Consider the following 106875-nt stretch of genomic DNA (forward strand, 5'->3'; position numbering starts at 1 on the left):
GAGATTGCCAAGTGTGCAAAGCTGTCATCAAGGCAAAGAGTGGCTACTTTGAAGAATCTAAAATATATTTTAATTTGTTTAACACTTTTTTTTTTGGTTACTGCATGATTCCATATGTGTTATTTCATAGTTTTGATGTCTTTACTATTATAATACAATGTAGAAAATAGTAAAATTAAAAACTCTGGAATGAGTAGATGTTCTGAAACTTTTTACGGGTACTGTATATATTTTACATTTTTATTTTTAGCTCACGTAATATAATTTAAGTGCATTATGGAGGCAAAAACAAATGTAGGCATTAATAAATGCATTTCTATAGCTTCCAAAATGTTTTTTACAACAGTGGGGAGTGCCAAGATGGAGGCACTGAGGCTTGAACACAGCTCCCCCAATATGTTATCTAGTGATTAAATCATTGGTGCAAACATGGGTGTGAAAATACATTATTTTTAGGTGTAGCTATTTCACGATTATTTCTATGTGGGATCCCTGAGACGTCACTACCCGAAACCCTAATCCCAACCGTAGCCCCTACTTTACCATAACCCTTACCTAAAACTAAACCAGGGTTTCCCCGAACTCGGTCCCCCAAGGGCAGCACGTTTTTAGTTTTTTTGCCCAAGCACTACACAGATTCAAATAATCAACTAATCGTCAAGCTTTGATTATTTTAATCAGCTGTGTAGAGTTAGGACAAAAAAAAAAAAAAAAATGCACCCCTTGGAGTCCCGAGGACCGAGTTTGGTAAACGCTGCCCTAACCTTAACCACTTAACCAATTTAAATGCAAACGTCATTGGGGTGACGTCAGAGTTTGACGTCCCTAAGGATGCCGTATTGCAAGGACCCATATCTCACCAAGACAACACGTCGGAATCAACACATTTATAGGGAAGGAAACGCAAGACAGACCGTTTGTAAAGTGGTGAGTAGCCTACTAGCCTACCTACGATATTCTATTTAATGTTGTCGACTGACATATTAACATAGGAAATGGCTTATTGAAAGGGGTAATGGCACTGGTAAATAGCCAACTGTTCAGGAAGAAGTGAGATCAGTATTGCGTAAAAAAATACTATGACCGAAGAACTGTTCTGAATGTTATGGAATTCACTGTATTCGGACCCAATGTTGTGCTAATCGTGCCTGTAGCCGGATTTCTGTTGGCTACAAAGTTAATTATTTAATGAAACTTTAAATGAACAATTTAAATCATGCAGACTTTACTTTAGGCTGAGCATTAAAAGTGAAACCACACCAACCAGAACAATATACAAGACAATTCTGCGAATGTGACATCTCTTAATGTTGATTGAAGAACATTTTATAAATCTAGACAGGTTTACAGTAGTGAAGATAATGCTAATTATTTGTTTTCTATCTATTGTAGATATCCGTCATGGAGGTTACTGAGAAGGTGGTGCCCAAAAACGCCCAACTGCTATCTCTTGGCCACAAGGACACTTGTCGCCTCTTGGAGGTGTATGTGAAGCGCAGCATCAGTTTAAATGATGGGACATGTGAGGACCAGAGGTCACCAACAACGCCTCAGAAGTGGGTGACACTGTCAGAGAAATGCAGAAGTGTCCGCCGGCATTCTAGTGACCCCTTGATCACCTTGGAGCCCAGCACACCTGACGAGGGCATTGCCAGTAGCACACCACCCGATGAGGAAGTTGTTATACCAAATGTGTCTCTAGTAGAAATCCCTGGACCTGCTGACATTCCTGAGATTGAGACGTCTACTGAACTGGAGAATAAGTCTAAAAAGGGCAAGAAGAAGAGCAAAAAGACCTCTTTCTGGAAAGGTTTTCTGGGGTTTTTCACGACGAAGGGGAGTGACAAGAAAGACGAGCAGGAGTCTGGCACAGAGAAAGATGGACAGTCACAAGGAACCTTGAAGAAAAAGAAATCCATAAGGCAAAGGAGCTCCATGAGGAGACTATCTCTGAGAAAAATCAAGATTGACAGCCACAGAGGGTCTGTGAAGAGACCATTGGCTTTGGACAGGGCCAAGACCACTGACATAACTGGAGTTGAATGTAGGTTTGTGAGGACATGGCAGCCAAATCCATTATCACACACTACTGTGTGTTTTCTTATTGTCCTTTTGTTCAAACAGGATTTAGCTTAAAACCCTTAAGGGGGGGTGGTAGATATTGTGACACACACCCTTAACTCAAATAATGCAGGATAATGCCTGTCTTAAAGCATTTTGGAAATATAGACCTGTAAACACAGATACAGCAGACGGAAGAATCAACTATTTGTATTTATGAGGAATGTTAACTTTTTGGTAGCTATTCAATAGGATTTTTTTTATCATGCTAAATAGATTTCGATAAAGACTTGGACTCAATTTAATAATGTTTTGGGAATTTGGACCCTAGTTGACTCGGGGCCCAAGTTGGTAGTCCAGTTATTATACAGTTATTGCATGAAAAAAGACTGCAAAGGCAATGATCGTTCTTGTTACAGCGGTTGAGAGTGTGGGGCCTACTGACTCGTACTATGAGAAAGTTTCAGAAGAGCTGGAGAAGATTGTGCATGAGGTGAAAGAGACAGAGGCAGCTCTTACAGATGGTAAGTATCAATGTGCTTATGTGTATTGATGTCTTTATATATTCACACTAAAAATGACACATTCTATAGCAACATACACATTGTATGTATAACTCTGTAAAGGTCATATAATACAGCACATCACACAAATATGTTACTGTCTAATGTAGAGTTACTACAGGTAACTGCCAAAATAATGGAAACACTTGATTAAATGAGGGACACAAAGTATTTTGAAAGCAGGTGCTTCCACGCAGGTGTGGTTGCTGAGTTAATTAAGCAATTAATATCACATCATGCTTAGGGTCATGTATGAAAATGCTGGGCAGGCCATTATTTTGGCTACCATGACTTGGGTGACAATACCCCCATCCACAGTGCACGAGTGGTCACTGACTGGTTTGATGAGCATGAAACCAATGTAAATCATAAGCCATGGCCGTCTCGGTCACCAGATCTCAACCCAATTGAACACTTGTGGGAGATTCTGGAGCGGGGCCTGAGACGGCGTTTTCCACCACCATCAACAAAACACCAAATTATGGAATTTCTCATGGAAGAATGTTGTCGTATCCCTTCAATAGAGTCCCAGACTCTTGTAGAATATATGCCAAGGTGCATTGAAGCTGTTCTGGCTCGTGGTGGCCCAACAAACACCCTATTAACAATTTTTTTTGTTGGTTGTGATCCAGGCTGTATCACAACCGTCCGTGATTTGGAATCCCATAGGGCGGCGCACAATTGGCCCAGCGTCGTCCAGGTTTGGCTGGTGTAGGCCGTCGTTGTAAATAAGAATTTGTTCTAAAATATATATTTTTCATTTCTTTATTTTGGCAGTTACCTGTATTTACCTACTGTGTGTTTTCTATCCATTTCTTCCAGAGGATGTCATAAAAAGGATCATTGTTCTGATGAAGCAGCAAGGAGACCTCATTGATAACAAGGTTTCTGTTTATAACCTACAAAAAAAAGATTGCATTTGAGAAACCTAACACAGTCTTTCTTTGACACTCAATGCATCTTTCACATTTAGCATAGCTTGCTATAGGCTGGGTACCAGTCTGAATGTGCTAACATTCCACTTCTTGTAATCTGTCATATGCCAAACATGTTTCCACAAGAAGTGGAATGTTGGCACAAAACAGGTCTGGACTTTAGTCTAAACTTGCTATTTCCTAATGGATAATAACGTATTATATTCTATGGTCATGAAAGTATGTCTTCTCTCCATAGCTGAAGGAGAACCCCAGCTTGAGCTCATTCTTCCAGAAGCTGTCCTACAGCACCTTCCAGCAGTTAGCTGATACATACGTGGAGACAGAAACACCTACAGGCCAGAGCCACCAGACACCACACACGGCTGGATCTGGGCCCGTCAACGCCCCGGAGCTGGTCAAGCTGGCCTTCACTCTGGACTTCACAGCCAGGGTGGCCTGTCTCTCCAGGCATTCCAAAGGCCACATCATGGGCCTGGGCCACCGCTACTTAGAAGACCGCTTCACCCAGACACAGGTAACAACACCAGAGGCGAGTCAGACCTTTCTATTCAAATGTATGTAATTATGTGCAAGTAAACTAGAGGTCAGACACAGGTTTTCTTAAAAGCTATAACATGTTTCCCACCCAACTAGACTAGACTAATGACATTTATGTTGCTTTTCAGGTTAACCCAGATCAGACATTGCATAACTATGACGATCATAATCATTGATACAACGTCACATGCAAAAAAAGACTGCAGGGGAAACCGAACATTCTTCGTGGTGTAAAAGCACACTGAGTGCTCCTCGATTCCTTGTGACACAAATGGAATAGATTACTTAAAGATGACTGAAAATGAAACCCAGAGGCAAGTCATGAAGGGAACATCACACACAACACGTAGAGTAGGCCTTGTACCTGTAAATCTACACTAGGGCAATCTGTGTAATTACTATGTTTAGTAAGGGTTAGGGTTACAGGTTTAGTAAGTAATGGAAATGCAATATGGAGTTTTTACCACATTTGGTACACTCATTTATTTACCTAAATTATAAAATATAATATGCCATTTAGCAGGCGCTTTTATCCAGAGCAACTAATCATGTGTGCATACATTTTACGGGAATTGAACCCGCTATGCTGGCATTGCAGACGCCATGCTCTACCAACCTACGCTACAAAGGACCACTAGGGATAGTAAGTAATATGTACTATAACTGCATTCACTAACTACCCTGCTACAAGGTACAAGGTTATTCCTCATTCTTAATCCTGGTGTGCATATTTTAGTTTTTGCCCAAGCTCTACACACCTGATTCCACTAATCAAAGGTTTGATGATAAGTAATCTAGGTGTTAGCTGGGGCTGGGACAAAGCTGACACCAATCAGGCCCTCGAGGACTGAGATTGCCTACCCCTGTAGGGTAATGCCTAGTTTCTGGAAATTATACTTAGGACCCCTGTACCTTTCACCTGAAAGAATAAGAAAATCAAGCTATTGAACATAACTTTATGTAGCAATATTTCTAGGAAGTATAATACTAACCAAAAATATAAATGCAACAATTTCAACAGTTTTACTTAAGAGTTCATATAAGGAAATCAGCATACTTGTATTTACACATTTTTAATTGAGTACACTTTAGTTTCATCATTGTTTTTTCAGTCAAAGGATGAACTACTTATGAAAAATGTGCAATTTTATACTGTGTGTCAACTAAAAAAAGACAACAATACTTGAGTATCCCGAATAATAATGGCATATTGGAGTGCATTTAAACGTGGTCATTGTGATGCACCGAGGTCAAACTCCATTTTAGACGAGACTGATTTTATGACCAAAATTACCCTATTTACACACTATAATAAATGTTTGACTCAAATTGTTGCCACATAGGCCGTTTTCAAAGGGATTAGTTGTTTTTTTAGGGTCAGTCGCTCTTTAACAGACATTCCCTGACAAACATTTGGGCACAGAGTTTCTAAACCCAGAGGCGTGAAACTTCTGGGAATGCTTGCGATACAGACCAGGCTGGGGCTTGAGAAGTCAAAAATCTGAAGTCACAACCCAGATTCGAGTCAATGCCTTTAGTTGAACATGTTATTACTCCAACGTTTTTCATTTATGTCAAATACAACATATCGAAGGAGTGCCTTTGATTTGATGGCCTGCACTTGCGTATCTCGGTGTGAGATGACCTTTATAGAGCCGATGCCGTGTTTCTACGCATGAGCTTAACCAGCCGACAAGTTTGATCGGGGATTTCTATTGGAGAAACAGTTTTAGCCTGTCTTTGATTTGAGCACACCCATTTAAAATGGCAGGTGACCTAATTAGCCACACCAATAGAAACATGGAAACAATTTTCTGTAGAGGTCGAGGATAAGTTAACTTTAGAACTGTTGACTGTTTTTAAGTGAATTATTGACTAAAAACAACTTGCTCTTAAATGTGAATAAATATAACCTAGAATGTATGTAGGTGAGGATTAGGTCCGCTATTCATCTGCCAAGGACAACCATAGCTCAGGAGACATCCTCTCCTCCCTGTGAGAGATGTGTGGGGAAGCCAGGGTCTCCTCAATGCTGTGGCCAAACTCCAGTGGCAGCAGCCTCTGGCAGTGGTGGAGTTTAAAACCTCAAACAATCAAATTTATTTATTAAGCCATGTTTACATCAGCAGATGTCACAAAGTGCTTATACAGAACCCCAGCCTAAAACCCTAAACGGCAAACAATGCAGATGTAGAAGCACAACGGCTAGGAAAAACTCCCTAGAAAGGAACCAGGCTCTGAGGGGTGGCCAATCCTCTTCTGGCTGTGCCAGGTGGAGATTATAAGAGTACAATGGCCATTAAGGCCAGATCATTCTTTAAGATGTTAAAATGTTCGTAGATGACCAGCAGGGTTAAATAATAATCACAGTGGTTGTAACAGATCAGCACCTCAGGAGTAAATGTCAGTTGGCTTTTCATAGCCGAGCATTCAGAGGTCAAGACAGCAGGTGAGCGAGAGGGTCGAAAACAGCAGGTCAGGGTCCCATAGACACAGGTTAAGTAGCAGAGACTGGAACGGCAGCACGACCAGGTAGACTGGAGATGGGAACAGCCAGGAGTCACCAGGCCAGGTAGTCCTGAGGCATTGCCTTAAGGCTCAGGTCCTCTGGGAGGGGAGAGAGGGATGGGAGAATTAGAGGGAGCATACTTAAGTTCACACAGGACAACAGATAAAAACGATAAAAACGGGGGGGGGGGTAGCTCTCGGTTGTGTAAGGTTTGTTGATGGGGTCTCTGTGTAAGGTGTGTTGATGCTAGAGAACTGCCGCGGCTGTGGAGGAGGCTTCTCTGGACTCAGACTATGTTTCTTTGGTAGGGACCATAATCTGACAGGACCACAACCTAATAGTATTAAAAACAGTGTAAGAGAGCGCACCGACTACACTAGCCTGACAGTGTGTTATGGAATAGTAGAAGAGCGATTAAAACGAACATGCCTTGACAGAAGTTACCCACCCGGCAAAGACAGATCAACATTACATTTTGATTGATACTTCATAATTGCCCAGTTTAAAATGACCCACACCCTGAAACCCTGTAGTCAATAGTTGGTTGACATCAGGGTCAACCTGACAGACAAAAAAAAAGATTAATCTAACTTCAATCAGCTTTATTGATATTGTGTGATAACCAGTTTGTTGAAATAATTAATGGTGACTCAATCAATTATTTCCCAGTGGGGATGCTCTTGCCAATAGCAATAATAGCATGGTGTTTGTGTGGCACCTGATTATCAGTAACTGGGATCGCTGATTTAGAGGTAATATGATTTGTCAGCCACGTCCATGAGTGAAGCATGAGCTGATGCGTCTTACCTGTGCACAAAGGTTCCTCCTGGGGCAGGAGAGCTTTACAACGGAAGGCACAACCAATTTGACATCCTGCCACAGAGCCTTCTCCGGGACCTGGCGTACCCAACACAGAAACCTGGGGGATGTACATGTGATCAAAAGTTTAAACAAACATGTGTACCAATGGTAATATGGTATAAACGCAAGCATGACAGAAAGAGACTCACCGGTAGTTATGTAACTCAGGGGTAGACTGTACAGAACAGACTAGTGATAGGACAAGAATGCTTTCTGAAGCAAAAGTAAAAGTATTTGGTTTTACACCTACTTAAGTATCAAAGTCAATGTAATTACTAAAATATACATTTCAAATTCCTTATATTAATCAAACCATACAGCACCATTTTTTTAATTTACAGATAGTGGCCAGCTTCAACACTCAAGACATTATTTACAAAAAGTGTTTAGTGAGTCCGCCAAATTAGAGGCATTAGGGATGACCTCTTGATAAGTGTGAATTAGACCATTTTCCTTCATATCCTGCTAAACATTCAAAATATATATTTTTTTTAATTAAGATATTTGGCCAGGTTAGGAGTAGACTGACCAGGCACTGTTTGGACTGCCAGACGCCGTGCTGCAAGGTGCAACTAGAGTAGATATTCAGGAAAAGTTTTTTTGCACTCTGTGAAGATAACATTTTAGAAACAGAACATTGATTACATCAAATCATATTAATTTATCCACAAGATGTCACCATTGTCATGAATGGCAGTAACCAATTTCTCTCCACCCCTTGGATATTGGTAAAAGTGCCAAACACAGCAACAAATAAGAGGTGGAATAGAGGAGTCAGATCGGAACTTCTGCATGGTGCAGTATGCAGCACACCAACAAATTCGTTATTCTTAGAACTAGGGATGTAGTTGCGCATATGTAGATTTTTTTTAAACATATTGGTGTAATTTCAGTCTAAATATTTGCCGTAGTTAGACACCGAGTGAACAAAATATATTCTACGTAAAGTAAAAAAAAATGTTTTTTTTAAATCACAAATTAGACTTGCTGATTCTAAACAATTGTGTGTCCACAGTAAAACTAGAATCAAGGTTGAAAAACAGAAAACCCATGCCCGCTGTGAAATTCAGGTCTCCCAGGTGTTTCTAGTTCTTCATATCTTATAATCCCACAAGGTTTCCCCTTTTCTTGCACGACCGGCAAATTCTAACAGCCACAAAAAAAATATGCAGTTCGGTACTCAAAATAAACACCATTGTTCTACCAGACTTTAGGTTTGTCTCAGGCAACGGTCAATATTTTAGTAGGCTGCTGGCTACAGTGTTTGTGTCATTGTAACTTTAACATTCCTACAATACTGGACAGGTGTGTGTGTGTGTGTGTATATTTTTTTTAAAGAAACAATGGATTTCTGGTAACAATTTCAAATTTTATTGTTTTTTTTCACTTTCTCGTGGAAGAAAAATCAATCAAAGAGGCCGAATCCCATGTCGTCATCAGATCCCTCTTCAGATTCCTCTTTCTTCTCCTCCTTTTTCTCTTCCGCTGCAGACACACAAACATAGGTTAGCTTCATGTTTGGGAGTCTATCCGCAAAACGCATAGTTCATTTCCAGAAATGCAATAAGTGTCTAATATGAAGCACAAGCATTTCTCTAATTATGTTGTTTAATGCAATTATTTTCAAAATGTGTTTCAGTCCATTGAAATGTTTGGCACCATATTGTGGAATGTGATGTGAGACAAAAGGAGAGACATGAGAGATTGATCTTACCAGCAACAGGAGCAGTGCCAGCTACAGCGCCAGCTGCAGGAGCCGCCACAGCACCACCTGCTGGCACGGAGGCCAACTTAGAGAGGCCTGCAAAGCGTAAAGGACCAATTCATTGACAGGTAACAAATTAACGTGAACAGTGAATAAATGAATGACTGACGACATTTGCGCCTATATGCAATCTATAGACCAAAGTAGGGCTGTCCTTGGCAGCAAAAGGAAAAAAAATGGATCAAGTCGTCTATTCTTTTGACCAATCGATTGGTCTACATTTTGTTACATGTATTTTTCCATATATTGACACATCCTATGTTTTAATTAAATCAACTATATTCACTGAACTTGTCTGACGGTTTGATGAAATAATTAGGATACACAAATGACCAGAGGGAGTCCCGACCAATTGATTTGATAGTGCCGGGCTCAGACTTGCTGTGCTGTGTAAGAAAGACAGTGAGTGACTGACTAGCACCCGCTGCCTCTACTCCCTGCTGCAGCAACCACCACAGAACAAGGGTGTGAAGATACAGTATTTTAACATGTCTAGGTGATCGGGCCACACTGATAACTCTAGCTTGGTTCCGAAGTTTCTAAACCATACCGAACTATCTTTCCTATAGTGTCGCCATCATATTTGAATTGAGGAAGTGTGATCATAATCATTGGGATATTTTAGCGATCCGCAGCATGCCCTAAATGCCCTCCAGCCTTTAGATATCAACTAAACAGTGCAATTGCACTTGATGTATTTTAAGGCAATGGATGAGAGTTGAGAACTTATCATTTCCAAATGTTTAGCTTGGTTATATCCTGCTTTGTGATCTACTAAACAGCAAGGGTTGCATTAAATAGGCTCTATTTTATACTGATGCATTTGGCAATATTCAATTAATAGCACAAACCAAACAAACGCATTCACTGAAAGTTGATAGGCTACATGTAAGGCCACTCAAATATAGCTTATGCGCAGCATTTAGTTAAATTTAGCGATTCAGTTATTGTTTTCTTGTGCAAACCACAAGCAAAACCTGTCAAACTCAGACATTTCTCAAAACACAGGGATATCGATTCACACGGGGCTAGTACCATCAGAGGACCTTGGAGTTTGCAAAAAAAAACAGTAGGTTATTCTGGCTGGAATTGTTACTTTCCTGCCATGTATTGACAGAGTCGGACGGGACAAAAATGACAGATGTGGTGTTTCATGCAAGTGCACATAATTACATTATCCGACCTCCCCCAGTAAAACTAATCCCACCCGAATAGGAAACAATAGTGCCTAACATAATTAGAGGTTGACCGATTTAATTAGGGCCGATTTCAAGTTTTCACAACCGGAAATCGGTATTTTTTTAACGAGGCAAATCAGTTAACACATTCTTATTTTCAATGAAGGCCTAAAAACGCTGGGTTTAGCTGCCTTGTTCAGGGGCAGAAAGACATTTTTACATTGTCAGCTCAGGGATTCAATTTTGCAACCTTACGGTTAACTAGTCCAACGCTCTTAACCACCTGCCTCATGAGGAACTTACCTGTTACCTTGGCTTCTTACTGCATTCGCGTAAGTTGCTAGCTAGCATTAAACTTATCTTAAATCAATCAATCATAATCACTATTTAACTACACATGGTTTATTACTAGTTTATCTAGAGTGTCCTGCGTTGCATATAATCGATGCGGTGCGCATTCGCGAAAAAGGACTGTCGTTGCTCCGTGTATCTAACCATATACAGCAATGCCTTAAAATCAATACACAGAAGTATACATTTTTAAACCTGCATATTTAGCTAAAAGAAAGGTTAGCAGGCAATATTAACCAGGTGAAATTGCGTCACTTCTCTTGCGTTCGTTGCAAGCACAGTCAGGGTATATGCAACAGTTTGGGCCGCCTGGCTCGTTGCGAACTAACTTGCCAGAATTATGACATAACATTGAAGGTTGTGCAATGTAACAGCAATATTTTGACTTAGGGATGCCACCCGTTAGATAAAATACAGAACGGTTCTGTATTTCACCGAAATAATAAACGTTTTATGCTTCAAGCATTGCGCTGTTTATGACTTCAAGCCTATAAACTCCTGAGATGAGCAATGTGATGTGAAATGGCTAGCTAGTTAGCGGGGTGCGCGCTAATAGCATTTCAAACGCCACTCGCTCCGAGACTTGGCATGGTTGTTCCCCTTGCTCCGCAAGGCCCGCGGCTTTTGTGGGGCGCTGGGTAACACTGCTTCGGGGGTGGCGGTTGTCGATGTGTTCCTGGTTCGAGCCCAGTTAGGAGCGAGGAGAGGGACGGAAGCTATGCTGTTACACTGGCAATACTAAAGTGGCTATAAGAACATCCAATAGTCAAAGGTATATGAAATACAAATCGTTTTGAGAGAAATAGTCCTATAATTCCTATAATAACTACAACCTAAAACTTCTTACCTGGGAATATTGAAGACTCATGTTAAAAGGAACCACCAGCTTTCCTATGTTCTCATGTTCTGAGCAAGGAACATAAACGTTGGCTTTTATACATGGCACGTATTGCACTTTTACTTCTCCAATACTTAATGGTTGCATTATTTAAGGCTAAATTGATTTTATTGGTGTATTATATTAAGTTAAAATAAGTGTTCATTCAGTTTTGTTGTAATCGTCATTATTACAAATAAATATTTTTTATTTTTTAAATCTGCCGATTAATCGGTATTGGCTTTTTTGGTCCACCAATAATCGGTATCGGTGTTGAAAAATTATAATCGGTCGACCTCTAATCATAATCACATCAATAAATTGGTTATAAATAACTAAACGTGACTGCAAAACGGATGCAGAGGACATGACAAATTCAAAACGGGGGAATATTTAAGGGTTGCTCAGCAGGCAGAGGGAAAGTCAGATGTGGGGAATAAATCTGGAGATCGAGAAAAAGGTAAGGAGCAAGCGCTGCCTGCATATTGTGTGTGCCAAACTGGTGCTGTATGGATTAATATAATTTCTGACCACTTGGAACAATGTAAACACTAAACACTAAGTATAAGCGTACCACAATAGCAAAGGGAGTGTTATTATTATATAGTTTTTACGACAACTTTGAACATGGTGAACAGGAAATAAATAATACCCAAGTTTTTTGGTAAAGCCTTTATTTTACCCACAGCAAAAAAAAACTTTAAAAACAGCCAAATTTGCGAAATGGTTTACTTGCCATGTCGTTGTTGTGCTCATGGAATCAGTAGGCTATTAACCAAATTCGACAAATCTTGGTTGACCAACAGCCTATCGACCAAACAATCGACTAAATGGGATCAGCCCTAGACCAAAGAACCAAGAAGTACTGAGAAAATATCTCAGCCAACAGTACGGTTTGGGTTGACCCTATAGTGCAAATCAGGCATAATGAGCTACAGAATTGTTAACAGGATATACGGTATGTATTGCTCCGAACCCGTTACAGATTGGCTCATGGAAACATAACCCGTTTTTGGCAATCCGTTCTTGATTCAGGTAAAAAGATTATCTTCTAAACGTTTCTACACGATGCGGATTCGTGTGGAAGTAGATGACTGTGCATCACACAGTGCGACCAAAAACAAAGATCTACACCCATGCAAGAGGCATCTCTCATTTGATATAAAACGTGGATTTAATATCTTTCTGAATAATCTCTGGTATATACCGAATCGAGAACTAAGAATGTATCAGCAAGAACAGGTTAGTTAAAAAATTCCTTGCGATGCTTCCCATTAGCCAATCTGTAACATTAACAATTCTGTAGCTATGACCATGCATGAACTCACGAGTCAAATCAAAGACACAAGGGAAAATGCCTCACCAGCGTTCATGACTTCGTTGATGTCTTTTCCATTTAATTCATTGACAACCTGTGAAAACAAATTCAGGTTCTAATCATCACCAGTTACTGTGTAAAACGAGGCCTCCATCGTGCAACAGTGTCCAAGGAAACAAAAGTAACTCAGTTTCTTATCAAAACAGCCTCTCCCTAAATGGTGCCATACCTTGCCTAGGCGCTCCGCTTCGGCCTCGATTCCAACACTCGCCAGGATGGTCTTGATGTCCTTTGAGGAGGGGCTGGTGTTACCACCGAGCACAGCCAGGAGGTAAGCGGCCACGTAACGCATTCTGCAAGAGATATGGAGAAGGAAAAAAACGATTAGTTGGATTATAAACTATATTGGTCTACGTGACATGCATTCTGAGGATATTCAAATTGGCCTTACCCATAGTCCATGTGACGATATGAGTAGCCTAATTGGCAACAGCTACAGTGTTTTCCACAAGCACATGGAGTACCCAGCCAAATAGAAATAGTAAGGCAGGCTCCCCCGTACTGGGGGGGGGGTTAAATAAAGCTTGTCCTGCAAACATCTCTTTGGTGGCCTCTGGTACATTCTAATACTATAATGTATTTTCAATAACACTGATCAAACGTGTTCACACTTTCACAGTGTTATTCATCAGCTGTTGTACAATAACATAAACAAGACAATTCTATTTATGACTGCACAGGGTCTTTAAGACTTTCTTACATGACACATATTGCACTTTTACGTTCTTCTCCAACATTTTGTTTTTGCATTATTTAAACCAAATTAAACGTTTCATTATTTGTTTGGAGACTAAATTGATTTCATTGATGTATTATATTAAGTTAAAATAAGTGTTCATTGTTCATTCAGTATTGTTGTAATTGTCATTATTACAAATATATATATATAAAAATGTCCGATGTATCGGCTTTTTTTGGTCCTCCAATAAATCGGTATCGGTGTTAAATCAGAATCGGTTGACCTATAGTACAGAGTCAATGTCTAGGGGTTCAGGTTAGTCGAGGTAATTTGTACAAGTAGGTAAAAAGCAGTGTAAAAACAGGGGGGGGGGGGCGCAATGTAAACACTGGGTGTTCATTTGAATAATTGTTCAGCAGTCTTACGGCTTGGGGGTAGAAGCTGTTATGGAGCCTTTTGGACCGAGACTTGGCACTCCGGTACCAATTGCCATGCGGTAGCAGAGAGAACAGACTGACTTGGGTGACTGGAGGCTTTGACAATATTTTGGGCCTTCCCCTGACACGCCTAGTATATAGGTCCTGGATGGCAGAATCTTGGCCCCAGTGATGTACTGGGCAGTACGCACTACCCTCTGTAGAGCCTTATGGTCGGAGGCCGAGCAGTTGCCATACCAGGCGGTGATGCAACCGGTCAGAATGCTCACGATGGGGCAGCTGTATAACTTTGAAGATCTGGGGACCCATGCCAAATCTTTTCAGTCTACTGGGGGTAAAGGTGTTGTCGTGATGTGTCTGGACCAACTGTCTTGGTGTGTTTGGACCATGATAGTTTGTTGGCGATGGACACCAAGGATCTTGAAACTCTCGACCCACTCCACTACAGCCCCATCAATGAGAATGGGGGCGTGTTCGGTCCTCCTTTTCCTCTAGTCCACGATCAGCTCCTTTTTTTGCTCATGTTGAAGAAGGAAAGGTTGTTGTCCTGGCACCACACTGCCAGGTCTCTGACCTCCTCCCTATAGGCTGTCTCATCGTTGTCAGTGATCGGGCCTACCACTGTTGTCGTCATCAAACTTAATGTGTGGAGTCGTGCTTGGCCACGCAGTTGTGGGTGAACCGAGTACAGGAGGGGACTAAGAATGCACACCCTAGGGGCCCATGTGCTGAGGATCAGTGTGGCAGATGTGTTGTTAACTATGCTGAGCTGTAGTCAATGAACAGCATTCTCACATTCCTTTTGTCCATGTGGGAAAGGGCAGTGTGGAGTGCGATTGAGGTTAACATTTATTTTATTTTACCTTTATTTAACCAGGCAAGTCAGTTAAGAACAAATTCTTATTTTCAATGACGGCCTAGGAACAGTGGGTTAACTGCCTGTTCAGGGGCAGAACAACAGATTTGTACCTTGTCAGCTCGGGGGTTTGAACTTGCAACCTTCCGGTTACTAGTCCAACGCTCTAACCACTAGGCTACCCTGCCGCCCCAACATGAGTCTTCAATATTCCCAGGTAATAACTTTTAGGTTGTAGTTATTATAGGACTATTTCCCTCTATACCATTTGTATTTCATTAACCTTTGACTATTGGATGTTCTTATAGGCACTTTAGTATTGCCAGTAACAGTATAGCTTCCTTCCCTCGCCTCGCTCGAACCAGCAACACAACGACAACTGCCACCACATCGAAGCATTACCCACGCAGAGCAAGGGAAGCAACCACCCCACAAGGCTCAGAGCGAGTGAAGTTTGAAACGCTATTAGTGCGAGCTAACTAGCCAGCCATTTCACTTCGGTCACACCAGCCTCATCTCGGGAGTTGACAGGTTTGAAGTCATAAACAGCGCAAAGTTTGACACACAACGGGCTGCTGGCAAAACGCACGAAAGTGCTGTTTGAATGAATGTTTACGCGCCTGCTTCTGCCTACCACCGCTCAGTCAGATACTTAGATACTTGTATGCTCAGTCAGATTATATGCAACACAGGACAAGCTAGATAATATCTAGTAATATCATCAACCATGTGTAGTTAACTAGTGATTATGATTGTTTTTTATAAGATAAGTTTAATGCTAGCTAGCAACTTACCTTAGCTTACTGCATTTGCGTAACAGGCAGTCTCCTTGTGGAGTGCAACGAGAGAGAGAGGCAGGTCGTTATTGCGTTGGACTAGTTAACTGTAAGGTTGCAAGATTGGTTCCGCCGAGCTGACAAGGTGAAAATTTGTCTTTCTGCCCCTGAACGAGGCAGTTAACCAACCGTTCCAAGGCCGCCATTGAAAATAAGAATGTGTTCTTAAAACCTGTTAAGCCTACCCAACTTTTTCGAACATTCTGTTAAAAATCGCAACATTTCAGCGTCCTGCTACTCATGCCAGGAATATAGTATATGATTAGTATGTGTGGATAGAAAACACTGACGTTTCTAAAACTGGTTAAATCACGGCTGTGACTATAACAGAGCCTGTGTTTCATCGACAAGCGCAAGAAACTGATCACTGGAAAAAGTATCAATGCGCCACTTGCATGTATTGTTTATGGGAAACCAAATTACATAGGGCTGAGATTGCAAGTCCTACAGCTTCCACACGATGTCGCCAGTCTTGTCAATTGTCTGGGCTTTGTTTCTTGGTCAAACGAGTAAGAGAGCCCATTCCTTCCGGTCTCCGACAGGATGTTTTGGAGGAGAAATTTTCAACCATGAGTTCAAGACGTGGAGCTATTGAATACACATCACCCCGTGATCAATTTGATAGATTAACATTTACTAATACCTAAAGTTGGATTACAAAAGTATTTCGAAGTGTTTTGTGAAAGTTTATCGTCGACTTTTTTAATTTTAAAAAATGACGTTGCGTTTTAAAATGCTGTTTTTTCCTGGATCACACACTTTTCATAGATTGATATTTAGGGTATACATGGACCGATTTAATCGAAAAAAAAGACCCAATAGTGATGTTTATGGGACATATAGGAGTGCCAACAAAGAATCTCGTCAAAGGTAATGAATGTTTTATTTTATTTCTGCGTTTTGTGTAGTGCCGGCTACGCTAATTCCTTTGTTTATGTCCCCTTCTGGTATTTCGGCGTGTTGCCTGCTATCAGATAATAGCTACTCATGCTTTCGCCGAAAAGCATTTTACAAACCTGACTCGTTGGCTAGATTCACAACGAGTGTAGCTTGAATTGAGTACCCTGTATGTGAATTTTAATGAACGTTTGAGTTTTAACGAGTGCTATTAGCATTTGGTGTAGCGCATTTATTGTTGGCAGGGTGGGACGCAAGCGCGTCGGTTTGCCGAGAGGTTAACTGACTTGCCTAGTTAAATAAAGATTAAATAAAGGTTTAAAAATAATAATAGGAAAATCGGCGCCCAAAAAATACCGATTTACGATTGTTATGAAAACTTGAAATCAGCCCTAATTAATCGGCCATTCCGATTAAATCGTTCGACCTCTACTACACTCAACTTTCAAAATTATGTATTTCCCTGTTGAAAGCTGCCGCAGTTACAATGCTTGTTATGTGGAATTGCAGGCGCTTATTATATTTTCCAAATTCAAAAATAATTTGGATGCACAATTGAAAAGTTTATGCACTGCATATAGCAGATATGAAAATAAAAGCAGTACTTCCCACAACGCGTGAGAAATAAGGAGTGCCATGTGAGCGTGTGAAGAGGGTTAAATGCGTCTCACGGCCAGTGTGTCAGTTGGCATCGCTGTGCACTCTCCTCCTATGTAAAGAAACTTAACTGCAACCACAGCCCACACACACACCCAGGTACCGAGAGGCAGGACAGGAGCGCTCACTTTGATTGACAGGCATCTGTCCTATAAATAGATTGCTAGAAGATGCATTCTAGCAGGAGAGTTCTCAGCAGACTTTTTTTCAGAATAGCAAATTGGAAGAGTAGCCTAGTTAATTTAAGTGGAAAAGTACTCAGCTGAAAATGTATCCATAATAAGCTCTTATAGCAGCACTAGAGGAAAACACTTGACTATAATTTACATTCTTGCATCAGTTAAGTAATAAAATATTGGTCATTTCTTGAATGTCTATTAGCTAGCCCAGGGTTTCCAGAACTCAGTCATGGGGACCACGTGGGGTGTACATTTTGGTTTTGCCATATCACAACACAGCTGATTATTTTATATATATATATATATATATATATAAAAATATATATATATATAAAAATCATAAAACAATCAACATCAAGCTTTGAATATTTCAATCAGCTTTCTAGTACTGGGGGGAAAAAATAAATGTGCACCCCTTGCGGTCCCCAGAGCTCAGTTCTGTAAACGCTGAACGAGCCAAATGGGGTTGTCACTAGTTACCACAGCTACAAAGTCATAATTGGTTCTATATCGTGAAACAAACCATTTATTTTTGGTGTTAAGTTATGCATAAGGTTAGCAGTGTGGTTAAAGTTAGGGTTACGCTAAGGGTACATTTTTTTACATACCTTTTTTAAGTCGCTGGGGCTTTGCCATAATTATGACTGTGGTAACTAAAAGACCATGTTACTGTCATAAATGCATAGTTAGCATGCTGCGCAAGGACCAGAGGGACTGTATCGGAGCATGCGCGGCTACTAACTAGCTATTAAGTAAGCATTTTACTAGACTCAAGACACGTGAAAACGCAAGTCAATGTTACAACAAACGGGTAATTGTAAATGTTATGAAATGAGTAAGATTTCCCATACAGATAAAGACAGTAAAATGTGTTCGTGGTGCTCATGCGATGGTGTGATGTTAGCAGCTCGTGGAGCTCGCTTACATTAGCCTCTCTGCCTTAGCTTTGAACACTAACACGTGCTCTTTAATTGCGAAAGTAGTACATTCTCTTGTTGTACAAGATGACTTCTGACAATATAGTTGAACATTAGTACAACTTAACTATAATACTGAATCAACTGTTTATGGTCTAAAACGTATTATAAAGATGAACTTACTTTAAGTCTATAGAGACACGAAACGTCAGTCACGCTGAATTTTCTGGAAGGGAGAGAGGGGAAGTCTCGCGTCGTCTTCTTCTTCGGTGGGATTTATCGGCAGTTTGCATCCAACCTTATGGTGCATTACCGCCACCTACTGTACTGGAGTGTGGGTTCGAGACAGGGGAAAAACTAAATCGTAACTACCAGCCCTATTGCTCTTAAAAAAAGATAACAAAATATTTGAGACAATATCGAATGACGTTCAACTCAATATACTGTAAACTAATTTCCTGTATCCCCTTGTCCCTCATACTAGATCTCAGCATCTCTCTTTCCCTCTGATACTGCCCACACTGTCGCAATACATGCCCCACGGTCTCTGTTTCCTGTCAACAATCACACTTTGCTGTTGGATGCTTTCCTATCACATTTAAGGTCTTGTTCAACCGGCTGTGTCTCACATTTAATCGTATAAAAATATCCTCTTCTCTTCTGTCCCTTCCTGCCCCTGCCCCCCCTCTCAACTTTCCTCTGTACTTGAAATAAATGACTGCCCTTAGTATCTCTATTCCACTGCGCCTGCCATCCCTTCATCATCACTGTATATATCAGGCTTTTTGCCTCTGCCTTGCTCATTGAAACTACAATATCAACATCCCCACTACTCAGTGCTTGTTTAGCCAGTACATAAACTGCCTCGTTCCCCTCCAGCCCCGGACGATGCTGGGCCAATTGTATGCCGCCCTATGGGACTCACAAACACGGCCGGATGTGTCAAATAAGATAAGCAGTGCCCACTTTGTCAAAGGCAGGGGTGCAAAATATTTTGTATGTCCATTCCCAGCGAGTCTCTACAGGGTGATATTGGAGAGCAAATCGCTGCCACGGTCCACAAACGTTCCATCCAACTAAGATAAAACATGTAGCAGCAGATATAGTATATGGTAGAAAGAGTATGTGGCCTTTTATGTAGCCTACAGGCTGGAGATGAAATATATGACAATGAGACGAACACTTTTTACATCATGCAGGTTTCTCATATCAAATAACTTAGCCTAAATGGTGCCCAATCAAACAAAACATTTGCTGACATATTAACAAAAACATATCCTAAAAAAAAGGACAGGTTGAAGTAAAATTGACAATATAGAATTGATAGTCAGGCTACTCAGAACTGCTGTACAGGAGTTTCACCCTGTGTGCTACATTGTCATGATCAGTGGTTTCAAGTTTGTATCCATACATTTTTGACGAGCTGATCACAGTGAAAAATAAAATACTTCTGCATTTCCCACTGTGTAAACACATTGCAAATAGGCTCAGGATAACTACTGATAAAATTGGGTAGCTGATATTCAGAGCTTAAATAACCAAATTGATTAGGTCACAGAAATCAAGACTAATAAAGCCAATGCAACGGCCTGTTTCACAAACGGTGGGCCTAACACGTGGATGGGTATTCATAAAATTCCATTACAAGGCCGACATGGTAGGCTATACCCCAGTAAGCACGGACCGGCGCCGACATCTTTTGGATGTCTTTTTTTTGGTCCTAGCCAGACCAGCCGTCTTTTTATTGGTGCAGTCCAAACCAGCCTTGATTTCCATGTCCACAGACGTTGGCTTTTGGTCCAGTCTGGACCAGTCTTGATTTGATCCAAACATAGGTCTTGATTTCAATGTCTGCAGACATAGATCTTTGGTCTGGACAAAAATTAACCTGATTTCTACATCTGGAAAATATGTATTTTCAACATCCAGGAAAGTACATATTTTCACCTAACTTCAATGTCTGGAAAATACGTATTTTGGACGTCTTTTCAACGTAATTTTGCTTACAGTGACTATTCTAGTTGTGGGGTGGGGGGCAGCGGCAATATTTTTGTCTTGCATAGGGTGGCAGAATGGCCAGGACCGGCCCTGGCCTCTTCTGATCCTAAACTAGTTTAGTTTAGTTTATTAGGATCCGCATTAACTACTGCACATGTAGCAGCTACTCTTCCTGGGGTCCCCATAAAACTTAGAAATACATGACAAAGAAAAGAACAGTTACAGACCAGAACAAAATAAGAAATTACATTAAATTCAAATAAGAGTTATACATTGAGTTTACAAAACATTGAGTACACCTGCTCTTTCCATGACATACACTGACCAGGTGAATCCCGGCAAAAGCTACGAATCCTTATTGATGTCACCTGTTAAATCCAATTCAATCAGTATAGATGAAGGGGAGGAAACAGGTTAAATAATTATTTTTAAGCCTTGAGACATGGATTGTGTATGTGTGCCATTCAGAGGCAAGACAAAATATTGAAGTGCCTTCGAACAGAGTATGGTAGTAGGTGCCAGGCACACAAGTTTGCATCAAGAACTGCAATGCTGCTGGGGTTTTCACGCTCAACAGTTTCCTGTGTGTATCAGGAATGATCCACCACTCAAATGACATCCAGCCAAGTTGACACAACTGTGGGAAGCATTAGAGTCAACATGGGCCTGCATCCCTGTGAAACGCCATCGACACCTTGTAGAGTCTATGTCCCGACTAATTGAGGGGGGTGAAACTCAATATTAGGAAGATGTTCTTAATGTTTGGTATACTCAGTGTATATTGGAAAGACATCAAAAACACTTTTTACACACTAGTCATATATACCTACAGTTGAAGTTGGAATTTTACATACACCTTAGCCAAATACATTTAAACTCAATTTTTCACAAATCCTGACATTTAATCCAAGTAACAATTCCCTGTTTTAGGTCAGTTAGGATCACCAATTTATTTTAAGAATGTTAAATGTCATAATTATAGTAGAGAGAATGATTTATTTCAGCTTTTATTTATTTCATCACATTCCCAGTGGGTCAGAAGTTTACATACACTCAATTAGTATTTGGTAGCATTGCCTTTCAATTGTTTAACTTGAGTCAAATGTTCCAGGTAGCCTTCCACAAGCTTCCCACAATAAGTTGGGTGAATTTTGGCCCATTCCTAATGACAGAACTGGTGTAACTGAATCAGTTTTGTAGGCCTCCTTGCTCGCACACATTTTCAGTTCTGCCCATAGGAACTGGACCCATAGGACCAGGGCTTTGTGATGGCAACTCCAATACCTTGACTTTGTTGTCCTTAAGCCATTTTGCCACAACTTTGGAAGAATGCTTGGGGTCATTGTCCATTTTGAAGACTCATTTGTGACCAAGCTTTAATGTCTTGAGAAGTTGCTTCAATATATCCACATAATTTTGCTCCCTCATGATGCCATCTGTATGTGAAGTGCACCAGTCCCTCCTGCAGCAAAGCACCCCCACAACATGATGCTGCCACCCCCGTGCTTCACGGTTGGGATGGTGTTCTTCGGCTTCCCCCTTTTTCCTCCAACCGTAAAGATGGTCATTATGGACAAACAGTTCTATTTTTGTTTCATCAGACCAGAGGACATTTCTCCAAAAAGTACGATCTTTGTCCCCATGTGCAGTTGCAAACCATAGTCTGGCTTTTTTAAGCAATCGTTTCTTCCTTGCTGAGTGGCCTTTCAGGTTATGTCGATATAGGACTCGCTTTACTGTGGAAATGGATACTTTTGTACCTGTTTCCTCCAGCATCTTCACAAGGTCCTTTGCTGTTGTTCTGGGATTGATTTGCACTTCGCACCAAAGTACGTTCATCTCTAGGAGACAGAACACGTCTCGTTCCTGAGCGGTATGACGACTGCGTGGTTCCATGGTGTATATACTTGCGTATTATTGTTTATACAGATGAACGTGGTACCTTCAGGCGTTTGGAAATTGCTCCCAAGGATGAACCAGACTTGTGGAGGTCTACAATTTTTTTCTGAGGTCTTGGCTGATTTCTTTTGATTTTCCCATGATGTCAAGCAAAGAGGCACTGCGTTTGAAGGTAGGCCTTGAAATACATCCACAGGTACACCTCCAATTGACTCAAATTATGTCAATTAGCCAATCAGAAGCTTCTAAAGCCATGACATCCTTTTCTGGAATTTTCCAGAGGGGGGGAGAGACACGAAAGCCCAGCTAGCCTAGTTGGCTCGGCGGTCTCAAACAGGGGTCACTATTGAACGTTTCCAGCGCTGCAGGAGCTGTGTTTACTTTGCTTTGTTCTGGGACAATGTGGACCGTGCTGACTTTCAATGTAGCAACTGCTTGCTTGCGGAAGACAACAGGAGTGAAGTGGCAACTCTTAACAAGTAGCAACCCTACACAAGCTAGTGGTGAATCTACCCCCGCCTACTTTTTATTTTTCTTCCATCTCAGTAGCCAGACACCGTTCTGGTCTGATTTTTGCCACCTCGTCGGCTCTCCAAGGCCGACTGGTCGATGCTAAGCAGGGTTCCATCACTTCCCCGGAAAACAGAGCTGTTCTCGACCCAACGAACCAGCCATAGAGATACGTCACTCACCACAGAAGTTGAAGAAAGTGTCAACTGGTGACAGTATCCATGGAGAGGTTGACCCCGGATCTGACACAGATCAAAAACAGCTTTGCAGCCCTGTATTCAGAGGTTCCTGCGCCTTCTTCCTTGTGGGCTTTCCATTCAAGATTGGATCCGGAGGTACCTGCGTCTTCATCCTCGGTTCTGTCTCCCTCTCCGGTGGCTTCTACCTCGGGTTCAGATCCTCAGAGCTCCCACCCTCATCAGACCATGAGGCTGACTGAGAGACCGGCCCATTCAACATAAACCAGCTGTCATTTTAGGCAGCTCTATGGTGAGAAACATCTCAGTTCCCAAGGCAAAAACGCTGTGCTAACCAGGAGCACGAGTACAGGACATCACAAGGCTGCTTCCGACTGTTCTACGACAGATGCCGGGAGTTGACACTGTCGTGGTCCATGTGGGGTCAAACAACATCAGGAGGGCTTGCTCGGAACATTTGAAAATGGATTTTAAAGAACTGATTTTAGCATTAAAATACTCCAAAAAACTGCCAATAATTTCAGGTCCAGTACCATCGTTTGGGTCATGGGTGTGAAAGATTCAGCAGACTGCTGGCATTACACATCTGGCTAAAATATTACTGTAGCTCTGCTGGAGTTAATTTTATGGATAACTTTGACACCTTCTGGAAACAGAGGACACACTTCAGGAATGACGGAGTACATCCAAATCATCTTGGCTCCTGGACTCTGTCCATGCATTTCAAGGCTCCGTTGAGACAATGACTTTTCAATGATCCAAGACCATCTCAATTAATCCCTACCATTGTGACAATGAGTCATCATAATGCTGTATCAAATGTACATGATCCTAAGGGCATTGAAACATGTCACTGAAACATGCATGAGAGCACCAGCTGTTCCAGGCGACTGTGTGATGACACTCTCTGCAGCCAATGTGAGTAAGACCTTTAAACAGGTCAGCAGACATAAAGCCGCAGGGCCAGATGGACTACCAGGACGTGTACTGCGAGCATGAGCTGACCAACTGGCAAGTGTCTTCACTGACATTTTCAACCTCTCCCTGTCCGAGTCTGTAATACCAACATGTTTTAAGCAGACCACTATAGTCCCTGTGCCCAATAAAATTAAGGTAACCTGCCTAAATGACTAAGCAACCCGTAGCACTCATGTTGTAGCCAAGAAATGCTTTGAAAGGCTGGTGATGGCTCAAATCAACACCATTATCCCTGAAACCCTAGACCCACTCCAATTTGCATACCACCCTAACAGATCCACAGATGATGCAATCTCTATTGCACTTCACACGGCCCTTTCCCACCTGGACAAAAGGAACATCTATGTGAGAATGCTATTCATTGACTACAGCTCAGCGTTCAACACTATAGTGCCTTCAAAGCTCATCACTAAGCTAAGGACCCCAGGACTAAACACCTCCCTCTGCAACTGGATCCTGGACATCCTGACGGGCTGCCCCCAGGTGGTAAGAGTAGGTAACAACACATCTGCCACACTGATCCTCAGCACAGGGGCCCCGCAGGGGTGCGTGCTCCGTCCCCTCCTGTACTCCCTGTTCAAGCATGACTGCATGGCCAGGCACAACTCCAACACCATCATTAAGTTTGCAGATGACACAACAGTGGTAGGCCTGATCACCGACCACGATGAGACAGCCTATGGGGAGGTGGACAGAGACCTGGCCGTGTGGTGCCAGGACAACCTCTCCCGCAACTTGATCAAGACAAAGAAGATGATTGTGGACTATAGGAAAAGGAGGACTGAGCATGCCCCCATTCTCATCGACGGGGCTGTAGTGGAGCAGGTTGAGAGTTTTTCAAGTTCCTTGGTGTCCACATCACCAACAAACTATCATGGTCCAAGCACACCAAGACAGTTGTGAAGAGTGCACAAAAAAACTTATTCCCCACAGGAGACTGAAAAGATTTGGCATGGGTCCTCAGATCCTCAAAAGGTTCTACAGCTGCACCATGGAGAGTATCCTGACTGGTTGCTACACTGCCTGGTATGGCAACTGCTCGGCCTCCAGCCACAAGGCACTACAGGGGATAGTGTGTATGGCCCAGTACATCACTGGGGCCAAGTTTCCTGCCATTCAGGACCTCTATACCAGGCAGTGTCAGAGGAAGGCCCAAAAAATTGTCCCAGACTCCAGCCACCCTAGTCATAGACTGTTCTCTCTGCTACCGCACAGCAAGCGGTACCGGAGTGCCAAGTCTAGGTCCAATAGGCTTCTAAACAGCTTCTACCCCCAAGACATAAGACTCCTGAACATCTAATCAAATGGCTACCCAGACTATTTGCATTACTCCCCCCCACCCCCCCTTTTACGCTGCTGCTACTCTCTCTTACTATCTATGCATAGTCACTTTAAAAAATCTACCTACATGTACATATTACCTCAATTACCTCGACTAACCGGTGCCCCCGCACATTGACTCTGTACTGGTACCCCCTGTATATAGTCTTGCTATTGTTATTTTACTGCTGCTCTTTAATTACTTGTTCCTTTTATTTCTTACTCTTATTGGTTAGGGGCTTGAAAGTAATCATTTCACTGTAAGGTTGTATTTGGTGCATGTGACTAATACAATTTGATTTGACTGGCAAACACAATATAAGTAACTTTATGTGCCCCTAATTGCACCGAATACCTCTGTTTATCCTACAGCTATTGTATGCAGTAACCATGAGCCTCTGAACCAGAGTTACACTGTTTGCACTGAGGCAATGTGCTCTAGTAGGGAGATAATTTTGTGTAGCTCACCCTGCACTATCAGCTCCAATATAAATAACATGAGCAAGTCTACTTCTGATAAGCTTCCCAATAAAGCATTAAAATCAATCAAGCAACCCAGAAAATTTAACAGCCTGAGAAACAATGTCCATTACTTCAGTAAGTTGCTTGTAACAGATGACATAGGCAGAATATTTATCTCTGGAACTCACTTAGATCATACCTTTGATACAGTGGTAGCAATACATGGTTATAACATCTCCCGAACAGACAGAAATGCCAACGGGGGCGGTGTTGTGGTCTATATTCAGAACCACATTCCTGTAAAGCTTAGAGATGATCTAACATTAAATACTGTTTAAGTAATATGGTTACAGGTTCATCTGCCTCACCTAAAGCATATTCTTGTGAGAAGCTGCTATAGACCACCAAGTGCTAACAGTCAGTATCTGGATAATAAGTGTGAAATGTATGTGATATCAACAGAGAAGTATATTTTCTGGGTGATTTTAAATATTGACTGGCTCTCATCAAGCTGCCCACTCAAGAAAAAAATTCAAACGGTAACCGGTGCCTGCAACCTACCAGGGTAGTTACAAACTGCACAGGAATTAAATAATCAACATGTATTGATCACATCTTTGCTAATGCTGCAGAAATGTGCTTTAAAGCAGTATCAAAATCCATAGGATGTAGTGATCACAAAATATAAGCCATATCTAGGAAAACCAAAATTCCAAAGGCTGGGCCTAATATGGTGTATAAGAGGTCATACGAGAAGTTTTGTAGTGATTCATATGCCGATGATGTAAAGAATTTTTGCTGGTCTGTGGTGTGTAATGAGGAGCAACCAGACGTTGCACTTGACACATTTATGAAATTGCTTATTCCAGTTACTAATAAGAACGCAGCCATTAAGAAATTGAGAAATTGACTCTAAAAACAGTTAAATCCCCTTGGTTTGATGAGGAATTGAAAAAAATGTATGGTTGAGAAGGATGAGGCAAGGATGAGGCAAAAGGTATGGCAAGTAAGTTTGGCAGCCCAACTGATTGGCAAACTTACTTCAAATTAAGAAATCATGTGACTAAACTAAATAAAAAAACTACACGAAGATAAATGATATAAATTATATAAAGAATGATAGTAAAACGTTTTGGGGCACCTTCAATGACATTTTGGGGAAAAAAAGCCAACTCTGCCTCATCATTCATTGAATCAGATGGCTCATTCATCACAAAGCCCACTGATATTGCCAACTACTTTAATTACTTTTTCATTTTTCAAGATAAGCAAACGTAGGGATGATATGCCAGCAACAAACGCTGACACGACACATCCAAGTATATCGGACCAAATTATGGAAGACAAGAATTGTACTTTTGAATTTCGTAAAGTCAGTGTGGAATAGGTGAAAAATGTATTGTTGTTAGTAGCTAGCCAGTTTGAGTTGAAACACTATTGAAAGCAAGCTGGCAACATGCATCAAACATGTTTTCAGTTGTTTGTTTTTTTAAATATGAGCTAGCCAGCTAGCTAACAGGGATCAAATCTGTCTTCAGGTGCAACGTTAGCTATCAAATCTTCCTCTCACATTATATGTCAGGAAGAGGCTATGTATTTAGCTTGTTGTACCACATTATAATAACCTAGTATCATAGCTACATAGCCTATCCCATAATGACATGTACATCAAATCAAATGTATTTATCAGATGCTTCGTAATGTAGCTAGCTATAAACAAAACGTAGCTATTTACCAACAACACGCCAGTCTTAGATTTTGACGGTTGACAGCCCAAGTAGAAGAGGTCATCCATATCCTATCCATCTGCCCAAGATTGTTGAACAAACTTATGGAAGCCCATTTTCATTCCTATTTTCAGAGGGAAATATGCGTGTATTACATCCACATGCAGACAACAAATGTTCATATGGCAGCTGGGGGGCAGACCACAACGTGTTGTTTCTGGGCAATTGGGCATCATTGGCAAAAGTGTAAATAATCCATACCCAATCCTCCAGTAAATTGTGACGAACTCACTTACAAAACTCTGTTTTGGACAAGCCTGACTTTATGACCAAAATTATCCAATTTACAGTTGGTAGTCGATTTTGACACTACAATTAATGTTTCTTACTCATATCTATGCGACATAAGCTGTTTAAAACCAGAGAAGTTGGTTCTAAGTGGCAATTGACCTTTACAGTTGTGTTGGTAGCTTTTATGGTTTTGCCGCTAGAGGTGGCAGAGGGAGAAGAATTATGAACTATTTCTAAAGTTGTGCTTGGCTTTCAGCGAGCACACTTTAATTACACAGTTTAGTTTATTGAGTAATTTACAATATTGGAGTTTAGATGATTATTCAGAGTACATCTAATGGATTTCCATGCACACGTTCAGTTACAAACAAAATCAGGATTTCCAAACAGACAACAATTAATCACATTTCAAATATTTCTGTCAAAGCAAAGTGGCCTACTGACAAATCACAACGTCTGGTGTGGTGATCCTCAGGTAATCATGAGGATGTTATACTGTCCAATAGGCATACAGTTCAATCATTTCCTCCCCTTCATCCTGGGCGAACAGGTATGTGGCAAAGTCGATCATAAACGGCTTAAGCTTATGCTCGTTTGACTCCCACCACGTTTTGTAGATAACCTCTCCAAACAGCACAAAGAGGAAGAAGATGACAAAGACAAGAAAGCAACGGTCCATGCAGTAGGTACTCTTCTCCTGGTTGGTCTTCCTGCGACATTTCTTTAAGACGTCCTCCATTGGGTGATTCTATGAATCACATCACCCTAAATCCTCTTAGGATTTCAAGATTTCAACATTCACAAAACTAAAGAGTAATGCAAAGTGTCTGGTGATTATAATTTTACAGCATCAATACTGCTCGAGTGTCCCTTCTGAATACTTGTATTTTGTGTGTGTGTGTGTGTGTGTGTGTGTGAACTAAACATGGAAAATTGGCTTTTGTCAATCAGGTCAGTCTCCTCTTTCACCGACAACATGAGTGACAGGAGCAAATTGCACAAGCCCTTGCCTCAGTGTCACCTCTCCCATGTCCTGTCATGAAGTAATTTGTCTGTGTGGACTGTCCATTTCTAACAGATATTTCAAACAGATCCATGCAGGATCTGAGCCCTCTCTTTATTTGAGTCCACCGCTTCACTCTCTGGGGTCAGGTGTTAACCCGCTTTGGGCTCAGGATTGATTGGTTTCTGCGGCGTGCTTTGCCAAGTGGTGGGATGCCCACATTTCGCGTGCTCCTCAGTCAGAGATGTATTTGTACTTTGTGATAAAGATGAGGTCGAAGTACATCATAAACAAGGACAGTGCATGCTTTCAGTATCTCTACATTTAGGAAACATTTGGAGGTAATATCAGAATCTCAAAAAATCCTGTACTCCGATAGCCATATAAAACAATGCTGATGATGCAGATTGTCAAGCAATTTAGCTAGTGTGTAATTAGTAGGATGTGATTATTTATTAACTTTGAATGCAAATGCAATATCCCCAGACTCTCTTTCCAACCACCTACCCCTATGTGTATCAGTTATACGGAAGTGCCTTGTGAGGGTCAAGTTGATGAGGAAGCAGAACTGACAAAGGCTTGCATAAAGGTTTTCCAGGGTTGTATAAATCACACAGCCATAATGTACTGCATGTAATTAATTCACTCTAGATTTAAATCGGGCTCACTCAGATGCCCAGAGCCTTTTCCAACACCCTGTCAGTGTTATAAAAATTATGGCACAACCAAGCTCAGGAGAAAATACTACAGATCATTCTTCTCAAACAAAGCATTGTTGAACCTGTTCACCTGAAAACAGCGTTCTTCTTTAGAATAATCTGTGGAGCTTAGTTTACAGAGAATTGTCTTGATTTACATTTCCTTTGTGGACCTTGATGGACAATAGCTTGACTGTAAAACGGATATAGGCATATTGAGTGATCTTCCTGGGAAAGCATGGGATTTTACAGTAGTACTGAACCAACTCTTGAAAATCGTTATTTTTGTTACAACGCCATTTGCCAAAACAGTTGGCAAGGTAACAGCACCCCACCCATACACATGCCATTAGCTTGGCACTAAAGCTGAAAGAGGATGAGTGTGTTACAGGCCAATTTGACAAGGATCTCAATATACAGCAAATTATTCAATATGCATTGCAGCTGGCATCAGTGAGTGAAATTACAGATATGGGCTGGGCTAATTCTCATTTAAAGTCTTCCTTTTTCCTGGATTGTCTTTCCCAGGTGAGGCCTATATCATTTGTAAATTCATTTCGTTTCCATAATTCAGTAAAGTGCTCTTTGTTGGAGTTCATTCCAGTAATTGGGGGCGTCCACGTACTGTTTCCTTCATCCCAGATGTCTCTCACATGCTTGCGTAACACAAGTTTCCTCCTCATTGCACTATGGCTACTTTTTTAACGCAACTATTCCACAGGAAAAGCATAGCCAGGACCTTCATTGTTTCTAAGGGTGGACTGGAGATTTATCAGACAGAGGTGGCGGGCTGGGCTGGTTGGGGCAGGGGCTGGTCTCCTTGTGTTTACACAGCATGCAGCGGCGGGCGATCTGGACTAGCGTGGCGCGGAACCGCTGTATCCGGAAGGCATAGACCAGCGGATTGAGGGCAGAGTTGACATGGGACATAAAGATGCCCACGTACATGGCGCTCTTGGGCATCCCACACTCCGGGCAGAAGAAGAGGATGCAGTTCATGACATGCAGGGGCAACCAGCATAGAGCGAATAGCAAGACGACGAGCGCCAGGGACTTGGCTAATTTTAGCTCCTTGTGCAAGTACTTGCTGGTGTCGCAGGTGGCCTCTGCACGCATGTTGAGCTGCTTCCGGATCACCCTGAAGATCTCAGCGTACAGCGCGATCATGATGGTCAGAGGAACCACCACCCAGCCGAAGAAGTTGAAGTAGACCATGTAGTCCATGCGCATGACCGTGGTAAATGTGCAAACTATTATGTCATCACTGGTGGTGCTGAGGTTACCGTGTGTGTGCTCGTTGTGCCAGCCCAACATTGGCACCAGCCCGGTCAGGGCAGAGAGGAGCCAGCACAGGAACACTGCCACCCATGCCCTGTTCTGGGTCACGATGATGCTGTACCTGAAGGGGACCAGAGGAATGATCAAAGTCAGTTTGAAAAACTACACAGTCAAACATGGAACATGCAAAACAGTTGGAGATAAAGTTTCGCTTAGACTTCAGATGATCTCCAGTCAAATATATCTAGAAATATCTTTTCATAAGCCATCTGTGTGAAATGCTTGATAGATGCATTAGGAATGCATTTTTAAAGTACATGTTGTTATAAGTAGCAAAGCATGAGATGTTATGAATAACAATGATGCACAATCTCGGTTTATTGCATCATGAATTAAATTAATGTATGGACTGTCATACTGTTATACCCATTTGCTTCAGTGCCACTCAAGCTAACAGGGTGTCAAATGTATTCTGTGACGGAAGCACAATGCATTCATTTATGAATTGATGGTGATTTATAGAGTCACCAAATTTCCCGAGGACAAAGATATGGATTTTTGGGATGCAAAATACTGAAAGCTAAGCAAATGCAAATATCTACATTTCTTTCCCGATTTTTCTTTTTTTCTTTTTTTTATGTGATAAAATAAAAGGTGGCACTATGAAACCAATACAATTTAAACAAAATGTATTATAATTTAATATTAAATAGCCAAATTAAGGAATCGTTCCCTTTAATAGTAAGTTCCCACTGGGCACAAACGCCAAATCAACATCTATTTCACATTGGTTCAATGTCATTTCATTGTAATGACATGGAAACAACGTTGATTCAACTAGTGTGTACCCAGTGGGATTGGTCCCCTGTCCACATGACAATACAAATAAATAAGACGCACCAGGAACTTTGCCAAAAATGCCAAACGAACCAGCCTTAAAAATCACTCCTTGGGACAGACAAGAAAATTTTAATATACTTAAAAGCTTTCAATGTCTGGCCCATTGATTTCTATTCAACTAAGCATAGATATATGGCTTTCCACAGTCTGAGAGAAATTCTCCTCAGATACATACTTGGTAATGTAGTGTATGTGGTTACCTGCTCGTCCAACATTTCATTCCAAAATCAAGGGCATTAATATGGAGTTTGTCCCCCCTTTGCTGCTACAACAGCCTCCAATCTTATGGGAAGGCTTTCCATTAGATGTTAGAACATTGCTGCGGGGACTTGCTTCCATTCAGCCACCAAAAGAGCAATGGTGAGGTCAGGCACTGATGTTGAGCGATTAAGCCTGACTCGCAGTCGGCGTTCAAATTCATCCCAAAGGTGTTCGATGGGGTTGAGGTCAGGGCTCTGTGCTGGCCAGTCAAGTCCTGCCACAACCATCTAGACAAATTATTTCTGTATGGACCTTGCCTTGTGCACGGGGCATTGCCATGCTGAAACCGGAAAGGGCATTCCCCAAACTGAAGCACAAAATCGTCTAGACTGTCATTGTATGCTGTAGAGTTAAGATTTCCCTTCACTGGAACTAAGGGGCCTAGCCCGAACAATGAAACAATTGGCACTATGCATTGGGGCAGGTAGCATTCTTCTAGCATCCGCCAAACCCAGATTAACAATAACAGCACTTACATTTGACTGGGACAGCTCTAGCAGGGCAGAAATTTTACGAACTGACTTGTTGAAATGTTGATATCCTATGACGGTGCCACGTTGAAAGTCACTGACCTCTTCAGTAAGGCCATTCTACTGTCAATGTTTGTCTATGGAGATTGCATGGCGGTGTGCTTGATTTTATACACAAGTCGGCTTCCCATAGATCTTCAAGAAGATTTAAGTCAAATCTGTAACAAGGCCACTCAAAAACATTAAATATCATCTTGGTAAGCAACTCCAGTGTATAGTTGGCCTTGTGCTTTAGGCCATTATCCTGCTGAAAGGTGAATTTGTCTCCGAGCATCTGCTGGAAAGCACACTGAACCAGGTTTTCCTCCAGGATTTTGCCTGTGCTTAGCTCTCTTCCGTTTATTTTTATCCCCCCAAAAACTTGCTAGTCCTTGTTGATGGCAAACATACCCATAACATGATGCAGCCACCACCATGCTTGAAAATATGAAGTGTGGTACTCAGTGATGTGTTGTGTTGGATTTGCCCCAAATATAGCACTTTGTATTCAGGACATAATGTACTTTTTTGAACACATTTTTTGCAGTTTTACTTTACTTTATTGCAAACAGGATGCATGTTTTGTATTTGTTTTATTCTGTATAAGCTTCCGTCATCTGTACAGGCATCCTTCATTTCACTCTGTCATTTAGATTAGTATTGTGTGGTAACTACAGTGTTGTTTATCCATCCTCAGTTCTCTCCTATTGCAGCCATTAAACTCAGTAACTGTTATAAAGTCCCCATTGGCCTCATGGCGAAACCCTTGAGCAACTGAGTTAGGAAAGACGCCTGTATCTTTGTAGTCACTGGGCGTATTGATACACCATCCAACGTGTTATTACTAACTTCACTATGCTCAATGGGATATTAAACATATTTTTTTTCTTCTATTTTTAACCATCGACCAATCGGTGCCCTTCTTTGTGAAGCATTAGAAAACCTCCCTGGTCTTTATAGTTGAATCTGTGTTTGAAATTCCCTGCTTGACTGAGGGACCTAACAGATGTGTGGGGTACAGAGATGAGGTAGTCATAAATTATGTAAACACTATTATTGCACACAAACATATTATGTGACTTGTTAAGCACATTTTTACTCCTGAACTTATTTAGGCGTGCCATAACAAAGGCAATGAATACTTAATGACCCAAGACATTTCAGCGTTTCGTTTTTAATTCATTTGTGAAAATGTACAAAAACATAATTCCACTTTTTGACATTATGTGGTATTGTGTGTGGGCCAGTGAAACAAAATCAAAATGTTATCAATTTTAATTAAACATGTGGGAAAAGAAGTCGAGGGGTGTGAATACTTTCTGAAGGCACTCTAAGTTAATGTATAATTAGAATGAACAGAAAATGGTCCTCACTAGGAATACAGTAAAATTCTTAATTTGTTGCCCTCAAGCAAAATCCATCTCATTATGGACAATCCTCTATTAAAAGGTTAAAACCCCGAATATTCTGTAATTTCATGACAGGTGGTGCTGCAGACCATATAAATGCATTTCATGTGATGTATTTCAGTTAAGGTATGTTTTTTTGTCATGAATTTGGCAGTTGTTTTTCAATAAATAGCATGCAACCGGTGGCTATACAGTGGACTCACTTGATGGGAATCTTGACCCGGAGGTAGCGGTCAATGGCGATGGCCATTAGAGACAGGATGGAACCCTGGGTGATGATGAGGAGCAGACAGGCGAGGAAGAGGCAGGTGTAGAATTGAGTCTTCAGCCCCAGACTAATCACTATAGCCAGGGGAATGACCAGGGCTCCCACAGCGATGTCTGCCACCGCTAGAGACACGATGAAGCAGAACGTGGTGTCTCTCAGGGCGCGGTTTACACAAACCACCAGCACCACCAGCACGTTTCCCAGCACAGAGGCCAGGGCGATGGCTGTCTCCATGGAGATGTAAATCATGTCCACATGCTCCCGTGGCTGGATACCGGGAAAGGAAAACATTTTAAAAGTCCTCAGATCTCCCCTTGCCTTGCCTCAGAAGGGAAATGGTTTAAGAGGTTTTTCTTCAATTGGTCCTATGGATTTGACTAATTTCATTGTGTCCTCCTCCATTCTACGTGGTCCCTCTGAGTTGCTGCTGTTGAGAGAAGCGTGGGTTGTCGCTGATCTGGCATTGATTGAGTGGGCCCTATGTCAATGAGAGCATCTGGGGAGATGAATGTCCAGCGTCCTCTTCTAGCTCCACACTGACTGACTGACAGGCTGATCCCCTGCTTCTCTCCTCCACTCCTCCTCCTCCTCACTTTCTCTCACTCTTGGAGAGAGGCTCTCTCTGAAACAAGGGAGGGGCCTCGTTCTCTTTGCAGCAGTCTGCAGCACCACCACCTCCCATCACTCCTCTGGAACAGTAGCGAGCTCCCCACATACCATCATAAGTGTGTGTGTGTGTGTGTGTGGGTGCGTACATGACGTGTGTGTTTGCGTGTGCGTGTTATAGAGGGGAGCTGTGACTATGGTCTGGCAGGTGGGTCTTATAAAACAAGCATTTGGGAGATTGCATGCTTTTCGTCAGGGCCACTCAAGCTAATAGGGTATCAAATAAAGTTGGAGTGCCAAGGTGCCATCTTAAGTTTTTAGTACTCTGTCACCTGAGATGCACTACAAATATGACCGTAACACTTTATTTTTTTTATTTTTTTGTATTTATTTAAAGTCAGTTAAGAACAAATTCTTATTTACAATGACGGCCTACCCCTGCCAAACCCGTATAACGCTGGGCCAATTGTGCGCCGCCCTATGGGACTCCCAATCACAGCCGGTTGTGATACAGCCTGGAATCAAACACGTGTCACCTCTATCACTGAGATGCAGTGCCTTAGACTGCTGTGCCACTCGGAGCCCACTTACCCAAGAAGATTTCTGAAGAACCAAACTAACAATCTGCCCCCCCACGCATTTGTGCTAACCAAGACCGCTGTCATCCTCTCAAATAGCTTTGCATAAATTAATGGACCTTACACTGTGTCCAGATGTTCTGTAAGTGATGTGACGTTTTTACTTCCTGAATATCCACAAAGAGAATCTGTAGAGATATAGAAACTTAAATCCCCTATAGATTAATGTTATACCCTGCCTTTTTGCCTTTAGCCTTAAAGGTGAATTAATAAATTAATAAATAATCTTTAGTGTGGCTGGAGTGCTTCCCAGTCTTAAGGCAAACCTACAATGCTGATATCGATTTCTCCTTAATCAGAAAGCATCAGTACACAAGATACATGGGAGTAATTAGAATTATGTAATGTGCAAGTTATGATTTGTGGTTCTTCAGGAGCAATCCATGGTTTAATTTCATACCCCAGCTAATTAACTTGTGAGAAAGATAAACTCAGCAAAAAACAGAAACGTCCCTTTTTCAGGACTCTGTTTCAAAGATAAATCATAAAAATTAAAATAATCGTCTTCATTGTAAAGGGTTTAAACCATGTTTTCCCATGCTTGTTCAATTAACCATAAACAATTAATGAACATGCACCTGTGGAACGGTCGTTAAGACACTAACAGCTTACAGACAGTAGGCAATTAAGGTCACAATTATGAAAATTTAGGACACTAAACAGGCCTTTCTAACTGACTCTGGAAAACACCAAAAGAAAGATGCCCAGGGTCCCTGCTCATCTGCGTCAACGTGCCTTAGGCATGCTGCAAGGAGGCATGAGGACTGCAGATGTGGCCAGGGCAATAAACTGCAATGTCTGTACTGTGAGACGCCTAAGACAGCGATACAGGGAGACAGGACATACAGCTGATCGTCCTCGCAGTGGCAGACCACGTGTAACAACACCTGCACAGGATCTGTACATCCAAACATCACACCTGTGGGACAGGTACAGGATGGCAACAGCAACTGCCCGAGATACACCAGAAACACACAACCTCCATCAGTGCTCAGACTGTCCTCAATAGGCTGAGAGAGGCAGGACTGAGGGCTTGTAGGCCTGTTGTAAGGCAGGTCCTCACCAGAGATCACTGGCAACAACGTCGCCCATGGGCACAAACCCACCGTCACTGGACCAGACAGGACTGGCAAAAAGTGCTCTTCTCTGTTGAGTCACGGTTTTGTCTCACCAGGGGTGATGGTCGGATTTGCGTTTATCGTTGAAGGAATGAGCGTTACACCAAGGTCTGTACTCTGAAGCAGGATCAATTTGGAGGTGGAAGGTCCATCATGGTCTGGGGCGGTGTGTCACAGCATCATCGAACTGAGCTTGTTGTCATTGCAGGCAATCTCAATGCTGTGCGTTACAGGGAAGACATCCCCCTCCCTTATGTGGTACCCTTCCTGCAGGCACATCCTGACATGACCCTCCAACATAACAATGCCACCAGCCATACTGCTCGTTCTGTGCGTGATTTCTTGAAAGACAGGAATGTCAGTGTTCTGCCATGGCCAGTGAAGAGCCCGGATCTCAATCCCATTGAGCACGTCTGGGACCTGTTGGATAGAAGGGTGAGGGCTAGTGCCATTCCCCCCAGAAATGTCCGGGAACTTGCAGGTGCCTTAGTGGAAGAGAGGGTGTCACTCCCTGACCTTAGAGCTTTTTATGTCTCTATTTTGGTTTGGTCAGGGTGTGATTTGAGTGGGCATTCTATGTTCCCTTTTCTATGTTTTTGTATTCCTTTGTTTTGGCCGGGTATGGTTCTCAATCAGGGACAGCTGTCTATCGTTGTCTCTGATTGGGAACCATACTTAGCTTTTCCCACAGGGTTTTTGTGGGTAGTTGTTTTCTGTTTAGTGTTTGCGCCTTACGGGAGTATTCCGGTTTCATTTATTCTCTTGTTATTTTGTATGAGTGTTCAGTTCAATAAACAAACATCAACACTTACCACGCTGCGCCTTGGTCCGACTACTCTTCCTCATCCGACGACGAAAACCGTTACAGAGGGGTAACATCTCACAGCAAGAACTGGCACATCTGGTGTAGCCCATGAGGAGGAGATGCACTACAGTACCTAATGCAGCTGGTGGCCACACCAGATACTGACTGTTACTTTGATTTTGACCCCACCCCTTTGTTCAGGGACACTATTCCATTTCTGTTAGTCACATGTCTGTGGAACTTGTTCGATTTATGTCTCAGTTGTTGAATCTTGTAATGTTCATATTAAATATTGACACGTTTAAGTTTGCTGAAATTTAAACGCAGTTGACAGTGAGAGGGTGTTTCTTTTTTTTTGCTGAGTTTAGTACGTTTTGAATAGTACATTAGTGCTTAACATTACCTACTTGTTATTCTATATCGACAGGCAGATGAAGCGCAGGCAGATTTATGCTCATACAACACACATTTTCTTCCTTTTCATCATCTTAAAACATCATCTTTTTATGTGATTTTTTTAAAAACTTGAACTTCACATAGGCTAACAGCCCGCCAGTTGTACTTCAAGCCTCATTCTGTATATTCGCTCCATCAACTTGAACATTCTGGACCAGCGCTTTGCTAGAATAGTCATGGAGCTAGAAAAGGGACACACATTGAAAACATTCACATATTGAGATATCATATGCATGGAAATGAATTGGAGTGGAATAGCAGAATTTTGATAACTGCCAGCAAGCCGTAGCCTCATACGAACCATTCTGATCTCCCAAGCTTAATGTGAGCTTGGGAGATCAGGATGGTGTGTTCGAGGTTAAGCAAGCCTGTAGACAAAAACATTTAATTAACCTAAAACACAGTTCTCTCAATAAGGCAATGTTCATCTCTGAATCAGAAAATCTTGGCAGTTGGCAGCCACTTCAAAAGATGCAGTAATGAAGCAATCTCTGTGATGGCCCCTCTCAATCCATTAAGGAGAGTAGAGGTTTCAACGTCTGCTGTAAACACATTCATTTTATACTCTCTTTTTTGGAGGAAACCGATGACTCTGGACTTTTTTGGGGATCATTGCCTCTGACCTCAGACTGTGCGCTGTGCGTTAGCGTGTTGGTGAGCAGACACAGAAGTAAATCACTTGTCTTGGAGATGGTATCACCTTTCCCATGTGCTGTATGACATCTGCAGAGAGGGTCCCAGGCAATGTCCCCTGTAATATCCTGAGGATATGAGCACATTTTTTATCATTTGAGCCGGACACTTGAAAGTTGTGAGAATTCTGTGCAACTTCCAGCGCACGTTTACAGGGAACACTGAGGCTGTACCCCTACCGTTTTTGACAGTAACCAATAGCCTATTGTGGCTATTTGAGCATAATGTAGGCCTACCAACAAAACCAATGGAGCAAATCACATAACATTTTCACATGGAAATATCTTTGATTTCTATGATATAGCATAGTATATGTGGTGTTCATTGCAGGCCTACATTGCATGTGATTTTTTATGAAGGGTTTGATATTATCTATTTTAACTTGGTCTGTAACACCATTGTTCAACTAGCTGACTGTAAATTGCATTGTATTGTGTTGTATGATGCAAGAAAACACTTTACAAAATCAAATGTATTATTATTACCATACAGAAAATTAGACAATGTAGACTACCCCTCTGCCTATAGGCTTATTTGCATATTCAAGCCTGTCTCAAAATACAACACTGCCCATTTACTTAAGAGGTAAGCGTTTTACTTCATTGGCTTTTCAAAAGACAGCTTGAAATGTGGCCTACTTGTTTTGTGCTCTTGTAGGAAGCAGTAACTCCCCATTGCTGACCTATACTTATCTATAACTGGGCTAATAACTCGATAACTAGGAAAGAATATCAATAAATATGAACACGCTCGGCTCTGCGCTCTAATCTGATCTCTGCGCTCTAATCTGATCTGAGTTTGTGAGCTACCAACGCCAATAGGACTCCAATAGAACTCCAATAGAACTGCACTCTGGCTCTGCCTACAACAAAATCACAGACTCAATCTTGCGAAATGAGATTTGTTTTGGTTTGTTGCATTGAAAAGGGGTTGATATAATGTAGATTCGATTACAGAAAAAAAATGTTAATCTAAACAATGCAAACTAATGGGACAAACTCAGTGAAGTTCAATCTCTTGCGTCTCAGCATGGCACGCATTTCTTCTGCGACAAAGTCCTGGAGGAGATGCATGCTCGCAATTTACAGGGAACATTGGTCTCAGAGATATTCGGCTTTGTGTGTAGAGTGATAATCATAGCGTAGCAACAGTGAGCTTTGATGTAAGGGTTGGTAAAGGTATAGTGACAAGCTTTTATTGTATATAATTAAGTGATACTCCCCAAATGCTTCCAGGGTATTATCCCTTTTATACAACAGGTTACCAACATATTCAAATACAGTGGTGGGCCGTCAGGGCCAGCAAGGCCTTCTCTGCTGGCCTAAACATCATCAGAATATATATTTTTTTTAAATATATTTTCCCACAAATATGTATTAAATTATTCCCCAGAGTAAGAGTTACACTCTTCCTTTCATAGCGGTCCTCTTTGTTGCACTGCTTCCATCCCCAGGTTGAGATTTGGAGGGCTGGTCTTTATGTTAGATATTTTATCCAATCATATTCAGCCATCATGTGCTGCAAGGGGTCTAAAATCTGCCCTCAGGCCTTCAGAATCAACAGTGCGGGCGCTTGTAGCTTAAAGTGAATGGAAATTAAAATTTAGTGTCAACCAATCAGCTTTAGAGTTGGCTATTGTACGCCTGCTGGCTGGCTCCAGTGTTACACAGGAGCCAGCTAGCAGGCGTAGTGCCTGCACGTCTTTTGATTGGATTTTGATTGGATTATGATGGTAATAAGAGGAGGATTAATTCGGGTGGGACTGTGTAGGACTTCACTGAAGGCCCAGGCCCCAGAACCACGGCACGCTACTGTTCAAATAATGTTTTGACATATTTTAATTAAAAATGTTATTTTTATTAATTTATTCATACTATGTCATCCTTCCACAAAATATAGTTAATAACAATAGGGCTTTTTACAGGGGGTAGAGGTATAGCTAAATAACAATAGGGCTATTTACAGGGGGTAGCGGTACAGATTCAATGTGCGGGGGTACTGGTTAGTCAAGGTAATTGAGGTAATATGTACATGTAGGTAGAGTTAAAGTGACTATGCATAGATAATAAACAGAGAATAGGAGCCGCGTAAAAGAGGGGAGTGGCAATGCAAATAGTCTGGTTAGCCATTTTATTTGCTGTTCAGGAGTCTTATGGCTTCAGGGTAGATGCTGTTGAGAAGCCTTTTGGACATAGACTTGGCGCTCCGGTACCGCTTGCCGTGTGGTAGCAGAGAGAACAGTCTATGACTAGTGTGGCTTTGACAATTTTTACAACCTTCCTCTGACATCGCCTGATATAGAGGTCCTGGATGGCAGGAAGCTTGGACCCATTGATGTACTGGGCCGTACGCACTACTCTCTGTCGTGCCTTGCGGTCGGAGGCTGAGCAGTAGCCATACCAGGCAGTGTAGCAACCAGTCAGGATGCTCTCCATGGTGCAGCTGTCTATCCTTTTGAAGATCTGAGGACCCATGCCAAATCTTTTCAGTTTAGCAATGGCGCCGGAGAAGAAGGCAGACGTTTTACATGTCCCCAACCGATTATGTTTTTGTTTGTTCATTTGCATTTCTTGTAATTTATTTTTGTACTTATTTTGTACACAATCTTATGTTATGACCGATAATATCTTCTTGACATCGGGCCTGTGATTACTCACCACGGACTAGCAGAATCCTTTTTTGCCTTTAATGAGACTGGCGCAAACGACATACTGCTTTTTCGGGAACAGGCCCAGATCACTGGGATTTGCGTGAAGAGGAGGCGGAGAAAAGGGGGCCAGAGGGCGGGCTGCCTTCTGAAAATTCATAGGCGATCTAATAAATCCCCACTTCCTTCCATTCTGCTAGCAAACGTGCAGTCTTTGGAGAATAAAATCGATGACCTACATTCAAGATTAAACTACCAACAGGACATTCAAAACTGTACAGCCATAAGATTCTTGAACAGGTAATCAAATGGCTACCCAGACCCCTCTTACGCTGCTGCTACTATCTGTGTATAATCTATGCATAGTCACTTGAACTCTACCTACATGTACATATTACTTCAATTACCTTGACTAACTGGTGCCCCCGCACATTGACTCTGCACCGGTACCCCCTGTATATAGCCTCGCTTGTTATTTTACTGCTGCTGTTTAATTATTTGTTACTATTATTTTCTATTTTTTCTTGTTTATTTTTTACTTAAAACATTTTTATTTATTTGTTCTTAACTTCTTAAAGCATTGTTGGTTAAGGACTTGTAAGTAAGCATTTCACTGTAAGGTCTACCTACAACTGTTGTATTCAGCACATGTGACAAATAAAATTTGATTTGATTTGAGTAAAGGTGGTCTAGAGTTTTTTCCCTCTGGTTTCACATTTAACATGCTGGTAGAAATTAGGTAAAATGGATTTAAATTTCTCCGCATTTAAAGTCCCCGGCCACTAGGAGCGCTGCCTCCATAACAATTAGCAAATTATGCATGATTTAATCTGGCATAGAAAATGTGCTCTCTCATCAGGACACTGCAGTTTAGAGAAGCTTGCCAACAACACAGGTAACACAATCACTTCAAACTGAAGCTTGAAAGACTAGCTGCAGTTAGTTTCATTTGACCTGTTTTATATTGTTATTTTTTACTATATATCCATAAAATGTTTTGACTGGCTGAGAAAAGCTGCATATCTGTCTGTCTCATCCTGACTCCCGACACGTTCATTACTATGCGACAGCTTGAGATCTAATTTGAATATTGAAACAATGTTGCAAATGACAGAGAGACAGACGGCCAGGTTTATACAAACCACCACTGTTGAAAACTAAATGTTAGTCTAAAAGAAATGTGAGATAATGTCTATATGCTTTATATAGTGGAGATCAAGTTTATAAATTGCCTGGCTTGGCTGATGAGACAGTGGATTGGGCAGTAAGATGGAACAGAGTAAATAGGCATTCTAACGTCACAGATTTAGCCGGTGGTAACTTGTGGAAAAGACACTGTCTGGAATGCAGTTTTAACCCATCAGCATTCAGGATTAGACCCAGTCGTTGTATAATATGTAATACACCTATAGAAGAGATGTTTCAGGCCAATGAGTGGCTCAGTTGGTAGAGCATGGCACTTGCAACGTCAGGATTGTGAGCCCAATTCCCGGCGGGACCACCCATATGGAAAAACAAACACTTTTTCACCTTTGGAGTGGAGATGCTTTAGAGAAAGTTTTGCTAAATGGTATATTATCTACAGTAGACCTCGAGTGAAAAGGCACCAGACTTCTGACTTCTGGGTACATTTTGCGACAGAAAACCACTGACCAGTGATTACACCTCTGAGACTGTATCACTATGAATATCTGTCATGAATTAGATTAGTACCATGCAGATATCCGTCAGGTTCCTCTGGGATTATGTGACTGTGGTGAAGTGGTCCTATTACCGGTTCACCAAATGAGTGCAATGTTCTCCACATCCTCACCAACTGTCCTATTCTAGAGATGATGGATTCCTCGAATTACCCATTAGTGCTAATGCAGCTCTGAAGCTACAGTACAGAGCACTTGCTATCTTATCAAGACTGATGTAATGCACCTCCACACAACGAAGATGGTCGCAGCTTGGATGAATGTGTTTCAATGGTGAAACATAAAGCACAATGAGTCACCAGATATTGTTGTTTTGCTCTGGGGGAACCAGCAATAAAACAATTGTCATTGAAAGCCAAAATACCAATAGCATCTCAGAAGGCTAGGAGGAGCACAAGCTGCTCCTGCATTATCGCCCACACAACAACTTCAGTTATGGGCTGGGGCTTATTTGACTAGACTAGACAAAGGAAAATCACTCTGTCAGTGTTATATTTAATTTAAAAGTTTGTCTACAAGCTAGAAAGAAATAAATATTAAACAAAGACAAATAACCAAGCCACTGGTAAGCATGCTATCTATTTTATTTTTCTGTTTGTATGAGTGTTTCATCTCTTATAGTGGTTCTTGTGTTTGTAATAATGTGTTTGTTTGCTTTGGTTGCAACTCCATTTTTTTTAGTTGTAATTTATGAAAGCAGAAATGAAGTAGAATTTAAGGATAACTCAGCAATGTGTCCTTCAGAAGAAGTGAAAGTGTTGATTCCCTTGTTACCCCCCCAGGGATTGTTGGTATACACTTTTGACATATGTACTGGAACATTGTGGAATATTATCCAACAACAACCCACATCCCTGGTCACTGTCACTCAACTGGATCAAACGGAATATAACCATTTACTGCTGAAGCAAACAAATCATTAAATGAAAATGCAATTTTTATTTCCTTGTTTCATCTGCCCCTCAAACATGCACCTTTACATTGGAGATTAAACATATTAATTGGATAATTGGCAAACACTGCATCATATTTCTATTTCTGAGCAACTTAATCATACCGATTGTTTTCCACCTGTAAACAGGAAATCTATAACAGTAAAATTAAACTTATAAGAACCCAGTGCCCATTCACCTGACATTGTCTCCTGCCTCCATGTCCATTTTTATTCTCACCCTTTTTGTTTAATAACAAATTAATTTTTTTCTCAACAAAATGCAAATATATATACCCTTGGTAATAGATTTCCCATATGAGAATTATACAGGTTCTAAATAAGGTATTGATACTCGTTGCTAAGGGACTATCGCCTCTAATGGCTGCCTACACTATTAACATGTTGTATCCTCAACTGTGTAGCATCTCTGTCAATACTTCTGGCCGCACTGTTAGGGTTGCTGCTGATATTGTTCTCAGTGGTCTGGTTGCTCTGAAAGCCCTGGTTTCATCCTCTACGGGATCGGTGTCCCTATACCGGGACGGTTGAGTTAACATGCGCTAATGTGATTATTATGACGTAAGTAACAGCCAACTTTCCAGGACATAGACATGTTTATGTGGGCAGAAAGCTTAAATTCGTGTTAATCTAACTGAACTGTCTAATTTTATGGCATGCAATAGCATGCTATTGTTTGAGGAGAGTGCACAACAACAAAACACTTTCATCATGGCAACTGGTTTGATCCATTCACCTCTGAAGGTAAATAATGTACTAATCTTGCTCTGATTTGTCACCCTGAGGGTCCCAGAGATAAAAATGTAGCATAGTTTTGTTTGACAAAATCCATTTTTTTATTAAAATGTAGGAAATGCTATCTCTGGCTCCACACACACCCTGCCTCGGACATCTATAGTAGAAGTTTAAAAACACTTAGGTTGAAGTCATTAAACTCGTTTTTCAACCACAAACTATAGTTTTTGCAAGATGGTTAGGACATCTACTTTGTGCATGACACAAGTCATTTTTCCAACAATTGTTTAGAGAGATTATTTCACTTATAATTCACTGTATCACAATTCCAGTGGGTCAGAAGTTTACATACACTAAGTTGACTGTGCCTTTAAAACCGCTTTGAAAATTCCAGAAAAGGATGTCATGGCTTTGGAAGCTTCTGATAGGCTAATTGACATACTTTGAGTCAATTGGAGGTGTACCTGTGTCATGCCCTGGTCTTAGTATTTTGTGTTCTTTTTTATTTTGGTTAAGCCAGGGTGTGACATGGGTGTACCTGTGTCATGCCCTGGTCTTAGTATTTTGTGTTCTTTTTTATTTTGGTTAAGCCAGGGTGTGACATGGGTGATTTACGTAGTTTGTTTTGTCTAGGGGTTTTGTAGTTTATGGGATTGTGTTTAGTTAAGTAGTCTAGGAAAGTCTATGGTTGCCTAGAGTGGTTCTCAATCAGAGGCAGGTGTTTGTCTCTGATTGGGAACCATATTTAGGCAGCCATATTCTTTGGGTATTTCGTGGGTGATTGTTCCTGTCTCTGTGTTTGTTGCACCAGATAGGGCTGTTTCGGTTTTTCACGTTTCTTGTTTTGTATATTGTTCGTATTGTTCATCTTTCATTAAAGATGTATAAAGATAACCACGCTGCATTTTGGTCCTCCTCTCTTTCACCAGAAGAAAACCGTAACAGAATCACCCACCACAACAGGACCAAGCGGCGTGGTGACAGGCAGCGGCGAAATCCAGAATTCTGGACATGGGAGGAAATCTTGGACGGAAAAGGACCCTGGGCACAGCCAGGAGAATATTGCCGCCCCAAAGAAGAGCTGGAGGCGACGAAGGCGGAGAGGCGCTGGTATGAGGAGGCAGCACGGCGGCGTGGATGGAAGCCCGAGAGTCAGCCCCAAAAATGTATTGGGGGGGGCTCACAGGGAGTATGGCGAAGCCAGGTAGGAGATCTGCGCCAACTTCCTGTGCTTACCGGGGGGCTGGAGAGACCGGGCAGGCACCGTGTTATGCTGTGGAGCGCACGGTGTCCTCAGTGCTGGTGCTTAGCCCGGTGCGGTACATACCAGCTCCGCGTATCAGCCGGGCTAGAGTGGGCATCGAGCCAAATGCCATGAAGCCGACTCTACGCATCTGGTCTCCAGTGCGTCTCCTTGGGCCGGCTTACATGGCACCAGCCTTGCGCACGGTGTCCCCGGTTCGCCTGCATAGCCCAGTGCGGGCTATTCCACCTCGCCGCACTGGCAGGGCGACCGGGAGCATACAACCAGGGAAGGTTGGGCATGCTCGGTGCTCAATAGCTCCAGTGCGCCTGCTCGGTCCGGTCTATCCAGTACCACCTCCACGCACCAGCCCTCCGGTGGAAGCTCCCCCACCAGGCTTCCTGTGCGTGTCTTCCGCCCAGTACCACCAGTGCCAGCACCACGCACCAGGCCTACAGTGCGCCTCGCCTGTCCAGCGCCGCCAAAGTCTCCCGCCTGTCATGAGCCGCCAAAGTCTCCCGCCTGTCATGAGCCGCCAGAGTCTCCCGCCTGTCATGAGCCGCCAGAGTCTCCCGCCTGTCATGAGCTGCCAGAGTCTCCCGCCTGTCATGAGCTGCCAGAGTCTCCCGCCTGTCATGAGCTGCCAGAGTCTCCCGCCTGTCATGAGCTGCCAGAGTCTCCCGCCTGTCATGAGCTGCCAGAGTCTCCCGCCTGTCATGAGCCGCCAGAGTCTCCCGCCTGTCAGCATGGAGCCGCCAGAGCCGCCAGTCAGCATGGAGCAGCCAGAGCAGCCAGTCAGCATGGAGCAGCCAGAGCCGCCAGTCAGCCAGGATCTTCCAGAGCCGCCAGTCAGCCAGGATCTTCGTCCACCGCCAGAGCCGCCACCGTGGACAGACGCCCACCCAGACCCTCCCCTATGGGTTTAGGTGTGCGGCCGGGAGGGGGTGTTACTGTCACGCCCTGTTCTTAGTATTCTGTGTTCTCTTTATTATTTTGATTAAGCCAGGGTGTGACATGGGTGATATATGTGGTTTGTTTTGTCTAGGAGTTTTGTAGTTTATGGGATTGTGTTTAGTTAAGTAGTCTAGGAAAGACTATGGTTGCCTAGAGTGGTTCTCAATCAAAGGTAGGTGTTTATCGTTGTCTCTGATTGGGAACCATATATAGGCAGCCATATTCTTTGGGTATTTCGTGGGTGATTGTTCCTGTCTCTGTGTTTGTTGCACCAGATAGGGCTGTTTCGGTTTTTCACGTTTCTTGTTTTGTATATTGTTCGTATTTTTCATCTTTCATTAAAGATGTATAAAGATAACCACGCTGCATTTTGGTCCTCCTCTCTTTCACCAGAAGAAAACCGTAACAACCTGTGGATGTATTTCAAGGCCTACCTTCAAACTCAGTGCCTCTTTGCTTGACATCAATGGAAAATCAAAATAAATCAGTCAAGACCTTAGAAATAAAATTATAGACCTCCACAAGTCTGGTTCATCCTTGGGAGCAATTTCCAAATGCCTGAAGGTACCACGTTCATCTGTACGAACAAAAGTACGCAAGTATAAACACCATGGGACCACACAGCTGTCATACCGCTCTGGAAGGAGACACGTTCTGTCTCCTAGAGATGAATGAACTTTGGTGCAAAAAGTTAAAATCAATCTCAGAACAACAGCAAAGGACTTTGTGAAGATGCTGGAGGAAACAGGTACAAAAGTATCTATATCCACAGTAAAACGAGTCCTATATTGACATAACCTGAAAGGCCGCTCAGCATGGAAGAAGCCACTACTCAAAGCACCCCCACAACATGATGACCCCAAGCATACTTCCAAAGTTGTGGCAAAATCAAGGACAAAGTCAAGCTATTGGAGTAGCCACAAAGCCCTGACCTCAATCCTATAGAAAATCTGTGGGCAGAACTGAAAAGTGTGTGCGAGCAAGGAGGCCTACCAACCTGACTCAGTTACACCAGCTCTGTCAGCAATGGGACAAAATTGTGGAAGGCTACCCGAAACATTTAACCCAAGTTAAACAATTTAAAGGCAATGCTACCAAATACTAATTGAGTGTATGTAAACTTCTGACCAACTGGGAATGTGATGAAAGAAATAAAAGCTGAAAAAAATCATTCTCTCTACTATTATTCTGACATTTCACATTCTTAAAATAAAGTGGTGATCCTAACTGACCCAAGACAAGGAATTTTTACTCGGATTAAATGCCATGAATTGTGAAAAACTGAGTTTAAATGTATTTGGCTAAGGTGTATGTAAACCTCTGACTTCAACTGTTCCTTTTGTCCAGGTGGGAAAGGGCAGTGTGGAGTGAGATTGAGATTGTGATTGTGTCATCTGTGGATCTGTTGGGGCGGTATGCAAATTGAGTGGGTGTACGGGATGATGGTGTTGATGTGAGCCATGACCAGCCTTTCAACGCTACCGACGTTAGGCAGGTTACTTTCGATCTGTGAGAATACAAATGTAAATTGACGTGGGAAAGGAAACGTCTAGTGGTGGTGATTTCCCATCATATCTGGTAGGAGTACGTTTTCTGGGACTATGTACGCCTAACTTGGTGAACCTATTGAAGATGTCCAAAGTGGTGGAGAAAGCTTTGGGTAAAGTTAAATCGTTGAATGTCACGTGAAGTGGGCTTGTTCTATTTTGTGTGTTTCTGAGGATTAGAAAAAGCAGGTGTTGGAACTCACTCAATTTGGAGATCATGATTTGTCGTGCCTTGAGCTATGGAGCAGGGCACCCAATAAAGGAGTCATTTCTGGAGTTTCTGAAGAAGTTTATATTAATATGCTTTAGGAAAATCGTTGGTCCTTGTGTGACAGTCGGGAGGGAGGGAATTATGAAATTCTGGAATTGCATTATATCATTGCACTCTAATACCAAAAATGGCATCGGTGTGCTTTAGGACAATGCAACGCTTCAGAGTGGTCAGGTAGGCTGTTTGGAGATTCAGCCGGCTGGAGTTAGGACCATGAGGACACCATAGAGCTGGCGGACGTGCTGTGTGAAGTCAAAGCTTCTGAAAGGATTTTTGGACCATCACTGGAGAGTTGAACAGAGGCAGCTGCTGTCAATCTGTATGTGTTGCGCTTTTTCTCCGAGTTGTAAAAGCAGGCAGAGGAGAAACTGGCTACTCTTTAGTTGACTGATGTAGCTGGCAAGGTAACTGCTGTTTAACTTAATAGAAAAAAAAACTAAAATAGTTTTTATTCCCAGTACTGCTAATAGTGTAACTGAGATGTAACGTTAGCTAATGTTTCATCCTCTCTTGATTGAGGTGAATTAATTAGTTAGCTAGTAGCTACCACAGCCAGTTCAGATCTATCCTGTAGCTACAGTGTCTTGCAAAAGTATTTGGCCCCCTTGAACTTTGCGACCTTTTGCCACATTTCAGGCTTCAAACATAAAGATATTCTGGGATGTTTAAAGCTTGGGAAATCTTTTTGTATCCAAATCCGGCTTTAAACTTCTTCACAGCAGTATCTCGGACCTGCCTGGTGTGTTCTTTGTTCTTCATGATGCTCTCTGCGCTTTTAGCGGACCTCTGAGACTATCACAGTGCAGGTGCATTTATACGGAGACTTGATTACACACAGGTGGATTGTATTTATCATCATTAGTCATTTAGGTCAACATTGGATCATTCAGAGATCCTCACTGAACTTCTGGAGAGAGTTTGCTGCACTGAAAGTAAAGGGGCTGAATAATTTTGCACGCCCAATTTTTCAGTTTTTGATTTGTTAAAAAAGTTTGAAATATCCAATAAATGTCGTTCCACTTCATGATTGTGTCCCACTTGTTGTTGATTCTTCACAAAAAAATACAGTTTTATATCTTTATGTTTGAAGCCTGAAATGTGGCAAAAGGTCGCAAAGTTCAAGGGGGCCGAATACTTTCGCAAGGCACTGTACCTGTCAGATAGCAATATGAGGTGGCTATATTTACTGTATAACAGCTGTTGTTTGTATGGAAATATTTTGTAGCCTTTTTGTCCCATTTCAACAGAAGTAAATGAACTAATCTAGCTTTTGCCAGTTGATGTACCATTGGCCAAAAGTAGTTATTATATTGCCTCATTCACACGATACCAAACGATTGAAGATCAATAATTCTGACTTTTCTTTTGTGCAATGTGAGTTTTTATTATAGTCAGTATAGCAATGTAATGTTGATTTGTCAGTTTCCCTAGCTAATTCGCTACTTTTCACACCGACACAGTAATAAACAGCTCTTCAGGCTTCACTGTCACGGTGGACCATCAGTACACAACACTATGATCATCATGTCTTAGCTGGATTAGATTTAGACAGGTGTCCCAGTAGGGTCAGATAGCTAGGGAAGACCAGTCTATGGAGCTCAGTTAAATTTTGCAGTACACAGTGTATTCACATTATCAGTGAATGATACAAAGTTCCATCTTGAGTTGATGGGCATCAACAGGAAAGCAACTTAATTTTAAAGCTGGGATCTGGGAATAATGGTCATTTCAATTGTTGAACCAATTGATTATATTCTTGGATAATATAATGTATACATGTACACCAATGTAATTCTATGTCATGCCTCATTTTAGGAGGATCAGATGGTGACGGGTCTCAGCAGGGTCAGGCAGCCAGGGAAGACCAGTCTGTGACGGAGCTAATGATCATTTTTGCAGATACAACACTTTATTCTCTCTTTCCAGCAAACACTGGACAAGCCAGATGCTTCAAAGCTTCAAACTATTTTAAGACAATCTGACACACCACCAAAGTTGAATTCTAAACTGTAACAAGGGTTGATAGAGGCTTTCCCCGATGACACAAAGCATGTGAAACAATAATGTGAGGAAGACCTGGTGGAAACTATTGATGATGACTATAATGATGAATGGATACAGATATGTTTGAATGCCCAGTCATGTTCACATAATCTCAGACATAAATAACTGCAGTTTAAGACCATCCATAGAATGTACTATATGCCAGTGTAACTAAATAACATGCACTCAGAAATGTAATTCCTCTGCTGGAGGTGTAAAACACAAAAGGGGACATATTTGAATACAGTATGTTATGGTCTTGTGAAGGCTGGCTGAATTCTGGCAGAGTATTTCAGCGTGTCTACAGATTCTCCCTTCTCCCTGTTTTTGTTTGCTTGGAAATGTTGAAACTGGGGACTGTTATCAAATGAAACTGTAACCAAGCATCTAAGAAATGCATTGCCATTAATTGGAAGGTTGGTTATGCTCCCACAATGTCACAATGGATGGCAGAAATGTCAAGTTATGTATCACTAGATTTGATTCATTACAAGATTAAGGGCATACTGTGCAACTTTCATAAGGTATGACTAAAGGAGCCTGTATTGAAAACATGCCCATGTCAGGGGAGATACCTATTTAGGCAATCCCTAGCTGCTGGGCTGCTCAGTCCTTGTCCTGGGGGTCTGCCGGTACTGTGGGTTGTCACTCTGACCTTGGCAAAGCACACTCAAAACCAATAATGAATGTTTCACTAAGATCCTTAATCTGAGTGGGGTGTGTTGGGTTGGGGTGTTGGAGGGTGGTGGACCCCTAGGGACAAGATGGGGTAAAAAAGAGCTTTACAATACTATTAGGCCTATGAGATGAATTATATGGATATGCTGTTTCTGTGTGTTAATACATATGTGTAGTTGTATGTTGTTGTTTTCAAAAATATATATACATTTTTACCTTTCCCTTGGGAATAAAACAAAAAGTGTGAAAATTGTTTTGTGTTGAGAGTTGTGGTATTGACTAGACCGGTGGGGGTTGGGCATGCAGGTAGGTGGCTTGGGCTGACTGGTCGGGTCTGGCTGAAATTTGAAATAGAGGAAGACAATCAAAAGTCTTTGTACTTTATTATTATTAGTTTGTCAGGCTATTGGTTAAAGGTGCAACACAATAATGATTATTGAATGACCTTTGATCTCGTCTTATCAATCACTTCAACATATTTAACAATGATCTCTTACCTGGCTTGATGACTGGGGGCATTTTTGCTTGCTTTTTGTTGTTCTAAATAGAGACGGCTAGAAGGGCCATGGGTCATATTGGATTGTGTAGAAATGCAGGAAATGAGCTTTAGATTGCCCCACAAATCTGGGGGAGGACCCCAGACCCCCCGCCAGGTTATGTCCCTCCCACTTCTAAAACCAAAGTTGCGCCCCTTCTTTTGCAGTGTAAGCAGTGTCAAATTTTTGGACATAAAGAAAGTGTTTGCAGACGGTGAGGAGCCAAGTTTGTACGACGTGTGGAGAAAATCACTTTGATGGAGCCTGTATAGCAGAAGAGAATTGCAAAGGAATAAAGTGTTGTAAACATGGTGGAGAGCATGAGGCGACATCCTTGGAAAACCCAAATAGGTGAAGGAGATGGAGGTGGCCAGAATCAGGAAACAGACTGAACTGCACTATGTGGTGGCGGTAAAAAGGGTAGACAGATTAAAAGGTCCAATGTTATTGGGAAGCTACAGAGTTGGCCTCCCACCAGCAGGATCCAGATATGCTGCATATAAAGAAGTTGGACTTGGTGGGTTTTATGGCAATGGTGATCAATGGAATGGCTAATGTGGAGGGAAACCCCACTGTATGGAGTTGACTTTTTTACACCCGTACAGCGATAATGCACCATAAATATCAGATGCCAACCACCATTAAACCACACCGAAGAAGAAAAAAATCTAAAACTACATCAACAACGACGGCTGCTCTTGAGAAGCTTAGCGTTGATGCTGCAACCATGCTATTTTTTTCACATTGTTTGTAACTTATTGTATACATAATGTTGCTGCTGCCGTCTCTTATGATCGAAAAGAGCTTCTGGACATCAGAACAGCGATTACTCACCTCGAATTGGACAAATCATTTTTCTTTAATGAGTCAGACAGGAAGAATATACTCCAAACACCCGAACAGGCCCTTATCCCCGTCATTCGCTGGAGAAAGAAACTGAGATTTTGCGGAAAGAGATCAGGGTGCCTTGTGAGGATCAGGTGATGAGAGACTAATCTGCATTTGACAGCCGTACTGTTAGCCAACGTTCAATCACTGGAAAATAAATGGGATGAACTGAAAGCACGTATATCCTACGGGACATTAAAAACTGTAATATCTTATGTTTCACCGAGTTGTGGCTGAACAATGACATTAATAACATACAGCTGGCAGGTTATACACTCTATCGGCAGGATAGAACAGCAGCCTCTGGTAAGACACATGGTGACAGCCTATGTATATTTGTAAACAACAGCTGGTGCACGATATCTAAGGAAGTCTCAAGGTTTTGCTCGCCTGAGGTAGAGTATCTCATCATGATAAGCTGTAGATGACACTATCTACCTAGAAAGTTTTCATCTGTATTTTTCGTAGCTGCCTTTACATACCACCACAGACCGATGCTGGCACTAAAACCGCACTCAATGAGATGTAGTCATGTAAAGTATGGGCCACAAGAGGTTGTTGAGGCTATTGTTCAACAGGTTGGCAGGGCTGGTAGAAATGGGTTGAAATCGTATGCAATTCAGTATGCCGTCAAACACAACAATGTTGGTTGATAATAAAGCAGTTACAGGACTGCTTGACACAGGCACAAAGAGCTGTTTTCGAATAGCCCTATATGGTCACTTTGAAAAAGCACCCCATAACCTTTAAGCCAGGACATATGTGCTGCACCTATTGCCATACATCATGTTCATGTGCATCTGATGTTTGTGGAGAGCCTAACCCCAAACATGAGTTATTACAAGGAGACGCTTGCAATCCAGTGAAATGTAGAGAGGTAGGACATGTTAGAGGAGTACAGGAGTCATTTGGTTAAGGACACAGCACACCTCTACACTTGCAAGGCAGCCTGTGCTGGATTTAGCATTGAACTAATTGAGGCAGTAGTAAAAGACAGTGCACACATATTTGGCTTGGCCTACGTTGTCAACAACATTACAGTACTCTGCTTGCGACACGCAAGAGACATCTTGCACATAATCGGTTAAGTTTTTTGGTGACGTTGAGAACGTAGAGCGGCAGTGTAGCCTAGTGGTTAGAGCATTGGACTAGTAACCAAAAGGTTGCAAGTTCAAATCCCCGAGCTGACAAGGTACAAAATCTGTCGTTCTGCCCCTGAACAGGCAGTTAACCCACTGTTCCTAGGCCGTCATTGAAAATAAGAATTTGTTCTTAACTGACTTGCCTAGTAAAAGAAAGGTAAAATAAAAAAACTTCCCATCATGATAGCTTCAGTGAGCTAGATGATGATTACATGGGTTACTTTGATGAGGAATATGAGGACAGCTCTGACATAAATAAAAGGGACACTTACAAATGTGGCACCACAAATGTGGCAGTAAGCCACTAGAAGCTGCTGTAGAACAACTGTCCCTTTATGGGGTCCGTGACGAGTTAGTTAGTTGGATGACTGCTCAGCAATGAGACTGTGTTACTATCCGTGTGTTGTCACTTGTCCAAATGCAACTGTCAAGTGTGCTTCCTCTCCGGCCTCTAGGTCACCAGGCTGCTCGTTAGGGCGCACACCTGTCACCAGCGATACGCGCATAATGACACACACCTGGACTCCATCACCTCCTTGATTACCTGCCCTTTATATGTCACTCCCTTTGGTTTCTTCCCCAGCTGTCATTGTTTCTGTTCCTGTTAGTGCGCTGTTTGTTTCTTTTTTTGTTCCTTGTTTTGTCTTGTCCATGTATTTATTAAATGTATTCACTCCCTGAACTCGACTCTCAGCGTACATAGTTACAGAATGACGACTCAACAAAGGGAAGCATCAAGGAGTGTTTTTTTGTGTTGGGGGTGATGTCGAATCCGGGTGTTGGAGTCGGAGCTACCTGGGAGGCCTCAGCCTGTTAGAAGGCTCCCATGCCTAAGCTGGGTGAACAGGTTCCCATGCCTCAACCGAGGCAACCGGTTCGTCAGGTTTCTGTGCCTCAGCAGAGGCAACTGGTCCGCTCCGGATCCCCAGGATCATCCATGTGGTTGGCGTCCTGCAACTGGAGCCGAACGCACCGAGGAGGGGGTACTGTCACGTATGCTCTCTCTCCAGCGCTCTAGGTCTTCATGCTCCCACGCCTCAGCCGGATCGACAGGTTCCCGGGCCTTAGTAGAGGTGACTGGTCCGCTCCTGATTCCCGGGTTCATCATCTTGGTCGACATCCTGCGGCTGGAGCCGGGCGTCGGGTTATGGGGTACTGTCACGTGTGCTCCCTCTCCGGCCTCTAGGTCACCAGGCTACTCGTTAGGGTGCACACCTGTCACCAGCATTACGCACATAATGACACTCACCTGGACTCCATCAGCCCCTTGATTACCTGCCCTTTATATGTGACTCCCTTTGGTTTCTTCCCCAGTCATCATTGTTTATGTTTTTGCTTTGTGTCGGTGTGCTGTTTGTTTCTTATTTTGTTCATTTATTAATTAATTAAATGTATTCACTCCCTGAACTTGCTTCCCAACTCTCTCAGCGTACATTGTTACAGCAACTGATTAAAACTGTCACTCAAAGCTGTCAGTGGTGTTTCATTTCAACTGTCAACATTATGGATTTAAAATAATGATGCATTAATCAAGAACCATAAATCAAAGTTAGATTTTTACTTTGTTACAGAAGACACCGCAATGATAAAGAGAAAGGTGTAGTGATAAATACAAAACAGTCTACAAATACAGATTTTTAAAACATACTGACAGTGACAACATACAGGGAAACTTCAGGATTTTGGCTATGAGGCCATTTATCTACATCCTCAGAGTCAGATGAACTCATGGATACCATTTTATGTCTGTGTCTAGTATGAAGGATGTTAGAGGTAGTTTTGCAAGACCAATGCTAACTAGCATTAGCAAAATAGCTGGAATCAATGGGTATCTGTTAGCATGCTAGCGCTAATTACTAACTACCAATCACCATCTTTCCCTCTACCCTGTTTCCCTCTTAGAGATCGTTTGATGGTCAGACGAAGCTGCCCTCATCCCCAGCTAGCCTGGCAACCAATTGGTTTGAATTCAAACAGGTACCTTGGTCTGCTCCTTCAATTTGGACCTTAACCTCCCACACAACTCGCTGACTTCAGCTAGAATGTTTCTGTTAAAACCAGGGAATGTAGTCAACGCTTTGCATGGTTTAACAACTCTGCCTCCCTAACAACCTCCACAAGGGCTAGAATGTCCTTGGTCTGGCGAGCAGCATGATGGATGCCACTAGACTTTGACACCTCCAACTCATTATATGCGGTGTCCATCAATTCTTGATGACACCAATAGACTTCCTAATCCTGTCTGCTCAGTCATGTTCGGACCCAGGCCCTGAAAGATAAAGCAAAGGTTTCATCAGTAGTAGGCATAACTGACTCATGACGTGTTAGGCCTAATGATTAACATTGTGATTAACTACATATACTGATATGTATCTTGTATACTGTGACGTACCGGGTTGGGAATTCCACAAGGTTTTGCTGTCCCTCTCTCACTATCTAACACCTCACACTACTGTCCAATCCACAACCCCATGTAGTAATCTAATCTGTCTATAAGGCCCCTCCTGCTTGTGCAGGTGTAAGGTAAAGTTGCCTCTAGATGCTGACCTTGGGCAAATTTAGCTTTTCTCCCATTAATGGTTAAGGTTAGGTTTAGGGGAGGGGAGGCAGAGTTTATAGCTGTACCTCGGTGAAATTTAACCCTGGAGTGCCTGTGCAGTGGCTCCTTGGTTCTACTCCAAGTGGACATTTGTGATGCAAAACCACATCATTCCCATATGTCCTCTGGCAATAAAGTTCCCTTTTATGAGAGCTGCTCTCTTCTACACTAATATCAAATGACAAAACCAACATAAATAATGAAATACACAACATTGGATTTGGACTGACAAGGTGTAATACAGTTGTGTGCTACTTTTGTTGTGTTGTTCTAGAATCATTGTGTAGATTATAGCTGTAATATTTTTAAATTACTGTTGAAAGCAGGAAAAGTCACAAATTGAACAGATACACTTTGCAGTGTCTTCTGTTCGGTTTCTCAACAGCATGCAACTCGGTAGACAACTTGTTCTGACCTGGGTTTGGGGGGGACAACTTTTTTAGAGCCCTTTGGGTCTTTGAAGGTGTAGGCTCTCAGTCCCGTTTGTCAGCCGTTGAAGTTGTTGCTTCGACATTGGGACTTGTCTCTTTCTCTGCTTCTTTCCACCTTTTAAAAATGGCAAAATCCTCTTCTACTCTACCAACCAAGCGAAGGCACTTCTAATCAATTCTCATCGATCGTCCTGGAACCGAGGCAATGTTAATCCTAATTACCTCAGTCAATCGTTCAAAATGTTCTAATTTGCTGCCTATGTCGGGTCAAATACTTTCTTGGTGTTTGCTAAGGTGCCTTTTATGCGCACATTTTCATGTCAAAGATGGCGAGAATCGTGCACAGACATGCTAAGTAGTTACACGGACCTGCTTCCTTGACAATTGCTGCTAGTAGTAATGTTGCTTGCCTACATAGAACAGACAGAGAGTTTAGCTTCCTCAACAGGCTCAATGGTCATACCCTTTAAACTCCAGCTGGGGTTTAGGTCTCAGAGAATGTAGTGAAATGGCGCTCTGGTACTATGTCATGTGGTTCATTGGTCTGATTGGTGGAAGGTTGATCCAATTGCCTGCAAAATAATTTAGCACAGCGGTCTAAGGCACTACATTGCAATGCTAGAGGTGTCACTCCAGACCCGGGTTTGATCCCGGCGTGTATCACAACCGGCCGTGATCGGGAGTCACATAGTGCGCCACACAATTGGACCAGCGTTGTCCGGGTTAGGGGAGGGTTTGGTCAGGGATTTGTATATAATAATTTGTTCTTAACTGCCTAGTTAAGGTAAGGGTTAAGGTTAGGTAAGGGTTAGGGTAAGGGTTAAGTTTAGGGTTTAGGGTATGTACGTCCCAAGGATTCCAGATAGCCAGAATGATAAGACTGTATTCGTGCAGCGAACCATATATGGAAGCTCGGGAGATCAGGCCGATTTGCGAGGCTGGTAATATTTAGCTCTGGTCGCATTGTGGTTTTCACATGTCCTGTGACTTGTGCCATTTTGTGTAGGGTTACATTTAAAGGATGTTCAAAAATGCCCTTGCTTCTGAAACAATGATATCCTGTGTCATAATGTTTGTAGTATATCTAAAATGTTACTCTATTTTCTGCATAGTTGAAACAATTACCATGTATTGTCAATGGGCTATAATGTTTGCTCGGCAGGTGTATGAATGTTTGTGATACATTTGTTTTGATGTATTTGTGCTTTCAGATCCTTATATCAACAGCGCCGAACAATTGCAAAGGGGCGTAGCATTTTCATGAATTTTTTCAGTGAGCAAGAAAACTTCCTCAAAAGCCTGCTGGTCATAGAGGAACAATTCACAATAAAGCATACTCAGTCATAGAGTAAACTTCCATTGGACAGCTGACATGATGTCTGGAGGAGAGGTGGTCTACACAGTGCTGGAGGTGCTGATCGCCATTGCCTGCTGCCTGGGTAATGTGCTGGTTATCTGGGCAGTGTGGTCAAGCAGTGCTCTGCGGCAGCCCATCTTCTGCTTTATGGTTTCTCTGGCTGTGGCTGACTTCCTCGTAGGGTCTGTGGCCATGCCGCTGGCTGTACTGGTGGATGGACGGGTGCAGACCTCATTCAATGTCTGTCTCTTCATTAGCTGTGTGGTCATCATGTTGACAGTGGCCTCAGTCTTGTCACTGCTAGCCATTGCTGTGGACCGATACCTACGCGTCTTCATCCCTCTCAGGTGAGCTGTTAAGGTGACATTTCAGGACGTTTACAGTTGGACATATTATTCTCCTAGCTGTGTCCCATGTTAACCACATTCTAAGAAAGGAAATCATGCTTGGGTGGAATCAGATTCCTTGTTTTCTTTTGCAAAGCAATTCATTAAAACATCTCAAAATGTTTCTGCTTCAACAGCTACAAGAAGACGGTAACAGAGAGAAGATCTTGGGTGGTAGTAGCAACATGTTGGTTTGTTGCTTTTATATTGAGCTTCCCTCCCATGTTTGGATGGTACAATCGTGAAACGTTGTCTCACTCAGAGAACTCGACCGCAATCCTCTGCCATTTCCTGGCTGTGATCCCCATGTCATACATTGTTTACTTCAATTTCTTTCTCTGCATCCTCACCCCGTTAATTGTCATGGCTGTCCTGTACATCTACATCTTCTGTACCATCTGGAGGAACCTGAGGGAGAAAGCAGGGCACGGGGCCCAGTCCCACACCTACTTCAGGAAGGAGAGGAGCCTGGCCCAATCCCTGGCTCTGGTCCTGGTGCTGTTCGCCTTCTGCTGGCTCCCCCTGCACATTATGAACTGTGCTGCCTACTTTGGCAGCCAGTCAGACATACCCCACACCGCCTTCTATGTGGGCATCCTCCTTTCCCATGCCAATTCAGCGGTCAACCCAGTCGTCTATGCCTTCAAGATCCGCAGGATCCAGGGAGCGTACCTGAGGATCTGGAGGAGGTTCTTTGTGTGTCGCGATGACAAACAGGGCTCTCAGAGCAATCGTTCCACTGAGCACAATATCAGCAGCAACCCTAACAATGTGAGCAAGGGATAGTCAACGATGCGCTAAACGCTAATCCCACAGATTTATTCTCTGATACTTTGAAAAAGACAATCCCAGGGATGCAGATCAGATGAAGTGGTCTACATCCTTAATATCATAACGAGCATGATCTTATCTTCAAAACCATACTCACATTATATTTGGATTCTCTACTAAAAACCTTAGCTGACAAAATGGTTATTTTTACGTTTTCACTTCCGTTTTCATTGATTTGATCAAACATTATACAGCCGACCACATGTTGGATTTGTCTCGTCTCCGTGCTTTGAATGGCACAAGCTGTCTGCGATGGATGGTAGAGTTATTACAACCATGCTCGATTTTCGTTGTTTTAAATCAGACCTCCTGAAAAGGTAGAAATACAAGAAAGGGATCAATACATATGCGTGAGTTTGTCTGATTTGGAAACAGATAATACCAAACAAACGGGCTGCTCCATCTTGTGTCGATAGGTAGCCTATATTCTTTGCCAGTGCAAGACAGCGAGGGGACGTCACGACAGTGAAATTTGTGTGTGCAGTGCCAGGGAAATTCAGCAGTTTGTTGATACATTTAAACAGTATTTGACAAGTCATCATGTACTATCATCACCCTCTGTTTGTAACAGACCGGTAGAAAATGAATGGCAGCGGACGGGGGTAAGCTAGCAATGTTAACTTCTATGCCTTTCCCTAACCCTTACCTTAACATTACAAAATTATGCTTCACCTTAATGGCGAAACCGCCATGTCCGTTTGCGATATTACTCGAATAAAAAACATGAGCTGGCGCACACCCAGAGAAAATTATTTTATGTAGAGCTGTTGAATAAACTATAAACTAAAACGGTGAATAAACTGTTAACTATAAAAACAAAGAGAGACGCACACTCTATATATAAACTCCCGGTAATTTATTGGGTAAATCATCCAACGGAATTACGGAATCACTACCCTGAATAAGGCACAGTGGATGCCGAAACGTTCGTGATTTACCCAATAAATTACTGGGAGTTTATATATAGAGTGCGCGACTCTCTTTATTATAATTGTTTAGTTTTTTATCGCTTGCTATATTACAACAACAAAAAGGTTACTTCAAACATTTTTTTTCTCCCTCTGACATCATTGCACGCGCGATAGAATATCAGCGTACGTACTACATGTTTTTACCACGATGCTGGACGCTCCTCTCTGTTTCCCCCCAACAAAGCAAAAACAATAACACACATGTAGATTTCAGCTTTAATTAACCGTAGCCCTTTCCTGCAGTCAAATGGCCTCATGGGTGGAATGTTATTTCTATTTTTTTTTCATTAAACATGATTCTTTTTGATAATCTGATGTTTCTATGTCAAACAGTTTTGCTGTTTCAGTCTTCTATAATGTATATAAAGTGTAATATTGGGATGCAAACTCAAAAATGGAATACATTTCAACTCTATATCTGACATGGTACAGGTGTTTTTTTAACTGACATGGTACAGGTGTTTTTTTTAAACCATGTCTGTGAGGTGTTTATTATTGTTCCAAAGTAGATTTGTTTAAGACTACCAAGAAACACTCTGTGTGAACCTGATTTAGCCCACAGCAGTAAAAAGTGAAAGGGATAGTTCAACCAAATGAAAAAAAAATCATATATTGGTTTTCTTTACCCGGTAAACATTCTATGTACAAGAAATGACAGCAATCCGTTTTTGTGTTTGTTAGGTGTTAAGCCTGTGTCAATGTTTTCAAAACTGTAACGTTTACACTAATTCTGATCATTACATCGTGGAATATACATTATATAGTCAGGGCCTGACCTCCAGGGGAACCCCATTGATTTTGTTAGTCATTCTCACTCAGATATCATATTAACATGGCATAAGTCATTACAAAATAAAGAACATATGTAGAGTTGCATAAAATGTGTTTCAAAACTGCATACACTTCCTCCCGTAGCAAAATGGGTAGAATTTCAGAATTATAGGCATTTTAATGTTATAGATTTAGCCGGTGGTAACTTGAGGAATAGACACCGGCTGGAATGCGGTTTTAACCAATCACCATTCAGGATTAGACCCACCCGTTGTACAGTATAAGTGTTATAGGTCCGTATTTTATTTTAGCATTGTTCAACGGTGTTGGCATTACACAGCAAATTGCATGTCTTGTGAATGAAACTAAAGGAGAGGATGAAAAGCTTGCAAGTTTCATTTCAATGTTGCATTTCCTGGGTCTAAATGCCAGTTCCTCAAAATGTATTGTATCAAATAGTTTGTCTATTTCTTATAATTGTTACCTTCTATACAGGGGTATCCCAGGATTTGGAGATAAGATGTACTATCTTACAGTTATCCAATAAAGAAACCCTTCTCTAATGAACTTTTTTATGTTTATGGTTATTTTTAACGCAACCATTTACGCTTCAACTTTTCACATAAGTTTGTGCTTAACGTTAAGAGTGTGTAGACCTACAGTATACATATAGCTCTGACATTCTTCAATATCATCATATATTTTCAGAGATTAAGAAATCCAATCTAAAGTAACGTTTTTATTTCAAAAAGGTTTGTAAAAATACATATTATTACATTGTATGTATTATACAAATGTTGTAATGACAATATTGTGTCTTGTTTAACGTCCATTGGCACGCCACACATCCCTATCTCCGGGCATTATTCCTCTGGTCTTGTGTAAGCACAGTAGATGGCAGTGGGATATGTATTTTATTATTGCGATACGGCATATTGCAATAGATGAACGGACACATTGTGTTCCTGCCATAATGACAACATGTCCGGGTACTCTGTATCATAACTCAACTGATCTTCCTAGCAGTTGTTTCTCTTTTCTTGAGAGGTAGCTACATACTTTTAATTTGGTTGAACTTCAAACGAGGTCTGTTCAAGTCATCGGTGTGGTAAATTTAGATGTAGTTGCCCCCCATGATGAAATCGGGCTTTATAACTACGGCTTTTCAACTTATGTCTATAAAGGGGGTTGGAATCTTGTGACACAGGGCTGACAAAGGGGCCCTTTAACAAGCATTTATTCACATAAAATATCTGATTGGTTGAATTCTCTGTGTGGTCTATATTAAAAGGGCACTTGATTTAGTATAACGGGCTCTTAAAATTCAATATTGGTGCACAATTTCTACTTAGAATATCAAAGAGACGCAAAAAGACACTCTTTGTGGAACGACACTAATGCCCTCTCAGCAACTTTTGAATTGACTGAAAGTAAATGTATAAACCTTTTATCATGTGTGGTTACTGACCACAAAATAAAGCTTATTTTACCCTTATTTATTTAACTAGGCAAGTCAGTTAAGAACAAATTCTTATTTTCAAGGAACAGTGGGTTAACTGCCTCGGACTGCAATAGCATCGAATAGTCCCTGCGATATGCAACTGTTCAGGGAAGTCAGGAACCAATACACGCAGTCAGTCAGGAAAGCTAAGGCCTGCTTCTTCAGGCAGAAGTTTGCATCCTGTAGCTCCAACTCCAAAAAGTTCTGGGACACTGTGAAGTCCATGGAGAACAAGAGCACCTCCTCCCAGCTGCCCACTGCACTGAGGCTAGGTAACACGGTCACCACCGATAAATCCATGATTATCGAAAACTTCAACAAGCATTTCTCAACGGCTGGCCATGCCTTCCGCCTGGCTACTCCAACCTCGGCCAACAGCCCCGCCCCCTCCGCAGCTCCTCGCCCAAGCCTCTCCAGGTTCTCCTTTACCCAAATCCAGATAGCAGATGTTCTGAAAGAGCTGCAAAACCTGGACCCGTACAAATCAGCTGGGCTTGACAATCTGGACCCTCTATTTCTGAAACTATCCGCCGCCATTGTCGCAACCCCTATTACCAGCCTGTTCAACCTCTCTTTCATATCGTCTGAGATCCCCAAGGTATGGAAAGCTGCCGCAGTCATCCCCCTCTTCAAAGGGGGAGACACCCTGGACCCAAACTGTTACAGACCTATATCCATCCTGCCTTTTCCTATCTAAGGTCTTCGAAAGCCAAGTCAACAAACAGGTCACTGACCATTTCGAATCCCACCGTACCTTCTCCGCTGTGCAATCTGGTTTCCGAGCCGGTCACGGGTGCACCTCAGCCACACTCAAGGTACTAAACGATATCATAACCGCCATCGATAAAAGACAGTACTGTGCAGCTGTCTTCATCAACCTTGCCAAGGCTTTCGACTCTGTCAATCACCATATTCTTATCGGCAGACTCAGTAGCCTCGGTTTTTCGGATGACTGCCTTGCCTGGTTCACCAATTACTTCGCAGACAGAGTTCAGTGTGTCAAATCGGAGGGCATGCTGTCCGGACCTCTGGCAGTCTCTATGGGGGTGCCACAGGGTTCAATTCTCGGGCCGACTCTTTTCTCTGTATATTTCAATGATGTTGCTCTTGCTGCGGGCAATTCCCTGATCCACCTCTACGCAGACGACACCATTCTATATACTTCCGGCCCGTCCTTGGACACTGTGCTATCTAACCTCCAATTGAGCTTCAATGCCATACAACACTCCTTCCGTGGCCTCGAACTGCTCTTAAATGCTAGTAAAACCAAATGCATGCTTTTCAACCGATCGCTGCCTGCACACGCATGCCCGACTAGCATCACCACCCTGGATGGTTCCGACCTTGAATATGTGGACATCTATAAGTACCTAGGTGTCTGGCTAGACTGTAAACTCTCCTTCCAGACTCATATCAAACATCTCCAATCGAAAATCAAATCAAGAGTCGGCTTTCTATTCCGCAACAAAGCCTCCTTCACTCACGCCGCCAAACTTACCCTAGTAAAACTGACTATCCTACCGATCCTCGACTTCGGCGATGTCATCTACAAAATTGCTTCCAACACTCTACTCAGCAAACTGGATGCAGTTTATCACAGTGCCATCCGTTTTGTCACTAAAGCACCTTATACCACCCACCACTGCGACTTGTATGCCCTAGTCGGCTGGCCCTCGCTACATATTCGTCGCCAGACCCACTGGCTCCAGGTCATCTACAAGTCCATGCTAGGTAAAGCTCTGCCTTATCTCAGCTCACTGGTCACGATGGCAACACCCATCCGTAGCACGCGCTCCAGCAGGTGTATCTCACTGATCATCCCTAAAGCCAACACCTCATTTGGCCGCCTTTTGTTCCAATACTCTGCTGCCTGTGACTGGAACAAATTGCAAAAATCCCTGAAGTTGGAGACTTTTATCTCCCTCACCAACTTCAAACATCTGCTATCTTAGCAGCTAACCGATCGCTGCAGCTGTACATAGTAAATAGCCCACCCATTTTCACCTACCTCATCCCCATACTGTTTTTATTTATTTACTTTTCTGCTCTTTTGCACACCAATATCTCTACCTGTACATGACCATCTGATCATTTATCACCCCAGTGTTAATCTGCAATCACACAATGTATATAGACTCCCCTTTTTTCTCTACTGTGTTATTGAATTGTTAATTGTTTACTCCATGTGTAACTCTGTGTTGTCTGTTCACACTGCTATGCTTTATCTTGGCCAGGTCGCAGTTGCAAATGAGAACTTGTTCTCAACTAGCCTACCTGGTTAAATAAAGGTGAAATAAAAAAAATAAAAAAACCTTTGAACTTGCAAGCTTTAAACACTTAGGCTACCCTGCCGCCCCTTATAGCCCTATAGCATGTATAGTTACTGACAACAGCAACAAAACATATTATCAGAATTGAAAGTAGGAGTAATCAGATGTATGTAATGCCCTAAAAAATCAGATTAAAAGACTAGATGCAAGTTTAATAGCTATATTTAACCTTTATTAATTAATACAACATTGAATAATGTTACCATAAAACATATCACAAGCCTATACACATTTATTTAGGGCTTGATTTGGTTCTGGAGAACCAACCCTTTATTGTTTAGATTTTGTAACAATGATGCATTCTCTTTTGAGTGCTTTTCATATCCTTTCATTCTTGAGAAGCTCTGGTCTCTGGAGTCCTGCTGCTCCTTGGCCACCAAGTGGCGCTGGAGAGGCTATAAACCCATTTGTGCTCCAGCTGTTGCTTTATTATAGTGAGATTGCATCCAACGCATTGAGGAATTCAGAGAGCAGTGGACTTCCTCGTTGCTGCAGACTGTCATTGTGCCTCTCAAGGAAGGCAATAGACTGTATAGTTATCACCTGAATAGGATTAAATCCCTCCCACAAACTATACAACCTACTACCTCACCTCGCCAGGACACATTCACCTGAAAGACTGACGGATGAAGGGGGAATGTCATTCAGACACGCTCAAATAGATACAGCGAGAGGCGACAACACAAACACTCACTCAAACACAACAGGCCCCAATAACCCAAATAAAGCATTGGGTGGTCTAACAAAGGAAATTTTACCCGTTCTCATTTTGTCCTGCAACAGTCTGTGAATGGGTGTAAATGGAGGTGATATGCTATAATGGGGTAACTTCCCCACAGAGCAGAGACAGGCTGCAGGCAGGTGTCCAGGCTGGGAAGATGGGTGCGACGGTCAGGGGAGAACGGTCACTCTTCAGGGTTATTGACGATCAGTCTGTCTCCTTAGGAAAGACAGTAGATTGTATAGTTATCTCAGAGGGAGGACATATACCCCACAACTATTCAATCTACTACCTCAGCCTCAAGGACAGGTGCTTAGTCTGGCGTCGACCCAGAGATGAGGTTTAGCAGTTCTTACTAGGGAACTGTGGGAGAAAGAGACAGATAGAGAAAGAGAGCATTTTGTATGGTTAGTGGTTGATCATTACCGTACATAAACACATACGCACACCCTTGCACATTTGCACTCGTACAAAAGCTCAAAACACAGACACGCACACACACACACAAACACACGACAGGACAGTGCATGAAGCCAACTTGAATTAAAATCAGGCATTAACAGAAACCCTGCACATATCCAGTTTATTAAAATGACATCCCTCGCAATGGACTGAAGAGGAGGTAGCCTGGTAACAATTTTATAGGGAATTACCTCCAAGGAGCAATTTCCTCTCTGGTTCTGGCTCTGCTGTTTAATCCTGGGCCTGGTTCAAATTCGCCACTACAGAATGAAGCTGTGAAAGCTCGACTGCTTTGCTTCGTGTGAACTGTGCTACTAAACTGCGTCAGTTCACAACATCCAGAGGAATCATCCGTTCGTATTATGGCATCGACAGGTGTGTCTGTGCCACTATAACAGTTATACGGACAGAAGGCGTGTCATGTGATCGCAACGGAATCGCATAAGATAGCTTTTGCCAAAAGATTAACGAAATAAAGACGAAACGATGCAGGCGCTAAGGAAAGTGTGCTAATTTCGGCAAGCCTAAAGCGTAACTCACTGGCATCCAGCGAGGTTGGCATGTAATAAAGGAGAGCCGCGCCAGGAATTAGTGCCCATTTTTTCGAGTAACTTGGCTCTTTCCAGCCCTACAACCCCACGGAAGCTTGCTGTTTAATTGGTAGCTTATTTAAACATGGCTTCCCCCGGTTGCCTCCCCCTAGCCTGCACAGAGCAATGTGGATAGCCTGCAAGAAATGCAAAGGAAGGAAGGAAGGGGAAAGGATGAAAACAAAATGGCAGCGATTCGGCCATTTTAGGGAGTTGCTTGGCATTCTTAAGTGACAACATCTGTGGGGCAGAAACCTGTGAAACTCTCTCACTGCTTCTTTTAATCCATCGTATTGGATCCCAGATGGATTTTTCTGTTTGTTTTATCCGGATAAAAGGTGGCACTGTTATGCCCATCTGAGTGGATAAGATAAATGACTTTTACTACTTTCCAGCTTCCTTAATTTTAAAGAGATGAAGGTGAATGAAAACCGATAAAATTCCATCATTTTTTATGCTGACATGGTATTTGGTAGTGAACTATTTGTGTACCTAGTCTCAGTCCCACCCTAATACAATATTGTTGTTTTTATCAGTGTGAAAGCCATTCAGTTCTTTGAAAAAGAGCTCAGTGTTATCTGTGCCAACTAGAGTTTGAAGTACCAGCTGGGCAGTGCAGCCATGCCCCCTCGGGCAATGCTTTGGCTGGGTGGGTTGGGCCGGCTCAGGCAGTGTTATGGGAGACGATGGTCAAACCATGCAGAGGCCCCGCCGCTTTGCATAAATTAGCATGTAAACCATAGCCTCTGAAAGGCACCAGGGCAGTTCATTAACATTCTGAATTCCTCTTTGGCGTAATTAAGGCAGACAGTGATTGAAATGTTTTGGCAGGCCGCGAGGCTGTTTGTAGGAGTGTCAGGGCCTGCTCAGTGGGGCCGAATGAGAAGGTAGTGGGGCTGGGAGGGAGTGGAGGCCTTAATTGAGATGTTGAATTAATTAGACTCCGAATGGCATCAGCCTCCCTTGACTGGCCACTGTACACAGACGAGACAGACTGAGGGGGACACTGATTTCTATTGACAAAAAAAATAAGTTCATGGCAACGGTTGAAGGCTTAGAGCTGAGTCCTTGATTTCTTGATTTCTTGATGTGTTATAAAGTTTGTTAGTTTGAGTTACTTTGATCTTGAAGTTGAGATTCTGCTTTTTGAGAAAGAGAGATTCATTCAGGAACACCTTCTATGAGGTCCATACACAGCATTATACATGTACACATAATGCACTAGGACAGAGTGATAATGCAGTATAAGCATAGTTATAGACACACATAAGGACTCCTAAAAACACATCATTCCATATACCAATACTCCTCATGGATGAGTATAATCATTGCTAGTCACTTTTTCCCTCAAGGACCACATAGCATTGTAATGGCCATCAATGTGATGCATTTCAAATGTTTTTGTCAATGAGCATATTGCTGCATCATCATCTTTGTTATGGTGTGTTGCAGCATACTTATAAGCCACGAAAAGTCATCTTTGATTTCTTTAGGTAAAGTGATGAAAAGCCTAAGGCAGACACATATTATACACCATAGGTTGTTGCTATACAATTACAAAGTGCCCAGCAAATTGGCCAGGGTTGATTTTTCAGTGTAACATTTCTAGTGTTGATTCAGGACTTCAATTGACTGAACACTCAGTGGTGTAAACCCCAGTGTTGGTGTGAATAACCAGAGTTGCTGCGCCGACTGCTGTTCACGAGGTGAGACAGCTCACGCAGCTTCTGGACTGAGAGAGAGAGAAAAAGGTGCCGTATGAGATGAGACTATAAAAATCCTGAAAGATTGCAAAGTCTTACTCCAAGGGGACTGTTCAAGAAGGAGTACTTCATCCGAGAGGTCACCCGTGTGAAAAAAAGAATCACCACTTGAAGCCACTTAGGTTAGGAAAATGTATGAGAAGAAGAAATTAAAATAAGACAAAGTACAGACTTGAAAGCACATTTGAAAACATGCATCTTGGATATGTGTACAGGATATTGTGTTAGCCTCTTTCTCTGGCTTGACCCCATCAAAATTATCCATTTTGAATCTGCAGTTGTGAAGCAGTCCAAAGTGGATATTTCAGATCACTCAGCTGATGATTCAGATGTTCATGACACCTCTGCCTTTTCTGACTCTTCGATGGATTCAACTCCCAAGAGAGGCCCAGTGAAACAGAAGAGATCTGCTCCGAAACACTCACATAAAGTGCACAAACAGATTGGAAGGAAGCAACACTCAAAGATGCCCAATTAGATTCAAGTGGCAAATAAGTGAGATTTGAATGAATAGCACAACATCATTGATAACAAATACACATTCATTAAAACTTGTGTCAGTGGATTGTCTGTTATTCCTGAATGTTTATTTAACCACATTTAATGTGCCTCCCGCCTTTGAGACTGTTGGACTGGACCGGACCACGATTGCCCGTACAGCTCCAGTTGCCGAGCTGCATCTGGCAGCGCCAGACATTCGTAGCCCTTTCCTGCAGTCAAATGACCTAGTGGCCTCATGGGTGGAATGTTATTCATATTTTTCATAATTTCCTATTTAATTACCATTATTGTTTTTTAAACAGCCCAAAATCCAGTGTTTCTATGTCAAACAGTTTTGCTTCAGTCTTCTGGGATATATATAAAGTGTAATATTGGGATGCAAACTCCAAAATGTAATACATCTTAGCTCTATATCTGAAGTGGTACAGGTGTCTTCTCTTTTAAAGCCCATAACCATGTGTGTGAGGTGTATACTTCAATTTCAAAGTAGATTTGTTTAAGACTACCAAGAAACACTGTTTGACCAATATTTAGCCCACTGCAGTAAAAGCATTTAAGTATTTAGGCCCCTAGAAGTTGCAGAGAGGGTAGAGAAGCTGTCCTCTTTTGTCGAGAGATGCCGCTCTGCCATGACCACGAATGATGAAAATAAGATCTCACACATGAAAATGGACAGAGAGCTGTTGCCCATTGCTGGTCCTAAGTAAGAAGTTACTCCGCTTGATATTGCTGCTCTTCTTTGTTATTAAATGGTGGTCCTCTGTTACTCAGCTGGTAGAGCATGGTGCTAGCAACACTAAGGTTGTGGGTTTGACTCCCAATTCTGAAGCACTACATTGCTGTGCATTATAATTGATTAAGATTACACCTATAATGCATTAGGAGTATTGGTATATGGAATTATGCGTTTATATGAGTCTTGATCTGTGTCTACAGCTATGCTTATAATGCATTATTACTCTATCGTAGTGCATTATGAGTACATATCATGCTGTATAATGCATTATGCAAATTAAGCTTCATAGAAAGTGTCACCATTTAGGTAATATCCAGACTGTGTACACTTACTTAGATGTCTTAATAAAGTCAAATAAGAAATGCATTTTGATATGCATTTGGATTTTGTTGGGGTAACTCCAAATGGTTGTTTATGAATAACAAACAAAACAGCACGCTAACCTAAAATAAGATGGCTGCCAATTTCAAAACATTTCATGGTAAAGTAGCTTAACACATTAGTAACGCTTGATCCAAAATAAACGTTGCAATAATCGCTTGTATCTTTTTAGTACCAGGTTTAGTACCAAGAAGCTATAGAACCTTTCGCACACCATTTTATTTCTGTATGAAACTCATCATCCTGCTTGAAATGCTTGTAGACGGCGACTAGCCACTCAACAGTGCCTCATGATAATGATGGGCCTCATAGGTCTGTGAGATATTTGTTGTCATGCCTGAAGATTCAATGCGTGACAACAGGGGATGGGAGGTGACTGAGAATCCAGATTATGTTCAATGATTGAGTGTATTAACTGGATCCCTGTACGAGTCCTAATGACAGAAACACAGATCTGCAGGCTTGGTAGATATATAGTAAAATCCATATTTGTACACATAATATAAAGCCTACCAAAACAAGCACGTTCTAACAACAAAAATGACAGACAAAACTCACAAAAACTCAATGTTCAAGTCAGCTATAAACCTGTATTCTTATTATCAAGTGTTCAAATCCCAAACTGCTCACTCACTGACTATGCTGCACAAAAGAAAATGGCTGCCGCGGTAAGCGAGAGGAGCTGTGTTCCTGTCACACTTGCTGCACACTTTCCCCGGGAAAGACGTCATCAGAATGCTCTGTCTGTGCGTCGCCTTATAGAAAGTCGCTCTTCTCATCTTTGTGAGGACTAGTAAAACAGCCGTCACAAAACAAAAACTAAGTTGGTTAGCATGTTCCATACTGTGTAATTTGTTGGATAACAAATTGCTCGCAATTAATATTTTGCCCCGGGCGCAATACGAAAAAAATCTATCATGAGTGGTGGTCCATGGCGAAACACTGGGCACGACCGAGAGGGTAGAGACTGGGGAAGAATCTTGCATGCTCCTCTCTTCAATATCCGGGTGCCATGAAATGGGCATTGTCTGTGTGCCAAGCTGAATCTCAATGAACCAAAAAGCGGGTGATGTAGTGGAGGGAGCATGGCAATGCTCGCCACTGAGGGGGGAGGGGAATATTGGCACCGAAGCAATGGGAGTCTGCCATGGGAGTTTGTGGGAGTCTGTATTTGACAATACAGTAGCTACTATGGCATTGCTTACAATTGGACCAGACTTACACCATCGCAACAACAGCTAGATACAGAACTCAAGTTTTCAATTCTGAGAAATGTCCAGATACAGGTCTAATGCCAATGCAGTAAAATAACTAGAGTGTTTGTGTGCTGCTCCATCTAATGAAGATGACCATCTCACTAGGTTTGGGGTGGCAGGGTAGCCTAGTGGTTAGAGTGTTGGACTAGTAACCGAAAGGTTGCAAGTTCAAATCCCTGAGCTGACAAGGTACAAATCTGTCGTTCTGCCCCTGAACAGGCAGTTAACCCACCGTTCCTAGGCTGTCATTGAAAATAAGAATTTGTTCTTATTTTGCCTAGTTAAAAAACGTGTTTGTTTTTTTAAAGTGACATGTCCTGTATATTTTTCCTCTCTCTGCGTTTGCCAGGAATTTACATTGATCTTCTGATTTTCTTTTTTGCCCCGTTCACAATTAGAAACGTTTTTGATCGCCTGCCACTTCAGTATGGTAATTATTGAAAAGGAAGTGGCTATTATCAAGTTGAGCTCGCCCATTTGCAAGCAACTGACCATTTTAATATTTAATTTTATTAAGAACAATACGCTATTTAGTATCTGTGTCAACACATATCCAATCAATTATGAACAATGCTTTCAAGCCAGAAATCACTGGTGATAAAACTTGCTTTTCACATATTCAAAATAGATTTAGCAACTGATCAGTTGATCAAATCCCCAGTAGACAAAGAGTTGATCCCAAAGTTGATCTGTCAAACACGCTTTCAATAAAAATCAGTCCGCATTGTTAAGTTAATGTACTGTTGGGAGTCAATCAGCATTCGTCTTCCAGTCTTAACTATAATATATAAACAATATAACATATATGCCATTAACTATGTATGTACAACGAAAAAGGATTACCATAGTGTTCTGTACTCTACGCTGGACCAGGTGGGATCCTTCTTCACCTCGCCAAGTAGTCCAAGTTCACCGTCTTCCTCGTGTTCATGACCCAACCCTCCAGACTACCTTTTCTGCTAACACCAGAATCAGGCTCCACACGGTTTTTTTCCCCCCCTCAACGTTCAATTTCCTATTGAGCCTACTGTAGGAGAGTTGTAAAGTCCTCCACTATAGATAGAAGCATACTATATGTTTAACACATGGGCTAAAGCAAGTCAACTTTTCTGTATTACAGTAGCCTACTTCTGTTCCCTATATTGACTGAGAGAGAAACGATTCATAATGTCAAATCGGCTCGACCGGGGGAGAACGCCCTGGTTGCAAAAATAGCGGGCCCCAAACAGGAAGTAAGTCTGGCGTTGACCTTGTTTGACTCCATCATGTGGTCTCTGGAGGCCTCAGCGTAGCATAGCCATCCCTCTGTTTGTGATAACATGCAGCACCTAACTGCACTCAACCACGAGACAGGCCTTTAATATTTAATAGCAGCATGTTTCACTTTGTTCAATACTCATCCCCATAGTTACAAAGAACAGAAATAATTGTATTTTATACAGGCCCATATCACTTATGCATATTGATATCAAATGTGACAATTGAGGTCTTCTTCTGAATTCAAGTTACCAAGCTTGTTAGTACAACACCAATTATTTTATTTTTTCAGAATCATGTTACATTATCTACTATTTCAAAAAAACAATAAAATATGTTCACCTAAATCTAAAACTGTTCCCTCTATTTTGTAGAAGTTGCATACGTCAAAGAGTTAAAACGAAACATTCAATATTGTTACTTTTTTTCCTTCTCAGTGGCCTTCAAGTGTTATCAAATTGGAGTGTTTGAGTATGCTTATAGTTCCTGATAAAGGCAAACAGACTTTGTTCCTGGTAACCGACACGTCCGTGTAACCGGGGGGGGGGGGGGGGGTGAGACACACAAATAGCAGGGGATATGAATGGCCTGGCTTCCAAAAAAACATATCATCAAGTAACATGACAAGTTCATCTGAGGAAAACAGAACGGATGGGGGAGGAGGGAAATCAGCTCATTTTCTGTCTCTCTTTCTGTCTCCCCGCCTTCCCTGCCCCCCACCCCCACCCATTTTCTATTTTCCTCTATTACTGTAGCTTTGACTTTCTGTACGCCATGCTCTCTTTCACACGCACACATACACAAACGCACTCGCAGACTAAGCAGATAGACTGTAGGTAACATACAAAAACTAGAGAAACATTTTGTAGGTACAGTAGAACTTGGCTACTTGAGCAATTGAATGCTGTGCATTGTAGTAGACCTACATGTACTGACAAAATGTCAAGAGTTTTGACGCTCCTTTACTGAAAGTAGATCTACTATAAATAAATACAAGCCACTTCAACATAAATCCATACTTTTTATTTTAAAGTTGTCCCCATTAATGTGATAATTCTGCAGGATCTAACAAAAACGACATGCCAACAATAACAACTTAAACCTCAACTGTTAGTGCAGAAAGGCTGAAAAAGCATTCAAACGTGCTCCATCCGAAATTGAGAGCCGACAATACAAGCTCCTTCACGTATAGAACAATGCTTGCATCAGAATGATCTGGTTCATACTGGTTTCTGCACAGGTCTAGAGGAAACAGCAGTAACTTGACTGTTTAGCAACCAAATTAGTAGATAGCAATTGTTCCAACAGTTCTTTTTTTTTTAGCTCAATTAACGTTGTCATTTAGTTTGACATCTCTGTTTCACCTTTTAACACATTCGTCGCATTGTGAAACAAAGCCTCCGGGGCCTTCTAACTGGGTACCTTTTTAGATTATGTGACTGTATTATGACTTGAACTGTCATAATAATTCACGCAAAAACCTCTGAGGCGAGATCAGGGTCTCCACGTTGAAAAGAAATCAAATCACCCAAAACATCAGCATGTAAGTGTTTTGTGTGCGGAGATACAATGTGTCCGTAACATATTTGCAGTAAGAGACTTTGAATGCTGGTATATAATCAAAAGAACAAAATTTTGTTATATTCATATTGTGGCTGCTAATACTAGAGTCAGAGGATTTTAAAAATGGGAAAACTTCTTGACTTCATTATGTTGACTCGAGCTGCTCTTTTTTTTCCTGGGAGTCCTCATCTTTTGGTCATACCTATTGTATATGCCAGTGTTTCCTCCACTATGGACAATGTAGGAGACTGGATGTGGATTGTTCACTATGTTTAAAAACCTTATGGAATTGAATCCTGCTCGAAAGATAAAACGCAGTGTAAATATTGCAGAAGACATTTTGTCTTGAAATATTTCCCTTTTAAACCTTCGAGAGGTAGTACTGGTGACGTTTTGTTTCTTTTTAGGGATTTGGGGATAAGATTTATGGCATAGTAGTGTGATTAGGCTCTCTTTGCCTTATAACGATGCATTAAATGTTATTGTTCACACACAACAAAAGGAAATAACCAAAAAGGTACTTCAAAGGCCAGACCACGAGACCACTAAGAGGCCTATTTATTTTTCTTTGGTGTCTGTTGTATTTAAAACCTTCTACACAAACAACGCTGCCCAAAATAACGCATCTTGTCCTGGGCGCTGTCTTATGCTCTATTGTACCCCGAAGTGAATAGCTATCACTATATCAACCTTCAATGGGTTTACAAAATGCACAATATGCTCATGGTCGAACTAATTCTCTCTACTTCTACATACGAAAATCAGCATAATTTCTACCATACAGTAATGGCGAGGATTTCGACATTGCGGCGGGGGCGAGGCAGACACGTGTACAGGAGGAAGATGATGGTGAAAAATAGGAAAAGTGCAAAGGATAAAATATAAACGATATGAGTAAAGGAGAGGTAGATCAAAAACGAAAAGTTACAGGGCCCTGGCATAGAAGCAGTATCAAAAATGGAAATACCTGGAAGTAGATTTTGTAAAGGACAGAGCAGGGATCTCCGCAGAGATGACCCGAAGTGAACAGGCCATGGTGGTGGTGAAAAAAGGGCGGGGAGGAAAAGAGAGGAGAGCGCATTTCCACGTCCCTCTCTTTCGTCTGCAAGATGAGGGAAAGGCTGAGCAGCGTGCTGGCGAGCAACCCCACTCGAACAAGGGCTGGGGCTTGAGAGCAGTCTCGGCCGTGCCCTCCTCTCTCCCTGCCCACTTTGGCCCAGCTGCCAAGAGGCAGAAACAGGGAGAGGAAGAGAGGAAGAAAGAAGGAGAGAGAGAGAGAGAAAGCATGAGGTCACAACAGCCTGCTTGAACAGATGACTTTCGAAAAAGAAAAATCTTATTTTGGGTTCGAACCGCAAGTAGTTTCATAGCGGAAATTGAGATCTTAAACTTTGAAATCCTCTCTAAAAGAATGGCTGTAAGGAACAACAAAACAAAAGACACCCCACATGGCCCTTAAACCCAGAGACTGACAGTCTATCATCATAAATGAATCTCACAGTAACACACTGAGGCAGAGAGAGCAGGGAAAAACACACGAGCACAGAGAGAGGTACCAGAATGAAATACTTACATCGGTTGTTGTACCTATGGCAAAAAGTGTTGCCAGACTTATGACATCAAAACAACTCAATCCCGTAGATTTCTGATGCATTTGGGGGGGAAGAAAGAACGAGTTAAAGACTTCTCTCAGAGCGTGCAGTGAAGCCTTTTGTCAGCAGTTGGCATCAGTCCCAGGTAGTACATGCCTCACGGTTCCCATTTTCAGTAGTCATTACAGACGTCTTTAGCTGTTCTGCACCTGCCTGTGTTTTTGTTTTGATTTGAACCGCTTTCACGCTTTCAGATAAGATGGTAAAATTGCCCGGTTGCAATAAGATGAAAGAAAAGAAAAGAAAGAAAACAACCTGTGAGTTAAAAAAAAAGTGTCATTTTTTGTCAATGTAACAGATGGCCGTTTCTGTATGTGTACGTTAAATGTGGTTTGCAGGAATGATACCCCAGCAACAAGCTGTGCTGTGAAAAAGCAAAACAGAGGGTGAGGAAAGGGTCAACTTCTGGAAACAGACGGTAGTAGTAAGATAAACCCGAATGACAGAGTTCCGCAGGACTCTGTGCCAAAATAAGTTAAAGTCACCAAAATAATCCAGAGTCACTGTGCCAAAAAGTGTATTTCAACCCCTTCCGCCTCCGTCTGTCCACCAGAGAGAGAGAGAGAGAGAGAGAGAGAGAGAGAGAGACATAGACACGTATGTCACATAGACAAGTGCTGCAGTCGAAAACTGTCATCATCATCTTTTCTCAGGCATAATCCCGGGCAGCTCTCTCTGTGACGTCATCTATTCTTTTGTTATTTTCTAATTTATTTCTGTCCTTCAAATGTACCTTGCATTTCAACCTTCATGCACACTCCTCCCAAAAAATAGTTATGTTTCCTTATATGAATTCCCCTTTTAATAAACACTAACAATGATCAACAAAGAAATAAGCTTGCCAATATTTCAGGAACGAGCGCAGACAAGAACTGGAGAATAGAGGAGCTGCGCATGCAAATTCCCTTTACAAATATTTCTCCGTGTCTCTCTCTTCCTGCTCCCGAGCAGTGAGCTTGTAAAAGTTTCAGCTGCAACAGCTTGGGCCAGCCTCCATTGGCAGCGGTTCAAAAGAGTGCTGCTTGTTTCTAAAGCACTGTGCTGGGGACACACGTCTCTGTAAGGCAGCACAAGCTGGCTCTCTCTGCTCTCGCTCTCACACTCCGCCCTCATGTGGGGAAAGCTTCGGGGGAAGTGCCCACTCCCAGGCACCCCTCTCATGGCAGTGCCAGCTTAGGCAGTACACAGTAACCAGGCACCTTTTTCTGGTTTTGAGGATCAAAATCTTTCTAAGACTGAACCACACGATCACATGCTCTACAGTAACAGTTTCTGTACAGTAGGATTGTGTGTTGTGCTGTGCTTTCTCATTTGGGTATGTACGCCCAGGATAGAGTGAGAACGAGGAAATTCTGTCTGTTCTCTAATGCAGTGCTACTTCCTGGATCCCTTGTCCTCCATTTCAGATGGGTGTCAGACAGACAGGCAAGCAAGGCAGGCAGGCAGGCAGGCAGGCAGACAGGGAAAACAGACAGGGCAGGCAGACAGTGCAGGATCTCACAAAGTTCATGGCTGTTTGCTCTAGAGGTCATAACAGGTTCTGAACGCTTTGCCCTAATTACTGCACAGTACTGATAGCACTAACTCTGGACTGGGATAGGCCTAGGATCCCCTGCCAAAATAGTTTCTTCCTTTCATGTGAAAGGTTTTGAGTTATAAAATTTCTGCTGATTTTAATATAATAATCAAAAAATATGATTATATTTTTCAATCCAATCTTTTTAGAAATGCATTACAACTATTTTAAATGTGATTGATCTTAAAAGGTGGAACAAAAATATCCATTCGATATAGAGTCTGTCATTGTTGTAAAACGGGTCATGTAGCTTGATGGTTAACTTGAGAAAAGAGTACAAACGACCACCCAAACCTACGCCACACAATGCTTCTGTGACACCGAGGCCTTCAGGTGCTGTGACACCCCTATCATGACAGTCTGTTTGCACAACTGTTCCTCTCCCACAGTCAGCGTCAGACCAGGACAGGCGAGATGTCACCCCCCTGCAAGGAAAGGCCACGTTCGAGAGCGTCAAAACCATGATGCATTGTGGGTAAATTGTGACTTGACCAATCGCTCAACAAATAATACAAGTTAATAGTAGTAGCAGTTAGAGTGGGTATCGTAAGTATTTATCCTCCCTTGGATTGTTTTCATATTTTGTTGAGTTACAAAGTGGGATTGAAATAGATTTAACAGTGATTCTTTTTGTAATTGATCTACGCAAAATACTCTATAATGTCAGCGAAAAGAAAATGTTACTTATTAATACAAATTAAATAACTAAAATATAGTTGTTGCACAAGTATTCACTTCCTTCGTTTAGGCAAGCCTAAATTAGGCTTAACAAATGACATATGGTACATGGTAATAGTGGTTGACAAAGATGTTTGAATGCCTACCCCTTCTGTCCTCTATACATACAACATATTTAAGGTCCCTCAGTCAAGTATTGAATTTCAAGCACAGATTCAACTCAAAGAGCAGGGAGATTTTCGAAAGCCTCACAAAGAAGGGCAGTGATTGTTAGATGGGTAACAATAACAAATCAGACATTGAGTATCTTTTTAAGCATGATCAAGTTAATAATTATGCTGTGGTGATGTATTAAACCACCCAGACACATCAAAGATAGTCATCCTTCTGAACTGAGCTGCAGGACAGGAAGGAAACTGCTCAGGGAAGTCACCATGAGTTCAATGGCTGTGATGAGAGAAAACGAAGGACAGATCCACAACATTGTAGTGACTCCACAATAATGACCCAAATAACAGAGTGAAAAGAAGAATAAAATATACCGAGTAAAAATAGTCCAAAACAAGCAACAAGGCACTAAAGTAGTACTGCAAAACAACACGGCAAAGCAACACACTTTTTGGCCTAAATGCAAAGTCGTGTCTTCGGGGCAAATCCAACACAACACATGACTGAGTAACTGCCTCCTTATTTTCAAGCATTGTGATGGCTGCATCATGGTATGGGTATGCTTGACATCGGCAAAGACGGGAGTTTGTCAGGATAAAAAGAAACGGGATGGAGCTAAGCACAGGCAAAATAATAAAGAAAAACCTGTTTCAGTCTGCTTTACACCAGACACTGTGAGAGGAATTCTCCTTTCAGCAGAACAATAACCTATAACACAAGGCCAAATCCACATAGGAGTTGCTCACCAAGAAGACAGTTAATGTTCCTGAGTGCCGAGTTACAGTTTTGACTTAAATCAGCTTGAAAATATATGGCAAGACTTGCTGATCATGATCATGATCACCAGCACCTTGACAGAGCTTGAAGAATTAAAAGAATAACAGGCAAATATTGAACAATCAAGGTGTGCAGAGCTCTTAGAGAATTGCCCAAGAAGACTCACAGCTGTAATCACTGCCAAAGGTCTTTCTAACATATATTGACTCAGGGGGTTGAATACTTATCTGATGAAGGTAAATAGTGTTTTATTTTTCTTTAAATCTTTAAATATATAGCATTTTTCTTCCACTTTGCCATTACAGATTATTATGTATACATCATTGACAAAAATGACAATTAAATCCATTTTAATCACACTTTGTAACACAATAACATCCAAGGGGGTTACTTATACTTAAGAGGCACTGTATGTATGATGCAATATGATTTGTAGATCAGTCAGCCTCGACTCGCCTTTAAAGTTGGCTGCAATGTGGAAGGCGCCCATTGTTTGTCTTTGCCTGGCTCGCTCCGGGCTACTCTTCATTCCAGGAAGGTGTTTCCTCCACTCTACCCTTATTCACTACCCTTAAAATATCTGATCAGACTGGATATCTTAAAGCAACATGGCGGAAACTAGGTGGTGGAGCTATTTCTTACACCTACCCAGTTGTCTCAGATTCGCGAAAGGGAGTGAAGGAGGACACAGGGCAGGGAACATCTTGGAAAGAAACCCAGCCTGGCAGGTTCTGCAAACAGCCTCAACCCTCGCCCAGTTATCAGGAAACACGTTGACCCTTCACACAGCTAGTTATCTGGCCAATGGAAAGTCAGATGCGTTTCAAATCTCTATGTAGTCTAGTGTTGTTGCAAGAGGAAGGAAGGGACACCAATTACATACTGTACGCTGTTTGTGTACAGTTTGTAAGAGTGTGCCGGATATGTATATTCAATAAATAGAAACACGATCTATTCACCTCTATTCATCTGTCACGGAACAAACCTTTGTAAGTCTGAAACAATTCAGAATTGCAACTTTTAAAATGTATTGTGATGTTATTTGAAAACAAAAAGTGTAGACTCTCCCGTGAAATATTATCTTACGAGCCCTTTCCCAGTTCAAAATTATGAAACATAGCAAAAAATGTATTAAAAAGAACAAAATAGTAACAATAACGAGGCTATATAGAAGGAGTACCGGTACCGAGACAATGTGCTAGGAGTACGAGGTAGGGCACAGGATTGAGGTAATATGTACAATTAGGTAGGGTAAAAGTCACAAGACAATCATGACAGATAATAAACAGAGTAGCAGCAGCGTGTGTGAAGAGTGTGAAAGAGTGTTAAAGTGTGTGTGTGTGTGTGTGTGTGTGTGTGTGTGTGTGTGTGTGTGTGTGTGTGTGTGCGTGTGTGCGTGTGTGTGTGTGTGTGTGTGTGTGTGTGTGTGTGTGTGTGTGTGTGTCGTCAATATGCATGTGTGCGTTTTGTGTGTCTGAGCGTATATGTGTGTGTTGAAGTGTCAGTGTACTGTGTGTGAGTTTGTGGGTAGAGTCCAGTGAGTGTGCATAGAGCCTGTGCAAGAGAATCAGTGCAACACAAAAGAAGTGGGTCAATGCAAACAGCCATTTGATTAACTGTTCAACAGTCTTATGGTTTTGGGGGTAGAAGCTGTTCAGGAGCCTTTTGGTCACAGACTTGGCGCTCTGGTATCGCTTGCTGTTCGGTAGCAGTGAGAATAGTCTAGTCTATGACTTGGGAGGCTGGAGTCTTTGAAATGTTTTAGGGCCTTCCTCTGACACCACCTGGTATAGAGATCCTGGATGGCAGGAAGCTTGGCCTCAGTGATGTACTGGGCCATACGCACTACCCTCTGTAGCACCAAGCAGTTGCCATATGGTGCTGCTGTAGAACCTTTTGAGGAACTGAGGGCCCATGACAAATCTTTTCGGTCTCTTTACGTTGGTGTTGGTGTGTTTGGACCATTATAGGTCCTTTTATAGGTCCTTTGTGATATGGACACTGAGGAACTTGAAGCTCTCGACACGCTCCACTACTGCCCCATTGATATGAAGGGAGGCGTGCTCGGCCCTCTATTTTCTTTAGTCCATGATCTTTGTCCTTTGCTGACGTTGAGCGAGAGGTTTTTGTACTGGCACCACACGGCCAGGTTTCTGACCTCCTCCTTGTAGGCTGTCTCATTGTCGTCGGTAAACAGGCCTACCACCATCGTGTCGTTGGCAAACTTAATGAGTATTGGAGTTGTGCGCATTAACACAGTCGTGGGTGAACAGTGAGTACAGGAGGGGACTAAGCACACACCCCTGAAGCGCCCCTGTGTTGAGGGTCAGTGTGGCGGATGTGTTGTTACCTACTGTCACCACCTGTGGGCAGTCTGTCAAGAAGTCCAGGATCCAGTTGCAGAGGGAGGTGCTTAATCGCAGGGTCTTTATCTTAATGATGAGCTTTTAGGGCACTATGGTGTTGAACGCTGAGCTGTAGTCAATGAACAGCATTTTCATGTAGGTTTTCCTTTTGTACAGATGGGAAAGGGCAGTGTGGATCTGTTGGATCTGTTGGGGCGGTATGCAAATTGGAGTGGGTCCAGAATGTCTGGGATGACAGTGTTGATGTGAGTCATGACCAGCCTTTCAAAGCATTTATTGGCTACAGATGTGAGTGCTACAGGGCGATAATAATTTAGATAGGTTACCTTGGCGTTCTTGGGCACAGGGACTATGGTGGTCTGCTTGAAACATGTAGATATGACAGATTGGGTCATGGAGAGGTTGAAAATGTCAGTGAAGACACTTTCCAGGTGGTTAGGGCATGTTCTGAGTACATGTCTTGGTAATCTGTCTGTTAACCTGGTTAATGGTCATACTCACATCGGCTACGGAGAGCGTGATCACACAGCAGTCCAGACAAGCTATTGCTTGCCTCGAAGCGAGCATAAAAAGGCATTTCGCTCATCTGGCAGGCTCGCGTCACTGGGCAGCTCGCGGCAGGTTTATCTTTGTAGTCCGTGATAGTTTGCAAACCCTGCCACTTCCGACGAGATTCAGAGCTGGTGTAGTAGGATTTGATATTAGTCCTGTATTGACCCTTTGCCTGTTTGATGGTTTGTCGAAGGGCATAGCGGGATTTCGTATAAGCGTCTGGATTAGTTTTCCAATCCTTGAAAGCGGCATCTCTGACTTTTAGCTCAGAGCGGATGTTGCTTGTAATCCATGGCTTCTGGTTGGGATGTGTACCTACAGTCACTGTGGGGACGATGTCGTCAATGCACTTATTAATGAAGTCGGTGACTGATGTGGTAAACTCCTCAATGCCATCGGATGAATCCCGGAACATATTCCATTCTGTGCTAGTGAAACAATCCTGTAGCTTAGCATCAGCTTCATCAGACCACTTCTGTATTGAGCGCCTCACTGGTACTTCCTGTTTGAGTTTTTGCTTGTAAGCAAGAATCAGGAGGATAGAGTTCTGGTTATATTTGCCGAATGGAGGGCTAGGGATAGCTTTGTACACATCTTTGTGTGTGGAGTCCAATCCAAGCTCAAGTAATGTGACTTTACCTCAATCATATCTGACTGTCAAAAAAGTGTTTAAATTGCATACTTTGTACATTGCAAATTAGTCCTGATTATCTGATAATCCCTTGCAAACCACACTATTTCCAGGTAGTAGGTGATGTCTATGCTTTATGACTGTGATACTTAACGACTGTACTGTATGTGAATATACAGTGCAGTGCTGTGTCTATGTGTGTGTGTGCGCATGCATGATTGCCTGTGTGTGTGTGTGTGTGTAGTTGACCATGAACTTAATGGTCTCTGTGGCGCCAAGACTCACACTCTCCACTGGGACCCTCTATTAGCTGCAGGCTGCAGGGCGCACACACACACACACACACACACACACACACACACACACACACACACACACACCCCTGGCCACTGGTGATGAAATCATCCTCTGGCTGAGCACATACTTAAGTGTGCCCTCCCTCTTCGAGGAATCCTGGCTTTCCTCTCTCTTCTCTTTTTACTTTGACAAAGTATTTTTCAGGCAAGGTTTTAGCTGTTTAAGGCAATAGTTTTCCTGTGTGCATTGGAAACACTAGAGGCCGAAGAGAAGGCTCTTGATTAGTTCTTTATTAGATTTGACACAGCACTGGATCGGCCTGCTCTACTAACCTTTTCCTCATTTCCCCATTTGTCTGTTGTCTGTTTGCTGTGTGGAGTATCACATGATAGCGCCTGAGGGAGGTCCAACGGAGAGGCGCGAGGCCGTTGTTACTGAGAACTATGGAAATGTGACTCGCAGGAAAATGTGACTTCCTGGAGTTGAGTTTAACCCTTTGTTAATATAATTACTAGATGTCTCGGCTGAAAAAGATGCCGTAGTTTATTCCAAACAAATACAAAAATATTCCGCTTATCTGATTGAACATCGAAAAAGTGTGTGTGTGTGTGGGGTGGGGCCTTGCACCCCTACCCGGATCGTTCACTCAACAATCAAGAATGTGTACGTTTACTTCCCTCTCATTGGCTGTGCTTTGCGGCGCACTGTCTGTAAACAGAGTGCAGAGAGGAGAAGTGCATCTCGGGTCATAACGGCCACACCTCTCCTCATGAACAGACTTATGTTGGCATGGATCTTTCTTCCTCTAATGGACTCACACAGCCAAGACCCCAACTGGCTGAGTACATACTATGTTTTATGCTAGTAAATATACTAGCTGTACCGCCAACCATGGCTGGCATATATTCTCCACTGATGTGGCAGTTTGCTCCGAAATTATACACTACTGCTGATTTCCAAACAGCTTACACCCATCCAATCGTTTCAGAGCTACAGGAGTGGCTATAGAGGGGTAGGGAGGTCTCGTGGTTGAATTGGAACCTAGTGTATGAGAAATGCTCCAAGCACAACGATCGTAGATCAGAGAGTCTTGTTGTGTATCATTATTCTATTATAGTGCCCTGAGAGCCTGGTTCTTATGGTTGTAGAACGTCATGTTGTTTATAGTGAACCCTAAAGAGACCTCCTGCCATTGTCCCTGTCTTTAACCCTTTTCGAAGCAGCAGTTCCCTCGGGGCCTGGTTAATTTAGCCCACATTTTCCTGTTTCGTCTTCATTGTTTGCCCTTCCTGAGCTACGGCATTTCTCTCTCTGTGTACCATTTAACAGGCTTTACAGTGCACCGGGTTCAGTGTCCTCAACTACGCTGCCTGCTGGGTCAGCAGTAAAGTGGCAAACTGAAATATTTTGACACTTCAGACCTGGAACTTGAGCTCTAGGTCACTGCCGCCACCTCTGGAGTGGGTGTATTACCACTAGCTGGCTTCAACCCAAATCAAATGTTATTTGTCACATGCTTCGTAAACAACAGGTGTAGATTAACAGTGAAACGCTTACTCAACGGACATTCCCAACAACGCAGAGGAGAAAGAAAATACAGAAATAATAGAAAAGTAAAACCCGTAATAATAAATACACAATGAGTAACGGTATCTTGGCTATATACACGGGGTACCAGTACCGAGTCAATGTGCAGGGGTATGAGGTAATGGAGGGTAGATATGTACATATAACTAGGAATAAAGTGATAGATAATAAAACAGTAGCAGAAGTGTGTGTGATGAGTCAAAAATGTTTGTGCAAAAAGGGTAAATGAAGAACGTTAACCAAATAGCTACCCAGACTATTTAACTAATTATTTAGCAGTGTTATGGCTTTGGGGTACCAAAGTGGGGTACCACTGTTTGTGGTCCTCTTGGTTCCAGACTTGGTGCAAAGGTACCACTTGCCGTGCGGTAGCAGAGTCTATGACATTCTATGACTTGGGTGGCTGGAGTCTTTGACAATTTGTAGGGCCTTCGTCTGACACCACAGTGGAACTTAACATAATCCCCCCCACCCCCGGCTCAGTGTTTGCACAACCTTTAAAATGTGTCCCCTTTTCTACCCTTTTATTTTGTTCTGTGTTTTGATGTTGTTCTGTTTTGTTGTTACAATTGTTAATGTATTAAGAATGTTGCTTTAACTAGCATTTATTGTGATGTCTTTTCATTACTGGATGCAACATTTACCACCATCCTGTCACCAAATGCATAACTACCACGTTCAGCATGTTGTAGTGATGCACTTGATTTGATAACAACAGTAGGTCTATACGTACAATTGTTGTGAAGACACACAGCACCACATCCCTCAGTTACAGTCAGCTTGGTGTACTGTCTCTTTAAAATCTTGACACCCTCTCCCCAGCCCTGAGGTCATTGGCCTTCCTTAGGCCGTCTGCCAAGTGCTGTGTTACTGTCAAGGGTTTACAGAAATGCCAGCAAAGCTATTAGTCTATACTTCTTTCAACAGGCAATGGGCTGGCCAGTGTGATGGGGCATACGGAGAGGAGAGGCGAGAGAGGAGGCGTCTTTCATTCAATAGCTTGAATACTGATTTACTGTTGAGACACAGACAGGTGCAGTCTGCAGATGTATAACTGTGTGTGGCCTACAGCACTGTATACCGCAAGAGCTGAATCACAGGAGGTTGGTGGCACTTTAATTGGGGAGGACAGGTTCATAGTGACGGCTTGAACGGAATCAATGGAATAGTATCAAACACATGGTTTCCATGTGTTGGATACCATTCCATTCACACCACATGAGCCATCCTCCCCTCGGCAGCCTCCTGTGGGCTGTATACTGTACAAGTGATACTATCACAACTACAGCACAACTGACTATGCTATGAATACTACTAAAACTACTAAGAATAATATTACTACGAGCAACACATTATTACTACTTCATCATCAGTATTATATTGACTTACAGTCATCTCCGAAAGTATTGGCATCCTTGATTAAGATGAGCAAAAAAGACTGTATGAAATAAATTATACAAATACTGAGCTACATCCTCATTATCCTAGCAAGGGGAGAGGGTGCCAGAGAATTGAAAAGTGGGGTTCCAATCATTTTTCACCTCAATCTTTTTGAGAGAACAAAAGTATTACTTCACAAAATCTCTCTCTGAGCAATTTGTATTAGTAAAAAATATATATATAACTGAGAGAATAAAATTATTACTTAAAATCTCTCTCCGAGCAATTGTTATTGTATAAAAAATATATAAAGTTCAACTTCTTTGGAGCATACAATAGTCAGTATTTGTATTATTTATTTTATACAGTCATATTTTCTCATCTTTATCAAAGGTGCCAATAATTTCACAGTCGACTATATAAATAGCACAACGAATGAAAATCGTGAAAATAGAACCTGTGTTGAGACACGGTAGTCGACAGTTAGTGTAGCCGAAACGCAATGTAAGTACACATTGTTACAATGAATGACACATTATCGTCATGCAATAGGCTTATAAAAACATCTAGCTGCAACGTAAAATCGATTAAAATGGCTGTATACTCAAATGATTGTGCAGAATCTCTCATAAATCTGATGTGCGCCCCCATGTGTTATCACTGGCTCCTGCAACACTTGTGGTCTGCTGATATTCAGCAGCATCTGGTGGTAGAAAGTAGGAACTACAACTGTGCTTCATATGACTGTTGCACGATCACGAAACACCACTCATCCACCAATGGGAAACACACGCTGGTTCTCGTTCATATACCAGAATGTATGTTGAATCGGTATTTTCTTATGCTGGTCCGGTTAGGGAAACTCTTATAATAGAGGTTGACAATCCAACCCTATCAGATCTCCCTCTTTCTTCAAAAAAGGATTGAAAAGTCCCCAGATGGTGTAGAGCTGATTATGGTAAACCGTAGTGTAAGGGGGGGCAGGATGTCTTGTCGTGTCCTGGTGGGGTGGGTGGTAGTGGAAGGGACAGGTTGCCCTGCTGGCAATCTGATTAACAAGTAGTGGTGGAGAGGACTAGTGGAGTTGTTGAGTGGACCAAATCCTTTGTCGGCAATCCTATTAAGAGGTAGTAGTAGTGTGCAGTGGAATAGAGTGGAGTGGATTAGTGAGGTTGAGGGGACCTGTTGCTCTGTAGACAATCATCTTAGTGAAGTGGTCATATGACCAGCCCACATAGCCAGGATCAGTATGAACCCCTGTGGGCAGTCACACAGTGGTGGGCTAAGGGGAGACCACACTGACCACAGCACAGAGCACATCCAATGATCAGCATCTACTTGGAGCCAGTCAAAGGTACATACGTACATACGTGTGTGTGCATGCATGTGTGAGTATGAGCTTGTGCTTATGCCCGTGTTGAGGGCTCTAAAGTGCGACCAATTTGGTCGCATATGTGACGAAATATTTGTCTGTGTGACTAGGAGTTGTATTTTGGGAGCACCGTGCGACTAGGAAAGCAATATTACACATAATAATTGTTGTAATGCTAAGGCATTGCTGTACCGTGGTTTCCGGGTGCCCTCGATAAAAAATATTTGATAGCGTCATGGTTGCGCTATTACTACAGGGAAAACGGCTTGCTTCTAGCACAATCAGGTCAAAAGACCTGGCCCACAATTGATGGCGCAACATTTCTTTCTTCCTATAGCGGACGCCGAGACCGCATTTTACATTCATAAACCATGTCGTGGGCAGTTTTGAACTTACTAGCGCATCGTTAACCATTTGTTTACACTTTGTTCAGTCATGTTACCTCATTGGCTAGCTAATATTACATTAACATTTGGGGCCACAGAAAGAAAGGAAACTGGATTTATAAATATATATATATTTTCTGGTTCCCCTAAATTTCCTGTGGTGCTCCTAACTTTTTTTTTTTTTTAAATTGGGAGCACCAGTGTTATCAATGAAACATTTGAATTTAGATCCCTGCCTATGTTTGTCTGCCTACATGTGTGTGTGTACATGCATGTGACTTTATTTACATATAAAGTAAGATTTTTAAAATTTAACTAGGCAAGTCAGTTAAGAACAAATTCTTATTTACAATGACGGCCTACCCCGGCCAAACCCTAACCCGGACGACGTTGGGCCAATTGTGCGCTGCCCTATGGGTCTCCCAATCACGGCCGGTTGTGATACAGCCTGGAATCAAACCAGGGTCTGTAGTGACGCCTCTAGCACTGAGATGCAGTGCCTTAGACTGCTGCGCCACTCGGGAGCCCACTAAGATTAAGCACCACCATTTCAATTGAAAAACACTTACTGTAAATCAATGTATTACATTGATGAAGGGATCATATTTTGAAATCATAGGCTTACAAACGAAAATAACGTGATTTTTGTCTTCATTTTTTCGTAAGAAGGGTTCTTCCCTCCTTTTTGACACATGTCCAGAGCAACCATCCACTCCTCGAACACAACCACTTTCCTTCTATGATTCCTACCCCTCTCCTCAGGACACTCATGCCTCTCCGGAAGAAAACCCTCAGAGACGTCTGGACAGACGACCGGTAAGATCTTGGTGCATGTCTTAATATACAGTGCCTTCAGAAAGTATTCATACCCCCTTGACTTATTCCAAATGTTGTTCTGTTACAGCCTGAATTCAAAATGGATTAAATATATTATTTTTCTCTCCTCCATCTACCAACAATACTCCACAATGACAAAGTGCAAAAATATATTTTTTAATGTTGCAGCCACCACTGTGCTTGAAAATATGGAGAGTGGTACTCAGCAATGTGTTGTATTGGATTTGCCCCAAACATAACACTTTGTATTCAGGACAAAAATGTAATTGCTTTGTCACATTTTTTCAGTTTTACTTCAGTGCTTTTGCTTTGCTGCAAACATGATGCATGTTTTGGAATATTTTTATTCTGTACAGGCTTCCTTCTTTTCACACTGTCAATTAGGCTAATATTGTGGAGTAACTATAACGTTGTTGATCGATCTTCAGTTTTATCCTATCACAGCCATTCAATCCTGTAAATGTTTTAAAGTTACCATTGGCCTCATGGTGAAATCCCTTAGTGGTTTACCTTCCTTAGGAAGGATGCCCGTGTCTTTGTAGTGACTGGGTGTGTTGATACACCATCCAAAATGTAATTAATAACATCACCGTGCTCACAGGGATTTTCAATGTATGCTTTTTATTTTATTTTTTACCCATCTACCAATAGATGCCCTTCTTTGCAAGGTGTTCTGGAGGGTGCAATGTTACAGATATACATCATGTAGAACAGACATTACACTATTTCGCGAATAATAATAAATAATGTCAGCTCAATGCATCTCAATGTCATATATGTCTTGCCCATACCTATGTCTGAAGAAATGAATTATTAAAAAGTGTCATGATTTTAAAAAATTGATTCCACAGGTCTCAAGAAAGTCAAGCTATGTCCACTCCACATAAGGTAAAAGACAATCATACCAAGTTTTAAAATACAAAAAGATACCTACAGCAGGGTGTGCCTTTGCGTACATTTTTAAGACACTTGTTGCCCATTTACGTGTGTGTGTGTGTGTGTGTGTGTGTGTGTGTGTGTGTGTGTGTGTGTGTGTGTGTGTGTGTGTGTGTGTGTGTGTGTGTGTGTGTGTGTGTGTGTGTGTGTGTGTGTGTGTGTGTGTGTGTGTGTGTGTCGTTTAGTTCTTGTTTTGTGTCCGAGTCAAAGTTGGTTAGTAATGAGTCACATCGACCATTACATTCACAGGGGGGGGTCCGTTACCACATGTGTATAACGGACCTGTGTTTGTCCTCTGTCCTCTAACACACCTCCTCCTACGCCATGTTGGTTCGTCCCGTTGACGTGTCTCTGCCTTTGAAAAGCTGATGACTTTACACATAAATCCTATTAGCAAGTTTCTGCTGATTGCTAGCTATTGAGTCCCAGGCTACTCACTCTCTTCATTATCTCCATTGTGTTGAATTGCCCCCCCCTCTTCCTTTTAAACTAACAACTTTTAGGGAAAAGAGGAGCCTGTAGTTTGTTAGAACTGAAGTCACTGGCCACACAATGTCTGCAGAGAAGGTAACGTTATCGAAACTGTTTTGAGGGGCTTTTCTTGTCGAAGGGACGCCTGAGAGAAGGAATACTCGCGATGGGTCCTATAAATTTAATAACATTTCTCATATAGCATTTTGATTCATTCGGATATACTATAATGGTGTTTACGATGACTACGGGTTAAATTACTTGCCCTCATGATTGCTAGACAATTCAGTGGATAGAAAACCGGTTGACTAGATTATTTCAACCGAATACTCGAGTGATTGAGCATGCTGCTGTGGTATTGTTACAGTTCTAAAGTGGCTGGTTTACCCCAGCTTGTTGTGCTTCGTGAGTAGCCTTTGCTCACAGAAGCAGGACGGGAGCCTCCTGTTTCGTAGCGTGAGGCAGTTTCAGTTTAAAAGGACACCCTCTGGATGCGAGTCTATCACAAGGCCCCCAATCTATCATTTTAACGCAGAGTGCCAAGCGGAGAGGTGCATCGGGTCCCATTGGTATCACTCGGACAGCGATCGAACTATTACACCTCCAATCGCACTTTAACCGCAAGGCCAGAGTCGGTGTCTGTTGCGTATTTATGGTTATGTAGAATTGGCCACTGGGCTTGATTTGGCTCTGACACATTTGTGAGGTAACAAATTTGCTGTGATGTGGGAAAGGCGGTAGGGTAGGGGGGGGGGGGGGGGTCAATGTTGACTGTCATTCATGAAATAGCCAACAATCTATTTGATGGACATATTCAGATTTCTCTTGAAAAAAATCCATGATGACCGCTTGGTCTGCAGGCCGCTAGTGGCAGCTTGTCTGAGGTGAGGACAGAAATAGAGTCACGTCTTAATCGGATTACTGTGGCCATCCATCGCTGCACTCCGTCGTCAGTCCGTTTAAATGAACAGAATAAAAGTGACTGACCTTATTCCAGTTTTCTTGTGATTCTGTGGTGTGGTGATAGTTGGTTTCTGGTCAGTTGTCACATGAAAGGGATTGCTGGGAGTAGTGGGAGGCTGACTGACATAATACCAGAGCGAGTGAATAAGACTGATTCGGAGAAAAGCTGAATGTGCTTGCGTGTTGAATAGAGTTGGGTTGTTCGGTGCACTTCCAGCTGCACACTTCCAACCCCCCCCCCCCCCCTCCCCCTCCCCCCCCACACACACACACACAGCAGCCTTGTGTAATTGATATGACTCTGTTTATTACTCTAAATCTCTTAACGCCCTACTGCTACATTATAATAATGTAACTTCATTTTTCAACACTGGATGTGACAAGACATGTTTGTGATTGAGGCAGGTGACTAATGATTGATTGTTAGGTCACTGTGTCAGAAGGGCAGGTTACATAATATAGAAAGTATTACCTAGAATATTTAAAATGATTGTTATCTGTTCCAAATGTAGACATTACTGAATTGGCCACTCTTTCCTTTTTGAAAATGAATCGGTTTTAAGAGAATGTCTTGACAGTAGTAAAAAGATATAATATGGGATAATCAAGTATACTGTGTTTATAGAAGTGTGATTTGAAATGTACAGTGCTTTACTTGTTTCTGTCTCCATACATTTCTGCTTGCACCTTACTGTCTTTTGGATGGTAAGTCACTAAAATCTTCATGCTCCTGCAACATTTACTATTGGCATACACTGAGTGTACAAAACATTAAGAACACCTTCCTAATATTGAGTTGCACCCCCCTTTTGCCCCCAGAACAGCCTCAATTCGTCAGGGCATGGACTCTACAAAGTGTCAAGTGTTCCACAGGGATGCTGGCCCATGTTGACTCCAATGCTTCCCGCAGTTGTGTCAAGTTGTCTGGATGTCCTTTGGGTAGTGGACCATTCTTGATACACACGGTAAACTGTTGAGTGTGAAAAACCCATCAGCGCTGCAGTTCTTGACACACTTAAACCGGTGCACCTGGCACCTACTATCATACCCTGTTCAATGGCACTTAAATATTTGTCTTGCCCATTCAGCCGTTGAATAGCACACATACACAATCCATGTCTCAATTGTCTCAAGGCTTAAAAATCCTTCTTTAACCTGTTTCCTCCCTTTCATCTATACTGATATAAGCGGATTTAACAAGTGACATCAATAAGGGATTATAGCTTACAACTGGATTCACCAGGTCAGTCTGTCATGGAAAGAGCAGGTGCTCTTAATGTTTTGTGCACTCAGTGTAAAAGCATGGTTCATGCAAAAAGGCTGTTACGCACATACAGTAGATCTTAAACGTAGGATTTTGTCCTTACTGCACAGCTGTGTCATGTCTCTCCGGTCTGCCCCGCTCTCCTTGTCTCCTCTCTGACTCTTCTTCCTGCAGATAATGCTTTCTATAAGCCAAAGAAGAAGGCCGAGTCAGCCAACCCAGCCACCAATGGTGCCGATGCCAAGCCCAAAAAGAGCAAGAACAAGAAGAGCGAAGAGCTGTCTGGAGAAGAGAATCCTGCTGTTCAAAGTATGGACTGCTCTGCAAAGTTTAAATAACATATCTTCAAATGAGACATACGCAAATGATTGGCAAAATGCTGGTGATCCACAAATAAATCATTTCTATCTGAGATAGTGTGCAGTATCCAAATGTAATGAATTAATATGGCTATCGCTCAAAAGTATATTCATTTCTTTGGAGGTCAACTCTCAATTCATTTTTTTTGTTGTCAAATAGGTGGGAAAAAGGTCAAGAAAAAGAAACCAGACGGAGAAAAAACAGAAAAGGAAAAAGTGAAAGGGAAAGAGAAAGACGAGCTAAAGAAGAAAACAAAAAGTGTGCCAAAGAAACAGAAAGGTAAGCAGTCGGCAATATATAACTGAGATGATGCTCTGCGTGGAACTGCATGTTAAAGCATCAACATTTATTTCAAACCCAATTATTTAAAAAAAGTCCCCTTTTCTGCTCAAGGTTCAGATACAGAAGAAGATGATGATGAGGAAGAGACTCCACAAAAGAAGGCAAAGAAAAAGACACCAAAAGAAGGTTCTGACAAAGATGGCATGGAGAAGAAATCCAAAGCGAAAGGTGGGCAGGAGTTACTGAAACAACAAGAATACGACCTGGTTTAAGAGGATTTGGTAGGAGATTTCTTTGCCGAAATGTTGAGTGAGAGGAAACACTAGTCCCCCACAGCCTTACGTTGTCATCACCAAACAAGCTGTTGCACATTACATACCGGACAGAATGCAAATATGTATACAAAAATACAAAACACGTTTCAGAACTTATTTTTGTATAGCACTGGGGAGAAAATGGCATCGCTTGAGAGGTGTATTTTTGCCTCACGCCTTTTTTTCAGATGACAAAGAGTATGACAAAAAAACGAAGAACGACACCAAGAAAAAGGAACCGGCTTCTCTGTTCTGTGTAAATGGAGATAAGGATAAGTCAGACTCCAAGAGCAAGAAGAAAGGTAAGTGTTAACACTAGCTTTACGTATTGATTTTGCAATTTTAGGGATAAATAATGATCGATTTGATTGGCTGACAATCTCTAACCCATCGTCATGTATTACTTGTGTCCCACACCCATTTTGGAAGAGAACACATTGCAATAATGTTACAGCACTGTAGGTACACTGAGATATGATCATAACCTGGAGTGCATTCTCTAAAACCAGCAGCCAAATCTGATAGTGATGACAGTGAACCAGAAACCAAGTCCAGCAAGTCAAAATCAAAAAAGAAGGAGAACGCCAACCCGGCATCCATGTTCGCAGCAGGGGGAGACAAGGACAAGGGTAAAGACAAGAACAAAGACAAGAAGAAAAAGAAAGGCAAGTGTGTTCTGCTTTAATTAAATACAGCCCAAGGGTTTGGGTGTCTTCCTGCCAGTTTTCCTAATGTTTTATTTTTCTATCAGCCAAAGCATCAGAGAGTGACGATTCTGACTCTGAGGCAGAAAAAGGGACAAAAAAGAAAAAGGGAAAAGGGAAGAAGAAGAAGAAGGTAGGTTTGTGTCTGCCGGTCCCCGTTTAGTGACTAGGCTCTCGATTCAATCCGTATCGCATAAGTTCAGCACTATAGCACAATACCAATTGGACTGTAAATGCTGCCTATGTTGGTTCAATCAGAAATGACCTTTTACATTTCAAACGCACTATAGTGCTGAACTTCTGCGATTATGGATTGAATCGTGACCTAGGTCACAATGTTGCTACTGCACAGTGATGGTTTGTGGGGTGGAGTATACAATGCTGCATTCTTCTGATCAGGGCTCCAAAAAAAGATTACTCCTTGCCTCATCAACCACGCTGGATAAGAAAGTTTAAGGTCTCTCCCCTTTGACCTTCTCCAATGCATTTTAAGAAACAGGCAGAGAGAGAGGATGAAAATGTAGATAGAGCCATGTATAAATTAACCTACTGATAATCCAGTTATTTTTTTTGTCCCACATTCAGGAGGAGAGGCCTCCATCCCCGGACATTGAGTTTGACAGCCTGGAGGAGTTTGTCCTGCAGCCAGCCCAGCAGGGGGTGACGGTCAAATGCAAGATGACCCGGGACAAGAGGGGCATGGACAAAGGCTTGTACCCCACATATTATCTCCACCTCGACAATGAAAAGAAGGTGAGGCACTCCCGGAGGTCCAATTTAGGGGTTTGTGGATCTCTATTCTGTCCGTCAATGTATTATAACCCACAAATGTGGCTTCAGATGAGTCACACACCGCTTTTGAGGTTTTGGTTTCAAAATGAATCTCAGTCTGAGATGGAGCCAACGTGAGCTTAAAACCAAGTTGTGGATTTACGTTATGTTATGCTTTTGAGGAATCATTGTCCAGGAGATTTGTTCTGTGTTTTTACAGGTCTTTCTACTGGCTGGGAGAAAACGAAAGAAAAGCACAACCTCCAATTACCTTATCTCCATTGACCCCACAGACTTGTCTAGGGGTGGAGAAAATTTCATTGGAAAGTTGAGGTATCCGTAACCTATAGTCATAGATAAACTGTAACTTGTCTATAAAATACATAGTATTACACCTGGAATCATGCGTTTCATAAGCTCGTTGCATTCATGGATTGATTATTTACACTCCATAGGTCCAATATGATGGGCACGAAGTTCACAGTGTTTGACAATGCTCTGCATCCAGACAGAGCTCTACCAGACATGTCCAATGCTCGCCAAGAACTAGCAGCCATCATTTATGTAAGGCTTTGACATTCACATTGAAGTACCCTTTGTGAAGGTTTTATAAGTAGTTTACAAACTGCTAATTATTTCTGTATAGTTGAGCCATTCAATGACTCTTTAATGGGTTACAAAGGGTTAGTGAAGGGGCTATAGGTACTTCAAAGAATGTTCATTATAAGATTGTAATTAGAAAATCTTACATTAAATTGATAAATGGTGGACTCCCAACTTCCATGACAATGTAATTCCTATTTCCGCGTATCGCTCTGACCTTTGGTCGACAGGAAACTAATGTCTTGGGAATAAAGGGCCCCAGAAGGTTGACCGTCATCATCCCAGGGATGGGCAAGGACAGTGAACGGGTACCCATCCGACCTCGCAGCGTAAGCAAACCATTGTTTTACAGATGTCATTCTGCTTGTGTTATGGATGAGGATGAACAACACCATTGTCCTGATTTTAAAGGTCTTGAATGAGCAATCTTTTGTAGGAGGCCACATAATACATTGGATGGTCTCCTTTCACCGCAACATTCCTCGGTGTCCATATTGTTAATGTGACCAGCCACACTGCTGCGTTTCTCCCACATCCCTCTTCCTCAGGACAACAACGGTTTACTGATGAAGTTCCAGAACAGAAAGATGGACAATCTGATCGAACTCCACAACAAGACCCCCACGTGGAACGACGACACGGCGTCACATGTGCTGAACTTCAACGGCAGGGTCACACAGGCCTCCATCAAGAACTTTCAGATCATCCACAGCAAAGATGGTGAGAAGAGCCTCAAACCGAAAAATCATCCACAATCATAACATCGTGTACATATTGCTTATTTCTAGTAACTATCATATACAATACCGGTGGATGAAATTCCAAGAACAAAAATAAGGTGAATAACGTTGAATAGAGTCACAAAGCTCCCAAATACAGTATATTTTCTGGGAGTTTTTTTGTTGCAAAAGTGTAAATGTAAAACTGTGTGTACATTGTTTTCATTTCTTTCCTTTTTCTAGAGGCCTATATTGTGATGCAGTTTGGACGAGTAGCAGATGATGCTTTCACTCTGGACTATAGCTACCCCATGTGTGCGGTGCAGGCCTTTGCCATCGCTCTATCCAGCTTTGATGGCAAAATAACCTGCGAATAACAGGAAACTATGGGCCCCTGTGCCGCCTCAAGCTGCTGCAACTCGTTATATTACAGATGCACACTACCAGAAAGAAGAATTTCGTTCACCACTCAACATCAGTGCAAGGTACACAGAAGGATGGACGTCCTAGACGAGATGGGAATCCAAGTGCATTTGATAACACATGGACTGCCTTCTGGGATTGTTTGGTTTGTTTGCGTCTCATGCACAGGAGGCTGCTGAGGGGAGGGTGGCTCATAATAATAGCCCGGAACTGAGCTGACGGAATGGCATCTTGATGACAGCTTGGTAATTAAATTTTTGCATCTGAGCTCCTAGAGTGTGCGGCTCTCTTTTATTTTCAGGAATGGCATCAAACACCTGGAAACCATGTGTTTGATACCACTCCACTAATTCCACTCCAGCCATTACCATGAGCCAGTCCTCCCAAATGAAGGCGCCACCAACCTCCTGTGGTCTCATGATAAGCATAAACTTTTCTGGGAACAACGTTACTTTGTCCATAGGAGATCCTTGCTGATGCTGCATGCAAGGCTGAGCACTTGAAATGTGGTGTGCTTTGGCACATACACCAATTGGGGGATGAAAGTAACATTGAAGACTGAAAGCCTATCTCCCTCCCATCTACATCAAGGATTTTATAGTATAGTACATGTACAATTCATTCTGTTGTATTTCGTTTGGAAGGCAAAACCAAACATGTGTAATCTCAAGTCCATTGGTAGAAAAACTGGGTCTACGTGGACTAATTTAGGCATACTTGTTCTTATTATCAGTAGGGTTACGCTTGTTTCCATGCATTGTGTTATGTCAGCATTATGAAATTGACCTTATTTTAGCTCAATGTGTGCTTATCAGATGTCTACTGTATGTTCATGTTCGGGATTTTTATCACCAATATTATGACCTCCTTAAACAAATTAGAGGTTTCATTGTGAACACTTAAGAGGCAGTGGCACAAGGCAATATGCTTGTACCAATTGACTGTCAACAGTCACAAGTATTTTACTAATCTCATTTGCTGTTCTCATTCCACTCAAGCAACAATTTTGTTGTTCTGATACCTGCCTTTTTATGTTCTCTCTATGTACAGTTGAAGTCGGAAGTTTACATACACCTTAGCCAAATACATTTAAACTCAGTTTTTCACAATTCCTGACATGTAATCCTAAAATTCCCTGTTTTATGTCAGTTAGGATCACCATTTTATCTTGAATATGAAATGTCAGAATAATAGAGAATGATTTATTTCAGCTTTTATTTCTTTCATCACATTCCCAGTGGGTCAGAAGTTCATACACTCAATTAGTATTTGTTAGCATTACCTTTAAATTGTTTAACTTAGGTCAAACGTTTTGGGTAGCCTTCCACAATAAGTTGGGTGAATTTGGGCCCATTCCTCCTGACAGAGCTGGTGTAACTGAGTTAGATTTGTAGGCCTCCTTGCTCGCACACACTTTTTCAGTTCTGCCCACAAATGTTTTATAGGTTTGAGGTCAGGGCTTTGTGATTGCCTCTCCAATACCTTGACTTTGTTATCCTTAAGCCATTTTGCCACAACTTTGGAAGTATGCTTGGGGTCATTGTCCATTTGGAAGACCCATTTGCGACCAAGTTTTAACTTCCTGACTGATGTCTTGAGATGTTGCTTCAATATATCCATATCTTTCCTCCTTTCATGATGCCATCTATTGTGTGAAGTGCACCAGTCCCTCCTGCAGCAAAGCACCCCCACAACGCACAAGATGCGTTCATCTCTAGTAGACAGAACACGTCTCCTTCCTGAGCGGTATGGCGGCTGCGTGGTCCCATGGTGTTTATACTTGCGTACTATTATTTGTATAGATGAAAGTGGTACCTTCAGGTGTTTGAACCAGACTTGTGGAGGTCTACAATTTTTTTTCTGAGGTCTTGGCTGATTTCTTTTGATTTTCCCATGATGTCAAGCAAAGAGGCACTGAGTTTGAAGGTAGGCCTTGAAATACATCCACAGGTACACCTCCAATTGACTCAAATTATGTAAATTAGCCTATAATTTTCTGGAATTTTCCAAGCTGTTTAAAGACACAGTCAACTTAGTGTATGTGAACTTCTGACCCACTGGAATTGTGATACAGAGAATTATAAGTGAAATAATCTGTCTAAACAATTGTTGGAATAATGACTTGTGTCATGCACAAAGTAGATGTCCTAACCGACTTGCCAAAACTATAGTTAACAAGAAATTTGTAGAGTGGTTGAAAAACTAGTTTTAATGACTCCAACCGAAGTGTATGTAAACCGAGAACTGTATGTTCTCTCTTAGGCTAGATTCTGACTTTGTATGAATCATGTGGACAAGAGACTTATATTGACAGCTATTGACAAACATAAAGCTCCATTATTGTTGTTTTGATAACGATTCTTAATGTATGATCAGAAGGTAACAATGCATTTCAGTGTCTTGCAAACCAAAGTGCAGGCTTGGAGATAACATGCTCAAATAAAGTATGACATGTTTAAAACATTCTTACAGGATAAGCATATTGTTGCACAAACAATTTTATTTACACCTGCTACGTTAGGTTGCACAAATCCAAAAGATGACGCTGTAGTTTACTGTGCATTTGACAGCACTATACTAGTGTTTACATTAAAACTAATTGGAAACTCAATGCTAACTGTGGCCTGCAGTGATTCGATTCTTGCTTTTGTCTGACAATATATTTGTAACTGGAAAATGTTTTTTTTTATGACGAGAGAATTGGTTACAAATGTATCAGCCGTTGGTTTTCTAGTTGTGGACTATGGCGTGAGATGTGTTTCTTTATTCTGTAAATATGTCTACCGCGATCTGTGCGTATTCAGCATAACTCACAAATAAAATTGATTATGAATTTATAAAAATATGTAAACATGTCACTATAAACAATCTGTGAATATGTAAAACATTAAATCAATTAAACCATAACCTGTGAATACGTAAAACGATTGAACAAATGTTCACAATAAGTCATGAATAAATCGATCCGTAAATATATTCAACATAGCTCACAAATAAAACAACAATTTGTTCAGAAATCCCTAACATTTACAACGGTGGAATTTGCACATTCAAAAAGTGCTTGTGGATCTGTATTCCACCTGTCAATGTATGCAATCCACAAATGAGTCGCTGTGACGCGCAGAGTGAAGCAAAGTGTCTCATTTATCCATAATAAAGAACAACCATGAAATGTGCGTATAATGTATATTTATCCAACAAATTAAACTCTGCAAAAAAAGAAACGCCCTCTCACCGCCAACTGCGTTAATTTTCAGCAAACTTAACATGTGTAAATGTTTGTATGAACACAATATTCAACAACTGCGACATAAACTGAACAACAACCACAGACGTGACTAACAGAAATTGAATAATGTGTCCCTGAATAAAGGTGGGTCAAAATCAAAAGTAATAGTCAGTATCTGGTGTGGCCACCAGCTGCATTAAGTACTGCAGTGCATTTCCTCCTCATGGAATGCACCTGATTTGCCAGTTCTTGCTGTGAGATGATACCCCACTCTTCCACCAAGGCACCTGCAAGTTCCCGGACATTTCTGGGGGGAATGGCACTAGCCCTCACCCTCCGATCCAACAGGTCCCAGACATGCTCAATGGGATTGATTTCCGGGCTCTTCGTTGGCCATGGCCATGTCTTGCAGGAAATCACGCACAGAACGAGCAGTATGGCTGGTGGCATTGTCAAGCTGGAGGGTCATGTCAGGATGAGTCTGCAGGAAGGGTACCTGAGGGAGGAGGATTGCCTGCAATGACAACAAGCTCAGTCCAATGATGCTGTGACACACCGCCCCAGACCATGACAGACCCTTCACCTCCAAATTGATCCCGCTCCAGAGTACAGGCCTGGGTGTAACGCTCATTCCTTCAACGATAAACTCGAATCCGACCATCACTCCTCGGGAGACAAAACCGCAACTCGTCAGTGAAGAGCACTTTTTGCCAGTCCTGTCTTGTCCAGCGACAGTGGGCTTGTGCCCATGGGCGATGCTGTTGCCGGTGATGTCTGGTGAGGACCTGCCTTAAAATAAGCCTACAAGCTCTCAGTCTAGCCTCTCTCAGCCTATTGTGGACAGTCCGCAAGGCAATCAAACAAGCTAAGCGTCAGTATAGAGACAAAGTAGAATCTCAATTCAACGGCTCAGACACAAGAGGTATGTGGCAGGGTCTCCAGTCAATCACGGATTACAAAAAGAAAACCAGCCCCGTCACGGACCAGGATGTCTTGCTCCCAGGCAGACTAAATAACTTTTTTGCCCGCTTTGAGGACAATACAGTGTCACTGACATGGCCTGCAACCAAAACATGCGGCCTCTCCTTCACTGCAGCCGAGGTGAGGAAAACATTTAAACGTGTTAACCCTCGCAAGGCTGCAGGCCCGACGGCATCTCCAGCCGCGCCCTCAGAGCATGCGCAGACCAGCTGGCTGGTGTGTTTACGGACATAGTCAATCAATCCCTATCCCAGTCTGCTGTTCCCACATGCTTCAAGAGGGCCACCATTGTTCCTGTTCCCAAGAAAGCTAAGGTAACTGAGCTAAACGACTATCGCCCCGTGGCACTCACTTCCATCATCATGAAGTGCTTTGAGAGACTAGTCAAGGACCATATCACCTCCACCCTACCTGACACCCTAGACCCACTCCAATTTGCTTACCGCCCAAATAGGTCCACAGACGATGCAATCTCAACCACACTGCACACTGCCCTAACCCTTCTGGACAAGAGGAATACCTATTTGACAATGTTGTTCATCGACTACAGCTCGGCATTTAACACCATAGTACCCTCCAAGCTCGTCATCAAGCTCGAGACCCTAGGTCTCGACCCCGCCCTGTGCAACTGGGTACTGGACTTCCTGACGGGCCGCCCCCAGGTGTTGAGGGTAGGCAACAACATCTCCACCCCGCTGATCCTCAACACTGGGGCCCCACAAGGGTGTGTTCTGAGCCCTCTCCTGTACTCCCTGTTCACCCACGACTGCGTGGCCACGAACACCTCCAACTCAATCATCAAGTTTGCGGACGACACAACAGTGGTAGGCTTGATTACCAACAACGGCGAGACGGCCCACAGGGAGGAGGTGAGGGCCCTCGAAGTGTGGTGTCAGGAAAATAACCTCACACTCAACGTCAACAAAACTTAGGAGATGATTGTAGACTTCAGGAAACAGCAGAGGGTACACCCCCTATCCACATTGATGGAACAGTAGTGGAGAGGGTAGTAAGTTTTAAGTTCCTCGGCATACACATCACAGACAAACTGAATTGGTCCACCCACACAGACAGCATCATGAAGAAGACGCAGCAGCGCCTCTTCAACCTCTGGAGGCTGAAGAAATTCGGGCTTGTCACCAAAAGCACTCACAAATTTCTACAGATGCACAATCGAGAGCATCCTGGCGGGCTGTATCACCGCCTGGTACGGCAACTGCTCTGCCCACAACCGTAAGGCTCTCCAGAGGGTAGTGAGGTCTGCACAACGCATCTCCGGGGGCAAACTACCTGCCCTCCAGGACACGTACACCACCCAATGTTACAGGAAGGTCATAAAGATCATCAAGGACAACAACCACCCGAGCCACTGCCTGTTCACCCCGCTATCATCCAGAAGGCGAGGTCAGTACAGGTGCATCAAAGCTGGGACCGAGAGACTGAAAAACAGCTTCTATCTCAAGGCCATCAGACTGTTAAACAGCCACCACTAACATTGAGTGGCTGCTGCCAACACACTGACTCAACTCCAGCCACTTTAATAATGGGAATTGATGGGAAATGATGTAAAATATATCACTAGCCACTTTAAACAATGCTACCTAATATAATGTTTACATACCCTACATTATTCTTCTCATATGTATACGTATATACTGTACTCTATACCATCTACTACATCTTTATGTAATACATGTATCACTAGCCACTTTAACTATGCCACTTTGTTTACATACTCATGTCATATGTATATACTGTACTCGATACCATCTACTGTATCTTGCCTATGCCGCTCTTTACCATCACTCATTCATATATCTTTATGTACATATTCTTTATCCCCCTACACTTGTGTGTATAAGACAGTAGTTTTGGAATTGTTAGTTAGATTACTTGTTGGTTATTACTGCATTGTCGGAACTAGAAGCACAAGCATTTCGCTACACTCGCGTTAACATCTGCTAACCATGTGTATGTGACAAATACAATTTGATTAGATTTGATTTGATTTTGACCTTTTACAATTAAGATCTGTGAAGTTATTTGGATTTTTACGAATTATCTTTGAAAGACAGGGTCCTGAAAAAGAGACGTTTATTTTTTGCTGAGTTTATGTTGAAATGTTCAACAAATTACTTTAGAATTCATGATATATTCGACCATTGGGGCATGCAATGGGAGTGTGGGCTTTCGACATCAGCCCACTAGCCAAGCAGCTAGTGTTGGACACTAAACTAACATTAACTAGTTCATTGTTTATTCAGGAATGTGTCAATTATGAAGCACCACTCAGTTTTAAAATCCCATATTGGTGATCTTTCAGGGACTAAACAGCACAGTTGATGCATGAGCACTCTTTCTAGACTGGTGCGGAGGTAAGAAATTGTAACATTATCTGATCAAATGTTTTTCTGCTCCATGTAAGTTTGCTTGCTAGCTAGCCAAGTCATTTGTTGTGCATCCTTAGCTACATGAATGTTGTTTCCTAGTCAATACATGCATTCTGTGTCTGATTAATGTCAGTTCAATATCCTCTGTATTGCGTTGCACTGTTGGATTGAGGGGATGGGCAATGTTACCAGTTAAATAAATGGCCAGGTTATTCTACTCATATGGTAAAATGTCCTGACTGACCTGACAATAATAACGTGAGAGTTTAATTGTGTAACAATGCACAGGTCATGTTATGATGATGGTTCAAGATAATCCAAAAAATTGTTCGGAAGACATGACCAAACGTGTGACGACTTGATCAACCTTCGGAATATGTAAAACTGCACAATGATGGCACATTAAAAGTGCAAAAACAAGTGCACCAATTCACACACTCCGTCATCCATCCACACACACACCGGGAAGTAGTTAAAAAAAAGTTGTCAGGAAGAGCAACTGTGTGCTATTGGCTTGGGTTCCAGCATGTGGTCCACTTTCTTGCCTCCTTTTATTGAGTGACTCCTGTTTTATACAAGTTTGATCAAATAGCTTAATAAGATGCTATTTAAAAATGCCTTGTCCTGTGTAACAAGTGGCGTGTGCTGCCCAGTTGACGTCAAACTCAATGTTATTATTATATTCCTACTGTTCCCAGAGCGGTCCATTCTGAGTCGGCCTAGCACCAGGACCCCGCTAGGCTGGTTTTACCACTGACCAGCTGCTTTTGGACCCTACTGAATCTCCCCGCTCGTCAAGCTCCCGTTTCTTTCAGGCCCTTCCTGAGTCGTTTGATCTGACTGCTGACTCAGCAAAGGATCTATAGCGGTTTTTCCCAAACTCCTGGGGACACCAAGGGGTGGATAAATTGGACATTTTAAATAAACAAAAATTAAAACATCCCTAGCACGACTACACAACTGATTCAAATAATCAACTCGTAAATCTAGATTTGATTATTTAAATCAGATGTGTAATGAAGTCAAAAACTAAATGTGCACCCCTTTAGGGTCCCCAGATTAGAGTTTTGGAAACGCTGACCTTAAGAATATGATAAGATGTCAGTAGTGTGGTTCAGCATATCATTTTAAGGGATGTTTTGCTCATTGTGTAAAAGATGGGCACAGTCAGACAGGATGGATTCCCCTATATGGATTGATTATAGGATTTATAGAATATAGGATCGATTCCCCACTGTCAAGACCAACAGATTTCCATGTGAATATTCTAATATCCGCATAAATAAAAAAAAGATGCACATTTTCCCACTCGTGGTGTGTCCACCAAACTGATTTGCTGCAGATAAAAATCAGTGTGTGATGACGTAGTGTACACAACATTTCCTTTTCCGCTTAAATGTTCATGTACCAAGCAATAATCTAAAGTTCAATGTGTTTACATTGCATTTTCAACTCTAACGATAGTTTTGTCACAAAATCAGTTGCGTTAAAAGAGCTGTGGATATCTGTGTAATATTTGTACAAATTCACAGATTATGGTTTAATTTGTGAAATATTTGTACATATTTACGGAGTATGGTTTGATTTACGAAATATTCCAATATATTCACAGATCATAGTTTTATTTGTGAGTTATGTTGAGAACATACATATTTACAGAATAAAGAAACAAATCTCACTCCATTGCATTTAGGATGAAAAAAAACTTTTGGGTTGACGATCCTGAGAGCGAGGGGGAAGGTGTGTTCTCTGCCCGAACCTGCTCTGGCAGTTGTCCAAACTCGCAGAGGCAATGAAGCTTGAAAGACTAGGTGTTCTGGACAGATGCAGGGCAACGATGCACAGAGATCCTCGCTGAATAGTTCTCTCAAGAGTTGTCTACAGGAAGTGTCCATAGTTAACAGAGCGAGTTAATACTGCGACACTGTTGTTTTACCCACACGTTGTTGTTGTTGCCTACACTTCACTTCTAATTTTTGGAACACGTTTTCAGGAGCAAACAAACCCTGTACCACCAATGCCAACAATCGCAATCATGGGTTTGACCAACAGACGGAGCTATTCTATTGTCGGATGTGAATGCTAGTACATGTTCACAAAAAGCATTTTTTTATGTTATGAATTTGAGCATACCTCTAAAGGGTTACATCATGGAGTTTGACACTCTTGAGATGCATAATGACATGCTCGACCTACAGTACCAGTCAAAAGTTCAGACACACCGAATCAATCCAGGTTTTTCCTATATTTTTTCCTACTTTCTACACTATAGAATAATAGTGAAGACCTCAAAACTATGAAATAACACACATGGAATCATGTAGTAACCAAAAATATATTTCAGATTTGAGATTTTTCAAAGTAGCCACCTTTTGCCTTGACAGCTTTGGACACGCTTGGCATTCTCTCAACCAGCTTCATGGGGTAGTCACCTGGAATGCATTTCAATTAACAGCTGTGCCTTGTTATAAGTTAATTCGTGGAATTTCTTTCCTTCTTAATGCGTGTGAGCCATTCAGTTGTGTTGTGACAAGGTAGGGGTGGTATACAGAAGACTATTTGGTAAAAGACCAAGTTCATATTATGGCAAGAACAGCTCAAATAAGCAAAGAGAAACAACAGTCCATCATTACTTTAAGACATGAAGGTCAGTCAATCTGGAACATTTCAAGGTCTTTTAAAGTTTCTTCAAATGCAGTCTCAAAAACCATCAAGTGCTATGATGAAACTGGCTCTCATGAGGATTTACCAGCCTCAGAAATTGCAGCCCAAATAAAAGCTTCACAGAGTTCAAGTAACAGACGCATCTCAAAATCAACTGTTCATAGGAGATTGCATGGATCAGACCTTCATGGTCAAATTGCGGCAAAGAAACAACTACTAAAAGGACACCAAAAATAAGAAGAGACTTACTTGGGCCAAGAAACACGAACAATGGACATTAGATCGGTGGAAATCTGTCCTTTCGTCTGATGAGTCCAAATCTGGGATTTTTGGTTCCAACCGCCGTGTCTTCGTGAGACACAGAGTAGGTGACCAGATGATCTCTGCATGTGTGGTTCCCATGAAGCATGGAGAAGGAGGTGTGATGGTGTGGGGGTGCTTTGCTGGTGACACTGATTTATTTAGAATTCAAGGCACACTTAACCAGCATGGCTACCACAGCATTCTGCAGTGATATGAGATCCCATCTGATTTGCGCTTAGTGGGACTATCATTTGTTTTTCAACAGGACAATGACCCAACACATCTCCAGGTATTGTAAGGGCTATTTGACCAAGAAGGAGAGTGATGAAGGTCTGCATCATATGGCCTGGCCTCCACAATCACCCGACCTTAACCCTGTTGAGATGGTTTGGGACGAGTTAGACCACAGAGTGAAGCAAAAGCAGCCAACAAGTGATCAGCATGTGGGAACTCCTTCAAGACTGTTAGAAAAGCATTCCATGTGAAGCTGGTTTAGAGAATGCCAAGAGTGTGCAAAGCTGTCATCAAGGCAATGGGTGGCAACTTTGAAGAATCTAAAATATATTTTGATTTGTTTAACACTTTTTTGGTTACTACATGATTCCAAGTGTGTTATTTCATAGTTTGTCTTCACTATTATTCTACAATGTAGAAAATAGTCAAAATAAAGAAAAAAAACCTCAAATGAATAGGTGTCCAAACATTTTACTGGTACTGTATTTTCGACCTTACTTCAGTGAAATATGTAAATTCCTCAGGAGGAAACATACCGTAATATAATGTTAATAATGATACTGTTAATTGTCTGTGCACATTTTTGTGATAATTATAACAATAATATCATAATTATACTGTTAGGCCTATTATTACTTTTTGAAATGTAGCCTACGGGTTCTCATTTAACACACATAACTTTACATTCACATCTATTCCACTTGCTTTATAACACAGCAAGTTTCACACCAAGCAATACAAGTCATCCTGTGATCTTAGCTG

General features: G+C 42.1%; 6 protein-coding genes across 13 annotated transcripts; 4 read left to right on the plus strand and 2 right to left on the minus strand.

Annotated features, from left to right (window-relative positions):
* The first annotated feature begins 826 nt into the window (after positions 1-826).
* Positions 827-5719, plus strand: LOC135542273 (uncharacterized). Its single transcript, XM_064969110.1, has 6 exons — positions 827-927; positions 1393-2044; positions 2481-2585; positions 3447-3508; positions 3798-4076; positions 4228-5719. The coding sequence occupies exons 1-6, from the start codon at positions 832-834 to the stop codon at positions 4273-4275; spliced, it is 1242 nt and encodes a 413-aa protein (XP_064825182.1). The 5' UTR covers positions 827-831; the 3' UTR covers positions 4276-5719.
* Positions 5720-8817: 3098 nt separating this feature from the next.
* On the minus strand, positions 8818-18762 carry LOC135542275 (large ribosomal subunit protein P2-like). Its single transcript, XM_064969111.1, has 5 exons — positions 18660-18762; positions 13188-13311; positions 13004-13052; positions 9184-9270; positions 8818-8954 (listed from the first exon to the last, which is right to left on the minus strand). The coding sequence occupies exons 2-5, from the start codon at positions 13308-13310 to the stop codon at positions 8875-8877; spliced, it is 339 nt and encodes a 112-aa protein (XP_064825183.1). The 5' UTR covers position 13311; positions 18660-18762; the 3' UTR covers positions 8818-8874.
* Positions 18763-28141: 9379 nt separating this feature from the next.
* On the minus strand, positions 28142-76936 carry LOC135542277 (adenosine receptor A1). Of its 8 annotated transcripts, XR_010456041.1 has the most exons (4): positions 75817-76931; positions 75211-75463; positions 66027-66097; positions 65164-65953 (listed from the first exon to the last, which is right to left on the minus strand). XR_010456041.1 is itself a non-coding variant. In XM_064969117.1 (3 exons), the coding sequence occupies exons 2-3, from the start codon at positions 75276-75278 to the stop codon at positions 30310-30312; spliced, it is 717 nt and encodes a 238-aa protein (XP_064825189.1). In that variant the 5' UTR covers positions 75279-75463; positions 75817-76936; the 3' UTR covers positions 28142-30309. The 8 variants fall into 8 exon arrangements, 4 of the variants coding, with proteins under 4 accessions (XP_064825189.1, XP_064825188.1, XP_064825185.1 ...); XM_064969117.1 differs by lacking the exons at positions 65164-65953; positions 66027-66097 and adding an exon at positions 28142-30958 and having other exon boundaries at positions 75817-76936; XM_064969116.1 differs by lacking the exons at positions 65164-65953; positions 66027-66097; positions 75211-75463; positions 75817-76931 and adding exons at positions 28142-30958; positions 34120-34429; positions 35425-35455.
* LOC135542276 (adenosine receptor A1-like) lies at positions 58105-61749 on the plus strand. Its single transcript, XM_064969112.1, has 2 exons — positions 58105-58570; positions 58747-61749. Exons 1-2 carry the CDS (start codon positions 58239-58241, stop codon positions 59393-59395), a joined length of 981 nt encoding a protein of 326 aa, XP_064825184.1. The 5' UTR covers positions 58105-58238; the 3' UTR covers positions 59396-61749.
* Positions 65833-69798, plus strand: LOC135541049 (coiled-coil domain-containing protein 106-like). Its single transcript, XM_064967183.1, is given in 6 exon segments — positions 65833-65837; positions 68465-68519; positions 68522-68612; positions 68828-69002; positions 69064-69248; positions 69627-69798. Coding segments are annotated over 6 exon segments (642 nt in total). The 3' UTR covers positions 69758-69798.
* A 9997-nt stretch (positions 76937-86933) lies between the features above and the next one.
* LOC135542278 (tubby-related protein 1-like) lies at positions 86934-98934 on the plus strand. The gene is made up of 15 exons (XM_064969118.1): positions 86934-87261; positions 88428-88481; positions 89354-89390; positions 92328-92445; positions 92656-92775; positions 92872-93006; positions 93281-93394; positions 93602-93763; positions 93844-93929; positions 94382-94549; positions 94788-94900; positions 95023-95131; positions 95401-95499; positions 95719-95890; positions 96133-98934. The coding sequence occupies exons 2-15, from the start codon at positions 88435-88437 to the stop codon at positions 96264-96266; spliced, it is 1614 nt and encodes a 537-aa protein (XP_064825190.1). The 5' UTR covers positions 86934-87261; positions 88428-88434; the 3' UTR covers positions 96267-98934.
* The last annotated feature ends 7941 nt before the right edge of the window (positions 98935-106875 follow it).

The sequence above is a fragment of the Oncorhynchus masou genome, chromosome 6 (assembly GCF_036934945.1).
Source record: "Oncorhynchus masou masou isolate Uvic2021 chromosome 6, UVic_Omas_1.1, whole genome shotgun sequence".
Taxonomy (NCBI): domain Eukaryota; kingdom Metazoa; phylum Chordata; class Actinopteri; order Salmoniformes; family Salmonidae; genus Oncorhynchus; species Oncorhynchus masou.

What these genes read in the sequence shown, in the direction of transcription:
- LOC135542275 (XM_064969111.1), bottom strand. Translation starts at nt 13,310, where the DNA reads ATGCGTTACGTGGCCGCTTACCTCCTGGCTGTGCTCGGTGGTAACACC. An exon ending in CAACGAAGTCATGAACGCTG is followed by an intron (nt 9,271 to 13,003) that starts GTGAGGCATTTT and finishes TACGCTTTGCAG; the next exon opens with GCCTCTCTAAGTTGGCCTCC. An exon ending in TGGCACTGCTCCTGTTGCTG is followed by an intron (nt 8,955 to 9,183) that starts GTAAGATCAATC and finishes GTGTGTCTGCAG; the next exon opens with CGGAAGAGAAAAAGGAGGAG.
- LOC135542277 (XM_064969113.1), bottom strand. Translation starts at nt 75,611, where the DNA reads ATGAAACTACTTGCGGTTCGAACCCAAAATAAGATTTTTCTTTTTCGA. An exon ending in TTTACAAAATCTACTTCCAG is followed by an intron (nt 30,959 to 75,210) that starts GTATTTCCATTT and finishes GGTCCCCTTCAG; the next exon opens with GTACAGCATCATCGTGACCC.
- LOC135542278 (XM_064969118.1), top strand. Translation starts at nt 88,435, where the DNA reads ATGCCTCTCCGGAAGAAAACCCTCAGAGACGTCTGGACAGACGACCG. An exon ending in AAGGGAAGAAGAAGAAGAAG is followed by an intron (nt 93,930 to 94,381) that starts GTAGGTTTGTGT and finishes TCCCACATTCAG; the next exon opens with GAGGAGAGGCCTCCATCCCC. An exon ending in AACTAGCAGCCATCATTTAT is followed by an intron (nt 95,132 to 95,400) that starts GTAAGGCTTTGA and finishes TTTGGTCGACAG; the next exon opens with GAAACTAATGTCTTGGGAAT.
- LOC135542276 (XM_064969112.1), top strand. Translation starts at nt 58,239, where the DNA reads ATGATGTCTGGAGGAGAGGTGGTCTACACAGTGCTGGAGGTGCTGATC. An exon ending in CGCGTCTTCATCCCTCTCAG is followed by an intron (nt 58,571 to 58,746) that starts GTGAGCTGTTAA and finishes CTGCTTCAACAG; the next exon opens with CTACAAGAAGACGGTAACAG.
- LOC135542273 (XM_064969110.1), top strand. Translation starts at nt 832, where the DNA reads ATGCCGTATTGCAAGGACCCATATCTCACCAAGACAACACGTCGGAAT. An exon ending in GACAGACCGTTTGTAAAGTG is followed by an intron (nt 928 to 1,392) that starts GTGAGTAGCCTA and finishes TATCTATTGTAG; the next exon opens with ATATCCGTCATGGAGGTTAC. An exon ending in TGACATAACTGGAGTTGAAT is followed by an intron (nt 2,045 to 2,480) that starts GTAGGTTTGTGA and finishes TTCTTGTTACAG; the next exon opens with CGGTTGAGAGTGTGGGGCCT.